A 106,470-nucleotide genomic window follows, 5' to 3' on the forward strand; every position below is an offset into this window, starting at 1 on the left:
CACAAAGGAGGGCGATTCTTTGCCCGTCAAAGCTTCGCTCCTGAGTGTGAAAGGAAAGAGAGCGCCATGGGGACGGGTCCCTTGAAGTGAAAACATCACTCCCAACAGGGCCAGCTAATGTCCATTCAAGTAAAACCTGCTTTTTATGGGCAGGGCTGTTCTGTGCCATGTCTTAGAAACATAAATCAACAATCTGTACTGTGGCAAACATTTCTTCAGAGCCAAGAAAAGCAGGATCCTACTTTCATACTTAAATTGTCATTAAAGCTTGAATTGACCGTATGAAACGTTTGGATCTATTTCCCAGTTTTGCACAATTCTGATTCCACTAGTCATAGAGAGCCGCCACCCCCACCCCAAATTATGGTGGAAATGCTCATATCTCCACCCTCCACGCTCATGCAGCTTTTTAGTAGTTTTACCAAACATTGCCCACACATTTTGAGAGCAATCTTATCTTTGCTGTGCTTAGAATCCTTTTAAAAAAGAAAGATGGCAGCTGATGTGCCCAGGACTTTGAATTCTGCTCTCTGTATTAACCTCTCTTCTGATATGTTGCAAGCATGTCTTACAGTCAGGAGTGGCAAGTAGGGGGGCAGGAATGGAGAACCTCAGGCTCGAGGGCCAGATCCTGGGTTTCCCCAGAGACCCCTGCCCCTTCCCCTGGCCCCACCCCTTCCTCCCAACTACCAATCACTTCCCAGCTTTTGTGCAGGCTTGCTCCCCTTTCTAACATGTTGAAATGCATCTCCTCAGTCTTAGTTATTAGCAGTAAGAGCTTTAGCTAAGCTATGCTGGTATTTTAGAGGCTCATTCCCCCGAGTCTTTTCAAACTAGTTGGCCTGACAAGATTGTAATGGCATTTTACCAAGCTTGCTGTATATTGTTTATTTATTATTATTGCATTTATATCCCGCCTTTTTTCCTCCAAGGAACCCAAGGCGGCACACATAACCCTCCTCCTCTTCTCCATTTTATCTTCACAACAACAACCCTGTGAGGTGGGTTGGGCTGAGAGTCTGTGACTGGCCCAAAGTCACCCAATGGGTTTCCATGGCCAAGTGGGGACTAGAACCCGGATCTCCCGACTCCCAGTCCGACACCTTAGCCACTACACCACACTGGTGTAGACTAGAAACACTCAGATTAAAAGTTTCACTGGTGTCTGTCTCCTAAATGTCAGAATCCTTCTTATATAGATAATTCCATAATATATGTTGCAAAAATGACAAAAATGAACAAACCCCCCACCTCTCCACATTAATTCTATAACTTCCTCAAATTCAAGCTTTTTGCCTCATAAGCAGTGGTCCAGGTTTTGGAGGGCCCTTGGGCAAGCCTCATGGATCCCCTCCCTCAGTGAGTCCATCTTCTCGCTGCCATTGTCAAGAGCAGCTATTGCTCCTCAACCTCCTCCCCCCCCCCCCATCATTGCTACCTCTTGCTTGCTTGCTTCACAGGCAAGTAGGTAGTGGCATGTACTGCTCCTCTTTGTTCTCACCACCACCATTGTCCGGGCCACAGTGAGAGGCAGGTGAATAAGCAGGCTATAATGGCGAAAAGGAGGAAGACCAGGGGACTGTTCTCAGTGAGCCTCTCCTGGGGTGTGGACCCTCAGCAAGGGTCTGACCCAACCTACCTTTGATGCCAGCCCTACTGGTAAGTTCCTTTTATTTCACCGTTTTGCTACCTGTAAGTTTGTTGCTTGAATTCCTTCTAGTTTGCTACTTCTAGTAACTGTACCCCTCATCACAAGATTTATTTTGTTCAATTTCCTATTTTGTTTTGTTTTTTCCTCCATGCGAACCATCACTCTGTGGCATTTCACAGTACAGAAATATTCGTGGCAGGCTTAACGTAACCAAAGAAGTCAATCACAGCCATCAGGGGAGAGGAAGGAAGGAAGGCTGTGTAAAAAATCTTACACAAGCCGAAGGTCAGGAGAATTAGCCCTGGAGGCTGTAAGGGTTTTGAGGGTGGAGATTCAGAAAAGGAGTGGATGGGGGAGGGAAATGAGAAATAAATTTCACACATTGATTTAAAATAATAATCTGTATCTTTGCTTGCATGTCCTTAGTTCATTGTCTGGCAAGAGCGTAGGGCAAAATAGCATCATTTACAGATGATGAATTCATTTTCAAAATTTGTATACTGCTTCTCAACCATTATGGTTCTTAAAACAGTTCTTGATATCCATTGAAACAATTCAAAACTATGCTCAACAATCTCAAAATCAAAACAGCAGGGAAAAAGAACAGCACAATATCAGTGCTCCAAAACTGTCAGATAAAATAAAACCAAAAACCATGCAGTGAAATCTAAGGTTTCTTTTGTGTGCTAAACACAATTGTGAAGCATTATAGAGAGGGAGCAGACAGGTGAGTGACAGGCGAAATTCAGTATTGCTTAAGTGCAAAGTTCTGTGTATTGATGTCGGGGAAAGAACACTGTCATCATGTACCCTACTACCACTGAAGAAAGCTCTCTCCAAAAATATGTTTTAACACCTCAAAAAGGTTAGAGATTATTAGGAAAAGCAAATAAAAAAGTCCCACATTAACAATATTGCTCCTATACAAATAAATCTTTGCTCTGTGATTTTGCTGACTTGATCAACCTTAAAGGATATAAGAAAGGACGTGAAATTGTACACGGTGGGGGGAGCAATCAAAGTTAGCAGAAATACGAAATGCCTTCTGCAGGAGAACAGCCTAAAAAGCTAAGACTCCAGCACACAAAGAAGACAGTTAGAAAGATGTGGTTAGGCAGGCTTGGATATAAATCTATATAGTAGACAATGGTTTGGGAAACATAAATAAGGGGAAAGCTGTATTTTATGTGGTCATCCAGTGAAATTAAAGCACAAGATGTAATTCCTTACAAAGCACATGCGAAATGCATGGAAAATAGCAGTAGCTATAGCCGCTTCCGTAGGTTCTCAGGGCATTCACCCTCTTGACTAAATAGTTGATTACCAGAATGATTGGAGAAGCATTCGTGTCCTCAGCTGCTCCACTCAAAACCTGACTAAAGGGCTGTATGGATCTAGTGCAGTAAACCTGCGCTTATACCCCTGCAATGAAGCCTCTTCCCAAGAGGGCCTTAAAGTAAATTCCTATCTTCCAAGGGATCGACCAAAAGCCCTGCTTTGAAATGACCTCCCGCTTAAGGTTCTTGTAGTGACCTCCCACTTGGGATGGGTCAGTGGACCCTTAAATCCACTGCTGCTTTTAATAATGTATTAGTTTTAAATGTTTTAATTAGTTATATGTATTTTATGGTGTTTGCATTTGTGTTTTACCCCGCCTCAATCCAGAGGGAGAAGCGGGTAACAAATAAATTATTATTATTATTATTATTATTATTATTATTATTATTATTATTATTATTATTAAATGCCAGACCTCCCCATCAGGAATCCCAAGAGCTTCCACTCACTGCTGCTGCAGTCTTGGGTATCCCTTCAGCAAGTTCGCCTCCAGGGGCTACGCATCAAACCGTAAGCTGCGCTGGGGCTCCTGCAACAAGTCAGCCAAACCTCTCTCAGCTGAGCCGTGCTTGCTTCTAGTGCTGGCAGCAAGGGCAGCGATCTCGAGGCAGAGAACCCACACAATGATAAAGACCCATTCACCGCGCCAGCCTCACATGGCTCCTCATCAGCATCTGCCTCTTGTCACCAACTGGCTCTCCAGCTTGTCGGACAATAGATGCTTGCATCAAGGCTGCTTAACCCTTGAGATACAGTCTTTGTCAGGGAGGAATTGAGACCTGAATTGGGAGCTAGGGCTTCCTGCAGGATGAGCTACTCCTTCTCTGTCACTGCTCAGGACACAAGTCATGAGATTTATCTTGCCTAGCTTGGATTAGGTTGCTGACATGTAACCCCACATTACTTCACATTCACATTCACCTCCTACACACACACACACACACACACACACACCTCGCCATGAATTCTGACATCTCCCTCTAGATATCCAGAAAACTGTCCCTTTTTCTAGGCAGGAAATGTGAGTGCTAAGTATATCTATTAGGAAGTTTAGACAGAATCCTAATGCTGGTAAATCTTTCTCACACAAATGAATCTGTGCGTGGACAATTTTGGAATATTTCCAGGGCCTATACAACTACAAGCCTCATTTAGAAGAATCATAGACTAGTAGAAATGGAAGGGGCCTATAAGGCCATCGAGTCCAACCCCCTGCTCAATGCAGGAATCCACCCTACAGCATACCTGACAGATGGTTGTCCAGCTGCCCCTTGAATGCCTCTAGTGTGGGAGAGCCCACAACCTCCCTAGGTAACTGGTTCCATTGTCGTACTGCTCTAACAGTCAGGACATTTTTCCTGATGTCCAGCCGGAATCTGGCTTCCTGTAACTTGAGCCCATTATTCCGTGTCCTGCACTCTGGGATGATCGAGAAGAGATCCTGGTCCTCCTCTTTGCGACAACCTTTTAAATATTTGAAGAGTGCTATCATATCTCCCCTCATACTAGGTGATTCCTAGCACAATTGAAAGGCATTGGGCAACTATTCTATCTTTTACTCCTAAAGAGACTTTTTGTAGAAAGACAGAAAATTGAAGAAGAGTTGGGAAGATACATCGGAATTACAAAGAGAAGACAATGACGTCTGGACTTCTACTAAAATCCTGCAAATGAGGCAGAGGAATTGCACAATAAAAACCTCATTTGGAAGCATCTTAAGAAACCTGAAAATGAAACCATTTTCATTGGTAAATGGGTGCTTTCTAAGTCTATATGGCCAGATCTACACCAAGGAGAATAAAACACTTTGGAAATGGTTTGCAAACTGTATATGCAGTGTGTCATGGGCCCCAATGGTTGTCAATACCATTATAAACCATTTTAAAGCAGTAGTGTAGATTCTGCCGTAGTTGCCCCATAATCTTCCCAGGCAAATCTACCTTTTTGTGCTCTGAAATGAAGTTGGGATAGACCTTTTATCTCAAGGGAGCTTCCAGACAAGGCTTTTATGGGCTGCATCATTTTACAGGCAGTCCAGATTTTATTTTATCTTGAATACTGCTCTGAAATTTTGAATGGGGAGTGGTATATAAATATTGTAAATAAAAAAAAAGCCTTCTCAGGCCACTCCTATGTTTATCTGTTACTTCTTCCATACTGCAGAAAACCCACTGAAGAACAACCAACAATAACCTGTAAGTGCTGCACAATGCCTTCTGACGGGTAGCGCTATGAGCCCTCTGTCTGGAAGCATCCTTAAATATGCTATGGAGTACTAGTATCCTACGTAAAAAGATACCCCTGCCATAATGTAAATAAACGAAGGTACTTCTGGTGCAAGTACCTTACATCCTGCCATCCAAGTTGGTGGCTTAAGTGAGCTCCATTGAATTCAAATGGGTAGACTTGTCTATTCTTAGTAGACATATATAGGATTGCAGCCTAAAGCTCCTTGCAGGATGAAACAGAAGTCTCATTTTCTTATTATTTGGATGAGGAAATTTCAAATACTGGTAGGCTCTCCTGCAAGTGTAGTAGTATCACTTCAGTGCTGCACCAAATTTTTCATGAGGTTTGCTTTTCACCGAGAAAGCTGCTACTTGAAAATGTTTGTTAAAATATAAAGCCTTACCCTCAATCCTGATCATGTGATTTTTTTTTCTATGCCTGTTCACAGACATTGCTTCTCCATTCTGCAGGGGCAGGGAGGAGGGGCACATGCCAGCGTACCGCCAATTGAAAATAATGCAGTAAAAAAGAGATGACATCGATTTTGGCATGTGCATCCAGATATGAATGTTGTATCTCTGTACTTCATTTCTTTTGATGGGAAGCCCTTTCAGCATGCATCCCACCTGAAGCGAGTGCTAGCCTGGTGGCGTTTGGAAATGGGGACATGGACCTATTATAAACAGTTTGACACCCGAGGAGGGCAAAAAGGCTGGAAAAGTCATATCAGAAGGGATAGAAATTATCCCTTCTGATATGTAATGTATGTAATATGTTATTTATTTATATGTAAGAAATAAATAAATAGAAATAAATAGAAATTATCCACAAAATGCACCACCTTGTTTGGGATCCATGCTAAAATAAGGGCACTTTCTGTGCGTAGCAGGAATCAGTTGTGGGACTAAACAGCACAGAGGAAGAGTCTAGTTCTGAGTGCAGGCAGAAAATATGGAACTCAAGGGGAAAAGCCAGGAGGCCCAATGATAGGATCAGCAACCGTACCACTAAAATCTACCTCTATCTAATGCTGCAATCTCATGCACGCTCATTTGGGAGTTTATAGGGTTTATTTTTGAGTAAACCTACATTGAGTAAGCAGGCAGTAAATCTCAAAGATCTGTTTAAACTATTCTGTTTTGTACATCAGTGACATTACAGGGGGGACATCTAAGGGGCTGTTGCTAAATAAATACCCCCTCTAATAGCAGATTCCATTTATTCAGGCCAGTTGATTAACATCTTGACCAATGACTGCTGGAAACTCGCCTTAGCAGAACCAGGTGGTCGGAGAAAGGGGGTGTCTGATCCAGACACCGCCTGACAGTGTCAGGCCCCCTCTCCAGCAGGGACAGAGCATGAGATCACTGTTAAAGCGAGAATGGGCTTGTTCAGGGCAAATTGCCAGCTGAGGTCAAATGTACAGAGAAATCAAAGCAAAGTCACTGGTAGGAGGACCCAGAGGAGCTAAATGCAGCTTTTCCAGCCTAGCTGTGAGTGAAGTTTGAACTCTTGGCGGAACAAGTGGCTGTACCCTGCAGATCCTAGGTCACGGGCATTGGCATGAGATGCAAGTCCATGTCTCCATCCACGTCACTTATATGCCGAGCAGGCAAAAGAGCAGCTGTGCGCTCTAGGCAGTACTTGCCTGGGAGCTGTGCCGCTGTTGACACACGGATAGCTCAAAACACTGCTCGCTGTGTTTCTCTGGAGTGCCTGCAGAGGATTACAGCCGGCTTGGTTTGTCAGCTACTCAGCATTAACCCATATGAGAAAGGACCTCTCATGCTCCTTTTCATCCCTTTTTACAGTTAGCCTGGGGGACTGCTGGATGATAACCATAGAGACAGAGCAGCTTTGAAGTTCCTTGATCCCTTTTCCACACATGTTCTCATATACATTCCACTATTTTCTTATCCTGCAGGTATCTGCACAGTGGGAGATACCTAGCTTAAATGAGAGCAAGAAGCAAATATAAATAGGCTAACAAGGCATGAATGGTGGGTAGGGATGTAGTAGAGTGAGGACAGAAAAGAGAGAAAGAGAAAGAGAGAGTGAGCGTTTGTTTCAGTCCTTTCATAAGGCAGCCGCTCCAAACCGTGACCGAAAGGGTAGAGGACAGTTTGCTGTGGAGCTAAGCAGATATTTGCTGAGAGAGACATGGACTTTACTCACCTAAAGCTGAGTTTTCAAAGAAGATGCTGTAGCAAGACTTTTGCTTTGCTCAGGGTGCTTATGCTATGTTCTCCTTTCATTGGAGTCGAGTCGACCGATGGGCAATTTTCAGGTTGTGGCTGGAGGATAACATTAAAATTTACCTTCTTCCCTCCCTGCCTGCGTCTGTCTGTCAAGCAACAGGTGCGAGTCCTACCGCCTTCCTGCGTCTGCCTTATACTAGATGCTCCATCTGATAGGCTTGTAGCATGTGCTGACCTTTGCCCAGGCAGGTACATTCTTAAGGAGGGCGGGGTTGGAGAGACAACCTGCTGTTGTCCTTGGAAACATTCCAGCCTGTTGACAGTGTGCTTGAGGAAAGCGGAAATAAGGGAGCCGGTGGAGCAAGAGAAAAGAGGATATACATTACAGAGAGAGGTAAGCAAATACAGGGTGACAGAGATCTAATTTAACCTTCAGAAGGCAGGTTCATTGCAAGACAGTTAACTTTTCTTGGCTAAAAGAGCATCCCATCCACAATATGCCTTTTGCTAAGGATCAGTAGAGAGACATGGGGCAATGTTCAGGGAGCCAGGTGGTGCCGGGCAGAAACACAGCCATGCTGAATTTTTGTGTGCCTGTTGGAAAGTTGGGATACTTTGGCATACTTCTTTGAATTTGCAGCTTTTCTTGGGGGCCGAAAATGAAAATTTTATTGGACTTCAGGAGAAAAAGACCTTACTGAGCAGTCTCTTTTCATTCTGTGTCCAGGATAGTATGTTATTATGATTTAAAAGGGCATGAGGATTTGTAGAAACATTGATTAAGATGTGATTGGGTCAGACTTTCCTGGCCCAGTCATATCTTAAACCCTTAGATCTCAATATCTTTATGTTCTGATGGCATAATCTAGAATTAAGTAAGAGATTAAAAATGCTTGTGTTGTGGATTATCAAGATGGGGAGATGGAGAATTTTGCCTAAGATTTGCACCACCATAAACATTTCCCCCTTTTCCTCTTTATCTTGAAATGCCAAAATCCTGTTAGTATGTAAAGTAGTTCTGTGTGGGAAATACCTTTGCCGTTAGATACTCAAGACAGTTTCCACAATACATCATTTATGTTATTATGGGTGTAGGCAGGACATTTACCAAAAATTAGCTTTGCATCCCATTTGGTTGAAAGCCAGACTGAATTTGAATTTGTCTTTGTATCCCTAAACCCCAGTAACAACATACTTCATTACTACCTTACCTCATTCTTCTGCAAGGGTGATTTGTGAGATGCAGCAATATTTCCATTTTATAGGTAGAGAACAATTTCCGTATGGTCAGTTTTGTCAACATATTCCATATACATACACCAAGGGCACCAGGGTTTAGTGTTAGAAGTGTTGCTGGTGGCAACTGACAGCAGCTTAGGAATCACTTCCGTTCCTCTTAACTCAATGCCTAGTGTCTTTTCTTTCACCACTTTCTCACACCAATATGTCTCTTATTAGCACCTAAAATATCTGTACTGCCCCAATGCTTCCTCTAAAAGTCCCACCTGCCTCTCGTTCCTTACAACAAAATACTATCCTGGAAAGTAATGTCATTTCTAATCTTCACCAAACTGTTAGATTCAATAACTCTTCCATTTCTTTGTATCTTGATTTCTGTCCTGACCTGTACACGTTGTTACAAGGCACATTCCTCTCCCAGAAATGATAATGGACATATCTTAGGGATGCGCAAACATGCAATGTTCGAGTTCATTAAGGTTCTCCTAATCCTTTCTTGAAGCTTGTTTTGCCTTGTTTGAACTCCCGAACATGAGCATCTCTTCTTTTTCCAATTGGGAAAAATACACATGGATAAAGTGCACCATTTTTCCCAATTGAACAAATATTTTTTTAAAATGCACATTTTTTCTAACGAAAAAATACACATCTCTCCCCCTCCCATTTAATCTTAAATGTAATCATGTAATGTCCAATGGTGTGTATCACTCAACTACAATTCACAAGTTTGTAGCAGTATTTCCCATCCCAATCCAGTGCTCAAAGCCGTTCTCCTGATTGATTCCAGAAGAACTAGCCACCTTTCTTCTCAAGTGGTCCTGTTTGATATAAACAGGTATGTTTTAGCAGGAGACAATGCTGCACTGATACTGTGCCTGCAATGATTCCAGTTAAAGGTGTTACTCGGATAATGGGAGAATGCACATTCCAATGCAGGCCAGATGTGCTCCATGATGGGAAACACATTTCAGACACCTACCTTGCGATACTGTCATTACACAAGCACAAAGGTTTGCTCTGATGCCTCAGAATCCAGGAGAGAGATGCAAGTGTGGCTAAAATACCTATTGAAACCTACATTTCCATTCTGCAGCTGTTCTATGAACATCCTCAGATTCAGGAATTATCTGCTTGCAAATACTGGACTCCAGCAGCCCCTTGGTGAGATGTTTCTTCAGTCGTGAGCAGCTCAGTTTTCTTGTTAGCATAGAGCCAACTCCTTTGGGGCAGGTTCTCAAACCACTGAAGTGTGTGTTATGCACACGTGCCACAGGAAAAACTTCTGCCCTAAGGGCAACATTAAACCACGATGGAGCTAAAGCTAAACAATTAGGGAGTGCTTTGAAAGACCTGTCAGAGGAAGATCATACCTAGCCACCTAGTAATTATGAACAGAAGGATTGAATCACATCCGTTTTCATTATAGAAAGAATTGATGATGGACACAGAGAAGAATATCGAATATGAATGATCTAGGATTTGTAGGCCTGCATAGCAATATTGTGTTTACAGAGGACACTGTAACTAACTGACTTTGGACAGCTACTGTAAGCACCTTCCTTCTTAAGGCATCATCATTACAGGTTTTTTTAAAAAATAATAGTTTAGGAAGCGCCGCTTGCTTTTCCTTATGATTCAACAATGTTAATTAGAATGATCAGAGTTTCATAGAGCATTTCTTAAGAGCACTAGGAGCTGGAGCTTTATTCCTTAGATCTCTTTGTATTTGTTACCCTCAAACCAAGTGCCAAATTTCATGCCATTTTAGACCAGTCTGCATGAATCAACACAGAATAGCACTGGTGAATAGCACTTAAAATCAAAAGGGACTGTGCTGGTTAGTCACTGTGCCCCGGCGCACTTATACAGGGCTAGTCAATAACAGGCCTGGAAGCTCAATCTACTGGCTCCAAGGACAGTTCCCAGCTGGCACAGCCCTGGATCCTAGGGGCCTCCCTTATCAAGCACCTCAATTTCTTTCTTTCATGTAAGCTGAGACACAGGCAAAGGGCTTTTTAATCTACTCTCCCCATTAGGAACAGCTACCATGGAAGTCAGTAGGTGAGCTTCATGGCTGAGTGGGATTAGAACCTGGAGCTCTTGCATCCTACTCTGAGCACTACACTACCACTGGCTTTTACTTGCATTTGATGTTTTACTTGCTTTTATTGTAATACATCACACACACAATGTTATATTGTTTTTTATTAGATTTTTTTTGAAAAATAACGTTGGCCTTGTTTCTTTGGGTGCTTCCAGATAGAGGGCTCCTACTGCTAACACTCAGGGTGCTTCTAGCCAATACTTCTATTACGCTATCACCCTACTTCATTCGCTGAAATTTACAGCTGGTCCAGATATCATTGCCTTCTGCTCATTTCCCTCTCATGTTTTCCTACAGCTTCTTTTTTTTTTCCTTACCATGAAAAATCTGTTAGTAAGAAAAGATGGAATAGCTGCACAATGCCATTAGATTGTTAACACTAGTTCCCCTTCATCTAGAACTACTCTTAAAAGGCATTTTTCCTTTACAGATTTCTTTCTTGTAAGAAAAAAGATGTAAGTTTGGAAAAACAGAGGAGGGTTACAAATGGAAGACAAAATTTGCTCCTTCCATAAAATTCCGTGAATGTGGCAGTGCGATTGGACAGTAAAAGCCTCCTCTGGAAGTGTCCTCCAACTTATATTTCTGAACATACAGCATTATTTGTCTCTCTTCCCTTTGTCTCCCTCTCAACAGTTTGGACACTTCAATGCTTATATTCCACCCATTTCCAAAAATATTATAATTCAGCTCTAGAAAATCACAACCCTACTGTGTGTGAGACATGATGTCGAGTCAACTGAAGGATGGAGAGAGGAAGGCATAAACATGATGCTACGCTTACTATTTAGAGATGTTCCAACAATATTTCCATATATCTGTGTATCCTACAAAATCTGGGACATCAGGCAGGGAATTGGGAGTAGGGGGCAAGTGCATCAAGAATAAGGCACTACTATCTCGAGCTAGGGTTTGTATGGAAGAAAGGAAATGGGATCGAAGTGTGGGGATGGCTGTATGAATGAGGAATAAAGTCAGAGAGAATGGGTGGAGAATTGTGGAGGACTCCAGGATTAGGGGAACGATCAAAGCAGAAAGCAGGTTCACAGGTTTAGATAGTCCGTGCATTGACTTAGTATTCTGAGAATACCTGAAAACGCAGTTCAACAAGAGCAAGAGACCTGCCAAATAGAGGGCACTGATAGGGTCTCTAGTAGACCAACCAAGGCATTGCTACCAATGGGAAAGTGCTATTCCTTGAAGGCAATCTTCACTGCCTTTTTACAGACCTGCTCAGGAGAGACCAGTGGATGAGAATGCACAGGGAGTTCAGACCTTCCTGGATTGCTTGTGTCAATGCTATGCACAAGGGCTCTGACTCAGTTTTTGCTTTGAATTGGAACCCAGATACACCACGTGGCAGAGACACCTATGAGCAGCCAGCTTCCTCTCTTGGAGCTCTGCATGCTCTTCCACTTCCTCCTCCTGTCTGGTGACTTGTAAAACATTAGTACGAGGTAGACAAATCCAGTCTGACTTGTTTATTGTTTCCTTTCACCTTCTGCCACCATCCAGAATAAGAGATGTTAAAACAAAAAGTTGGGTATTGGGACAGGAATGAGAGCTGCAGAGCAAAGAAGATTGGCTGAGTGGTATTGTGGTGCTCTTTCCGTGCAGGTCACTGCGATGTTACACCAGTGCTTCTGTCCATCTCCAGCGTGGGAAGCTTCCCGCCTGACATAGGCTGGAGTGCGAGGGCTTTTTCCTGTCCTTGGATTTGGTCTCGAAGATGCTTGATTTCCAGTCGCTGCATTTCAATGATCCTTTCGGTCTCCTCCTCTGGATTCAACCGCAGGATGCCTGGACTATGCTGCCGATCAGGGGAAGGAGCTGGAGGAAATGGAAAGTCAAACTGATTGATAGCAACTATAGAAAATAGTTGCCAGGATGGGGGATATCCAGAAATATAAGACAAAGGACAAAAGGAAAACATGGACATTCTCATACTTAGTAATACGATTGGGGTGGGAACAGGCTCCTTCCCCAGCCCTGTCTTTTCACCTTTCCTCTCACAGTGAAGAAGCAGTTGGAGGAGTAAGGAGAAGGAATAGGAACCTCTGCCTGCGTTGTCCTCTCTCCCTCTGGGAACTAATGATTTAGTCCATACGGACTACTTTGATGTGAAGTAGTGGCAACAGTGGTGGAAAGCAGGTGGGCTCACTGAGAGCCACTTGCTCAAGAGCCCCCAAACGAAACCTAGAACCGACACTGAATAGGAATCAAAGTACTTGGGCTCAGGCACACTGCGCAGCTTTGTTCATCTATCATTGTAGCAGAACGCTGTCTCTTAGGAGAAACAGAAAATACAAACATGCATCTAGAATACAAGGGACCTACACATGCTAGTCAATTTTTGATGTGATAAAGTTTTGACAGAAGCTATTCCAAACAAACATTGATTAAAGCCGGAACAGACTCAGGCATTTACCTGAACACATGAGAGCTAAAACTGTGTAGGGGGACAGGACCACACAGGATGGCCCCACCCTCTATGGCTCAGTGCATGCCAGCTCCTCACTCCTTAGTCCCTGACTGTGCCTTGATGAGCGATGAGATCTGAAGGGATATTCTGCTCATGTTTCTGGTATGGATGGGAAAGTAAGGTGTGGGGACGCCCATCACTGTACACAATTTTAACCCCCACACTCTTATAATAAGGCCTTTATACTGGAAGGCAAGATAAGAGTTAGAATGGGATAAAAGGGCAAATGGCAGGTGCAATTTCCATAAAAATGGGACTTCAAATTGGCTCCTTTTATAGATCAATTAGATGGTATTTTTTAGTATTTTTAGATCAATACTACAATAGTACTACAATACTACTGTAGTATTTTTAGATCAATACTACAGCACTAGCACCCCTAAATCTTGAGACATAGAATTTCAATACTATTTATAACCAGACTTAAATGGTTCTATTAGTACAAACCAAAGTGAAGCTGAACCATTTGTTGAAGAGATTGTTTCTCCTACTCCACACATGAACATCTTTCTAAATATTTCCTCAAACCTAACTGTGGGGAGTCTCTAGGACTTGCTACGACTGCTGTCCTGTAGCACTAGAACGGGCAGAGCTGGGGTGGTCGCAGGTGGCAACAGTCTGAGCTTGTAAGGTAGGAGAGACTTACTGCATTCTCTGCATACCGTTATGATCCATGCCCCCATCTCTGGGACTTAGGCAGAAGGGACTTTTCTTACTCTGAGCAGGCTGATACTGACTGGGTTTATACTCCAGTAGCTAGCAAGTGACATGAACCTCAGACCCAACCCTAATATTGGAGATATCAGGAGATATTAGGCTCTCAAGCCACTCAAGAGGCTCTGGCAAGCAGGCAGAGAATGGCTTTTTGAAGGAAAGCATCGAGACAAGCACCAAGAGCAGAGTCCACGTGGCCTGTACATTTCAATGGGACGGTGCCTTCTCATGGGCATTGTATAGTGCAACCTCAGAAGAGTCGGGTTTTCTGAGGTTTATTTTGTAACGCTAAAACTGAGAAAAGGAGCGGGAAGACGCACAGGAGGCTGACAGCATCATCAAAAGGACCCGTGAACATCTGTGAGTAGTCAGTAACGAGCATGCAATAAATCTCCCCAACTGTGCTTTATCAGAGCACAGTGTGCATTCCCCCCCCCCAAGATGTTTATAACTGCCAATGTCCAGTTCCTTCTAACATCTGCAGAAGATGGCTGAGGGGAAGCATCAAGGTGTGCTCCAAGAGAAGGAACTCACCGTATACAGACCAATGCCTGGAGAGGCCCTGGTAGAGCCTCTAGGAAAAATACAGCCAAAGGAAAGAGATGGAAAGAGCAGAGGAAAATGGGAGCTAAAGAACAACAGTAATCACCTGTGGATTGGGCTGATTGCTTCCTGTGTTTATTAAGGAGTCCCAGAGTTGACTGAAGCTCATGGACTTGAGTGCGGGTGACCTTCAATTCTCTCCGCAACTCATTTATTTCCTTAATGAGGCTCACATTTTCCTGTAGGATCAAGATACAATACAGCCTGAACTGATATTGTTGCTCTACAGTATCCTGATAAAGACCAAAAGAGTCTTTATTGGGAGTAAAGAGTTAGCATGTTGGGCAAAAGTGTATTGACAGGCGGGATAATAACAGCAAGGACTAAATGAAGCAGATGAGGTGGGTGTGAAGGATTGGAGCAATGGCCCATGCAGACTTCACATCGGCAAGGGCTGTATTACCTTTTACAGCAAAATCTTAGTATATCATCCTCAAAACTCTTTCTACCCCTGCCATCCCTCCAAGAGATGTAGTACTCCCCCCTTTTAAAAAAGATGCTATTAGTTTTCTAAGACAAAGAGATATAGTACTTTTCAAACTGATATTTGGAAAGCATTGTTCAGACTGCAATTTCTGCATCTTCTGGGCCTGGGGATGTATAGAGAGGCTCTACATGGAGCAAGTGGAATGTTCCCCAAACAGTGGGTTGGAAGAGTGGACCTCACTCCCTGTGTTAATACCTGCATGATGCGCACATAGTCTGCACGATGGATCTCGCCTTCTTTTATCACCTTCTTCTTCAGTGTTGCCAGATTGCGCTCAAGATGCTCTCGCTGTCGTGTATACTCTTGATGCAAATCTGTGTCAACCCCAACAATCTCTACCTGAAGAAGCAAAAGATAAAAGAAAAAAAAGACTTCAAATGAGGTAGTGTGGGGATCTGCTGGTGAGAAGGAACAACTCTCACTTACCATATCTGCCTTCTGCACATACTTTTCATAGATATCCCTGATGCTTTCCTTTAGTTTCTTAGGCTCCTGGATGAGGCCTACACAGTTATGAAGGTCTGTTTTAAATCGTTTGATAAGCGCTTCCATGTCTCGCTCCTAGAATCAGAGGAACATTAAAGCTAGATTCACAGAATACATTGCCTGTTGGCTAGGCCTCCTTGTTCTGGCCCAAACAGAGTCTCACATCTTGTCTGTGGAACACATACCAGCCAGAGAGCAATCAACCCACAGGGATGGTGGTTGACCTGCCCTTTAGACCAATCCGTCTCTTTTAATGGGTTGATATTGGGCCAATTCAGCATGCTTATTCATTGCCTGAAATCCATTCTCTGGATGACTTATCAGTGGGTAACTGATGGCTGAATGTGTGAACTGTCTTCAGTGAAAAGCAGGGCATTGTGTTTGAGAAGGTATGAAACAAGCTGAAAGGCTGTGGTGTTTGAAGTAGCTGTTCCACATATGAAAGTCATCATTTGATGTGACAGTCATCAAGCCATGGGCATGCATGTGTGTGTTAAGTCATACATTAAGTGATCTATATTAGAGCAGCCCAAATTCATTTTTTATTACCTTGCTCTGCTAGGAAATACAAACACTAGACTCAGTGGAAGAATAATATAATTAGTATTACAGAATCACAAAGAGAGACAGGAACTTTGGAGGTCATCAGATGATCTATACATGTAGTTCAAAATGGGCCAATAACTTCTCTATCTTTAGAAATAACTGGCACATTAATTTTTAAAATTGAATGCTATTTTGTTACTTATACTAATAAGCCTTTAGTACAGAAATATATTAAAATATATAAATGTACATTATGAAAATGGTAAACATAGAACATACAAATGCAAAAATGACTAGTACAGCTTTAGAATACAGTAAATGTCAATAGCAAAGGTGTGTTCAAACAGCATTAGCCACATGCCTATAGCATAGGTAGATGCAATGATAATCTTTTTCAGATTAATATCTCTTGGCAAAGTAATATGCAACTCTTTCGCATTACCAGAACTCTTCAGGCAACACTGCAACATCTATTTTATATCTCTCATAGTGACATGAACACCTTAGTCACTCCTGAGACAATCACCTTTTGCATCTCTTTGTGCATCTCATTGTCTGTGGCTTTCAGCTTTAGCCGTAGTTCCGCTATGTTCAGTTCCAGCTGTGTGTTCTGCTTGTGGAAATGTTCCAGCTCTCCTTCCATCTGCACAGAAGCATGAAGAGAGATAAATTGTGAAGGAGACCTGTGACCTGAAATAGGATTCAAGCAGATCCACCCTCAGAGCAAAAAGTGGGCTGGCTGATTTGATTCTCACCTCCTGGATCTGCTCCTTCATGGCTTTGATATCATTCTCACGTGGTTCTATTTGTTTCTTCAACTCCTTTATTTTGTAATCTAGTACAAATTTGAATTTCTCTAGTTCCTGATTTTTTTTCTTCAGATCATAAATTCGCTTCTCCTGAGGAAAATAATGCAGGCATGTTAGCGAGAGAAAGGTGTCTAAAGAGACATAGGGACCTCCCACACTTTCAACCCTAGACCATCAGATAGGGCAATGGAGTCAGAAGTGATTTGTGTGGGGCAACAACATTGAGGGAGGGAGGAGGAACAGAGTCAGAGATATCAGAGAGTAGAGAACTCAGACTGGGAGGCAGACAAAGAGGCCTTGTTTGCAGAGTCAGACCTTTTCTGCCAGTTAGAGATTTGGGCGTAGTGAGGTGGAAAAGAAAACCAGGGAAAGCACAGCCCAAATCTCCCAGACACCTCACCTTGTCTTGAATGGTCTCATCTCTTTCTTGAATCTCTCTCTTCAGCCCCTGGATATCTTTTTCTAAGGCCTTAATGACTCCTTGCAACTTCTGCTGCTCCAATTTCATTGCCTCTATGTCACTACAGCGCTCTTCAATCTCTTTCTGGAGACTGTTGAACTAGTAAGAAAAACATGTGTTATCTGCCGGGCTGGAGACAGTGAACCAGTATCTCATTCAGCAATAGCACTATAAGAATTGTTGAAAAGAACCAATCAAAGCCATAACAAGCTAGACTTTTCCATCTCCTTTTAGAGAGCTACTACACTAACAAATGATCACATCACATCAAAAGACTGATTCTCACCAAGTATATTCAGTGATCACAAACCAGGAGTTACAAACTATGCAAAGTGAATGACTGAGAGACCTCCTCTGTAACAGTAAATGCAAGGTAGATATTTATGAAAGCGTATTTGACTAAAAATAGTGCATTTGAGCAAAAGCAGTCATGTTAATTGCATGGAGTGCTTTTTAAAAAATTAAATAGCATATATTCCCACCCACCCACTCCGTTCCCAATTTGGATGAGGATCACAGTGTGTGTGTGTGGGGTGGGTGGGAGAGTAACCATACCTTTTGGCCATGTTATGGTCCCAGTCTGGATCACTTTATCCTCAAATGACTGCGATTGCCCAAGGAAAGAAGCTGCCATTGATGCCAATGGCTGCTTTTCTCTCCGGTCAAATAGCAGCTATGGGGGAACCTAATCCAGAATGGAACTGCAGTCCAGGCAAAGGTGTGAAGCTCCCCTTGCCCTTGTTGCAATCATAATCTGGACTGAGGCCTCCTCAGCTGCTATTTAGTAAAGAAGAAAGCAAAGGTGCAAGGGCCATTTATACAATTAATGTTTAATTAAACTCTTTGCTGGCATTTCAGTGGTTAGCTAAAACTTGGCATTTTAGGAAATATTTTGTACTAGCTGAGGGTGACTGGAACTGTTTTTTTTCTTTTACTACTGGAATTATATTGACATATCCGTGGCTGTGTTTTTAATATAAAGAATTTGATAAAGAGTTGTATTCTAAAATTCTGATGTTTGTTTTAAATAGTTTTATTATATCAGTATACTTTTGTGTTATTCATTGATGTTGTATACCATTTCAACTGACATGTTTTTGGCAGAAAAAGTGGTATATGAATCTTACTAAAATGTATAAATACAAACCGAAAGCATGATAACCTGAAAAAGCTAAGCCTACCTTCTTTCTCATAATTCCTGTCTCCCCCTTTAGTCGCAGATTGGATTCTCTTTCCTCCCGAAGCCGCCTCTCATATTTGATTTTAATATCTTGTATTTCTCGATCTTCATCTTCTTCTATCTGTTTCTTTGTTTCCTCAAATTCTCGAAGCTGCTGTCTTAAATCATCCTGAGCCTGACCATTAGGAAGGACAAAAGCAAGAGGGAAGAGTGAAAGGAATATTAGGGATTGCCTGGCAGAGGCAATACCCTTGGCTAGCCTAACCAAGAGGCAGACTGATACCAAGGTCCTGGGGATGCTAAGGGTGTCACTGACTGTAGCTAGAAAGGACACACTAGCGTGGCTGGACCAATACCTGTTGAGAATATTTTTGTATATGCATAGTGCCATGTAATTTAGAAAATGCAGCTTAGAAGTACTTTGAGATAGCATCTCTGTGGTGGTGAAACTTGATGGGTGGGATCCCTTTCCAGCCACTGCAATGCTCATACACTACTTGCTTGCAAAGGATAATGCTTGTCATACACAGACTGAAGCGCTAAGAAGTCAAAGCCAGAACTAGGCCAGCCTGACTATGAATGTCTGGTGTGATCTGTAAGGCATACATTAAATGTGGTACTTATTATTTTTTGACATTTATGTACCACCTCATCAGTTAAAAGCCATCAAGGTGTGTACAAAAGACTAGAAGTTCTGGGACTGGGATGGGACAGGGTCATCCAATCAGGAGAACATGGCCAGGAGGGCACACTGGTAAGCACTTAAAGTCAGAGTGGAGTCAGTGGCAGGCAGAAGACTCAGGGTGCTGAGTCATTACTAACTTCAATCATAGTGGGAGTTCTGTGCCCCTGTATGCTCTCTCTCTCTCTCTCTCTCACTCTCAAACAGAGCATTCACAAACACAGGGTTATGTCTCCATTGATTCAGAGAAAGTTATGTCCAACAGTGAAGGAGCAACTAGGAACTGGTCTGAGTGGAAATCTTTCCTGGATTCCACTGCCACTGATTAAAAAATAAAATGTATACAGCTCATACCTCTTCCAGCATTGTGCTTTTCTCAAGCAGCTTTGCCTCATAATATTCTGTCAGCTCCTCCAGTGCCTGGCTCTTGTTCTCTTCCATTTCATGAATCTGCTTCTCATACTCCTCCTGCATGCGTTGGGATTTCATTTGCAGCTCCTGGTACTTCTCATATTCCAGCAGCAGCTTCTGATTGTTGCCAGATTCTAACCAAAGGAGTGAGTAAAAAGAAGAAAAAGAATGCACTAGAGAGTGATAAGGTGTGTCTTCTCTTCTATGATTGGTCCTCAGTCTTCAAACTAGCAACAAGGGAGCATTTTTACACCCACGTCTGTTGGTGCTTGCCCTTGTGAACCTCTCATTGCTCCACTCTAGCTCATACCATTCCCACATCACTACTAAATTTGAAATTCCATTTGTGTGACCTTTTACAGGTATCTCTACACAAGAAACTTCCTACTTAATAGTTTTGACACCCCAGAGATAAAATCAGAATCATGGGAGATGAACTCATTTTCCCCACAAAAAGTAGGCATGCAGAGGAAACCTTTGCAGATATAAGGATGGTATAGACTGCACCGCTCGTGCTGTCTCTGCAGTATCCTTAATATATGGATGGGCAGGGGAAAAGTACAGAGTAAAAATTTGGCTCTGTATGGCTTGTAGAAATCCGATGCTTTGGAAAAACTACCACCAATCTTCAAAAATTCACCTGCCTTACCATGCCCTATGCATGAATTTGCATCTTTCTTCACTAGGTTTTTCATTTCTCCCTGCCTTCATTGCCAGGGAGATTTAATTATAATGAAAAATGAGTTTAATCCATATACATTCAAGAATATTATTCTAAAAATGTCTGTTTAGACTCTGGCCTATGAGTTACCCCCTATAGCATGACAGATAAGGCTCAGGGCTGTGAAAAGGTTTCATTAAAAAAAAGTTTTCATTCTTCATCCTTCATCATGAGGACTGAAGTCCTTTCCCACATTCTGCAGGCAATTATTATTTAAGGTCTTCCTAACCTAGGTCTTGCACCTCCTTTGACTGCTTCTCTATTAGTTCTGCAACTTGCTCCTGGTGCTGCACTTCCTGTTTTTCTTTCTCTGTTTTTAAAACCTGAAATATATAAAGTTGAAAAATTCATCTGAGACCAAGCATGCCAATCTTCAATCCCTTCAAGTGATTACTTCATTGGAAAGGATAGGTTTATTAAACAGCAATGCTAAGAGGTGCAATTGCTGTTTGACCCACACCTGGTTTTTGGTTTTCAACGATTCCATTTCCTGGATGAATTTCTCAGTTAATTCTTTAATCTTTTCATTATAATTCATGTCCTTGAGACGTAGCTGGTACTCGTTTTCCATCTTCAGCTCCTCTACACGTGTTTTCAGTTCTAGCATGATCTGAGTCTGTGGAGTAAGGGATTATGAGTGTTAGCAAAAGAAGTCAGATAGACACCCCCATCCCCACCCCACCCCGCAAAACAGTTCTTGTGCAGAGAATTTGCCAGAACTGTATCTTAGGGCTGCTTCACACATTGACAGTGCAATCCTATGCTAGTAAACTCCATTGAGTAAGTGCATATTCGATTGCAACGTATGGATATGTGTTATGGCTACACATAAAATATTTTGTGTATCTGAAAAATTGTCATGTGTCAAGGCAGCATCTGTGTTTCTAGGCAAACATTACAGGCACATTCAAAAACAAACATGCATTTGCTGTATCTTGTGAAGCAGCTCTCAGGGGTATGGAGCAATGTGGCCGAGGACCTAAGTTTTTGGTCTACAACACTCAAATCCTGCATTATAGGTTTCATTCTAAAATGTGTAGCATCTCTCTGCTAGGGCCATAGTTCCTACTGGATCAGTGCTGCCCACACACTGGGATTGGTTGTACAGCACCATGTACATTGATGGTGCTATATAATTAAATAATAATAATAATAATAATAATAATAATAATAATAATAATAATAATAATATAATAATAATAATTGGTTGATATCCAGCCATCTGATAGTGTCCCATTATCCACTTGGAAACTCTTTAGGGGATCCTCAAAGCAATACTTAAAAGTTATGTACTGACCTTCTCTTCCATGTCTGTTCTAGTGATCAACACTTCATCAGAGTATGGCACATCTCTCTCCCGTTTCAGCCCCCGTCCCTCTTTATCATATACTTTCCAGATAATTATGCAGCCATCCTCTGCAGATGTTAGCAGGAACTGATCATCAGCAGTTAAGGACATCTGGGGAGAGGGGGGAAATGTACACTGTACTCTGATAAAACCCAGTTGGAGAGATTTCTGGCATACTCTTTACTGGCTACTCACATATGTTCGTGGGTCCTTTTGACGACACATCCTGCACATTTTCCTGCTTTTTCTCAGTTTTAGCGTCACAAAATAAACCTCAGAAAACTCGACTCTTCTGAGGTTGCGCTATAAAATGCCCACTAGAAGGTGCTGTCCCATTGAAATGTACTGGCCACGTGGTCACTGCTCTCTTCTCTGTGTAATTATGCTCATTTCAAATGTGGAAGAGAACCAGGAAGAGAGCAACGGTATAGAAATGCGATCCCCCCACCCACCCCACCCTCTGAAGAGACACGATGAAAGGAAAGGCCCATGGCCAGAATCAGCAGAGAATTTGGCCCTGGATTCACAAGGTTCATTAAGATAAACTATAGGTAGGGTGATCACTACTTAGCAACTTTCCTTCCTCTGTGAATGGCTTTGCCCATCACAAGTATACACACAGAAACAGGAACAAGTCATGCTTCCTCTTCTTGCACTTCCAGGACAAGACATGAAAAGAGAACTTGCGCGTCTTCCCCATGATTAGATGTGTGAGCTCTGGACATGAGCTTCACCATGGATGAGGCACATACATTTTCTGTTCATAAGTTATCGTAGAAATACAAAAGAAGGAAGTGTTATTTACTCATATGTCCTCAGAGTAGGTGCAACTGGTTTGTGTCTCCCAAACTTTCTCAAAACGTGCAGCCATGTGGGTTAATTCAAGATCAGCACTCTTGCTGCATCCATTATGCGGGAGTGCGCACACAACCAACTTCAATAAAGAAAACGAAATAGATTATCCAATTCAGTATTATTTTTGAAAGATGAACATAAAAGATGGATCATAAATTGTCAGTAGAGCTTCCTGAAGAGATAATCAAACTCAAGCTAGTACAGATAATGTAGATGGTGGTTTTACTAGATAGTTCAAGGAGAGAGTGAAAAATACTACCTTATTTTGCCCATTTTGAAGCACCCGCTAACTGCAGTTACTAGTCTGAAATGCATCATGTCTGACTAGCTGCAGTCTGCTCTTAGTGAATAAGGCTGCATTCCCCTTCTCTAGCTTTTTCACCATGACATTGTGGAAAGAGAGATAACAAAGTATGCTGTATCTCTAAAACTGGGACTAGCACAGCCTGTTCCAACATCAACCTCACTCCAAATCCCCAGAAATTACTTGTCAGCTTAGAGCCTGTGATTTGGTCACGAACTGCTGTGTAAACACATAGATTACCTCTAATACAGTGCAAATTGCACAGGACAGCTATTTATTAGCACAGAATGATACTGACTTCCTATTGTACATTGTAATGGTTTTCAGTTCATTAGCCCTTACTTGTAAAACATATACCTCTTCAGTCATACCTCCTCTCACTCACTCCACTATGCTCAAACTCATCCTGTCAGCTACCTTTGCCTCCTCCAATATCGATCTCAAGCACTGTCTTTTGCTTAGTATCCCCTTATTATCCGTCTCTAGTCTTGTCTTTCTAATGAGGTACCACAGAAGACCAATTTACTAAAAAGCTCATGCCATTTTATGTGCATGTACATGCTCTCACAGCCTCCCTCTCACCATTATGGCGAATATATCAAAAGTAAACAAGACTCCCAGCTGAAAAAGCAATTTTCCAAAAAGGTACTGCGAGCTTTAGAAGTTAGACGGAACTCATTCCCATTACTTTGCTGCTCACTACTACGGGAATCGATGGTGTTTGGTGTCTTGTAAATTCCATTAAGCAGCCTTGATATATAATATAGATATATTTAGATAGGATTGAATGCTCCCTTGTGGTTCATCTGGTAATATATGTTATGCATCCCTGCATTCTTAGATGCTGTGGACTGAGAAAAAGAAGAGATCCACAAAGGCTAGCGCAATCAAGGTGACTTGGAGACTGATGGAAATGCACTTGGCTTTTACCTTAGTGACTGGACCAGCATGGGCTTGATACTCATTGAATTCCTTGTGCACAGGCAGCGGGTATTTCATAGACCGGATGGTCCCTGCGGAGGTTCCAGTGAAAACCATGCGCCCAGAGCGAGCTACCACTATGCAAGTGTAAGCAACCTCGAAAGCGGGCACTTCTCGCAGTATCTGAAAGACAAGAGACCCGTCAAGCTCTATAGTACTGTGGTTATTTCCTTGCTGCCTCCTTTGCGTCCTCGAGTAGCCGTCCAGCGGAGTTCTTCCGGGTGGTCCGGGGGCTGCTAACATCATCCCCAGCAAATGGGGCCCTGGCTCCGTCAAGGACCCGCTGTGACCTTTTTGCATCACACTTTGAGGACAAGATCGCTTCTCTCCGCAGCGAGCTTGACGTTGTTTTTAGTGCAGCTCCAGTTGAGGTGTCCGATGCCACCATCTGCCCAATTTTGTGGGATCAGTTCCAGTTATTGCAGCCTGATGATGTGGACAAGGTGCTTGCAGCAGTGCAACCGACCACTTGCCCTCTCGATCCCTGTCCCTCTTGGCTTATAAAAGCAAGCTGAGGGGGTCTGACTGGGTGGGTCCAGGGGGTGATAAATGCTTTTCTCTGGTAAGGGGTGGTCCCTGCTGTCCTTAAGGAGGCAGTAGTGCTACCACTCCTGAAGAAGCCCACCCTGGAACCAATGGTATTAGGCAACTACCGCCCAGTTGCTAACACTCCTTTTTTAGGGAAGGTACTTGAGAAGGTTGTGGCGGAGCAACTGCAGGCACTCTTGGAGGATACTGATTATCTAGACCCATTCCAGTCTGGGTTCAGATCTGGTTACAGGACTGAATCAGCCTTGGTCGCCCTGATGGATGACCTTTATCGAGAGAGGGACAGGGGGAATGCAACCCTGTTAATCCCGCTCGATCTCTCGGCGGCTTTTGATACCATCGACCATGGTATCCTCCTGGATCGACTCCGTGGGATGGGCATCGGAGGCACTGTGTTACAGTGGTTCTGGTCCTACCTACGGGGTCGTTTTCAGAGAGCAGCATTGGGTGACCAGTCCTCGGCCTCCTGGCAATAGAGTGCTGCAGGGCACCATCTTGTCCCCAATGTTATTTAACAACTATATGAAACCGTTGGGAGCAGTCATTAGGGGATTTGGAGCTAAATGCCATCAATACGCTGATGACACACAGCTCTATCTCCCTGTGACAACTGAATCAGGTGAGGCTGTGCAGGTCCTGGATTCAGCCTAGACTCCGTAATGGGCTGGATGAGGACCAATAAACTGAGACTGAATCCTGGCAAGATGGAAGCCCTGTGGGTGAGTGGTTCCCGAGTCCGGGAGACAGGCTCATTGCCTGTTCTGGATGGGGTTGCTCTGCCTCTGAAAGAACAGGTTCGTAGTTTGGGGGTACTCTTAGACCCATTTCTGTCGTTGGAGGCTCAAGTAGCTGCCACGGCTCGGAGTGCCTTTTACCATCTTTGGTTGGTTCGCCAACTACGGCCTCTCCTGGACAGGGATAGCTTGACCACGGTGGTACAGGCATTGGTAACCTCAGGATTGGATTACTGCAATGCACTCTATGTGGGGCTGCCCTTGAAGCTGCTCCGGAAGCTGGAGCTAGTGCAGAATGCTGCAGCTCAGCTGTTGTCTGGAGCTGCCCCTTTCCAGCATGTAACTCCTCTGCTGAGGGAACTGCACTGGCTGCCTATTCGCTACTGGGCCAGGTTTAAGGTTCTTGTACTTGTGTACAAAGCCCTAAACAACTTGGGACCAGGATACCTGAGAGAGTGCCTTCTCCCTTACCAACCTGCCCGGTCACTGAGGTCATCCAAGGGCCTGCTCCTGGTGGTTCCACCTAGATCCATCCTCCGATTGGAATCCACCAGGGGAAGAGCCTTCAGCGTGGTGGCGCCCCTCCTGTGGAATTCCCTGCCTCTGGAGGTCAGGCAGGCGCCAACCTTGTACTCCTTTCGGCGCCTCCTGAAAACATCTTTATTCCAAGAAGGCTTTCTTTAACATGCAGCCTTGGATTTCTGTTTTTGCTTCTTTTAAATTTTGTTTTAACTGTTTTATTGTTTTTATTTTCATTTTACCTTGAACACCGCTCTGAAATTTTTCAATGGGGAGTGGTATATAAATCATCTAAATAAATAAATAAATAAATGTAGCAAACCACAGAGCAAGGATGAATTCTGAACTGGAAAGTAGTGAGGAATTCATAGTTCCACCAGCCAGGCCCACCACAGTGAATGTCCTGCAATTCCGCCCCCAAGTGTGAGAAACCCTGGTCTTCCCACCTAATCTTGGACCTGAGGAGGAAACCATGATGTTTGGGTTGGCTTATCAAGGCCAGCCAAAATGTGTAGACTTCTTTAACTGGCTGCAGTGTTACAAAGAAAATGAGGACTAGGAAAATAACTGGCACCGCGTGGAACAGACCGACAACCTCCGTTTGCTGAGAATTACAGGTGGATACTAAAGGCCACAGCATTGGGTCTGTTAAGATTTAGCTCCACTTCCTCCCACACTGCCTGCCCGTAGGTGCAATGTACATGAGCTCACCGAAGAATCACATATCTCCTTGATGTTATGATCAGATCCAACAGCAAAGACGACTTTCGCATCAGGTGATATCGCCACTCCACTGTAGCTGCAGGACTTAAGTACACACTCAGATTCCCTCTTGCCATTCTGGAGGTTCCACTCATATACTGCCCCATCTGTGCCACAGGAGACAAGCTTATAGTCATCCACGCTCCACACGACTGAGCGTACCTGAGGAGATGGGGAAGAGAATATGCAAGACGCCACATCACAAGGGAAGCTTTGTATTGTGACCATTCAGCTAGTGCCATTGTATTCAAATCCTTTACACTACAAATTCAAAGAACACAGCAGCACCTTCTGCCCTTGGGCCCTTTGCGCTCACAATTTACTCTTGGGCAGTTAGAATAAGTATTTCCATGATCACAACAGCAGACCTGGCTAAGGGGAGCAGGGATCACTTCTAAGCCAGGGTCACGACAGCTCTAACCTCTAGGCACAATAGGATGCACAGCCATTCAGAAGGAAGACACATGGGGCCTAGTTTGTAATAAAGAAAAGAATTCAGCTCTACTGAGTCTTTCACAATTTTAGAGATCCTGTTCTTTTCAAACGTCAGAGTCTCAGAGACATTCTGTTTAACTTACACTTTTACCTGTGTTGTAGCTGTCACTCACTGACCTTCCCATTGTGTCCTTTCAAGTTAATGACATTGTCAAAACTTGTGGTGGAATAAATATGAATCACATTTCCATTTACTGCTGCAAATAGATGACCCCCTGTACTGAAGGCACACTGTAAAGAGAAGCAGGAGAAAATATGGAACAATGAGAATCTACACCACTAACCTCTTTGTGAAGGCACTAGTCATGCAGAATTCAAGGCCATGCAGAAAGCAGCCTCTATATTAATATCCCTACATGGTGACTAAATGCTTCTGTTGCTTAGAAATGTAAAATTTCTGGAAATGTAGAAGCCATGGGGGCAAAACTTGTTTCCCCCCTCATTTTTCCCAGGTAAAATTGAACTTTTAGGGAAATAAAAAAATACACAATACTTATTTTTGTAGTACTCTTTGCAGATCTAAAGTCACTTCGTTGCTTTAGGACAGCCTTCCCCAACCTGGTGCCTTCCAGATGTTTTGGACTACTGCTCCCATCAATCCCAAGCATCATGGCCAATGGTCCTGAATGTTGGGAATTGTAGTCCAAAACATCTGGGGGGTTCAGGTTGGGGAAGGATGCTTTAGGAACATAAAAAAAGAATATGTATAACTTAGTTTGCTCATAAAATTATCATTGCAATTAAATATTTAATTTAAATTCCTTTAAGCAATCTCAACCTATTATTTGAAGAGTGACATTTTATCCTTGTTTCTAAATAATTTCTGTTAAAAAACATCTTATTTTTTGTTTTGTTTTGAAAGATTGTTTCTTGTTGTGGAGTCAATCCCATAGGAACCAGGCTACTGAGTTTGTTTTAAATAGAGTTTATTCTAGTGGTAGCAGTTACAGTTTTTATAGCTGAGGCAGCACTACCTAATGGTGAGGTCTAATTGGGAACTTTATTAAAAACTGTGGCAGTGAGGTCCATAGACCCAAGCCTCCTTATTATTATTATTATTATTATTATTATTATTATTATTATTATTAAAAAGAAGAGAAACATTGGTGAGATAATCCAGATGCATTTCTATATGGTAACACAACCTCCTCTGTCCCACTCATGTCACAAAATTCTCCTCTTCCTCCCCCTCCCTGCTCATGGCATTTTCCAATATGTTCACAAAGTATTTCTGTACATTCCTTCCTTCTGGTGTTTCCCCATTTAACCTTCTCTACCAGTTTCCTTCCCTGAAGTCCTCACCTCTCTGCATCCTCGTACAGTGAAGTCCTTGAAAGCCCGGATGTCATCGATAAGCAGATTCATAAGTCGGAGTTTGTCAGCGAAACCAACCAAAACATACAGGCCACCAGGGTGAAGGGCAAGTGCATACGCCTCTTCTTGGTACTCCTTATAGAGGTCCAGTGTGCTGCAGGGAGAGCAGTCACGGAGGTCAAAGCACAGCGCATGCTTCTCTGCAACAAAGCTGCTGCAGCTAGTGCTCTTCTTGCCGTACTTTGCCTAACAGGTTCCAATGCTGGGCAACAGACCACAAAGGGGAACAAGGACAACTTGGCAGGGCCAAAGACTTATCTGTCCAATTCAAGGCATACAAACAGGGCAGCAAAAACAATCTGGTAATATTTCATACAACAGTAATATTGATATGATGGGGGAGTCCATGCTACCAGGCAACTCAATGAATTCAGAGTCAGACCAAAAGATGCTCATGAGGATTGGGGAACCCTCCAGAACATTTGATGCTTCCCCTCCCCTATGCCGTTCATGTGTGTGTGTGTGTGTGTGTGTGTGTGTGTGTGTGTACATTTACACTTAGCCAATTGACTCATTTAAAATGCTGCCACAATAATTTTTAATAAACAGAATATATTTTAACAACAGATTTCAGCTGTTCAATTATGGTGTCTGACTCAGAACAGTTGCTAAGTTGCTAAACTTGCTACTTTTTTAAAGCTCATTTTCCAAACATCTCGGAATAACTCTGCTCATTGCCCATGAACTCTATAGAATTCCTCAAGTACTTTTCTAAGTAGGTTTTATTACTTGTATGCACATCTCACATTTGAGGAAGTATTAATTCATTGAGACTCGTTTAGAAAGAGAGCAGGCTATTAACTTTAATTTCTTAATCTTCCAGAGAGAGAGAGAGAGAGAGAGAGAGAGAGAGAGAGAGAGAGAGAGAGAGAGACCCGCCACCAGCTCATTATCATGTTAATGTTTTAAGAATAAAGTGAAGGCAAGGTTCGTTACAAGGCCAGCTGAATAGCACGGATAAAGGATGTATCTTTATGATCAGATGTTTTTGTGCAAACATTTGTATCACAATTTTCGACTGAAATAAACATAAGCAGATTCCAGTTGCCTGGAATTCTCTAACTCCCTGGAGAAGAATTACCCTCAAAATACGAAAGGAATAGAGGACATTGGGTTGTAGCCAATCGTACGTTTGTGCCAGTGGAAAACACTTCCAGTTGTACAAGGTAGAGCACTCATTTTTGCTGGATCACACCAAGGGTCTATCTAGTCCAGCACTCTGTTCGCACAGTGCCAGCTGTTGACCAGGAATCCATAAGCAGGACATAAGTGCAAAAGCACCCTCTTGCCCATGTTCCCCAACAACTGGTGTATATAGGCTTACTGTCTCTGATACTGGAGATAGTACATAGCCATCAGGACTAGTAGCCATTGATAGCCTTCTCCTTTTAAAACCATCCATATTGATGGCACTCACTACATCTTATGATTTTTGGTGATCCTTTCTACAAACTACAGCACCCCCACCCACCCCAAAAGATGCTCCTGACTGGGGAACCCTCCAGAACAGTATGGCATAGAGGGGTACAGAAAGTGATGGTGGGGAAAATACCACTCGCACAAAGCTATTATTGGATACAACTCATGCCTTTTACTGTACAGCTTTTTCTCAGGTCTTCTTGGATATTTTTATATCCTTCATTGCTTTGATGCCTATTTATGTTGTCTACAGCACATGAGAGATCAACAAGGGAATGCACAGCTCCACATTCAACTGCATTTGATTTAATGTAACATTAAGTGGCTGTGGCATATTCCCTCATCCATTCATTGGAATCAATGATTCAAGATAATACCTGAATTGAAAACCTGCAAAGATATGGGAATGGATCCAGACTTCAAATTCCATGAACAGAAGGGCTTCTTCTGGCCACAGAAGGTCTTTTATCTAGTGGGAGGCCCCTGGTGGTAGAAGTGGGGAGGGGCAACACTTGTCTATTTCCCCCTCCATCTGCAGCTGCTTGTGCCTTCTGAAAATCGGCTCTGGAGAGTCCCCCAGCCCTGGTACAAACAGGGGGCGGGGAAGGGGATGATAAGCAAAAATCGTCTCCCTTCTTCTGCCAGGAGGAGTAAAGCCTGGATCCAACCTATTGTCAACTGCCTCTACAATCATTTGTTCATAAAAATGAGGTTCTCACAAATGTATCTTGCTTTCTATTGCCTTCTATAAGCATAACTGTGACCTAAAATAGATTGAAATATTCCTTTTATATTTATTTATTTATTAATATTCTCTGACATAAGCAGAAACAACAACAACAACACATTTTTGCCATGTTTATCTAAAGATGGTACAAGGAATGGGCTTTCTAAATTTAACCACTCCAAATATTGTATGCATTTTTCTGGGTTTAGAAGCATTACTTATGTTTATGTTACATAAACGGTGGTCCCATGGCAAACTACAAAAATATATCTGAACTTTGGCCTACTGACTCCATTTCTACTTCAACCACCATCTCTTAATTGTATATTGTTTCCTGAGAAAATAAAGCAGTTTTAATTTATCAGAATAGGACCAAAACATGCTTCTATAGTTGCACATTGGTTCTTCAGTCAATTGGACCTCAATTGGACCACTTCCGAGGAGTGTGAGCGGTGTGGCTGCCATTCCTGGGTCGTTCCTTCTTCCCCGCAAGTAGCAGGGCCGGGCATGGAGCTGCATGGGGAGGCTCCGTGCCAATGGGGGTGGGGCAGCTATTTTGCCATTTCCTTACCTTTTTCTGTGTGACTGGCTCCTCTTTAAAAATAAATAAATGGTGCCCGCGATGACCCTCTTCCGTTCCGGGACATCGCGTGGCCGTCTAGATGCTGGGGGAGGATCGCGGAAGCACGTAAGTCCACAATGCTCCCCCCTCCCTCCATCTACACCTTTAGGTGTAGACATGCCCATGGTCTTTGAAGAAAAGATACTGTACATATGTGCAAATCAAAAGACAGTACAGATCACGCCCCCTTACTTGGTTTCATAGTTCCAGATGCGGACAGATTTGTCCAGTGAACAGGTAGCAACAAGGGGCTTGCGAATGCAAGTATCCAAGCCAGTAATGGAAGAAGAATGTATTGGATAGTTCAGGTATTCAAAGCGTGCTGCCTCCCCCTAGTGAGATATCATAAAATGGTTAGCTAGAAATGCTAACTAACATCAGGCAACAGTCTATAGAGCAAAGAAAGCATTTAATATGCCCTACATTTATTGAAGCATAGGGAATGTCTAGTGGCAAACAGGACTGAATTTATTTATTTAATTAATTAATTTTTAGTTCTACAAAAGAATGCAAATGTTTTAAAAAATACATTTACACACATTCACATTATAGCCACATTCTGGTCACATTATAGATCAGAACGAGACAATTCAGTTGCATATTAAAGGAACAGGACTTCAGGACTCTTAGCAATGAAGCCACAGTGTATTTTCAAGATCATGATTCAAGATAGATAACTAAGAAATAACTACAAATGAAATAGATACTTTATACTAACATAAAAATGAGTTGGCATTTCAGAAATCAACAAAAATTAACAATTTCCTTATTAATTGATTTTCATACATTTGGTTTTCTTGAGCTGGAATATAGTATGTAAGTTATGCATTATAGCTATATCCCAAATCTTATAAAACCAATCTGGGAGAGGTGGTGCTACTTTCTTTTTTCAATATATAGCAATAGATTTTTTAGCTGCTGTCAGGGCTGGACGTGGGGGGGGGGCAGTGGGGCCAGTTGGCATGGGCCTATGATTTTGAGGGGACCTACTCCGAGTCCCCCTGGGCAAAGTTGCTTGATTTTTCTGTTGTTGATGAATTTGCCCAAAGAAAGGCACGTAAAGCATTTCTGAATGTGAAGAAGTGATGTCTTATATACATCTTGAATAAAAGTGCTTGCCATTACCTTTTTTATAAATCGTTCTAGTTCATATGTATTTAGAACTGATTAAAAAATACTTAATGAGCAGTTTGAAATGGGGCCTACATTTCCTATCTGGCCCGGGCCTATTACCACCTTCAATGCATCTGTCCAAATAATTTAATAATACTCTTAAAGGTTCCTTTGGAATATTACACCCTGTAATCTGTTCAATATAATATAAAACTAACTGCCAAAACTTTTAATTTTGTCACATCTCCAAAATACATCCATATAATCTGCATGAGGTTTTCTACATTTCCATTAAATTATCGTCAATTTATAAGATATCAAATGTGACTTTAACACTAACACGAAATTATTTATTTATTTAAAAACATTTTTAGGCTGCCTTTAAGGGTAAAATCCTCTCAAATAAATTTGCCCCTTTTACCACTCTGTAGCCGCTATGAAGTTCTAAACGGGTCAAATTTTACCCTTTTAGTGTTCCTTAGTGGTTTACTACTGAATTTCATTGGCAAACCATTGCTTTTTGGGCCTTTTTGATGTGACCACTCGGAGGAGGGCAGAGCAGCCCATGGGGGAGGGGGGATGAAAATAGTCCTCGGACCCCCCCCCCCAAAGTCGCCCACCCCTGTTCTATACCCAGAAATCAAATCTGGCTATAGTTTGGAAGAAAGAACTAACAAATGGTCTAAGTGCTGTGAGTCCTGCAGTCATGATATTGCTGCATAGTGACTGGTGCTTTTCATGTATAGTCTTTAGAGCAGCTGCCCAGCAGTGACACTGAGATTATGGGGGGAACTGCACTATGTGAGTTTCCTTCCTTACAATTGCAGATATTTTCTTCAAGATTTTGTGTGTGTTCCTGAGTGGATCATTTGATACAGCCATATTAGCAGACTGCAGTTTATTTGTTTGTTCTGCATTGCAGGATATAACATTCCTTTGAATACACATATGTATAAGCTCCTATTACTCAGACGACAGTGGTCAGTATAAACTCACCTTGGTAATCTCTGCTGATGACATGGAGAGGAAATAGAGCTGATTCTTATTTGTGCTGATGAGGAGTGTCTCCTCTGCAGGGCTGAAGGCAATACACACAACCTCCTGTTTGTCTGATTGGTTTGGGTCGCTGCTGCATTGGTCTTGTGGAATCTAGGAAACAAACTAATCCACTTAGGCTACTTTCCCACATACTCTTCTAGTCCAGTTCTGCAGCAGGATAATAATAAATATCTTTCCATAGACAATGACAGCAAGATTACTTAAATAAAGATTTTCAGTTTTAACAGTGCAATCCTATGCTCAATCTATTTTAACAGGAATGCTTTCAAATCTGGTGTCACTCCCTTGTCGCTAGGGTATCTCAGATATATGACCCTGCCACAGACTCCATACCAGTGTACTGCCAGGTATACATGGGTAGAATGTCAATCAATCATCAGTTTATTGTGCTAGCTGAAGGCCATGACAAATACATCCATAGAAAAGCATACAACTATAAAAGTACACAACAGTTTAAAATAACCAAGAGAGCCATACAGACAAGCTTAAATTTACTATGACTAAAGCTCTCATTTCGCTCTGAGTCTCCGTGGCAGTTTATAGCAATTTTATCTAGTTCTCTCTTCCTAATCTTTTTTGCTGCCAGTGCAAACAGGGCCACTTTATGAGTGACATAACTGTTGGTATCACTAAGGAGGAAGAGAACTGTTTCTGCTTGGGCATTCATGCCTCCATATGTCAGCAGCGGTTTCAGGAGTCTCTCTCTTGGGTCCCTATACAGAGGGCAAGTTAACATATAGTGTGCTATGTCTTCCACTTGTTGTTGACCACAGATACATAATCTCGATTCAAATGGTACCTTGTGGTAGCGTCCATCCAGCACTGCAGTTGGCATCACTTGAAACCTCAATTCAATGAAAGCATTTCTCAGGGGCAGTGGCCTCAATTTGGACAGATAACATGCTCTATAGTGTTCTGTTTTTAGAAGAGGGAACCACCGAGAGAATTTAGAATTTTTAATAAGTTGTAGGTCCCTCCTGGAATCTACCCAAAAACACCAATCCCTTAGTTGCTTCTTATCCATGCTTAGAGCAAACTTCAATTCAGGGAGATGATAACTATACAGGAGCTTTTGGGATACTGCCGTCCAATGACAATTGTTATCCATTTCTAGAAAACACTTAGTAGGAAGACGCTCATTTTGCAAGATGGCGATTCGTTTAAAATATTTTAGCTGCGCACTCTCAATTCTTGCCCTAACTGAAGGACTACCAGCTTCTGTGCGCAAAAAAGCTGCAGGGGTACCAGATGGAAGAGAGAAAAGTTTTCGAAGGAAGTTGTTCTGCACAATCTCCAAGGCTTCGGTCGTGGTGTTGTCAGACCCCCCAGATTTCAGACCCATAAAGCAGCTGTGTTATTACTTTGGTGTTAAAGATTTTTAGGGCAGGCTCGATCAACTGTCCCCCTTTATTATAATAAAACTTCATTAGAGCCCCTACAGTTTTTTGTGCTTTCAATTTCGCTGCCTCCCTATGCCCTTTCCACGAGAGGGACTCACTAAAGAGAATGCCCAGATATCTAAATGAGCGAACCTGGTCAATGACCTTTTGGTCCAAAGTCCATTTGAGTGTAGGTCTGCGGCTGCTGAAGACCATTATCTTTGTCTTAGTATAGTTTATTGCCAGGTTTTCAGATTTGCAATAAGAGCTGAGAGTACCTAAAAGCTTTTTCAGGCCCAAACGCAAGAGAGAGAGATAAGTGCTATGTCGTCTGCGTACATTAGAGTAAAGACCTTTCTGTTCATGATTACTGGGGAAGGGGAGATTACTTGGGCTAACTGTGACACTAGGTCATTAACATAGATGTTAAAGAGGGAAGGGGCCAGAAGACATCCTTGTTTAACTCCCCGGGTTGTTTTAAAGGGTTCTGTTAGAAAGCCATTTAGGCCAACTCTAACCCTCATTTCAGTGTTACTATATAGCTCTTTTATCAGCATCAATAGTCTATGGTCAATATTGGTGTTTTGTAGTTTTTCCCATAATCTATTTCTGTTTATTGAATCAAAGGCGGCTGAAAGATCAATAAAGGCTACATATAGATGACTCTGATCGATGGTGCTATATCCGCTTCTGAAACCAGCTTGTTCTTCATGTATAAATTGGTTCGTTTCTAGCCAATCAAGTAATTTTTGAAGTAAGTGTCTTGCATATAACTTTGAGGAGACGTCCAGCAAACTGATCAGCCGGTAGTTTTTGGGATCATTCCTGTCTCCTTTCTTATAAATTGGGGAGATGATACTCACTTTCCATCCGGAGGGCATTTGTCCGGTGTTATTAATCCTGGTAAACAGAGCAGCAAGGATTGGTATCCACCATTCTGAGTGTTCTTTATAAAGCTCCGGAGGTGAAAGATCTTCCCCAGGAGCCTTTTTAAGTTGCAAACGTGAGACAAGAGTCTTTATCTCCCTGCTAGTGACCGGTTGCCATTCAGGTGGATTAGACAGTTCTTGATGTGCCCCTGGCTCACCCAGTTGCCAGGGTTGGGCATCAAATATATTAGAAAAATACTTGACCCAAGTTGGTGCGGAGATAGATACGTCCAGTGTTGATCTTATCTCATTTGAGCCCCGAGAAACTAGATCCCAAAATTTGCCTTCATTCCGCTCTGAAATTGCCTGTTCTAGTTTCTGCCATTGAGTTTTAGTGTATTTTTCTTTCTTGTTTTTAAGCAGTTTTTTGTAATCCGACCTACATTTAATAAGGCTTCCTAAGGCTTCTTCAGGTGGTTTGTTGCGGAATTCCCTTATTTCCCTAGACAGGTTTTTCTTAGCCGCTTTACATTGGGCGTCAAACCAGGTAGTGTAGGCTGTCGGTTGGCTTTTATTTGCCGGTGCTACCAGAAAAGCCCTCAGTTCTGTAGTAATTTGTTGGAAGGCATCTAAATGATTTGCAGATTTATCCCAGAATACTTGCGTAGGTTTATCATTTGCTGACTGTGTAATTTTTCTTGGATATCACTACTCAGTTTTATGGACCATTTTAGTCTTCTCTCTCCCAGCGATTCTCCAGTTAGAGTTATGGTTTCGGTCAATGCTGCTCGTTCAATTAGTGGGGATAATGATACTAGTATTGGGAGGTGGGCACTTTCAGGACGGTCCAGCACTTCGAAAGAGCTTACTGAAGGGAACAATGCTGAAGAGACCATTACATGGTCAATGGCACTGCCTCCTCCTCTGCACAGGTAAGTAAAGTGGCCTCTTAATTTGTCCAAGGGGCCCCCATGGAGAGTATAGAAGTTGTGATGATATAGGAATTCTAGGAACTTTACTCCCTGCTTGTTATATTTGCTATCGATGGAACTGTGAGCTGTTGTTATGGTGGATCCCCACAATTGGCACAGGGGCTGAAAATGAGCAGCATCAAGGAGAGAGTGGACCTAGTTCATATCCTAAACTCTTACAGACCTCAGTTCAGGCTCCAATACCAACATAGTGTTATGCTGGTAGCACTATATGTGTCTGCGTGTATCATCTGAGTAGCTGGCATTGCAGCATCTCCTTCAGTTTTAGTCTCTTCCTAAGGATCAGCTTTGCTAACTGCTGCACTCTGATCTGTGAGACAGGGAGATTCATAGCAGCTAATTGTAAGTCATGGGCCTTTTACCTACCCGTATCTCTCTGCTTTCTCGGTAACCTTCTTTCTCATCTGACTTCTCAAAAAGTAGAACAAGCCCTGGACCAGCTGCACATGCAAATCCTTTTGAATATGCAGCAACAGCAGAGACTCGGGGCAGAGATGCTTGATGTTGGGCTTCAGTATCGCAGATCATCTCACTGGAGATTACAGGGGAACTGGTAGCAGGAAACTCAACAAGGCTTTAAAAATAAATTAGTTAGTCAATCTGTTAGTCAACAGAAAATTTACATGAGTTTCATATGCTGGCTGTGTACAGTGTAAAAATAATTAATTTATTTTAAACATTTTTTTAACATTAGGAAGGCCGAGTATTAACACAAGGGTCTCCCCAACTATTTATGATTTTAAGGTTGCAACTCTATACACACTTTCTAAGACATAAGTCTCCATAAACGCAGTGGGGCTTATTTCTGAGTAAACATGATTGAGGATGCAATACTATCCAGATAGTCACCAGCCTCTAAAATCAGAGGCTGCTGACTATCTTATGCAGGGTGGATGGAGCACAGAGGGGCTCCTCTCCTCCATGCTCCAGCTGTCCTGCATTTTGCCTAAGTGGGTGATTTCACCATCAAGCTGAGGCTTTGGGGAGGGGGAGAAGGAGCTTGGAGACCCCATAGTAAGCTGCGTAAAGCAGCTTCTGCAGCCTTCTCACCTCCCTGCCCTCGGGACCACCCTCTTTTCACCCTCTCCTGGTACAGTTTCTGAGCATGGAGAGAACCCCGCTGGCTATGAAGGGGCAGTGGAGGGGAGAGTGGTTTCTCAGTTCTGAGGTCAAAATCTGGATTTTGGCATTGGTTCCCAGAAACCAAAGAATTTGGTTTCCCACACTAGAGGCCTTCAAGAGGCAGCTGGACAACCATCTGTCAGGGATGCTTTAGGGTGGATTTCTGCATTGAGCAGGGGGTTGGACTCAATGGCCTTGTAGGCCCCTTCCAACTCTGCTATTCTATGATTCTATGAATCCTATGTCCCCCAGATGCTGTGTAGGAGCACAGGATTGCTCTTACTCTAGTGTGTCCCTTAAGAAATTACTAACACTCCAATCTTAAACATACTCCTTGGAATGAAGTATTTCAGATATACTCTATGGCCTTAGCTAGACCCAGTCCCAGGGTCATCCCTGTTCATGTAAATGACACACAGGATATCCCGGGAGCAGGCAAGGACGATCCCAGGATAAACCTCAGGTCTAGCTAAGGCCTATGTATACTGACCTTTAAAATGTATTGTATAGATTTAGGTTATTCATCCTCCAGCCATCTTGTATGCGAGGCAGGCCATTATTAGTCCCACTTTACAGTAGAACCAAGACTAACAGTATAAACCTGTGCATGTCTACCTAGAAGTCCCACTGAGTTCTTTGGGACCGATTTCCAGGTAGGTATATACAGAACTGCAACCTCAGAGATTGCAACTTGTCCAAGGCCACCAATACGGACATGACCAAGATACAATTTTAATCAGGGCTTGCAGACATTGACTATTCCAAAGTCAACAGTTTAAAGACTGCTTCACCTCTCTGATTCTTGTGGTTGTTCTTCCTTTACTACTTCACAGGTTGGTTCTTTGCGCTCAATACTTGTCTCCCAGCGTAAATCACCAGAGTCAAATAAGTAGAGCTTGCCTGTGTCAGTGCCCACAATCACCTTCTCTTCAGAGAGCCAGGCATGGGACAAATAGTTCTGAGGCTCTCCCCGCAAGAAGTTGGTTTGTTTTAAAGTTCCTTCTGTGTATCTGAAAAGTTTGAAAACACCATTTCCTGTAACACAGACCTGAGTGTTATCCTGTGGATTGAAGCTCACCTGGAAAGGAAGATATCACAAAATAAGTAATGTTGATGAGCCAGTTAATTTTTGTTTTTTTAAAATGAATGCAACTGTTCCAGCCCACCATTTAAAAAAACAAAATAATGAAATACACCCCCCTTTTTTTTAGCCTGTCCGTATCTTGTGAGAGGTGAGGAGCCTGGACAAAAATTGACATGCCCCTTCCCTCATTAATTTATAGCCACATTAAGGTTTTTTTTTCCTTTTACTTTCTTGCTGGAAGAGGGTGGGGAATTAAAAGTGACTATAAATGTAATGGGGAAGGGGCATGAAATGGCAGAAATGCAAGTGAAGCAGTAGTATGTATGGAAGGCTGATGCTGTAATCCTGTAAAAGCCAGAGAGATGCAAGAACAGGGAAAGTATTTGATGGCAACGGTTTGACAGCATCATCATTTTCATAATAACGCAGTGAACAAACTATGCAAATTCCAGAGAAAACAGCAAGTGTGGAAGCAATGTGAATTGATATGAAAAATAAATAAACTCAGTGGCTCAGTTCAGTCAACATGTTTCTCAATGGTGGTTTTAGAACTCCATGGTGTTTTTACACTATTATTGAGAAATGTGTTGTCTGGAGGGAAAACTCCATGCAACGGTGGAGTTTTTTTTAGAAAACAGTCCAGACTTAATATCCACATTGTGTAGAGGAGAGTTCCTGAACAACCGTTGTATTGTGTGTTGTCTGGAGGGTACCATGGGGTTTTCCATTGCGTTGATTTTCCCCAGTAGCTAACGAGTTCCCTGGCAAAAGTGCAGAAAGGAGGGAGTGCCGCTCTAGGAGAGCCGCTGGGATTGGTTTTACAGCAATGGCTGATGGGATACCATCAGGAGGACTGGAGGAGGAGAGAGGGCTGAGTAACCGTCAATCAGACATCATGATGGATTTTACTCAACTCCACAGGAACCCACAATCACACAATGGTAGAGTTAGAACACGTTGTGTGGTGAGTACCCCCTCCAAACTCAACTACTGAGTAGAGTTTTCCCACTGTGTAGTGAAACGTGTTGTCTGAACTGAGCCAGTGGCTGAGTTCGGATGATACGCTAATCAATGGTCGTTTCCCATTCTGTTCCAAACTCAGCCAGTGAGTAGTGTAAGTCTTAACATCTCTTCACTGGCTGCCAATTAGTTTCCGGGCGAAGTATAAAGTGTTAAAGCCCTACATGGTTTGGGTCCAGGCTACCTGCAGGATCGCCTTCTCCGGTACAATCTGCCCCGCACACTCAGGTCCTCTGGGAAGAATTTACTCCAGCCAACAAAAACAAGGCTGACTACTATTACCCAGAGGACCTTTTCTTCTGCCGCTCCCAGTTTGTGGAATGGCTTGCCGGGAGAGATTCGTCAACTTAACAGTCTTCCAGAATTTAAGAAAGCCATAAAGACTGATCTCTTCTGGCAGGCCTACCCAGCTGAATTTTAAGATGCCTTTTTTAATGGTGTGCTGCTTTTAATGATGCACTGGTTTTAAATGTTTGAATTAGTTGTATGTATTTTAAGGTGTTTTTATTTGTGTTGTACCCCACCTCGATCCAGAGGGAGAGGCGGGTAACAAATAAATTTATTATTATTATTATTATTATTATTATTATTATTATTATTATTATGCGAGCATGGTGTTATATCTGGCTAAATATTGCAGTGACCCATGGAAAATGTTCCCATGCTTTAAAGGGCGCAATGATCACCACCACCATTTCGAAGATAAAATAAAGGTATATAGGGCAGCTTGGGACTTCAGGAATGGAATGAAAATGTTTTGAGATTTGTCCTGTGCTTCTTTGTTGCTGTGTAATTCTCCCTCAGCAACCTCAAATAGAAGTCTTACTCTAATTGTGGGCCATTTTCAGGATACATGATTTGTGAAATAAGGAAGGGCTTTAGGGTTAGAGTACCACCAGGTGTGCGCTACACTCTCAATCACTGGAGCACTAAAATGGCAATGCTGTCTTCAATACAATTGCTGTGAACTACAATATCTGTGCACCCATCCATTCATGCAATTTTTATGCTTCATTCCTATATGAAGTAATTATACCACATGAATATCAGACCTCAGATTTCACACTAAGACCACCTCCCCAGTGGCAGCTTTTCTCATTTGGATCTCCAATAGTGGAAACACAACTGTTCCACCTGAGGCAATGCTGAGTGGTGATAATTACTTGGATTATGCACCCAAGAAGAGGTGCCTGCCACAGAATAATGGTGCTTCTTTCCCAACTTACCTGATAGAGAGGATTATTCTGAACATCCACCCTAATAATTGCCATTGTTCTTTGCTTTTCCCACATCCAATAGGCAAGATTTGATTCAGGAGGTCCTGTTTGTGCCACTAGATATTTGGAATCAGGGGAAAAACCCAGACTGATAAATTCCTGGACGGAGAAATCAAAGGTATTGAGGATCTTCCGCTTCTTGCAAGGGACAGATGACAATTCATAAATTGTGATAGTAGGTTTATCCTGCAGTATCTCTGAAATGGCCAGATAGCGTCGATTTGGACTAATTGCCAGCGCAAGCATCCCTTGGCTCTTTTCTGAGCCTATAAAACACACACACACAAAATAGCTTTCGTGAGTTTAAAACAGCAATGTTATATTTTCATGATCTGCAAGCAAATTGACAGTAAAATTCACTACTATGGTTTCCCATGTAGTCTACACCTAATTTTCAAATGCTTAAAAACACAAAAAGGACTTCATGTGAGAGTGAAATTAGATAGTTACAGAGGTAATTGTTATTGTTTACCACTAGTTTGTTTTGATACAGAACATTCTAAAAAGAAATTAAATAAATAAATAATAACCTCAAAAACTCAAATCCCAAGAATTCCCCTGTAACAGAACGCTGGCAAAGAGCATGGGCAGCCATTAAAAGCCTGGATGTATCACTACACTATACTGGCTATTGGGCGGTATAGAAATGTAATAAATAAATAAATAGATAGGCCAGAGATAGGAGGTTGCCTGACAGAGTTTTTGATCCACTTGCTAAGCACTGTATCAGGTTTTAGCTACAAACAATCTCCTTCTCTCATCAGTCCCAGCAGAGAAAGCAAGGGGGAGCACACCATCCCAAGGCTTGCACAAGCTCCTTTATGGGATACTAAACCATAACGTATTACACTCAAAGGCCACTGATTTCGTCAAGGACAGTTGGTTGAATTGTCAATAAAACCCTGAATGAAATCCTCCATAAAATAAGGGTGGACAGACTTCAGGCTTACAGGACCTACTTTGGTTTTTTTCTGAGATCCTTGAGATCTACCTATCAAAGAACTGTGAGCCTAGGAATTTGTTTTGAGTACCAGAATTTAATGAAGCTTATATTTCTTCCACACAAAAATCCACTCTTGATTACACTAGGCTTCCGTTATTCCAGCACTATAATATAGAGTGGGTGGGGGAGTCATTTTGTTGCTATTACCGTATTTCTTCGATTCTAAGACGCCATCGATTGTAAGACACACACTAATTTCAGTACCAACAACAGAAAAAAAGCTTTGATTCTAAGAAATAATAAACGCACCTGCGATTCTAAGACGCACCCTGTTTTTAGAGATGTTTATATGGGAAAAAAGTGTGTCTTAGAATCAAAGAAATACAGTATTAAACAATTGGAAATCAGAAATCCTTGTGGATCAACTGCAAATCTTCCAGACATCTACCTTCTGCTCATATTGGGCTCTAGAACATCAGCCCAATGTGAATAATTGCATTTTAAAGAGTTTAAGCAAGAAGTGAAGCTAGAAGTTTAAATAGTTCATATTTTAATGTTCTGCACATATTAAGTGCTTCCAGATGGAGCGCTCCTAGAGCTACCAATCAAAATACATTGTGCAGCCACCACTTCTTCCATGATAATAAAAAAGACAGAACAAGTGGTGGGAAAACACAAGAGGGCTATGAGTGGAAGACAATCCCTCCCCACCCCGAAACCATCTCTGAATAGCGCCATGTGATGGCACTATAAAAGCTTTGTCTGAAAGCATCCAATGTTTATTTATTTATTTAGAGTATTTTTATCCTACACCTCAGCCAAAATGCTCTTGGACCGGCTTACAATGTATCAATAAAGAAGACAGTCCCTACCCTCAGGCTTACATTCTAAAAAAAAAGACATGACACACAAGGAAAAGTGGATGGGGGCCGCCGCCCCCCATCTCGTGAATGAGGCACAGCGACTGCATGATAAAATGCTCATCTGGAAGCACCCTTTGCCTATTTATGAGACTGACTACTATAGTATATGCAAGGCTGCAATTTCAGATGTTGAGGCAGGGAGATGCATACCCTTCCCCTTCCTTTGTTAATTAGGGAAGTGGGTGGGGAAAGGAGGAGGAGGATTTACCTGGGATGAACTTCTGCCATTTCTGTTCTATGTGATATTTCAGACAGCTATTCCCCGCGGGGTACACAATTATCTGTTCATCGAAGAAACAAATATTATTGGCTACTCGGGACTGGAACCCAAACATGTGGAGGGCTTGTGCCACGATCACCGACATGACGCCCGAAGTTCAGCAAACTGCGCTGGAAAGCGAGGCACAAACGTCTGAGGAGTCCCCTCTGCTCCCACTCCCGGTACGGGCTCCTTTCCCCAGAGCCTCCCTGGGATGGGCCTCCGCAGCCCGTCCGGGTCCTGACACCTCCTTGTGCGCTGGTGCACGTTCAGTTTCCTCGCCGTCGCTGCCCCGTTCTTCGTTAATTAACCGGACCTTCCCCACACCTGCGTTCTCGGCCTCACTCGCTAAACTGTCTCCCTGGTTTTCAGAGAGAAGACCAGAACAACAACAGCGGCAATACCGGTTGCCATGGAGACGGCGTACCGGACGCATGGCGAAAAAAGATGGCCGACCGGAATCGGAAATACCTAAGAGAAGACCGTCCCGGAAACCGGAAGTAGTGCTGTGCCTTCATTCCTCGTGGTTTGGTGAGTAGCGGCTGGTTGGGGTCATTCTTGGGGTGAACAAACGGGGATTTGGATGGGGCGGAGGTTATTAATGCCTGGGAGTTAATGGCGCTGAAAACAGGGCGAATTTCTTTCAAGTAAATTGCTAGAGAATTGCACAGGATGAGGCCGTACCGAGGGAGGAAAGAAGCCTCAGGTTCTGCTTAATACAAAATACGGAGACAGGTTGAAATTCAACCGGAGACGTTTCATCGAAGTTTAGGTGTAATAGTGGGCAAAACTTGACGTGCTGAGTGTCTTCATGTTACGATTGTTAACTGTTAAAATAGTAATGTTTTTAATAAATAATAAATAAAATAAATAATCAAATTGTGTATCCGGCCTGCAGCTAGTAACCCTTGTCTATCCCAATTTCATTCCTGGTCTGGGGGATAGAGTATGCTTTCTGACTGTTTTTGTTTCTGGTGCAGTTCGGTGAAGGTAGAATCTAGACATCCCAAAACACAGTGTGTGATGCCCCATGTAGATATGGAAGAAGACTTTTCAGAGTCATCAGATTCTGAGGAATCTGTTATTACTGACCTAGAGGTGAGTTTGGCATGGTGTCCATGCTACACAGCAGGGGGGTGTTTGGATTTTCCCTACCCGAGTGAACCAAACTTCTAGGAGCATGTCAAGTAGAGATGTGAAGACTTGAGGGGCAAATGGATGAAGTTGTGTGATGATATAAGCTTGTGTGATGATTGGTAGTGTTAGGTTTTTCTTTTCATAGATCACTCTGGAAGGGTTCATTTTTTCTAGAGCAAAAATAGTTTATAATGGCTGTTCACAGGATTCATAGCTGTCTTAGGTTGCTTGTGATTCTAATGTAGTAGGATGTATGTACTGCTTTTATATAGTAATAATACCTACTGGTATTTCATGATTCACCACCTTCATGGCATTTTAGAAGGTAATGCAGAATATAAATGCTAGCGATATGTTAATATTAATTATAATTTACAAAGGACATTCCAAGTAAGCAAAGTACTTTATGGACACAATCCCAGAAACATTTTAATTGCCCATATAAATATGATTGTCTCTTTATGAATCCTCTGTGAGGGGCTGAGGCTGAAAGAATAGCACCTTGGCTAAGCTCACTTAATGGGTTTGTGACTGGTGCAAGATTTAGGCCAGGTGCTTACGGGTTCATGCCATTAGCAGTGTCTGCCCAGCATCAACATCCTCATGTAAGGCCAGGTAGAGAGCTGCATCGCCCAGCCACCTGCAGTTTGAGCACTTTGCTTTAGACTTCCTCCTCATCTCCCTTGCGCTCATCTGTATGCTTTTTGTCCCATATTCCTTTGTGTTATGAAGGCGTTTGTGGGTGAGTGAGCTAACTTACTTGATACTATGTCAGTTTTCCTGGAAGGCATTAACCTATCACCTTTCTCCGATATAGCTCCAGGAAGCATTTTCTAAAGGTTCACTAAGGCCAGGCCTGAATGTTGTGCTAGAGGGACAGCCGAAACCTTTCAACAATGTGGTGAGTTCTGTCATTGTAAATTTTGTGAGATCCATTTGTGAGAGCAGATTGAGCTTCTCTTGAATAAACGTAACATTTAGTCAGAATAAAGTTGTCACTGATCAGCCGTAGTTCAATCTGTATACTGAAATGATACTTAGAGCTCAGTACCTGCCAGCCAGGATCTTCCATTATTGTAATGGCTTGGGTCTATTTATCTGACTATTGTAGATTAGGTGTCATCCACCAATAATAAGGGTGACTCGTATTTCACTCCCTTGACCCATGAAGAAATGTTGGATGTAGGAGCAAGTAGGTTGTATGACTTGATTTCAAATGTTCTGATTCTTTTGTATTTTGATTCTTTTTTTCTGCTTTATTATTCACCACTTGGGAATCTTTTTTAGATATAGAGTGGCTTATAAATTCTATAAATAAATCCATGAATACTTCATATTGCTGTTCATTTGGCTACAATTATCAAAATCAGGGTGATGGGTTCTAGAGGGCATTAAATACAGTAAACTATTCATCTCCCTTAAAATTTGACGGGGGGGAAGTGCATTCACATAGGTTTATGCTGTCATTAAGGCTGAAGCATGGTTTTTGGCTTGTAGGTGTTGAAGGGGAGAGTGTGGGACTCAAAAAACTCTGGCATCCATTTGGGTAGGAAGCAACAAGCATTGCTTATGTTACCTTATGGACATCTGAAAAGAATGTGATTCTTTCAGAAGGATGGGTATATCAGTAGAATATCTAGTTAATGGTTTATTTACGGTGTGGTGTGTATGGGCAGATATCTTTTAGACACTTTTGGCTGCCATAGTAGTCAGCATGTAGAAGACTTTATATGTTGCACTTATGACCAACCAGTATGCTTTTTCTTAGGATGGATTGAAGCAGTGCTTATCTGAATTTCAGAGGAACCTGACCTGGGTTGAAAGGCTTGATGTTACCTCTTGCCTAGCAACAAATGTCACAAGCGCAGCTTCTAGTCAAACACTTGACAAAGATGCTATGGACCCTGAAGATGACTTCAAAAGAGAAATGAGCTTGTAAGTCTGTATTTATCAGTTAGAGTTTTTTCCTGTGCTGTGAGCCTAATATATTGCACTTCCTTCATCCATATGTACAACAGAAAAGCTATCTTGTGTTCACTACATGTTTTTGTGATGGTAGCGTTGTTGCCCACTGTACAAAGATAGCAACTTAAGGCTTACTGACTATATCCATACATTTGCAGCAGCTTTGAAAATGCATACTAATTGGACTGAAATGTTTTGTGGCCTTTTGTCTTATTTATTTAGATATCTGTTTTAGGAACAGAATAATTTCCATTTATATAAGTGTGGATAGTGCTTTCCCTAGCCCAATAGTAAGTGCATATTCTGTATTAAAATTACTTGTTTTGAGTTGCCAGAATAATCCTGCACTCCCACAATGTGCTACGCTGCTATGCCAATGGCATAATGTAGTTGCAATCCTATAAATTCACCGCAGCAAAGCACAACTAAGGCTAACAGCGTTCTTAAAGTCAGCCATTGGCCATCAGTTGTCATTGCATCGCATCCGTCACATTGATGACTGCAGTACCATAATGATGTTTCTTCCTCACCACACACCCATGCAAAGTGCTCGGGTTCACATGTTTGGGGAAGGAAAATGAACCACCTTAGTTTATTTTCCCGCCTTGCATGCCCTGACCGCTTGCTGCATAATTACTATAATTATCCTCACCAGGCATGGTTTGTCATGTCGTCCAATCCCAGTGGGGGTTGGGTGACAAACTACCCTGCAACCCTAGAATAAGCTATGGGATATGGGGTATGTGTAAATTAACCTGTCACCCACTCTCATTGGGTTCAGATGACATGGCAAACTGCATCCGGCGAGGGTAATGGCAATTATGTGCATGGAACTAGTATGTGCAGGGCGGGAAAATAAGCTACGGTGAGTTATTTTCCTTCCCCGATCATGTGAACCTGGTGAGTGTTTGGAATGTCATGTTGAATGCATTGTAGTTGCTTCTGTGTGAAGCAATAAAAACATTTTGCGAGATAAGGAAAGGGGCCTTCCTAGTCACGAAAGAATGCAGCAAGTCCCAGGAGGCAATATCACAAGCCCCATGGGAAAGAGCAATGGAATGGGAAATGAGAGATGAGAGTTCAGGTCCAACCCAGGAGATTTGTATGTGACCTCCGTAAGGCAAGGCTTAACGTCTGTGTGTCCTGATTGGAATAATATCTTTAGATAGAAAATGAGGGACAGTAGGATTAGATGTTTTTATTTTGTCCAAATAAGGTTGGTGGCTGTCAGGACATGGAATATTTATTTATTTAGCTGTACTACTTGCGTACCACTTAATAAAATCTTAAGCTCTTTAGCTTCCAACAGGACATAAAGGTGTTTTGCTTTTCCTTCCTCAGTTACCGTCAGGCCCAAGCGTCTGTTCTAGAAGCTTTACCTCGGCTACATCAGTTCAAAATCCTTACTAGGCGGCCTGATGACTATTTTGCAGAGATGGCAAAATCTGATCAGCAGATGCAGAAGGTCAGATCTTTGGAACCTTTAATTCTTCTTTTCATCTAGCTAGTGTAATGAATATGCTTATAGTTGCCTGTCAAATCCAAAATTGTGGCTCATTCACTCTGGTATTTTGATGGCATCAGCTGCTGCTGCTTTAGAGATAGATAGAAGTGCAGAAAAGAAGAACATCTGCAAAGCTATTTTCAGTGTGCCTAGTCCCTCGAACCATGAATTGTTAGTCACGCTGGTCATAACACAGCTTGCTTCACGGCTGTACATTTTGAAATGAACCCCAGAAGTAGTGTGTTGCCTGCAATGGGGATTGATTTTGGATGGAACATAATGCACTGCGAAACAGGAGGGATATCGGATTCTGGCTGTACACCGCAAACAGTAATTGAGGATGCTAAGGCAATTAGCCACGTGTCTTTGTTCTTTATGTACACTTTGTGATGTTCGGTCATTTCAGGTGAGCATGATCTTCAATCGGAGCAGACAGCAGAATCAGTGCCTCTTTGAAGCACTGCAGCTGTTTGCTTGATTAATCAGTGTTTTCACATTCCTCAGATGCTCCCCATTTGCCTGTGTCCTGGGTGATGAATTCATAGGCTTCCATCATATTGAAAACATGATTTTATGTAATTTTCTGACCCATGAACAAATGCAGGAGTCACTTTACTGGCTCTCCTCAGTGTAAGGCTTGCACCCACGGGTTCATACACTTATTGTGAATTGAACAATGGAGGCTACAACTACCACAGCATGGTTCCAGAACTAAAACGTGATTAGGATCCCTGTTTCACTATTGCAGTGGTGGATTTTAATTAACTGGATTATTGTACCAGGTGCTAGTATTCAAGATTGTCGCAGCGCTACATTTTGAGGGTTGTTTTCTGTTTTGTTAAAGCAAGGGATGTGTCTTCTGGTTCTTACAGTCAGTGGGTTTTATCCAATATTAATCTAACTCAATGGTAGGCAGCCTTTTTGGGTCTGCAGTGCATTTGTAAAAAAAATTCTGGTTCATGGCTGCATTTGTAATTTTTGCCTGTTCTCTTGTCCCTGTTGCCCCCATAATTATTTTTCTCTTGCCCCTATAGATTTTGTTCCTCTGCTTCAGGAATTATTCCCCCCACCCCAAACTGCCTCTTCTGTCTTCCTTTTGCGGCCTCGCCTGCTGCTTCTGCCACCACCATCCTTGCTGGCCAGCCCCTCACACCAACACCTGCCTCTTCTGCTGACTTACCCACTCATTCGCTTCTGCCTCTGCCTCCCTCACCTAGCTGCCCACTTGCTTCTTCCTCCCCCCACCGTTTCTGTTGCCCCTCATGCACCCCTCATCCGCCGCCGCTTCCGTCAGCCTGTGTGTGCCTGGTTGCTTCTGCTGCTGCCTCCCTTGTCTGCCCACTTTCTACTACATGGCTACTTTCTGCTGCCGTGTTCACGTCAGAAGCAAGGAAGTAGCAATGTCCTGCTTCCTTGCTGCTGAACTGGTTCAACAGTAGGAAGACACAGCAGCTGAAGAAGGGATGGAGTTGAGAGGGAGGTGCCTGTGGAAACTGGGTCATAGAGCCCTGGTCTGACTTAAATTCCATTTATTTCAATGGGTCTATTCTAAGTAGGGCTAACCTTGGATACAGCCAGAACTTCAGCAACCCTTGCATAACCGTAGATCAGCCGATGGTCTGATGAAGGTTAACATTTGCAAAACCTACACTGGCAGGGTTTGCACAGCATGATAACCCAGAGTTGGGTTGAATATTGAGGATGGCACCACAGCTCATGGCTTAAATAAGCCACAACGAACACTGGTGTGTCATGCGAACCGTCAATCAAAGCCCCAAATGGTTATAGCCATAGGTGCATCATTAAGAAACAATGTGCGCTGCTAATTTTTTGGCATGACTATTTGTCTTGCCTTGTGTGACCCTGCTGGAGAAAGACCTACATCTAGCAATTACAGAATCTTGAGTAGTCTTAAAGTGCTATAGCATTTTTGAAACTTTATATTTAGAAAGGCAATATTTGTTTTAAAAATATGCTTTTGTTTTTATTTTTGAAATCTGAGAAGAGGGTAATTGTCATGAATGAGGAAAGTTTCATAGTCCACAAGTTCATATAAAAAACTTATTGATTCTCTGTCCTAATTAGATTCGGCAAAAACTGAAGAGCAAACAAGAAGCAATGGAAAAATCTGAAAGGGCCAAACAGCTCCGTGCTCTGAGAAAATATGGCAAAAAGGTGAGAACATCTGCAACAAAAATCACAGAAAGCCCATTGAACTGGAGAAAGGGGAATACGCATCTACTGTTTTGACTTGGAATCCCTTGATAGAGGAATCTGGCTCATGTGAAAGTTCATATACAGGAATCCAACTGTGTGGAATGGGAAGGGTATATGTGTGCCTGGCACAGAAGGGGTAAAGGAGAGAATAAGGCTCACATTCTGTTCCTTGTTAATAGGTACAAACTGAAGTGCTGCAGAAAAGGCAAAAGGAGAAGTCCACCATGTTGAATGCTGTCAAGAAATACCAAAAAGGTGAGGCACTCTCCTTTCCTCTCTCCCTCTGCCCCCCTCCTCTTACCAGAGAATCACTCAATGAGATGTGAAGGCCTGGGAAAAAATCCCATAAAAAGGCGGAGGGAGGAGGACCAGTGCTTTAACACACACACACACACACACACACACACACACACACACACACTGACCATCCCCCCCAGGTTTTTGGAAAAATTCAAAATGTTCCCCCCCCTGACTTTTTTGGGGTGTTTTTTAGTCCCACTCCCAGCTTTTACATTTCTACACTTAACAGACTTTGTGTTGTTTGTCCTTTAAGAGTAGTCAGCCAGTTTCTTTATTTTAAGATCCTGCTGAGATTAATATTTCTGATCTGAATCAGTACATAAGACAATACCATGTTACTGTATATCTGAACCCTAAAGTTGAGGATGCCAGGAAGAGCAGCCTCTCCAGCTTTCCCAAGTCAGCTGTTACCTTTGTGCCCAAATATATACATGTTAAGTACAATTTGACTTATTTATTTATTGCATTTCTATCTAGCTGCTTCTGCTACATAAATCTGGTATTACCATCCTACATCTACCTCTCTTCCTCATCTGTAAAATGGGAATGACAGCGATCTGACCCATGAGAAGGTTAAAAAGATTGTAGACCAATTAAAAATATTCATAGGAGATTGATTCTTTGTCCTAATAAGATTCGGCAAAAACTGAAGAGCAAAACTCTAGGAGGTAAAACAAACCTTCATGCAACGCTTATTCTGGAGTTCTTCTGAGTTCAACTGTTCTGTCACTCATGCAGGTCTCTCGGACAAGTTGGATTTCCTGGAGGGTGAGAAAACACCAGCTCCTCAGGGAAAGAAGAAAAAGGAAGGGGCTGGAGGCCAACAAGTAAAGAAAGGGTAAGACCTGAGAACAGGAGGGAGTTCATGCAACACGTGTTACTTTCACTTTGCTGTGACTATGTCTTCTGTTGAATTGCTTTGTTTTGTATACAGTTTTACATTTGAGTTCTTAGTATAAATCAAAAGCATGTACATTTTTCCAAGAACAAGAGTTGATCCACTAAAAGGCATTACCCTTACTCACATTGCACAAGTCTCTTTATTTGTGTGTCGGAGCGGTATTCAGCTTTCCCAATCTATTTATGCCCCCCTATGTTTTCCAGATTGAACCTTGAGGTTCAATTCTAGGTGTTTTTTTAAAAAAGATTTCTGGTTCTAGCATACACTTGAAACATGAGAACAGTGCACTCAAAATTCACAGTAACCAGATGCACAGAGGAGCTTTAATATTTAAATCATTATATTTGAAAGGAACTATATCAAGAGCGTGAGCATTTATGACTGTGTGTTTGAAAGAGAAGGTCAGTCAGTCAGAGGAGAGGTAGACAAGTACCTGAGCATGATTGACTAATTGTTTTTCCCCTCCTTTTAGACCAAATGCAAAACGACGACACAAGAATCAGAAGTTTGGTTTTGGTGGTAAGAAGAAAGGCTCAAAGTGGAACACCCAGGATAGTCACAATGATGTGTCGAGCTTCCGTGCCAGCAAAGCCCACTACAAAGGCTCTGGAAAAGCAGGAAAAAAGGGTGCCAATGTAAGTACCTGCCATGAACAGGAATGAGTAATGGGCTCTTGCTGAAGTGCAAAGTAGCCTGACTATATTCTAGCCAAATTTGACATTAAGGTAAGACAAAATTATCTTAATGTCCCAGAAATTGCTCTGAGGGCATATGGTAGAGACCGCCTGAAAATCCCATGCATTGTACCACCTTGAGTTCCATGATGGAAGAATGGTGGGATATAGATATAATAATATTAATGAGCAGCAGCCATCTTTGAATTTGGGCTGTCTGCGTAGCACTAATTCTGGCATGCATGTTTCTTCCCCCTCTCCCCATTCCCATGTAGAGTGTGACCAAGGCAGTAAGATGATGGCCAATTGCATATATTTGTCTTATCTCTTTTCAGAAGAGACCTGGCAAAAAGATGAGGCAGAAAATGAAGAATCGAGGCAGAAAATGAAGAATCGTTCCTGATAACAAATGAAATGGATGGACTTTTTTCTTCTTTGTGAGATCTGACTTCTGCCAAATGATCAGAATAGAGACAAAGGACTGATGTTGGCCCTGAACTGCTTTGTCATTCAATTTGCCTTGGAGGCAGCAGGTGGTTCTGCCTGACCTCGGAGCACCAGTATTTACACACAAACAGCAACCCAGATACTTCCTGTTGCCTCTCTTTCATACAGTTTTGGTTTTTCTTGAGCCTCCTTATGAGAGATACTGAATTAAATAATGTTGAGAACTTGATCACTTCACACCATTCTACTTTGCTTTGGAGGAAACTTGGAGTCCTTCAGTTCTCTGGGTAACTTACACACAGCAGGATTGTGCCTGCACAGTACTGAAGTAGCAGATCCTACGCTTCTGACAACTCATAGCTCCCTCTGCATAAGGACATCGGGTCCTACTCCCCCATTCAGAACCAAACCTTTGCATGAATAACTGAGGCTCATACAATTCCTTCTGGATGGGGAACAGATTTTCCTGTACACCCATCATAAGAATTGACTTCTCATGTATCAAATATAGGCAGGGAGCAAGAACAAGTTTATTGCAAACACTAAATGTTCAAACTAAAGGGATCTTCCTTGCTTATCACCCGTACTTTGCATCTTGTCACAATTAGGAGAGGGGATCATGCAGATCAGAAACCCTAATTGGTGTCTGTGGTCCTTCCAGTAATCTACATGTTCTTATCTCTTATCTTTTGTCATCTCTTTCAGGCGCCACATAGCAGCCATGTATTTGGTGATTTCAGTGCTCCGACTTGGGAAGTAGAGCCTATTGTCATTCCGATTGATAGGGACCTGTGAAAGAGATGATAAAAACATTTGGATAAAGGAGGAACAAAGAATTGTGTTCTTCATGGAAACTCTTTTCCCATCCCGATTTGGTGAAATGTCTGGATTTCAAAAACACACTAGATAATACCTACAATCTTTCCAGACTTTCCCCATGATTATAATGCAGGGATGGGGAATTTTTGACCTGTGTGCCTGTTAAGGCCCACAGGGGTTCCCCATTTGGCCCAGCAGCTGCTTCTGGCTCTGCCCCATCTGCCACAGAGGGGAAAGCTCTTAACTCTCATCAGCTGCTTACCTCCAATAACAATGCTTCAGTCCCCCAGAGTTTTTCTAAAGTGGAATCCAACCCTCAGGTTAAAAAAAGTTCCCTAGCTGTGATTCAAAATATTTGGTATTTCTATAAAATTAAGATTTTAAGGATCTCAGATTAATACTTTTGTGCCAGCCCTCACAGGATTTATCTCACAAGTCCCTTGAAACTCCACTTACCAAAGGTGTGGAAAACCAGCCAATTTCTTGACTTTCAGTTTGAGGTTCTGTGTATTTCTTGGTTGGTTCAAGAGCAGCATGATGAATAAGCTTCAGGAACTTAGCTGTTGGATTCAGTTTATTTAGATTGGGAGCAAAGCATTAAAAGGTGTATTCGTTTACATTACAGGGACATTTATACAAGTAATGTGCTCTGTTACATGGTGGTACTTACGCAAACCTAAATTGTTCTGGCTTGTATGCAAAGTTCTGACACTTGTTTTATTTCAGAGTTTGTATGCTGTGTTTCACATGAATTTTCACATGAAAATAGAATGTAAAAACAGTGAGTTGAATTCGCTGTGTTGTTCCACTGACGGAAGTAGTTCCATTAGTGGAACTGGGGCAGAGGGATTCCTGCCCTCTGCAGCCCCCTTGTTCCTGCAAAATCTGCTCTGAAAGGCTGGGAACACCCTATCCCAGATTTTCTGGCAGTACAGAAGGCTGCTGTGGATGTGGGAGGGAGAAGGAGAAAGTCCCATTGTGCTAGCAGAAGTCTGCTGGCACAATGTTTGATTTAATCCAATCATACGACATTTCTCTAATAATAAATGTTGGACCCTTTGAGCATGTTACTGGTTCCTCCTGTGACAGGTCGGTTGCAACTTGCTTGTTTCATGAATAAGAATGGCAAAGAAGTATATATTTATTTGTGTGCTATATTGCCAAAACGAAACAGCAAAACCAGTACTAATGCATTTCACTTTTTGCTGATGTGATAGCAAGGCCATAAGTTAGCTAGTATACACTCATATCTTTACTCATATTTAACTGTGTAATGCCTTTCTCTTCTCCCCCATTACATGAAAGCTACTTACTGAAGGTGTCGTTTTTTGACAACTTGTTCCCATTTCTAATAAGTCTTGTACCCTGTCACTAGTTCTAGATTCCCAGCAATTGCTTTTCCAAATAGGGAAACTCTTGCCTATTTTACCATGCTCTTGTTCTACAGACATGTTCATAATGACAGAATGAAGCTTCTCAAAAGGCCTTCAGTGAAGATCTCACCTTTAAGACAGGCAAGTGGGCTGTCTTTTATTAGAGAAATGCACTTTGGTCATGAAAACATTCTGCATAATGGAGTGTGCAGAAATCCATTTCTGCTGATGTAAGATTGACACATTTAAAGATGAAGAGTATATAAGTTGCTTGCTTAGGAATTGTGTACAACTTTATCCTCAGGTTTATAGTTTAAGGGCAGCGGGGAGTGGGTGGGAACCATTTTTGCATTATTAAGCTGAACGATAGGTAGCCAATCTATGATGCTGGTGCCAAAAGTGGTACAGGCAGCACATTATACCTACTGCCTCTCCATCTTCTGTTTCTAACTGTGATAGCCAGACTTGGCCTCTCTTGCACTATGGTGCTGACTGCTCCTGGCTCACAGGGATACATGAAACTGCATGATGGCATGAGGATTTATGTGTATATGCATGTGCTGCTCTAAAATGGCACTCTTGCTTGGATTTGATCTACTGATCAGACACCTTTTAAGACAAGTTAGTTAATGAAAACTTCACAACTGAGTCTTGTTGACAGGAATTCAGGTTATAAAATAGCCTTGAAAATATGCCTCACCTGAAACCAATACCCAGAAGTAAGGCTTTTCAGCCTATTTCGTAACATTTGTATCTTAGAGACTTAAGAAATGGCCAGACCAGGCCTATATCCCGGGATTGTGCCGGGATCATCCCTATGCATCAAAATGACACACAGGGGATCTCGGGAGCAGGCAGGGACGGCCCCTCCATTTCCCTGGGATAATCCTTCGGTCTAGCTAAGGCCTTAGAAGGGCAGAGAACGGGGGGGGGGGGGGGGGGGAAGAAACCTAACAGTGACAAATTAGCAGGACTAGATACTCTTACTGAAAAGCCAGGTAAAGATTTGGGTGAAGTAAAATTTGATGGCATTGCTTTAATACCAGTTAAGTTCTAAACACTCCAGCTTGACTAAGCATTCTGCTTACACCATTTTAAACACTAGCTGCTTCTGATAAAATCATATACAATGTGTTTCTTGGTCTGTCGGTTATATTCTTAAGGCTTGGATAATACTGGGGATGCAACATTTCTAGTTTACAAAGTATTTGCATTTTACTTGTACAAGTAAATTTGCAGAATTTTGCTTAATTTAAAAGCTTTAAATGCTGTAGAAAACATGCATTGAGCAGGAGGTTGGACTCAATGGCCTTATAGGCCCCTTCCAACTCTACTATTCTATGACATAAATTGGTCCCATAAAAGATAATCCACATTATTCTATTTCAGTATGTGCTGGCTTCTGGGTTTACAAAGAGAAAAGTTTGATGTTTAGACATGTGCTATACTTTGCCCTCTCTGGTTTGTGCTGAAAAACATTTCCTAAATATGCTTGACTATTTTCTGCTTCATTAATTAAACATTTTAAAAACATTTAAAGGCAAAGGCTTCTTACCATCTGCAGGCTCTTCTAAGTTATCATGCCAAGACGCAGGCTTTCCAGTTAAGGTGTGAACTAAAGGCAAAAGCACAATAATGCAAATTACTCTTTAGGGGGCTTTTAAGCAACAACAGAGAGGTAGGAGGTACAGAGAGGTACAACAGAGAGGTAGCAACAACCCACATGCACCTCCTTTTTTGAAGGGGGGCAGGAATTCAGCTAGGAACACGTTTTTGTAAATGCAAGTTTTCAAGAAGAGCCACAAAGATGTATTGTGGGTAATGGGGTGTGGGGTGGGACCACACATACTGAAAACTCCAAAGCTTGATCCTTGTTTTAAATAGAGACTGACACTGGTCAAAGATAAACAAGTTAGGATTTCTGTAACATATTTGTCAATTTTCAGAGGTAGTCCTGTAAGCTGTTGCAAGAAACATAGTCTTGTGTGGTACAATAAATGTTTCTGTGTTTATTTTCAATTATGGTTCTTGATTGAACATTTGGTTTACAACTACACATATACTGCGAACTAATAAGATGGTGAAAGCAGATAGCTCTCTTGCATGGATTGCAACTGAATTCTGTTTGGACTTGAGAACCTGGCCTATATGCCAGCCCATAGGGCTCCTATGCAGTCTGATCATAAGGAAAGTTAGGCATGCTGAGCTCTGCATAGGATTACAGCTCATATTTCCACTTCAGTGTTAACATACATTTGGGGATACGATGGCGGCATGGTGCTTACCTAGAAAGTTAATGCCACAATAAACTAGGGGTAAGTGCCCTTAGCCCTGACCTGTAAGACCCAACTTCATAAGATCATTTGAGCCGGACCTACTATTGGGTGGTGGATTGAAGTGGTCGCCTCTGGCAGTGGATGCTGCAGATGAGGGCAGCCCCCTTGGGCCTTCCTCCGAGGCTCTCCTGGCCATTCCCCTCTTAGAACTGTGTGGGCCTTGCAGTCTGCCCTGCACTTGAAAGGCCAATCGGTCGACTCTTAAATTTGTTGGACTATGGTTCCCATTACCCGCAGCCAGTTGGCTGGGGATGATGAGTGCTGGTCCGATGCATCGGAAAGCTGCCTGGTTAGGAAAGGTTGCCTCTGGTGGGGTGGAGGCCTCTGTCCCGTCACGAAATTACACTGCTCGTCTGGTAGGCTTTTGTATGTGGAAATGGGGGTCCTTCGCCCAAATGTCCTCGGGCTGGCCCTAAGATCCACGCCCTCCGGTCTCCGCGTCCTCCTCCGCCCCTCCTGGCTAGCTGCCCAGCTCAGCCCTGCGCTGCCCACGCCATCCCACCCCCGCCGTACCCTTGAGGAGCGGGTTCAGTGTGTACTCCGTGTGCAGGCGCTGGCATCGCAGCTCCTTCCGAACCGTCTCGCAGAAGATCTTGTTCTGACTCACGGGGTCCAGCGGCTCCTTGGCGCCTCCCTTGGACCCGGCCATGTGCGGCGCCTGTCTGGAGGGGGGGGGGTTCGAAGGCCGCCCGAGGCACCAGCCCCTCCTGCCCACTTATGCGCAAGCGTGGCGTCCCCCCGCCTTTTGGTCTCCTAGCAACTGGGTAGAATGTCACAGGCCAAGGTCTGGTTGTGCCGGGGATTCTGACCCCGCCCCTTCTCTTCTGATTGGCTAAAAAATTAAAGTTCCCAACACGCTGATTGGCTGCCGTGACAAGTGCTGCAGATTTGAATCCGCGTGCGGTAGAATCAAAAAGCCAGGAGGACCGAAAGACGAATCTAGACGCATGGAGAAAGAAAAGCGGTAGGTGCGGGCAGCCAAAAGGCCTTTTAAAACTTGTCCATTTGCACATGCCATCGATTTTAGCCTGCCTTGGTCTCCTCCAGTATTTGTGTTGGTTCTTTATCTACACTTAAAGAAGAATGCAGCCTGACTCCGAATCGGACGGGCGGATTCGCTGCACAGTAGCCATCGAGCGCCTGGGTGCAGTAGCCACCCCGAATCGAGTCCTTCTCCGCGATGCCTGGGTCACGCTGGGCCGGGACGAGTTCCGTGAACTGGTCTTGCAAGTGGCCGCTACCTGTGGCCCAGGGCGTGCCCAGAGCTTCCCACTGCGACTGGATGAAGTACGACTGTTCACACGTTTCGTGAAGGACGGGAAGAGCTCGATCCGGCTGGGTCCAGCAGGTCCCAGTCACGTGCAGCTGCTGCTCTCGAACTGTCCTCCGGATCGGTTGCGTCGTTTCGTGCAAACGTTGCGTATCAAGTTCGTGGCCGCCCGGGAGAAGGTCGCCCCCGTGGCTGAGCGGGCAAGGCTTCTTTCGACCCTGCCACGCACGTTCGATACGGTCAGTCCGGTGCAGGCCCGTGACTTGAAACAGGCGAGTGCCCGGCAAGCACTGGCTGATGTTGCAGCCACACCGGTCAAAGGCCAGACCGGCTGTGAGTCTCGGAAGCGAGTCCGGAGCGAAGCGCTGGATGGGAAGCAGGTAAGAGACTTTTGACTGAATGTGTAGGCTAGCTAGGACAGCCTTCCCAACCCGGTGCCTCCGGATGTGCTGGACTACAATTCCCAGCATCTCCAGATCATCTGGAGGGCACCAGGTTGGGGAAGGTTGCCTCTGGTTCGTTTCTAAAGGAGAGTTTCTGGCGAGGAAACTGCGTCTGCTGACCTGATACACATGCACTTATCCCCCGGGGCCAGGCTGTGGCTATACAACAGGGATGGCAGTTCACTTTGTATGTGTTTGTTAAGTGTTGTTACCTGGCATGTTCCAAATCTGACTCTGGTTTAAATTAAGCCCTGTCCAGTGGTGTATTATGTGTTGGCTCTGCACAGTTGGGAATGCATGCCAAAACGAGAGTGCTTGCATTCATTCACTCATTCAAGTGTTTGTTGGATGAGTATTGCTCTAGCTGTAGAGTGTAAGGAGAAGAAAATGAGCCTGTAATTGCTCTCATACTGACTACTTAGAAGGGGTGCCAGGATTCCTAAGTATTATTTGGTCTGCCAACATATATCTACCAATAACATTGTTGTACTGATAAAAGATAACAGACTAGCCACTTGTAAACAGTATTCTACTGATGAGGACACTGGTTTAAAGATAGGGTTGTCAACTTACCAATAAACAATTCAGCCAGGCTAGCTTCTGTGCCTTCACAGAAGTAGGATCTGAAGCAAACAGCAGGTGAAGTTTTTCAGGGGATATCACTTAATGGAGGATAACGCTTGCAATGACTACTAGTCAGAAAGACTGTATAATACCTCCACTACCAGAGGTAGTATGCTGGGGAGGACTATTGTTTTAATGGCCAGCTTGTGGGCTTCCCATAAGCATCTGGTTGGCCACTGTGGAAACAGAATGCTGAATGCCAGACAGGCCTTTGTTCTGATCCAGCACAGCTCTTTTATGTCAGTAACAGAGCATGTAGAAAGTTCTGAGTTCAATTCCTTGCTTTTCCACTGGAAAGATTCTCTGGTAGCTGGCCTGCATGGGAAGGCTACTCTCAGTGGAGGCAGATGGCTCCATGCCTTGGATACCTCCTCTAGAGCTCTGACTGGTTCTGATTGAAACCCAGAGCTGATTCACTGTCCCACTTACATTGGAGCCACCAACCTCCACTGATAGTGGCACTCCTATCTGGATGATATAGGACTGGTTTGATCCCAAATCCTAATTTGCACAGCTGTTTCCTTCCAAAATGTTCAACTGAATGCAGGATGTTTGGGGCCAAGTGAGAATCAAGTGGCTGTGCCTCTGGATAGAGAGGCATTCCCTCCACCCCTCTGGCCAGATATTCACAAGAGAGCTAGGAGTTCTTTCATCAGTGCTCCAGATTCAGTTGTGACTTCTGCCTGGGGAAGAGTGCTGAGTCACAGTGTGGGACTCCTTTTCAGGTAGCTGAAAGACAGCAGGTGAAGAAGCCTTGGTCGATGTGCTCCAGAGCAACGCTCTCCCAGGAACAGTCAATGGTGCTGAGTGCAGTGTTGAGCGGAAAGAATGTCTTCTTCACAGGCAGCGCTGGTGAGAGAAGAGGGTTAGGGAGGCTGTGAGTATGCCTCCTCACGGTTGAGCTTGTCATGGCTCCATCTGCTAAATAGTGAATCTCAGGTCTCTTCTAGGACATGGGCAATCTTGGGGATTTGAGCTAAAGAAGTCCCCCTATTGTTCTCTCTGCAGCTTTTAAAAATTATATTTGTATCCTACCTTTTCTTCCTCTTGCAAGGAATCTAAGGCAGCTTACATAGCCTGTGAGTCAGTGACCCTCACTCATTGAGTTTCATGGCCAAGTGAGGACTAGAACCTGGATTTCCCAAGTCCCAGGCCAACTCTCTAACCACTACACCATGATGTCTCTCTCTAGGATGGAGAATGCCCTCTAGCTTATACAGAAGTTTACTTGGTGGTTCTAATGTTTCTGATCACTCTGTTTTGAGAGCAGGGAGAGATTCCTTTGCGCCCTGATCTCTGCCTTCTGAACTAGGCCCATTGAAATAGATGGGACTTCAGTAAGTCATGACTAACTGAAGTACCATTAATTTTAATGGGGCTACTGTGATGTTCAGCTGCTAATTATGCATTAAATGCATATATTAGTCAAGTTAAATGTAAATATTTGTCAAGTTTTTTTTATATTATGCATAAAGTTCCAGGAAGCAAGTAGGCCTCAATGTACTTAGGATTTGTATTCACAGGTTGGGTATATAAAGGATGTGTGAATGCCTGAGTGCTGATTGGATAGTGGCGGGGGAGTGCTTGGATTGGCTGTGTGAGAGGGGGAGGAGCTGGAGAAATGTAGTTCTCTCTCTCTATAGTCTGAGCTGACAGGAAGACAGGGTATGTGTGGGTTATGATTCTGTGAAGTGTGGGGTACAGAGAGTGAAGGAGTGATTAAGGAATGTGTATATGATTCTGTGAGAAGAACAGATATATGGGAGAAATATATGATATATGAGAGAAGTGGATGATTATATGAGGGAAGTATAGGATTATATGAGAGAAGTGGATGATTTTATGAGAATAAAGATAGTTGAGTATGTAGACAGTAGTATTCTATAGTGAAACCTTCTAAGAAAGAGTTTACAGAAACAAATACGATTAGAACCTTGTAATCATATGCATTGCAACTGAGGAAACCATTAAGCTTGTTCACACACTTATGTTAATAAATTCTAATTACTTTCAAACAGCTGGTGTGGTCTGTGGAGGAGTGACTGAGGAGAAAGCAGTTAATGGTGGCAGTGGAATGGGAAACTGAGGGCTAGGTTGCTGGGCTGTGGAGCGAGACAGGAACAGCAGCAGTAGGCCTAAACCCTCTCACAGGTCATCACAGGGGGGATTGAAGTGGTCCTGAGTGCTAGTGGCATGGATAGTCCTGTCAGGTAGCTTGCAGGCATCTCAGGTGAAGGCAAGACATCACAGGTGCATGTATGATATCACACCTATTTATAGTAAAACTAACATTAGATATTCCCCTTAAATTGTAGTGTAGTCCTAAGATTGTTTACTCAGAGGTAAGTCCCACTGAGTTCAATGGGAAGAGTTTTCATGGCCAGCTGACCTAGGATTGCAACCAAGGTGCCATTTCCATGGCACAGCCAGTTTTGTATGCTTAAATGTTTCTGATTTGTTGGGAAGTTGGAGAGGGGGAAGTATGAGCGGCATTGAAAGAATAGCTGAGCTGAAATCCAGGTGGCGTGCATCTAAAGGCAACTACTCTCTCTAAAGGGACTGGGAAATCCTTCCTGCTGAAAAAGATCGTGGCCTCCCTTCCTCCAAACAGCACGTATGCCACGGCCAGCACAGGGGTGGCAGCATGTCAGATTGGTGGCACCACGCTCCATGCCTTTGCAGGTAATTGGGAGTCAGAATCCCTGGAAGGAGGGCAGGGTAGAAAGAGCTTCATGCCAGGATCCTACCAAATGCCCTCTCCACCTCCTCTTTGCAGGTATTGGTTCAGGAAAAGCCCCCCTGCATCAGTGCATTGAGCTGGCTCAGAGGCCTGGGGTTCGGCAGCAATGGCTGAGCTGCCGCCAGCTGATCATCGATGAGATCTCCATGGTGGAGGGCGAGTTCTTTGATAAACTGGAGGCGGTGGCCAGGTGCGTGTGTGGAGCCTTCCTTCCTAGGGATGTTTGTGTACTTGCATTAATCCTGAGTGAGTGGGGCTTGGGGATATTAATAGGGCAGGACGCAAAGCAATGCATGGTCCTTTCAAGTGCTGTCCAAGTAGGCTCTTGATGCAACCTGAGTTCTGGGAAAGGTGTAGAGTTGGAGAGAAGGAGCCATTTTTCTGGAACATGGTGGGATAGATTTTGCATCAAAGAGTCCCACTGCCTGAATGTGCTCTTCAGTCCTAGACATAGTCTTAGGAGCACCACCGCCCTCTTAGAGTCATCAGTGAGCGTTGGTCATCTCTGTCCTCCAGGCAGCTGGCTTCGCTCCTTTGCCTGTTTCCCGTGCTTTTGTCCACGTGCCACAGTTTGAAAAACTCGTTGAGCACAACGTGAGCAAAGGCAGAGAGCTAATATGCCGCTGCAGTGGCTCATCTGATTTTCCACTCTGGATTGCTAAAGTACAGCCTGCTTGCATTTTTGCCACTCTCTGTGGCTGTAAACGGGATTCTATGTCTTGCTGCATGCTGAGCTTGTGCAAGTGTTGTCAGGCAGCAATGGGGAACCTCCAAATGTGTTGGATTACAACTCCCATCATTCTCAGCCACTATGGTCCCACCTGAAGGGCGCCAGGTTGGAGAAGGCTGATTTAGAAGCTTTTAGAATGATTGTCCAGGGCTATATACGCTTTCAAGAGCAGCCGCGATCCCTCTGTTCTTATACTCTAGCAATGTGCAATGCTGGCTGGGGTTGATGGGAGATATAATCCAACACATCTGAAGGGTGCCAGGTAGGGGAAGGCTGTGGGCTGAACAAAGGTGGAAGCCTCATCATTACAATAGAGAGAGAGGGTGTAATAAGTTAAAGCTTTTCCTAATTTGTCCAGGTACTTAGCATATTACTGCTGCAATCTTTACACCAATCTTGTAAAGGCAGGACACTGTTATCCCACAGCATATACTGGGATAGTGGTTGTGGCTAAGCGAGAGTGCTCACCCTGCCAGCTCATGGGTGAGTTGAGATTTCAGCTCTGGATCGTAACCGTTACGTTGCGCAAGCTCTCCAGTGTAGCACAATGTGTAAAATAAGATGCTTTGCACTCTTGAAGTGTTGTTGTTGTGTTGAAGTGCTTTTCTGGTACATCACATTGGAGTACACTGTTCTCCCAGTCCCAAAATGTCACAACCCTCTGAACCCCCTTAGAGATTCTAGCAGGGAGCATTGCTTTTGTTAGCGTCCACCAACCTGGTGCCCTGGAGATGTGCTGGCTTGGGGGAGCTGGGACTTGCAGTTCAACACATTCGGAGGGCACCAGATTGGGGGAGGTTACCTTAATGTGTCTGGAAGAGTTGTGGTATTGTGCATGGAATCTGAAGAAGCAGTGGAGGCTGGTGGCTCCGACGACAGTGGGGCGGTGAATCCAGGTTTCAGTCAGAAACCCAGAATGGATTCTGAGTGAAACCCGGAGTGGATTCACCACCCCACTGTCATCAGAACCACCAGCCTCCACTCATACTATGGAGGATCTGGATTGCATTATGTCATGTTGCTGCCCTATCTATTCTCAAATTCGTACTAAATATCTAGATTATTTTTTTTTAGAAAAAGTCCAGCTGGTCTGATTCAAAAAGAATTCACTTTCTGTTTTCATCCAACAATAAGACTGTCATATTGGCATTGGCCAACTTCATTCCGGCAGCTCAAATGTATAGAGCAAAATTTCTGACCTTGTATGTATGATTTGTTTTGGTATTGTTTTTATTGTATATATTGTAACCATGGGTTGGAACACTAAAGCTTTGTTACTGTTGTTGCTCTGTGATGAAGTGTGTGTCCAGGAAATCAGACCTTTGCAAGTGGCAATGTTGGTTTGTCTGCTGTGGAATGACCTTGGCTAGTTCCTGGGGTGTTGCGTTCCATTCTCCTGGAAATGGCTCCACCCCCCTCGCTTTCTTGGCAGAGTGGTCAGGAAATGCGAGGACCCATTTGGAGGAATCCAGCTCATCATCTGCGGAGACTTCTTGCAGCTTCCCCCAGTCAGCAAAGCCACCGAGCAGCCCAAATTCTGCTTCCAGGTATGCTGCTGCCATATGCTGCCTCTCACTGCATGCTCTGCCACTGGCTGACCTGCCGTTTGACCAAAGAGTGCCCCTTCACAGGCAAAGAGCTGGCGGAGGTGCATCCACTTGAACATGGAGCTGACAGAGGTGCGCAGACAGACTGACCGGGAGTTCATTTCCCTTCTGAATGCTGTCCGCCTGGGCAGGTGAGAAGCCATCACCTCGTTCAGTAGAGTCATTCAGAGGAGAGGGAAGACTCTAGGGTGACCATATGGAAAGGAGGACAGGGCTCCTGTATCTTTTGACAGTTGTATAGAAAAGGGAATTTCAGCAGGTGCCATTTGTATGCCTGCAGCACCTGGTGAAATTCCCTCTTCATCACAATAGTTAAAGCTGCAGGAGCCCTGCCCTCTTTTGTATCTGGTCACTCAGGGCTCTTGCTGCTTTAACTGTTGTGATGAAGAGGGAATTTCATCAGGTGCTGCAGGCATACAAATGGCACCTGCTGAAATTCCCTATTCTATACAACTGTTAAAGATACAGGAGCCCTGTCCTCCTTACCATATGGTCACCCTACCTGAGGAATCTAACCACTTTGGAGGAAAGGACTAATGTCTAGTTCAGGGGTATGCAACTTGTGGGGGCTTGGGGGCAATTCCTTCCCCCCAAGAACTCTCCAGGGGTTGTACACTTCCCCATTACTGCACTGCCAGCAAAAAACATGCAATGTTTTTAAAAGAAAAGAAAAGCTCCCTGCATGCTTTGCTTTAAAGAAAAACTACATTGTTATTTTTGCCAGCAGTGCAGTGGCAGCAATTGTGGCAAAGAGGGGGTGCAATCCCTGGTGGATTTGGGGTGGGGTGGGAGGATTGGCTGCAGTGGTGGGGGCAGAAAAAAGACTAGGGGCTATTTCAGTTCCTACTGCTGGTCTAGAGACATCTACTTCTTCCCCGTCACACTTGCTTCTGACCAGTTTGAACACTGACTGACCTGCTCCAGCACCTCCTCTTAATTTTCAGCACCTCAAAGATGAGCCCAGTGCTCTTTGAATGGAGCAATCACAGAGGAATGCTGGTAGATGTTCAGTCCCTTGGGAAACAGTTTGGGATAGCTGTCTGGGGATGATGGGAGTCATAGTTAAACAGATCTAGAGGACACCAGGTTGTGGAGGGCTTTTTCAATAGGCTTCTCTTGTAGCTAAATGTTTGGTGTTTTCTAGAGCTGTTGCAATGGCATTATGCACATGTGAACACACACACACACACACACTAGTTAACACTGTCAAGAGTTGATCCTCATGTTTTGATGGTGGTTATGATCCTCTTATTAGCATGGAGGAAAGTTAGATGCAGCTGATGGGATGTCTAAGCTGAGCACATCGAGGTATGCAGTCTGAACGGGTTCTCCTGAAGTTTGGTATTTCTTATCAAATACGCCAGATCTTTGCTCTCCCTTGATTTCAAATTTCCCCATCACTGCCTGCCAGATGCACAGAGGAAGTCACCAGACAGCTGGCCCTAACAGCTACCCACAGAGTGGAGAGAGATGGAATCCTGGCTACTCGGTTATGCACCCACAAGGACGATGTGGAGCTCACAAATGCCCGACAGCTGCAGGAGTTATCGGGTGAGGATCGTGCAATGGGACATGTAGCCCTTCCCTTTGAACTGTTGAATGAGCATCAGAAGGTGGCAACCAACACTGGGAAGTATTCTGTGCCATTTTCTTTGGGAATAAAACAACAAGGTGAGAGAGCAGTGTAGAATCAGACAATGTGTCCCATCTCCGCCGACAGTTTCTCTGGCCTGAGATTTTGCCACCAGTTGGGATAGGACAATAGTAGCATACACTCTTCTCCATCAGAGGCAAAGGAGAAGAAGGATTAGTTCTGTTGCTGCTGCCCAGAAGCCACAGATGTAGCAGGAATAGGGAACATATTACCTACCCTGGGAGATCATGGCTTTATGCTTTGGGAATGGCATGCAGAGCCTGTTATTTTGAATACTGTGGAGCTCAAAGCACCTGGGGCTGTGGAAGGATACAGAGTCTCCTACAGGTGGCTCAATTCTTGGGAGAGATGTTTGGGAAGCAGCCCTTTCAGAAGACATGAAGCAGTAAAGGAACTGGAAGCTCTTACTTTTATGTCTCTCCTTCCTAGGCGAACAAAGGTCCTTCAAGGCGGTGGACAGCGACCCTGGGTTGGTGAAAACTCTTGATGCACAGTGTCCTGTAAGCAGTGTTATTGAGCTCAAACAAGGTGCCCAGGTGAGCAAACAACACTGACCACTACCTGAGCTAGAGGCACTTCTTGAAGTGGCAGCAGGACATGGCTCTGCTTGAAAAGGTTCTGCTCTCTCGGGCTTCTCACACTAGCACCAGAGTCCTGTGTCATCCACCCCCATGGGAATTTACAGAAGGAGTTCCCAATTTGGTGAACTGGAGTCCTTGTGGAGTGGAATACGATAACATCAAAAGTAAATAGCAGCTAGCAAGCACAGAGCAATGGCAAAAGGAATGGTTTCTATAGCAAATGTCTGTTGTATGGTCAGTGTGAGAGTTACGATTGCACTTACAGGTAATCGCTGCCTGTAACTTGGAATGTCAGAGCAACAGAACTGGGCAGAACTGCAAACTCCTTTATACATTGGTCCAGCTGAGCAATTCCAGCTCCCCTTCCATTCTGTTAATCCTGCCTGATAAATGTGTGGCTGGCCAGCTATGCTTAGAGCTTCCTGAGCTGGAATTGTGAACTGCACTGCCAGTGATGTATCAGTCTGATCTTATGTGGGAACTTAAAAGGCATCAGTTGAATGGATAGAAACTGCTTCATCTCATGGGCCTGAATTGTTCCCACCCACTTCCTGTGGGCCACACAGCATGCTGCTCTTCGTCACTTTCAGGAACTCTGGAGGTTGGACTTCTGGAATGCTACAGAGAGCCCTCGACTTTAATAGCTGCTTCAAAACATCTGAGCTCTTCAACCCAAAGGCTGCCTCTATCTGAGGGACGCGGTGGGGGAGCATTCTTGTTAGTTTTTAGTTGCGGTTGCAGGCAGGGGAAAGCCATGGGGGAATTACTCCTTTATGAGTTGCACACTTCATTTCACTAGGTGATGCTTACCAAGAATCTTGACGTGTCCCGAGGTCTTGTAAATGGGGCTCGCGGAGTTGTGATTGGATTTGAAACGGAAGGAAAAGGTTGGTTTCTGATGGACACACTTTGAAGGATCCCCTGGTAATGGGTGATGTCTGTTGGTCCCTGAACTGTTCCTTTAGATAGGTTTTTATTGTGGTAATGGACACCTCTGTTCCATGCCAGTTTGGGTTTGTTTTTTTTGGGGGGGGGGGGTGAGAAGTAGTTGCTTTCTCCTGCGCAGTTTTTATTCAGTCAAGTCTTGTTATTGAGCTGCTATTCCATTGGCATTCCAGTTGACTGTTGCTCTGTCTCAACTGGAGGAGCTCTGGCATGCTTTGCAATATCTCCCAAGACATGTGGGATTACCTGCCCCTAATACTAGCCATGGGAGTGCTTTGGGCTCTGACTTCATTTTTCTCTACAGGGTTGCCAAAAGTGAGGTTTCTGTGTGGTATCACTAGTGTTGTTGGGCCAGAACGATGGGTTTTAAAAGGACCATCAGGAATCTATCTGAGTCGTCACCAGCTGCCCCTGAAACTTGCCTGGGCCATTTCTATCCACAAGAGCCAGGTAAGTGACACATCACCAATCATCTGCAGGAAACGCAGGAAGCAACAGTAGTCCATCGATACACAAGTCCCTACCAGAGTTACTACTGTCATGGGACGTTACCAGTCAGGCCCTACAACTTTTCAGGGATCTGTAAGAATCCTGCTTATTTTTCTTTCAAATTATTTAAAAATCAGTGGTGCAACAGAAGCTAAGCAGAGCAGTCCTATACACTGATTACTCACAACCCCATGGCTGTCCTAGAAACACCCCGACCCAGAGGGTAAACTATGTGTTAAGGGATAAGCTGTTATATGCATCAGTTTTAAAGAGCAAAAGGGTGGGAATGAAGGAAGCTTATAGCTAGAATTGCAACTACTGAAGCAGCAATGTTTGTGTCATTCAGGGATAAAGTATACATGAATTGCATTCTCAAAAATACATACAACTCTTTTGTATTTTATTGCGCATTCCTACAATTGTAGTGGTCATATTCCCTAGCAGCTGTTTCAGTGGGTGCTTACTTACTCATTTATATTGTTTTCCTTTACTAGGGTATGTCTCTTGACTGTGCTGAGATCTCCCTATCTCGTGTCTTTGAATGTGGCCAGGCATATGTAGCACTTTCTCGAGCACGTAGCCTTGCAGGTCTTCGTGTTCTGGATTTTGATCCCAAGGTAGTGAGAGCCAATTCATATGTGTTGCAGTTCTACAGGCATTTGAGGAAAGACCAATTTCTATCTCAGGTAAGGTTATAGTCGGTCCCTACATTTTCCCAATGATTATACGTCCGTACAAATTTGTGGGAGAAGGAATGGAAAGGCATTATAGTTGGCTGGAACAAGGTCCATAAGTCACTAGTGCTATTGCAGGTTACAGGTGTTTCACCACCATCTCTTGCTGGAACTTGAAGTAGCAAAATGCTCTTTAGCAATTATTTGTGGACCTCAACACTGGAAAACTGTGCCTTCCCTTCATAACCCGCCCCAAGGAAGAATTCACTAAATTATAGGCCAGTGTTCTATTAAAGATATGCAGTTGTAGTAGAAGTATATCCACCGTGAATGTTATTATGTCCCTTCTAAATGGTAGAAATGCTCCCCTGCCTAAGAGGTTATATAATATATGACTTGCTGTAGGTAACTTGTTTGTTTTTCTCTTTAGGCTTCTCTACGCTCCTATATTCAGGCTGATAAAGAAAATGGAGAAGCTACCTGAACTGTATGTGGAGAATCCTAGACACCATTTTATTGTTCTTAGTAAAAAGACGAAGTATCCTGCAATGCAATTTGGGAAACAACTTCCACAGATTATCAGTATGTAGGTTTTAAATACTGAAGCACAGTGTGCCAGCGCCAGGATTGCTCTGTTCTTTAATAATAATAAAACAAAGTACATAGAATATTTCTCACGATCACAGACGACCACTTGTCCAAGAGATGAACATGAAGTCAAGTTTTGAAACAAAATCGTTTTATTATTGCATTGGAATTGAGAACCTTGCAACCACCTGAAGCTGTCCTCATTCTTTTTGATACCATGTTTGATTTGAACAGCACATCCACATCTGGTACTAATGGAAAAAGGACAAACTTAAAGGAATCGTCTGCTTCCTTAAAGCATCACCCTGGACTTTACCTAATGACTAATAATAAATACATGCCTGAGAAAGGTCAACCAAGCAGCATCACTTACTCCTCTCAGAGCAGCAAAACTGACTTAAGTCTCAATGGTTGTAACAACGTCTCCAACCTTCTTAGTTTACAAAGATGGCACACTAGTTGTTCTATGACTTGTATGTCACTTAGGTTCTCAAGACTAATAGGTAACACTAACAGGTAGCACAATAACAGAAGCCTCTTGAAAGACAAATTAAAAACAAGTAACACACACCTAGCTTGAGTATCAAGTTAGTCTCTGCCCCATCTTCTATATGCAACATGTTGCAATCTTAGGACCTAGAACCAGCTTCCCAAGTCAGCACAGTCATGTGACTGAAGCAAATTCAATGTACTTTTCCAAAACCAAGTAATTTCCATTTGAATGAACATTAACTTAAACTGCTAATTATGTAATGTATCAAACTTGGTAAGTATGCATTCTCCTTCCCCCAACAAGTACCACTGTGAGATAGTTGAAATCCATTTCTGCCTAACTAGATGAGTACAGCTCCTTAATAAATTATGTTCTTAAAACTATATCGTCGTTTAAACTTTGATGTAATGTCCTGGAAGGTTAACATTTCTGTGCCATTATATACTGACTTACCTTGTAGAAGCATGCAAAGTATTTTGAAAGTGACTGCATCCTTCAGCTAATACATAACAGTGGCAAAATCAATACAGTCATTTATGCATGTAGCTGTTTGTGAACTCATTAGCAGTTCTACATATTCTTGCAAAATTGTTCAGAGAGAAAAGGAGAGCGCTAACCCTAACCCAAGCTTGGAAGAAAAGAAAATGCTTAAAAGTAAAACCTCTAACCATATAATAGGGCTCCAGCAGAAATTAACACAGGAAGATGTTCTGCACCTATTTCCTAGCCAGGCAACAAAGTTCATAAAAGGCTTAGGAAAGCCCTTAAGGTAACCTTTATCTAAAAAGGCACTTGGCATGTTTCATGAGATTGCTTGGTCTCTAACAAACTTTTTCAGTTGATATGTTCCGTAGTATAGAATAAGCATTTCAACTGTATTGTAACTCAAAAATAACTTAAGACCGCTTGTTCCAACTACAACAACTGATACAATCTAGTGCAAGAACAGAGATATGACACTCAGGGTATAAGCACAAAACATTTGAAGCTCAGATCAATTTTCTAATAGCAAACGATGAAATAAGCTGACAATTTCTAGAAAAAAGAAACATTAGGACAAGACAAAGCAACACACATGGTTCATTTACAAATGCAAAGTGTTATGTCCATGAGTCAAGATGAAAAGAGCAGGCCAGGCTGCTTAAACACAATGCTGCTACAAGAGGAGACCATGCATAGAGTAAACATAGTAGAGCTGTTCAGGTTTCTTCCAGTCTTAGGAATGCTTCCATCAAGTGTTCCAAGACACAAAAGTTCATTGCAGGTATGTGGTACTGTACAATCCAGTTTCCTTAATCTAAACTCTCTCCTTTTCGTGCCAAAATATCCAAGGGAAATAAGAATGAATTCAAAGGGCAGATTCCCAGAGTTTTCCAGTCCATAGCAGATGCTGTATCACCTTTGGAAGAGGCAGAAGTACTAGTACCCTCTTGCTGTTGTGGAAGGCTGGTAGTGGCTGGGTGTACATGGAGAAATGAGTCATTTAGCTCTTCACTATTGTTTGCAAAATGGCTGGCCCCTGTTTTCATTCTGCTTTTCTCACCTGTATAGTGGGCACCTAACTCAATATAGCTTTTGTGCATATGGCTCTTCAGCTTTTTAAAGTCCAAGCAGCCCAGTTCTTCTGGCAGTGACAGTAGTAAATCTAGGAGCACAGCTGATTCTGCAGAAAACAAGCAAAACATGGAGAGAATGGCAGGACTTAACTACAACTTGGCACAAACATACATATGATCTTTTGGCCCCTGCTTGTCTACTGCAGGTTCACAGACGGTCTTCACAACCACCTCTATTCTCCAGCAGATGTGGCAAAGAAAGTCATATTTTTCACTTCTTCCCCTCCATATCAGCTGCTTAGATTTTAATACAGGGATAGGAAACCTACAGCCCACAGAGGGGTGCAATACAGCCTGCCAGCTTCCTACCCTGCAAGAAATTCCCCACTGAAAAAGTCTTATTTTTGTTCACAGAGATAAGAGATCTTCTTTGTTTCCTTTCTCACCTCTCACCACAATTAGGAGCAGGCAACCTGGTGCACTACAACTCTCATAAGCCCCAGGCAACAGGGCCAATTATCAGGTATTATTGGAGTTGTAATCCAAATCATCTGGAAGGCACCAGGTTGTCTAACCTTGAATTAGGCTTTTAAAAAGCTTCCATTGGTATCCAACCCTTTGTAGGATACCAACTGATCTATTTTAATTGAATGATCAAAGAAGCTTTTAAAAAAATGAACCAATGCAATCAAATATAAAAAAGAACATTAACAGAACAGTAAAACGAGAGGGGGGATGGTAGCAGTTAACACTAATGGATTTAAAAGACTGGGTAAATAAAAATGTCTTTTCCTGGTAGTAAAGTGATGAAAGATTCAGTTCTAGGTACATGCTAGTACAGAACATCCATGTGCAGTCAAACTTGGAGTAGATCCATTAAAATCAATGTGACTTTAGTCAATACTAATTTAAGTTCCACTGATTCAAATAGGTCTATTCTATGTATGACTAAGTCTGGATCCAACCCAGAGTGCTTGCAGTATAGGAAAGAAGTTCTGGATTTTGAAATTCCAAGTATAAGCAGCATCTTCCTGTCTCCACTTATAAGAAATGTAGGAACAAGCCAAGGTCAAGTTAACTGCACATGATTTAAAAAAATGAGTTTGCCTGGGGAAATGTAAGCTTCTAGATTCCTTCACTACCTTAGTGTAGTGGGATATGATTATGAGAGTCTAAGATACATATTTCTTGATCCCTTAGCATTACAAAGTGCAGTATAGCAGCTGCACACTATTTTCAGACATCCTGTTCCAACTCAAGTCCTGACTTACCACCTGGTGGGAGTTCTGGTGCTTTAGATCCACGTGAGATCACCGAGAGGTACTTGTAGATCTTTTCAAAATCCACATGGAATCCACCATTTTCTGCAGGGGCTAGTTCCTCTGCATTTGATGATACAGCTGCTTCCTGAGATTGTTCATTGGATTTCTTGTTCTCATGATGAAGGGCTGGAGATGAACATCGAGCATTTTTTACCTCTATAGGCTTTGGGGGCACCGAATGAAGCAAGCAGAGTGGTTCAGCAGATGCAATTGTCAAAACCTAGTGGATAGAAAAAGACACACAGTTAAGACAATACTCCACACTAGAAAGGTTACCTGTTCCTCATTGTCACAAACTCCAAGCAACCAGAGATTCTCTATAAGACAGATTACATTTTGCCAGTATTACACCCCTTCCTGAAAAGGCTTAGGCCATAGGTATGCATGAACTGCATGGCCAAGATGGGGAATGAAAGTGTTGCCTGTTTCCAAGGCACTTTTTCATCCTGAGACATACGGGTCTCCCAAATTACTGCATTTACATCACTAGCCATCTTACTAAGATCAAATGACAAGATACACCATGGTTACCTGGGAAAAAGCAGCTGTCACAGCATCCTTAAGGCAACCTGTCAACTTCTCTGCTAACTCGATCCATACCTAGAAATAGGAAATGTTAGAGATATAAATAGCTTTCAGCCCACTCTATGCCATATCTCCTCACCTACACATTTAATCTTCTCATACCTCAATCGGTGCTGGAATAGGGGCATCCTTCTGTTTACGTTGACGATATTGATATTGTGCCTTGACTGCTTCCTTTGCCACACGTTCTTTCAGTAGGTCCACAAATTCCATGATCTGCAACAGCAGCACATCTTAAAGACCATACAAGAAGAGCTTTGGGAAAGGTGGCATCCTACTTTCAGAAGACATTAAAACTGGTTATTCTCCCAACTCACTTGCGGATTTTATATGCTTTGTCACATTTGTATCCACTAGCCACAGGGAATAATTGTAATGCCCAGAATCTATCATGAATGGGTTTTTTGTATTAAACAAAGATCCTGCGCGTTTTGCTTAAGGCTGGAGACAAAACTGGGTAAGTGATGGATTTTCTATTTCCATAAGTGAAAAAGGAAGAATTAAGTTATAGTGGGTATTTCTTTGTCCCAGTATCCCTAGGTGTAAACTGCAAATTGCATAACATGTAGGGGAGCCTAATACAAATGAAGACCTTATGACTTTAATAATAAGTGCGCAATCCTATGTCAATTGTCAGCAGCCTCCGAACTCAGAGGCTGTCAAGTATCCAATGCAGGGCAGCTGGAGGGTAATTCCACCCATCTAGCAATGGCGCTTTGAAAGGGGGTGGTGGATAAAGGAGGCTGGAATGGCCATAGGATTCAGCATAAGGCAGCTGTGTCAGTCTCCCCTCCCCCAGAAATGCCCCGTCTTTGCACTCCATTCACCGAGCGCGGAGGGGTAGTCGGATGGTTTTTTTCATGCCGACTATGAGGGGGTGGGGGACACAGTTTCCTCACTATGAGATCAGAGCCAGGGCTCTGACCTGGTAGCCAGGAAAACAAACAATCCTATATCCTAACAAGTGCTTAGGGCCATAGGATTGATCTTAGCCAACCTTTTTCTTTTACCTCATCCTGCTTTGATTGACATCCAGCCTTATGAAGAGTTCTGTAGAACCCGAAACCTTGCTCACCATTTGGTAACATTTTGGTTGGCTTTAATAAAAGTATTACTTTCCTGTGGATTTTACTATTGTTCTTATGGTCCAACATGGGTAGCTTTTCTTTTTGATGTTGAATAACTACTCACACATGTCTGTTGAGAACATTTTTACAAATGTTTTTACTGTTTAAATTTTGTTGTTGTTGTTGTGCGTTGTGGTTTTTATTTTGTTGTATTCCACTTTGTGTTGATCCTAAAAGGCAGCTTATAAATCTTTTAGATAAATCTACAAGAAGACAGAGGGCTGGTTCAGACAACACGCTAAACCATGCTGCTTAACCACAAAATGGTTAAGGGAACGCATGCATTCCCTTAACCATTTTGTGGTTAAGCAACATGGTTTAGCGTGTTGTCTGAACCAGGCCAGAATCTTAAATCAGCATGAGCTCATGGCCCACCATCTCTGTGGCAGGGATAAGAGTTGCAATTAGGTCCTGTTATGTACATGCAGGTTGTAAACTTGCTTTGTATCCTTTCTCTGCTAGCAACCTTAACCTTGCCACCCTCAAGAAGTGGAAAGAGTGTGGAGGTTGCTCAATTCACTCTCACAATTGCCCTGTTTTGAATCATTCTGGGCCACCTAAGTTTCCATATCAAAACTCACTTCGCAGAGACGGATTTCCCACCCTCCAAGCCTAGCACATTGGCTAATTTCGCCGATATCTAAGGATGCTGAGGCTCGCAGCTCGTCCAACTTCAAATCTTGTCCTCCATCACAAGGCCGCGCCTGAACTCACCTCGGCTTCGTCCAAGGAAGGCAAGTACTTCTTCAGCAGTTCTGGCTGCAGGGGACCCGGAGAGTGAGCTTGAGCTCTCAAGGCCTGGAGAAGACGTCGCTTTTCTCGCTCTGTCCAAACTCGGGCTGTGGGGCCCAGAGCATAGCGAGCAGGAACTGAACGTGGCCTCGACGGTGGCTTCATGGTACCTGAGAGGAGAAAAGGAAAAGCAACGCGTAAGAACGGTGGAGGCGAAGAAAAGCTCGGGTGGACCCCGGAATCTCCCGCTTGTTACCGGCTAGTTTAGTTACCGCCCCTTTATCTTTATATCTCCGCCCTTACCAGCACGTTCCTTGCTTCCACAGCGATAGACCCCGCTCCCCAACTCACTATCTCCCTGCCGCTCGCACCTCAAACACAAATCACCTATCTTCCGGTATGAAATTTCTTCCAAGCTGTCGCGCACTGATGAGGCATAAAGAACGTGAGAACGGTGGCCGCCGAGGTCCAAAAACAAGCCACGCCTTCTAGTCGAATCGCGGGAAGAAAAATGAATTTGAGAATGGCGTGACGTCACGAAGGGGCTCTAGGTTGTGTGGCAACCGGCCGGCTCCTGCTGGAATTTTACCGGTTCTATCGCAGCAGGGAATCCCCAGGCCCCCGTTGCCATGGCGACAGAGAAGGGACGCTCTGGAGTGGGACCGATTGCCTTGGAGTCCGGCTACATGTCTTGCCAGATCGCGGCCGGAGTCGCTTTGAGGATCCTGGTCCTGTTGCTGTGCAATGGGCCTGGTACGGAGAGTGGTTATAGCGAGGCGGCCGGTCCTGGGAGCATCCCCATTGCTAAGTCTCTCCACCCGTAGGTGCATAGGGTGAAATCCAACGTAAATCCTACTTAGAGTAGTCCCATTAGGACTTCCGTTGGATTTCACCCGTAATGAACAGCGCAAGCAAGCAGTTATGGAATTGAGCAAAGGCTTGGTCTTTTATTGCATTCTGGCCCTGCCTCATTCACTGGATTTTATGTGAGGGCGGGGCAGTGGCAGGTCTGGACCTCATCATCTTCCACTCTTAACCCTCCCATGTTTATCTACTATTTCCATCTTATTTACCACAGAAAATCCGTTAAGGAAGAAAAAACAGAACAACTGTACACTGCTTCCTGATTGGTAGGGCCAAGAGCCTTCTATCTGGAAGTACCCAAAGGTTTGGTTTGCACATAATGACAACCCAGAGTATGGGTTGTTGAATTGTGGGTTGTAGTTATATGTGAACCCTGCATTAGGGTTTAATTATGTGTTGTTAACCATAAACAGCCCAGAGTTCACAACCCAACAATGTGTTCTCTTCCTAGGTTGTCTGTGCTTAATAACCCATAGTTAAACTATAATGTATGGTTTGTACATAACGGGAACTCGTGATTCAATGACAACCCATACTCTGGGTTGTCATTACAGGCAAACCAGGCCATAAACAGATGGAATTGCCTAAGAATCACCTGTAACATGCATTACTCTGGAGCAAAATGGCCACCGTTGTAATGTGAAGCTCTAACCTTCAAGCTTGCAGGATCAATTTATATTCTTACTAGAATCCTGAGGTCCACCAACTGGAGTCAAGAGAAAAATAGTATTGAGAGGCCCGGGGGAACAGTCCCCAGCCATATTGAAGATGGTGGCTTGATCAGATCAACCACTTAATAAATTATTGCACCCCACAAACTATACACATGGCTAACATACTCATACAAGTACAAATTTATTGTAAATTGCCCTGGGAATTTATTTGGTGGGATAAAAATATTTATAAATAATAAATAAATAAATAAACATTTAAGTTACTACAGATTAGGGATACTGACACAGAACTCTGAAACTAGCTAGCAGAACTGCACAGATACCTGGTCAAAGGCAACAAAGTCATATTCATATATTACAGGTGAGGAACATAGGCTGAGAGATAAGCTATTAGAACAAAACTGGCCATTGCAGATAATGTGTTAACTACTGGGAGTAAGAAACCCTTGCCAATCTGCATATCAAACAGATTTCCCAGTAGATCCTGATCTATCTTATGCCTACCTCTGGTCTGGACATCTGGAAGCTGCAGGCTGGGCTTCAGATCTCACAGTCCACCCTGATACTGGGAAGTACAGCTTCATGAACAGAAGTCCAGCAGCCTGGACAATACAGTTAAATTTCAAGGATGAGAGTTTGCTGAGATCTTATCTCCTTTTCAGTCTGTGGACTTCTTCCTGACTTGTACATGTATGACAATGGAACTTCAGGACTAGCAAATACTGAAGAGACATCACCTGATGAAGAGACAGGTGAGAACATAAGTTCTATTCAGCCAACAGTGCTTCTAGATCCTTAGCAATAGATGTGGACATCACCTTATTTGGGGATCATCAGAGTCCTTCCCAACGGTGCCCTTGTTTCATCCTGTTCCATTACTCATATGCTGTATGTCTTGCAGCTCCCTGCTTACTCATAGCCAAACACCAGAAGATTTCAAGGAATACCACTCACATACCATTGATTTTTGGGCAGAAAGTCTCCATATCCCAGTTGCTATTATGATGATTATACACTCATCTGAAATCATATAAGGCTCTTTTTCAATTTTGGGCATCTCATGATAGTCAAACAGAATTCAGCTCACTTGTGAGTGGCTAGATCAGTCTCTTAATCTTGAACACATTGGTGACTGCACTGAAATAGAGGAAACAAGCTTTTCCACTTTAGTTGGTAAAAATTATTGTGGTGCGCTCGTCTCTCTTTGCATCGCACCAAATGCAATAAACCTGCTATTGTTAGGAAGCTGCTTTATACCAGGTCAAACTGCCCATCTAGCTCCGCAGTTGCTCTTTGGGGTCTCAGGCAGAGGTCTTTCTCCTCATTTGCTACCCATTCTTTCTAAGTGGAGATGCAAGGGATTGAGAGGGATTGAACCTGAGACTTCTAGATGCAAAGAACTGCTAAGCTATGGTCCTTCTCTCCGAAAGAGAGGAGAAGCTGCAGATTGCCACCAGTCCCACAGGGGCATCATGGCCCTTGAATCTGCAGTCTTTGCACCAGGCTCTGACCAAATGAGCTACCTGGATGATAGATGTTCTGTAGATGTGTCTGTTAATGCAAACCCCAACTAAGAACTTTGTCTTTGCATTCCCCGTCAACTTAGATCTATACCAAATTCTCTTCCTGATTGACCGTAGGCTGTTGCTTCTTTCAGGTCCCATCTTTGTCCATGTTGATGCCCAGAAATTCATAATACCTTGCAAGCCTGCAAAGACGAATTTTGTGATTGGTATGAATCCTACCTACAACTGGATCCTGGAAGACGGAGGTTAGGCCTTGTTGCTTGAGGCTCTAGGTTTCTCTGTGGATGTCAGGGACAGATATGTGAGGGAAAGAAAAGGGAGAAAAACACTTATGCCACGCCTGTTAATGTCTCTTTAGCATGGTTAGCCTTAACTAAAAGTTTTTTGCACCCCAGATAAATCTGAACTTTTGGGCCAAAGAAATTGTTTTTCCAAACGTGTCCTTTGTACAGCTATGCCTTAGGCAAAAGCCCATGCTGGCCACCTCTAGATTCACTATTGGTTAGGTAGATGTAAATTACACTCTGGAGAGATACATTCAGATTCTCAAGCCAGCTTCTTTTTCCTGGATCCACATCTTAATAAATTTTGGAGAGTCAGTGATCGAGTTACAGGGGTGGGGGAGAGGGGTGCCCATTAGTCCATCCAACTATTGCTACATGGAGGCTATGATTTGGCTGAAGTTGGTGGGGAGGGATTTCTGGATTTCATGACCAGACTCCCTGCCTTCCCCTCCTCCCCACTCTAATTCAAGCACTGTAGCCTGAAGATGCATGAATTTTCCCTCTGAAAATTTGTTGCTATGTCTGTTTAACTACTCAGATGTGAAACCCAAGTTGACCAGAAAATGGTTGCCTGAATTCAAGTCCGGGGAGTTTATGTGGTGGATCATTCTTCACAACATACATCTTAAAATTCAGATCATGAAAAATACTGGAGCAGCTGCCTTGAATGCCTGTCTTGGGAATGAATACCTACCTATTCTTCTTAATTGTGACACAGATTTTGGCTCTTTAAGATACCCTGTTACTGAAAAGTATTGACTGAAACAAGTTGTGAGAGAACTCAAACCTATAAGTTGGTTGTAAAATAGCTGTAATAGATCACGAGGTTAATTGCAAATGCAAGCTGTGTGGTGTATAGTTTCTATAATAAGTAAATGTGTTATAGAAAGTTGGAGCTCATATTAATGTCACCAAAGTAGCAAGAAAAATCAGATTGTCTGGGCAGTGGGTAGATCAGAGACCACCAAGACTAAGGCCAGAGGGGTTGAATTTTCACGTGGAGAAGGAAGAGTATAAAAGAGCTGGGGGGTTTCTCTTGAAGTTTTTCTATGTCAATGCAGGTGCCTTTGTCTGATTGGTTGGCTGGCTTGGCAGGAGTGTTATCCTTCTCAGAATGTATGACTCTGCCCTCTGATTCTAGAAACGCACTCTGTCGAAGGTGGTTCTTGCCTTACTTTACATAAATTTCGTGCTGAGAACAGTGGACACTATGCCTGCACCATCACCTTCACAAAGGAAAACCAGACCTATTACAAGACTTTCTATCATACAGTGGTGGGTAAGTGTATTCCTTGCTATCCCGAAGAATGGAGAAAATATGCAGTGTGGAACATTTTGACACCAGGGGTGATTGGCAAGAGAATTACTGATTTTGATCCATATGTCACCAGGCTGGAGCCAGGAGGAGGCAGTGGAGGACCACATCTAGAAAGAAATACGGAAGAGGTTATGGATTGTGGCTAGACCCTGTGGCTGACCTTACCTTGTTATCTCTTCATTTTCTTGAGAATTTATTGTCTTTCTCAGGATCTAGGTCAGCTTGGTACCCTCCAGATGTTTTTGACAACAACTCCCAGCATTCCTGATGGCTGGGGCTGATGGAAGTTGAAGTTCATAACATCTGAAGGGCATTTGGTTGGAAAAGGCTGATGAAGAGTCTCATAATCTCATTTCATCCTCCTGACTTCTTCCTTCAGAGTGAACATGATGTGGAGAGGATGCAACTTCCACTGTCTTCCCAGTCCCCATTTTTGTAGGGAAAACTGCATTTCTGCCCCTAATTCTGTCCCTTTCCCCAGGCTATCACATGCGTGGAGAATTGCAGGTCTTACTGATTTTTCAAACCAGCTCCTGTGATGGAGCATTGACAAGTGGGTTCGTGAAGACCCTGCATGAGGATCTAAGACAAGTGGTGTCCCACCACCACTGTGAGCTTCTACCTGGGGACACCACCTGCTTCCCTACCTTGGAGCAACCCTTGGATGAGTTCAACCTCCAGGTAGAGCTAAAAGGTCAGAAGAACCATGAAATACAGGGGTTTTGTAGAGGATGGGACAGGAAGTCAGAATGGTTGGGTTCAATTACAGTTTTGGGTGGAAGTGAAGTTTAGAGTAATGGATGTTCATGCAGAAAGGCTGGCAGTAGGTTGCCTACTGAAAACATTAAAAGTAAGTGTTGTTCGAAAATGTCCTTTCGTTTGAGGCTTCAGAACAGACAGATTTTGGATAAAAGGGCATTTCCTTGGAGTGGCAAGAAGGCCATTTTTTCAGCAGCAAGGGCTGTGTTGAAAATGTATGATGAATGGGAAAGCTCTAAGTTTAATTAACATAATTTACTTATTGCATTCAGAAATCCAGCGAGTGACAACCACCATATGGTAGACATATTTTGCCATACTACTATTCTGGAATGACAGCAGGAACTTGGATCCTGTGTGCTCTAGTAGAAGAGGGAATTGGGATTCGGCACAGGGACAAGAACATATTTGTCTTTGTTTTCTAGTATCTCCCTTTGGGGAAGACTGGGATGAATCCTGCTTCCCCGAGATTGATGCTTTGGCATTAGAATGTTATCACTCAGCCGTCAGGACCAACCTGCAGCAGGTGCGTCACCAAAGCTCATCTCTGCCCTACCAGGAAATAGCTTGCCAGGGTTTTCCAACTGCATATTTCTGTCAAATGTCTGTGGTGGAGCTACCTTGTGCTATGCAAAGTGCGACTATGTCTTCTATTTGTTGATCATCCACATTGGAACAAGGCCAGGATGCATGCAATGGTTGCTTCTTTTGGAGCAGGGGTTGCATAACTTCTCTCTTCTAATATGTTCACTACCTTCTCACCTACCCAGTGTCTGTCGGTGTGGATGCATCTTGTATTCACAAGCTGGCACTTAGCAGTGACAGATCTTAAGAGAGCGGGACTAGTTACTGTGGTGCAAGAACTCTATGGCTATGAAGCAAGAAGTGCACCTAAGATTATGAGGAAGGGGACAGGCACTCCACATAAGGCACTTGTTATGAAATTGCTACACTTTGATCATACACTTTTACAGGGTATTTACATGACATTGTCATCAAATCATTATCCTCCTGTGTGTTCCCTGTGCTCTTTTAGTTTTTTCCCTTCCTTTTTCAACACACACAAAATCAGGGTGTTTGAATGATCGTGTCTGTAAAAGAAGCCATTGTGGCTTTTCCCCCTGTGTGTGTTGCATGAGCGACTGTCACTTGCATAATTACCCATGATGCAGCATGGGTTGACCTGTTGTCCCACCTTGTTGTGCGGCACGATGGGGTGGGGTGGGGGGCTTTGTACCCACCCTACAACCCCTGCTGCAAGTCTTCTTTTACCAACGTGATGTCCAAACCCAGTCACTATGATGTATTTCACTTATCATCTAGTTTGAGTCCTAGACCTCCCAGTTGTCCGCCTTTTCTTTCTTCCCTGACTATCCTGCCTGTCTCCCTACAGGCCAAGGAAGCAATAACCTTATTCATGGAAAAGAACAAACGCTTCCCCCTGGGAGAGTCAGTTGCCCCCCGTGACACCTTCGTCAACACCTTTTTCAACTTCTTAGAGGGTGGAAAATGCCAGAGAGGTTACGGACAGACAGAGGAGCTACTGGCAAGCTGTCCCGACTGCTGTAGTGAGTGGAGCAGGTGATCCATGAGCTGCTGCCGCATCCCTCCTCAGACACTGCCTTTGATCCCATAGACTTCAGTCTCTACCTACGCTCCTGGGAAGTCTCTCAACACACCTGCCCCTTGTTGCTATCCCCCTCCTGTGTTGTTCCCCTAGAACTTTTCCTTTAGTTCTGTTAAGTGCTTCTTGGAATCCTAGTGCAGGTTCCGTCCTGTTATAGTCAGATGCCCACCTATTCCGCATCTTGCACTAAGCATGATTCCCTTAACACAAGGAGAGACATCTTCACATCTCACTTGAGCCCAGTGCTGAAAGGGATGCATCTTGAGTTGGGCCCACACTGTATATCGTCAGCGTTGAAATCCCTCCCCAACCTCCCTTAGCCTGATGGAGGAATGAAATTATGCCCTGGGTATATCCTGGGCTCTCCTCGTTTCACTTCACAACCCTCTCTTTGCTTTTATCTGCCATTTTGCCTGACAGTCTTGTGCCCACCTGGAACATATAACGAGGCTGCAGTTGACAGCTGTGTCCACTGTCCAATTGGGAGCTACACTCTGCACTATGGGGAAACCATCTGCACTCTGTGCCACCACAACTGGCTCACTTTGCATCCTGGTACCAGAAAAGCTGAGGACTGCAAGAATGCGAAAAGTAAATATTGTGGTGGAGATTTGTTGTAAGGCATTGGTGTCTTACTTCCTTAGAGTCCCCCTTACTAACTTAGTGTTTAAATATATATATAAATAACATCAGCAGTGGGGCTGATATTTATCAGGATTGCAACTACAGGGTAGTGGTGGAATGGAACCCTTTCGCTGGGTTATACGCACACACACCCCACAGCTGCAATGGGGCCAATGGGGGATTTCTTCCCAATGTAAATACCAGCTTCAAAGGAGGGTTTTTCCTCAGGACCACAGCTAGGGGAGGAAGGGTTATGTTCCCTTGTTCCTTGCTCCAATCACAATCATCAGTACTTTCATTGATGCTATTTACATTATTATTATTATTATTATTATTATTATTATTATTATTATTAAAAAAAATTCATGTTAAATGCAAAGGCATATTTAAAGTTGCATCTAGTTTGGCCCTGAATTTCCAATTATCTTGCCTCGTTAGCTGCACAAACTGGAGGAAGAGGTGGGACCTAGTATTTTGGAGTCTCTGAGAAGGGTTAAAGGGTGTGAAAGCAGGACTTGTGGATTCAAATCTTATGTGTGTGTGTGCGTGTGTGCATATATGCGTGAGTGTTTGTATATGTGTGTGTATACATAGTGCAGGGTTGGGCAACTTGCCCTCCAGAAGTTTTGGCCTACAACCCCTATGATCCCTCACCATTTGCTATGCTGGCTAGGGCTGATGGGAGTTGTAGGCCAGAATTGAAGGGCCACAAGTTTCCCACTCGTGATCTAGTGAATGAACAGGTATGAGCATATGTGGATTTGGTGCCTGTTCCCAACAGTATTTGGCTGGACATTTCCCTTTGACTGCTCTTCCCACTGTAATACTTGGGCCTGTCTCCCACTTAGCTATAAGTTCCTGGAATTAATGAGGGAGATGTAACTGCTGAATGGGTGGGAAGTTCTTGAATGACCTGTATCTCTTTTCATACAGTCCCTCTGTCACGTCGTTTTTCCATACTGATGATAGCCTTTACCATACCACCACTTGTCTGCCTCTGTCTCATTGTGTGAGTTCTGGGGTATTTACCTTTCCTATCTAACCTCACTCCTAAAACATGTAGTAGGCGAAAGAGATTTATGGCTGGGTAAGATCATTAATCTATTGAGGGTTTATGAGAGATCCTTAGAGGTACAATGGCTTTGCAGCCAATTACTCACAGATTATCCCTAATCAGGAGGAACGTCAGCGCAGGGAGAGGCTCTTATAGACTGTATGGATTACCAATTCTCCTATACGTCTCTAGCCTCTGGGACTAGATTACACCAACAGCTTTTGATTTCATTACACCTGTGCCTACCTTACCTGCATCCTCCCCCTAATTAACTCCCCCCCCCATCCCGGCCATGGTTTCCCCAGAGCCTTTTTTACACTTACGCTCTTAGGAACATAGGAAGTTGCCTTATACTGAGTCAGACCATTGGTCCATCTAGTCCAGTATTGTCGGCACTGACTGGCAGCATCTCTCTAGAGTTTCAGGCAGGAGTTTTTCTTGCCCTACCTGGAGATGCCGGGGATCGAACCTGGGACTTTCTGCATGCAAAACATGTGCTCTATCACTGAGCTATGGCCCTTCCTTTTCAACATTACATAGGCTTCTTAAGATACACCAGCCTACATAAACCCATATTGTTCCTCCACCTCCAGGACTTCCATTTTAAAGGGGCTTGATCAATGAGCACCCATAGAGCCAAGAAATCAATGGGCAAGATGATATTACCACTTCCTAGACACAACTGGCTCCATGTTACTGCAAAGTGCTGCTGCCCATGTTTTGCTCAAGGGACTCTGGGAAATCAGAACAGTGTGGGAGGTGTGCCAGCTATGCCTTATGGTTATAAGGGCTTCTCTTATCATCCCTGCTGCAGTTTCTGCTATTGCTTCCGCCGTCGCAGGCAGAAACACGATTCCTCTACTACCAACGACAAACAGTTCAAGCAGCAAAAAGAAGACACTGCCGCTGCTGGATACACTGCCGCTGAGGACTCTCAAGGACATGCCTATCTGCCTACCGATAACGAAGGGGTCACATTTCCACTTCCTTCTGAATTGGAGGAACAGCCAGGTGGGGTGATGTCCCCACTCCCTCTTGAGCCAGAAGAACAGCCAGAAATGGAAAATGTTGTGTTCCCACCGTCCTCACCTGTCTCAGATACAGACAATGCATGACTCTCAGTAAATTATTGTCCAATAAGCAAGCCTGCTGCAACTATTCTTACAGGTTGCTGATATGGTAACCAACCAGCTTAGAGAACCCCCACTCATGTCCTTGCTCAAGCTTTCTACCAGAGACTGCATTTGCACAGACATACAAAACCGTTCAATTTAGAAAGCAGGCTCAGTCTGTAAGTTAATTTGTGCATCCACCCATTTCAATCTTGGTGATAAAAATTAATGCTACTTAGCCAGGAAGTCCCAGTAGCAGTATGCAATTGTATTCAAACTCTGCCAGCAAGATGTTCAACCTGATAGCCAGGAATGGCACATGCATTGCTCTGAATCCAGAGTAAGATAATCAAAGTCCCCCAGAATGTAAATGTAAACAGAATCTAGACCAAACTCTTTTCTTCTCCCCCTTGACTTTCTTTAAAACATTTTCCTCCAGACACAAAGAGCCCTTGTCTGGAAGGCAGATGATCTCAGTCTTGGTTTATGCTACAGACATATAATCTCTCAAATCAAGGAAGCTTGAAATTTTGCATGTCATGTATTGCTGTATAGAGGATTAACTGAGCTCATCCATTCTAAATGTTTGCCATTTACAGTGTTGGCAAAACATAATAGAAAAGGGGAGAAAAAGACAAACCCCAAGATACAATTATTTGCCAAGTGAACACATCTTCAAGAGAACTGAAAATGTAAAGAGTCTTGATTGCAAATGCCACTCAGCATTAATGACGCAAATAGTATTCCAGACAATTAAAAAATATTTCAACACAGCGCCATTGAGTGATTAGAAATGAAGCCAAGAAGTCATGTTAAAGGTAGACAACTATATGTGAACCAGAGTTTCAAGAATGATCACTCATTCGATAGCTGTCCTAGCCACAATGGATATCTGTCCTATGTCACAGTGGTTTCAGGGGGACATTTTATCTAGTCAAGAAATTAGTCTCTGCTCCTTTGAGGTATCCTCACCCTTTCTCCTGGTGTCTTTTCCCTCTTCCTTTGCAAAGCCAAGCCTGCCTTTTGGGTGTCTTGTCAGTAGCAATAATTTTGGATGGAGAATAGAGGCAAGTGCCTGGATTAGGACCCAGGCCACCCATTCCAGAGAGCAACCGCTGGATATACATAATCTCCCAGGGCCTAGTTCTTGTCATGCCCCTTCCTGCTCCTGGTCCACACATGTGCCCAGCTACATAACCTAGCATTGGATAGGCTGTCTATAAAACAGCACAGACTCAACATGCAGCCGTTTCTATCCTTGACTACAGAGTATTGAGGCAAGCTCTGGGAAGAGTCAGCCAACTCAGTGAGCAATACAGTGCTGTAGCCCTTTAAGAGTGACTATCCTATTGAACCATCCCTCCCTTATGTTCATTTAGTTGCTTGTAAAGATCTGCTGGTTCTTTCCCTGGCAAATACTCCAAACTCCAACAGCAATATCATGGCTTGGTTTATCACACTGGAAATAACCAAGGGCAATGTCAGGATGGCCCTGGGTTGTTGGGCCTGCTCTATCACCATGTTGATGTTCCAGTAGAAAAAACTGGGCAAGAGAGGCCTGTGTCAGCATGATGGTGAAGAACCCAGTATTCCCCGTCCCCCTGTTGTGATGACATTTGAGGTGAGAAACTGGACGAGTCCCATCCATTAGCTAAACATAGTCAGAACAGAGGCACAGTTTTTATTGAACAGTACCAGTGGTGGATTGTATTCTGGTAGCATCATAGAGAAATGGGGTCACCAACCTCTTTGTGCATGTGGGGCCTTTGTCATTTTGAACGGCGCATGACAGAGAAGCATTATGTCCTCTGTTTTGATTCTATCCTGTCCTACTGACCTAACCAAAGATCAGGATTGTACTGTGCTACCATGTGTCCTCATCTGTACATATATACTCATACACACATGACCAAAAGACATGTTGGGACATTTAACCAAAATTCATGGTGTGATACAACAGGAAAGCACCCAGATGGGAGAAGGAATAAAGAAACAACAAACCAGAGTTTAGAGTAGTCAATGTGGTTTTGACAGAATAAGTACATGGACAGCATTCAGATGGAGCCAGCAATTATTTGGATAAATCTATAGAGAAGGTAGGAGATTGGACTGAGAAAAAATGAGGGCAGGCTGAACTCATGTAGGTCCTCTTGAACTTCATAAAGCACAGGAAATATTCCAAACAAAAAACTGGGTTCTGCTTGAACTCTCCAAGACGTTACAAAACAGCATGGTGACAAAAATAAGGGCAATTTTTTCAGTATAGACCAGAAGACAAATGAACTCTCCTCCAGGGCAAGGGATAAACTATTGTAAAGAAATCCTTTTTTAAAACCTTGGGTTTGGGGGAGTCCCCCACCCCACTAATATCAAAAGAGGGATGAAGGGCTGTAGATGACAGTGATGGGGTTTTGTTTTTCAGCCACAGATGTTTAATGGGAAAAGGTGCAAGGAGAGATCATATGTGTATTTGGGGTGTGGATTCCTAACCGTAATGGTTGCTAATAGATGGCTGAGTATGGCATTGTTTTCCAGGGAGTTCTCCAGTACTTCCTGCATGATGCCTTTCCTCTAAGTATTCAATTTAATGAGTGTACTTAAGAGAATGTATTGCATTAGGACCTGAATAGGATGCTTTACACAGTCCAGAGCTGCCTATTGAACAGAGAGGGTGAGAACCACATTTCCTGTGCATACTATTAAAGGAAAGCCCTTTGCCTTGTGTGGCCAAATCTCTACTTAGTACACTTTCCCAGATGAGATGGAGATTTTTTTCCCCAAGTCAAAGGGCTAGGAAAATACTCAAAACAATGGTAAGGTTTACTGTCTTGGTAACAACAACTGCAAGTTACACTTTTGCTTTTCATTGACCAATATATGTCAATCGTTGCCTCAGATCATCATAATCTGAACATGAAATTAAAACAACTGCGTGATCCATTGTGAGCCACTGGTGATAACATATTATTAATTTTAAAAAATATGAGTGCTTTAGTGCTTATGCCTAGGGAATTAATACAACACCCCAATCAGTGCTATCAATATCCAGTTGAGATGAATCAGTTCTTTCTAAAAGTGGCATGAGGGATGGTAGGGAAACTTGCAATGTGATGAGTTGGATCCTTGTAGGCAGTCACTGCCATGTTTTGTATCTGGTCACTCTAGCATAGCTCCTGAAGCTTTAACTGTTCTGATGGAGAGGAAATTTCACCAGGTGCTGCAGGCATACAAATGACACCTGCTGAAATTTTCTTTTCTATACAACTGTTAAAGATACAGGAACTCCTTTTCATATGATCACCCTAGGTGGGTTGAATAATGCCTAATTCAGATCCATCATGGCCTGGTAGGTTATCTTTGAGTACTTAGGAACCATGCAGGAGTCCTTCCCACAAGTTTCTGAATCCTATATCAAAATGGTCCAGTAGTGCCATAGGAAGAAGCCCACACAGCTGCCAGCCAGGTAAATGTGCAACCCAAATAGATGCAGTCGGGTAACACAACACTGACATCTTGTGGCTAGAGTAATCCAAACCCTTGTTTTGAAACATTGAATCCAGTTCATTGTGATACATTGTTCTAATCAAGTCAGGAGTATAATTTTGGCCTTGATGATCATAAATTTTGTCCCTGAAACATTGCCAGTATGGCTTATTTACAACCTAAGGGGCAAGGCAATCCAGCAGTCCTGTAATGTGGGGCAATCACTATGTCAGGGTTAATGGATTACAGCATAATATAGCTATAATCCTATGCTCAACCAGCAGCAGAGTCAGCTTCACAATATGTATTTATTAAAATATTTCTTGGCTACCTTTCAGGGCAGGGGCACTCCCAAGCCAGCATACAACAGTAACATTCACATAATAAAAACTGATGCAATAAATAATAAAAGAGCAAACATTCTAAAAAACAACCACCACCAGTCAAAACCTAGAACACACAGTTTCAGTTACAACCCAGTCTGATAAAACATAATCTGGGGAAGGCCAAAGTAGTGTAAGTTTTCAGGGCCTTCTTAAAAGCCTGCAATAATGGGTCCTGGTGAACCCCAAATAGCAACTCATTCCAGAGGTGCGGGGCCACTGCAGAAAATGCCCTCTGATGCATTCATCCACCTAACTGCTCTCCAAGGTGAGTAATTGAGAAGGATGTCTCTTGCTGATGTGGGTGAAGGTGGTTCTTCAAATAATTTGGTCCCAAACTGTTTAAGGCTTTAAAGGTCAAAAACAGCATTTTAATTTCGGCTTAGAAAATGCCAGTATAGGCACTATATGATCTCTTTGCCTTGGCCCCATCAACAGTCAGGTGGCTGCATTCTACACCAGCTGAAGTTTCCAGACCATTTTCAGAGGCAGCCCTATGTACGGTGTATCACCACTGTTTCTTTGCAAGCTGCAAGCACTTTACCACCTTGACGGTTCAAGTAGCCAGCCCAACTCAAGGTAAAATGGACAAGGATATATATATGACAAGGACCATATATATGTAGTAGGCTTCAGTCCTCCAAGCAGTTTGTCCACACCCTTAGGTTGCGCAAGTTGAAAAGTATCCATAACTTGAGTAGATGGTGCACCTGCCCGATTCATCTCAGATTCTGTCAAAATAATGGCATTTGCTTTGTCGTGAATATGTTTATCTGCAAAATGTTTAGTAAATTGCTCACCATGGTGTTTTGAGGGCTCGAGCTGTTGTATTCTAGAACTTACACCCAAGAGACTTTTAACCATCTGAAAGAGCTGTGCTGAGCAACACTGAGTAGATGCAATGATGGTCAAGAACGAAGATTTCTTTGCCACCATTACTGGCATAAAATATAACCATGAATGGATTCTTATTTGAGTTCAATCTTATCCATTATGGGTCTTCTGCCACTTGCCCTCTAATCAGTAACATAGTTGTTTCATTGCCCTCAGCTCCTTGGAATACCAAGGAGCTGACATGGTTCTACAACTATATGGTTTTCATTGGGACATCCCATGAAGACCATATAACACCAGTTTTAAAATCTTTACACTGGCTGCCAATTCCTTCTGGGGAAAAATATACAGTGCTTGTTCTTACTTTTAAAACCCTACATGGTCTAGGTCCAATGTACCTTTGGGAGCACTTCCTCTCCTATGTTCCAGCTTGCCAGTTAAGGTCCTTGGAGGGTCATCTGCTGTGACTGCCTAATGTGAGATTGGCAGATACATGCCAGAGGTACAAACACACACACTTGCTGGGGGAGGCTACCTCAGGGGTTGCTTTGCTTTCCATTTAGGACTACAAGCCTTTGTAGTCCTAAATGGAATACATGCACCTTTTCCTTTGCTGCTCTTCAGCTGTGGATTGACCTGCTGGATGAAATGTGCCTGCTGACTTCTTTGAATGTCTTTAAGCAGGCATTAGGACAATGGAACGGGAAACAGAAGATGGGGATTTGAGTTCCCCAGAACCCAGGCCTCCTGTATCACACAGCAACATCCTATTCACACACACAGATTAGAGATGGGTTTTTATGGACATCTGGAGTGTAGCTCAGCCTTCGTTTTTTTTTTTTTTTTTTTTAAAAAGGCTGCCTTTTTTTAAAAAGGCAGTAAAAAAAAAAGGCTCAGCCTTCTGCAACCTGGTGCCCTCTAGGTGTTTTGGACCACAACTCCCAGCAGATCTGACCACTGGCCATCCTTACTTCCCTCTATTGTGAGAATTGACCATTTATTCCTGCTGTCTACTTACTGTTATTTAACTAGTTACCGATCCATAAGAGGATCATTCTGTGTATAACATTTGGGGTTCAATCCTAAGCATGTTCAGACAGAAAAAAAGACCCAGCATTCCCCAGGCAGCCCTGTATAGTCATTAGTTTGAAAGAAGCTACTAAAGGAAAGTAGAACGTAAAATCTCTATCACAGTGCAGTGCAGTAAACACATATTGGATTGGGGGGTCGGTACATCAAGGATCAAATTCCTGCTCCCCCTTGAAGATGACTGGATGATTCTGGGGAGCATGATAGCTCAAGCCAAATAAAGGGTAGTCTGCAGAATAGTTTCCCCATATGCATCTCAACCAACATGTTCCCCTCTTTTCAATTTCCCCACTGCTGCCCCACTGCCCTTCTCATGTAGACAGCGACAAGATAGTGGATCTGCGTTCTCTTCCCCACCAAGAACAGCATGTAGCTCATTTTTCCATTTTGGTGGGTCAGAAGAAAAGCCAGCTGTATGTTCAGTCTAATAAGATTTATATTGATGCACTCATAGGGGGAGGAAAGTTGCGGGGAGGGGGACATATTCCAAAGAATATGTTACTGGTAGTTTCTTTACTTGTTTCAGATCATAGTTTTTAGGATCTAAGTTATTGAGTGTCAAAATAAATAAATCAGAACTCAGAGGTAGATATATAACTTTCTTTGATAGGTACTTGATTTGTGATGCCTATTGCTGGGCATCAAAGCATGCCTAGTTCTAAAAAGAGGGAGGGAGGGAGGGAGAAATGTAGCTGCTTCCTGTGAAAACTGGGATGACAGGAGTGTGGTATTTTCCCCAGAGTAGGGCTCTGAAAATTGCAGCTAACCCAGACAGAATGGGACAGTGGGAGGGCATATGCTGCTTGGAGGCAGTTTTTAAAAGCTGCTGGCTTTTACTTTGATTTTATTCTGTGTTAAACACACTTGTTTTGATGTTATGTTTTACTACATTACTGTATATTTGATGGTTTTAAGTTTTGTGTTGTGAACTGGCCAGAGAGCAGTGTAGAAATGGGCAGCATAGAAATGCAATTGGTCAATTTAAGGTAGCATTGAAAAAATGTGACACACATTTGATTCTACCTTCTCATTCTGCTTGCACGGGCAGTCCTGATTCCCTTCCCTGCTCAGTTCCAGAGATGAGGAGCCTCGGTGTTTCCTTCCCCTTCCCACTGATCATCTGCTCAGCACACACACTGATGCCTGAACTTAGGGTGCTTCGTTGGTTCTAGTGTCACGACTGGCACAACATGTTATGACATTTCCAGGAATAGAAATGGAGGCGCACACACCTGTAGTTCTGTGCCTGGGTCTGACAGGCTGTGAGATTGGCCCAAAGCTGAGTGGGTTCCTGAACTGCCACGATAAATGCGGCACCCATCTGCCAGCTATTGATAAAGAGCTCACAGAATGTCTTACTAATGGGAAAGAGGATAAATGGGCTTGAATTGAGGTTCCATTTCAGACAAAATGCCCGGTATTAATCTTGTCAGCAAGGATAAGAAGGGAGGCAGGTTAGCTGAGTGCATTGCTGGCAGAAAGTCAGGCAGTGGTGGTGGTGGTTTGCCCTTCTGTTTTCTTTCGACCAGGACCTGGGTCCAAATAGTCATCTATTTTTTTCTGCTTTACTAATATCATGATGACCTAGCCACTCAGCAACAATACGGATGCTGAGGGCTCATCATATGATAGCCATTCACGACTGGAGTCCTATGAGTCCAGATCCTATGATCCCCCCAAGACTCAGTTCCTAGGGTTGCCAACTACAGTGGCCAGTAAAAATAAAAAGTTGGCAAACCTAGGAGGTTGCCTTTTATAACACCTGTGCCTTTGACAGCAGCTTGATCTGCAGACAGTAGCAGATATTATTGTTTTCCCACTCTGGGAAAAGCTTTGCCTTCTGATTTCTACAAAATGAGGATCTGTTAAAAACACAAGAGCAAGCAACTCTGATTCCTCTTCCTGGTTAGCTGGCAGCCCTCTCAGCACCCCTGGGGATCTGGATGTGGCTAGCTGAGGGCCTCAGTGGAAAGATCTCCGGATAATTGTCTGGCTTGTAGTCCTAAATGGAAAGCAAAGCAGCCCCTGAGGTAGCCTCCCCCAGCAAGTGTGTGTGTTTGTACTTCTGCAAGTGTGCCCCCCAGGACCCCTGCTAATGGACAATGTGGTCCTCAGAAGTAAAAGATTGTGCACCCCGGCCTTACAGGATCACAGGCTGGATGCATGGATCAGAACAGGCTGTCAGTGCACAGATGGATGGAGTTCCGCTACAACCCCTGCAGGAAAAGGGCTAAGCATGGCCACAGCCACTGCAGTCTCTCCCCTCCTCCCTCAGTGTTGGCTTGAGAAACTGAGGTAAAGAGGGATGGAATGATCTTACTCCAACTCATGCCTCTTTCACATGTGTTTCCCAGTAAGACTGTTCTGTCCTCTTTCCATGTGAATTTTGAGGCAATCCACACGGAGATCCAAAAAATCTGCACAAATTCAGCAATGCTTTAAAAAAAATTTTAATGTTTAAAAACTGCATACGAGGTGGACTGAGAACTCAGGGAGATTGTATGGGGAGAAAAACATGGCTGCCTCATGGCTCCATGGCGACAGCCATGCCTGTTACGGTACAAGATCCCGGAGTGTGAAGGCATATCATCACTCCCTGTTGCTCCCAAGTGGAATTACACAGCCCCATTTTCAATGCATGCAACAAGAGCTGCATGATGGTTAATTTCTGTATAAAGAAAAGAAAGAAAAGCAGAGCACTTCTGGAATCTAGCAGTTGTGCAGATTCCTAAACCAGGGATTATATGGTCCAGCTACTGATCATTGCCCATTACTCCCTCTGTGTCTCATTTTTACTCTCCAGAGGTAGTTCTCCAGCCAAAAAAGTCAATGGGACCTATCTCAAACTCAGAGCCTCTCTACTTGAAGCTTGTATCCTTGAATCGAGATTGGTTACTCATGCAAGTTTGTGGGTCCTTTACATGATGTTATCAAGCTCCCGGGCCTCTCCTGTGCTTTCTGACGTTTATCTAGTTGTTGTTTTTTAATATCAGGGATAATGAGCTATTTAAATACCACGGGTTGAATTTCTCTGTGTAAAGAGGAAGTTGCATTATAACAGGCAGCTATACCACAGCACCATTCTAGTCGCTATATAACAAAATATATAGAACTGCAGATATGGGGAGGGGGGAAGTAGGTATGTGTGTAAAGAGCCGATCTTAATCCCACAAAGAATCGGGAAGTAGAAGCCCCAGTAAAGTTGTGGGATATAAAGTTTCTGTGTAGAGAAGCCTTCAGTCATGTAGAGACTATGGAGTGGCCAGAAAGCTGTTTTGGATATGTATACCCATTGCAGTCAGTACACTGGCTTCCTCCATATTTAAGTAACTTGGGGCATCACAGGCCACAATGGCTGGTGATTAGCAGGTTCTGGCTGTGTTGTTTGGGATGTGGCTATCTTTTTTGTTCTGTTGTGTGTTTTTAAAAGTGGTGTGTTTTCTCCCACCTATCCTAGACTGGGTATTGGATTTGGTGGCTGCTGTGCTGGCATATTGGTGGTGTATCTCTCCGCCCAGTGTAATTGGTGTGTAGGATTGCTCAGTTTAAGTCCCATTAATTTCAATAAGAACATTAAGCATGTGGTCTTCCATAAAAATCAATGGGACTTAAAATTGTTTAGCAGCAATTGGATTGTGCACAGTGATTTTAGAGGGCAATAGGTTCACACATAAATCAAGAAAGAAGAAGAAAAAAAGCACTAATCAGAGAGTATCAGTATGGTTGCAAACCGATAGCCTCATTTTCTTTGCCAGTTGCGAAAACAAATATTTTACAGCATGAAATCTAACAGCAAGAAAAGCCATTTATATGCCCATGACACCATTGCTATTTTTTACCAAGCCTGAGGTGATGCAAGAATAGATTTCTGACTTAGCCAAAGGTGTGGAAGTGGGGTTAAGGAAGGATCAGAAAGTAGAGTGGGAGGGGGTTGAACTTGTCCTTTTTAGAATCTCACAGCTCTGAGCTTCAGAACATATCTGTACAAAATGTACTAGAGGGCGGATTTTTCTTAACATGACCTTTGATTCAGGATTCCTGACCAGCAGCTGTTCAACTCTCACAGTGGAGTGCTAATTGGTTGCTTAGGGCCAAATCACACTTTATGTAAGGGATTCATTATCAGGTCTCACAATATTTTATCACTTAAAAGCAGCTGCGGGGACTGGCTGGTGGTGGTGGCTGTGGCTGTGCTGAATTGGATGTAGGGTGGCCACAGAAACATTGCCAGAAAGAGGAAATGCACTGCCCCCAAAAGAGGAGAGACAGTTGCATAAAATGTGCATATCTAATACAATGCATCTCACCATGGTGGGAAGGACTATGACCAGGCGACCTGAGCTCCTGCTCAGTCTACTGTCCAGGTGCTGACTGTGGATGGGCAACTTCAAGGCCTCTGCTGCTCTCCCTTCTCATGCTTCTTTAAGCTCCATCAAACTGGGGGTTAACACGCTCCCTACCTTCGCTTCTCTGCCTGTGTTTTCATTCCTCAGTTACTTCCTCTTTCAAAAGGCCCATTGAGTCTGCTGTTCTAATGGTGCTGCTTCTCCGGCACACAGCAGGAGACAGCAGCAATTCCAAGTTTAAAAAAACATTGGACTTAAAGAGGGTTTTTTTTTGTCATGCAAGGAAGGCCAGAAGGGGCACGGGAGGCAGAAGATATCATGTGAGCGACCTGAGCAAACTCTGTGAGTGCCCAGTAACGAGTGTGCAATAAAACGCTCGTTGGATGGAGCTTTTTATCTTCAAACCAGACTTGGGCTGGACAGCCCTTCACATACTGTCCTCTGACAGCTCTTTAAATGGAGGACTATCCTCTATAAAGTAGGGCACATGGCCACCCTAATTGGATGGGAGCAGTAGCACTGGGGAAGGGAGGTTAGCCTTCCCTCCTCCATCCATTCTGTGATCTAAATCACCCTCTGTTTATTCCCTGGGGAATGCTTATGTGAACCTCTATGAATTTCCCAGTAGGGCAAGTGGCATCCTTAGGAATGGAGAGGGGCTTAGAAAGGGAAAAATCTTGTGGAAGAAAGAGTTTAGTTCACCACCTCCATCATAGAAATCAAACAATGGTCCATTTAGTTCAAATACTGTTGACACTGATTGGCAGCAACTGTCCAGGGTTCCAGTCTTTCCCAGCTCCACAGATTGAACCTGGGATTTTGTGCTTGCAAAGCAAGCACTCTAACATAGTTTTGGCCTATCCAGTTGCCTCTGCAGCAGCTTTTCCAGTCTGGAATATCCTGTATAACATGTAGTATGGCTCTCAAAGGTGAGTCAAATGTTTGTATGTTTTGCATTCAGAACCTGGCAAGTTCTAAGTAGGATGGCCAACTTTTTCTGGCAATGCTCCTATACATTTATTAACTGCAAAACCAACAAAGGTTGGTCAGTTGAACTTTTTTTCTGGGCATGGAGCTGTAGTGACGGGGAAAAAAATGCATCAGTTGAGAATGAGCTGACAACTCTGAGCCAAACTAGCTACAATTCTGTGTACCAAGTATTGAAATTTCCCCATAAATATAGAAAGGGGAGAGGGCAAAGGATCTGATTTAACAGCAAAATGGGTCCATGGGTGAAGAATGCAGAACACACCACTGCCCATGGCTTACTTTCCTCCAGACCTTCTTCCCAGACACCTTTCTCCTAATTAGGGTTCCAGTATAGAAGCGACCTCAGTAGGATGCAAGTTCAAAATTGTGTGTACACGTCAAAGTGTGTAGTCTTTGCACACACATCGTGTCTGTGCAGGCAGTGCACTGGTCATGCATAAGCATAAGGTAGAGCCTTCTGCTCCCTCCCCCCATGCTTCACACACACTGAATCTCTGCAAAGAGCCAGTGAGTGCATTTAAAAGTACAAGCACTCTCTTTGAGTGAGGATCTAGCCACCCCATCACTATCCCTACGTGCTAGGAAAAGCTTCCCCTATTGAATGTTTTTATGCTCTTAATGGTTCAGAAGCCCTGCAAGAAATTGGCAATCACATTCTAGGTCAGGGATTTCCCAGTTGCGGACAATCTAGGCAAGAGCTAGAACTGAGTTGATCAATAATGTGCAGGTTCTTGCTAAGAAATGGCAGCAAGCCTACTGTACAACTGGCGAGGCTGGTTCGTCATCACAAGACATTAACATTTTCTTAAAGGAAAACTTTATAGCAAGCGGAACAATACAATAAAGTGGGTGATAGGTACAACCATAATTATCCTAGATATATGACATTATCTATCCACCAGGTGGTGTTCTACTCTCAGCTTGGACAGAGCCAATATTTCTCTGTTTTAGCCATTTCATATGTTGTTGTGCTTTTTACAGCCCATGGCTGATTTATTTAATCAAGAATATGGACATTACAAATTGAAAAGGCATTTAGTTTTAATTGGGTTATCAATTGAAAAGGCATTTCATTATAATTTAGAAAACCCTAATGCAGATGGCTGGGTAGCATCCGTACATCTCTGATGTCTACAGACCCTTGCTATTTGCCTGTGCCAGGGTAAAGCTCAGATCCTTAGGCACTGCTTTCTGCTACCACATTGGTATTGTCTTTCATTTTGAGGGGCATCACATATGTACAAAAGTTTAATCTGCTCCTCAGGTGTTAAAGGGCTGTGGTAACAGCAAACTAGGTTTCCTTGTAAATCATTCCCTGTGAATACTTGATGCAGTAATGAGAAGATTCCCTTATCATTTTGTTCAAGGGCTGTTTGTTACACAGCCATGCTTATTTTAACCAGCAGCACTTTTTTGGGAACCTTTCCAGGCTCTCTGGAAAGTTATTTATTACCACGATTCTTTTTGTTGCCATTTGACCGCCAACCTGCTATTTCAGAGGGAGCAAAATAAGGCCAAACTGCTCAACCGTTTGTCAGGGTTCCTTTCTATGACCTGGACCCCCCTTGTTTTACTTTAGTAGCAAACTGATACGTTAAACCTAAAGTGTCTGGGGTGTCACTCACGCCACATCTACTGGGAAGGGGAAGGTAAAAGAAGGAAGGTGGGACTCTTAAGGAGGTAAAGATCCTTAAGGAATTGATCAGCGGGTCCAGGTCATAGGAAGGATCTTGACAACATTTTTTTTAAAAAATGCAGTGATTTATGTTACTAGTTTGTGAATACTGCAGCAATCTATGCTAGTTTCATTAATCCTAATCATCAGGCATTCTCATTCTATTTGTTAGGCTCAGTGATGTGAAATACTTGTGGGCGATAACACTATTAGGGATGCAATTCTATGCCTGTTGAGAGAACCCCCCACCCTAGAACTCCCGATATTCCCCAACCAGCCATGTTGGCTGGGGCACGCTGGGAGTTCTAGGACTTTTTTCTGTCAAAGAGGTTCATCAGACAAGCTTTTTTCACATGCTTGCTACTGCCCAGTTATGGATGTACGTGCATAGTTTAGTTGATGTCGTCTGCCTCTCATGTGCCTCCTGCTCATTCTGCTCATTTTTCCATAGCAAAATGGACTGCTTTTAAACTTTAAAACAACAACAATGTAATGTACTGTGATCTCCTGCTGTGTGCAGGAAAAGTGGTGCCATAAAATCAGCCTCTGAATGGGCCATGTGGTCTTTGTTTACTTCCTCTTTCCCCTGGGGGGGGGGAACAATGAGGAAGTGCAGAGAAGTGATGGTAAGGAAACGCAATTCCCCCCCTCCCCCCACGTGATGACACTCAAAATATGCAGGGGATTGCACTCTAAAGCAATGAGTAAGTTCTAGCTCCAATTCCTTCACTATATCTCCCATGAGCTTCAAATGCTTTTAAGAGTTCTTCGGGCTTTTTCGTTAACGAGACAGGTTATGTTGCAATCCTCAACCCACTTATCTGAACTCATTGGAACTTACTCCTGTGTAGATGTGTACGCTCAGAGATGACCCTTCTCTAGAAGATCCCCCAATAAACTGTTTTGTGTTTAATTCATCTTACAAATGTGGGTTCTGTGGAATGAATCTTTTCTAATGTGATTTGCTTTGTTATTTATTACTTTATCATTAAAAATGCTGAATCAACCGATATGCAGGTGATGTGATGTGCATGAAACAGCATTCTAAAACAAAACAAATGACCACCAGTAGTGAATCCAATTTTTGATATTTTTTTAAATCTATAAAACAATTATAAAATAGATGCACTAGTGTTGGTCATTTGTTTTGATTTGGAGTGTCATTAAAAATGTTTTGCAGCATCATAGAAGGTAATATGTCCTTCACATTTCCTCCAAATGCCTGACCCCAAAGAGCTGTTAGGGAGCTGAAATAATTCTTCTTCTTCTTCTTCTTCTTCTTCTTCTTCTTCTTCTTCTTCTTCTTCTTCTTCTTCTTCTTCTTCTTCTTCTTCCTCTTCTTCTCTTACATACTGCCCACTCATAATAGTCCTCTGGGTGGTTTACAGAATTTTAAATAATAAAACACTAAAAACCAAATAGAAACGTTCAAGATATCCCGGAGACAATGCTGAAGACATTGGAGTGCTTCCAGGCAGAGATTTCCTAGTGCTACCAATCAAAAGGCTTTCTGCAACTATTCCATTTCCCTCTGTTTAATGGGGTTTTTTTTTGGGGGGGGGGTAAGAAAAAAGATGGAAGAAGCAGTGGGAAAACATAGGAAGATTACAAATGGAAGATGATATTGTCTGAACCCACCCCCACCCCCACCCCACAAATTCCATGAATGAAGCAGGGAGATTGCACAATAAACATCTTATCTGGAAGCACCCATGTTGAGCCAAGAAAATACAGATGAGGACTTCAGACAGAGAGATCTGGTTTGCTGCCCATTTGGAAGTACCTTCTCCATCTCATCCTGGAAGAACTGGAGCTCATGGATCAATACAATGGGTGAAAAACTGGATGTCTCTGCCTGAGAGTGCATCAATTCCAATTTTGTGTGGCCCTGTGCTTTTCATTCACTCGAAATGGCAGATCATCTTCTGATGAATTTCTGGAGCTGTTGGGAATCGGCATAGTTGAGCTGATTCCAGTGATGTGACACAAATAGATAGCAACTAGGGATATGGCCCTCTTTGTTTTGAGCAGCAGTTATCTGTAAGTGACTCCTTTGACATTTAAGTGATTTGCTGCAAGGCATATAGAAAGCAGAACAAGAGCAGGTTTATAGGTTGTCACATGACACCTCCCTGCCGTTTTAGAAATATGTAGGACAAAAATACTCCAAGGAGGTGTTATCCTCAATTTAAAAGCTGGGGAGTTAACTGATCCTTTCCTTTTGATACTTTCATTTGCAGATAGATCTTCACTGAGTTCTGTGCTCATTTATTCATGATGTCTCTCCATTGATAATCAAGCCAAATGTCAGCTTTCCTGAAGCATAAAACAACAGTTGTAATAGAAAGAAGAAGCAACAAATGAGAGGGCTGGAACATGCTACTGCTGTCGACTGAAGATTTGACAGATGTGATAGCTGTCCATCTAGGGAGATGACCTATGTGTATGTTCAGGGAAGATAAAGAGCTAAATGAGATGCTTCAAATTTAAGGGAGTAAGGGAAGAAGCTAAATATTTGAGAAATCCAATAAGGAAAAGCAGTGGTTAGAAGCCATTCAGCCCCATTCAGCATGGCCAAAGGTCAAGGATTATGGAAGTTGTAGTCCAAAACATCTGGAAGGTACCACTTTGAGGAAGGTTTCTTAAATCATTGGGTGGAGCACCACGGATGAGGACATTGGCACCCAAAGAGTGATCTATAGCTAGCCATGCCTAAAGATAAGCAGCAGCTAAGCAAGGCTTGCTCAGTGTTTTCTGCTTCTGTCTTCTTTTGTCCCCTGGTTCTGCTATACTGTAATGATAACCAGCTACAGAATGATGTAGCTACTGTTGAATTCTGTTTTCCCCCCAGGCCCTTCTCTATGTTCAAAGCTGATAACCCACCTCAGGCTCTTTCAGACTTGCAAGCCAATGGCCAGTCGGGGAAATAATAGGAGGAAAGTACTTAGAACCAATGTCTGGTTGCAACATGTTGGTGCTAAGGAGCCGCTGGAGGGTGGATCCTTCTGTTTTAATCATGTGTGACATTTTAAGGGCACTGTCCTGGGCTGGAACATGACTAGCGTGGAGAAACCACATTCTTCCCACACAGATTCAAGCCTAACTAAGACTGGCTAAATGCAGCAGGAAGGAATAAAACACCCTTGTCTTCATTGAGCAAGAAGCAAGGGCACACAATAAAATGTTGCATCATATCACCGGTGTGCCTGTTAAAGAAACCCCTAAATGTTAGCATCAAAACCAGGTATCTTTGCTTTAACTGAGCTAAGTTAAGAAAAGCTTGAAGAACGAGAGACAGGATTTTTAAAATATAGTTATGTTCACCCAGAAAACTACCAACAAAAATATAGCTCTATTGAGCAGCCCTTGCAATAGGTCTCTCTCTAGAAAGCTAAAACTGCTTCTTCTCCATCTCAAGCAAGAGCTTGTGGTTTCACTGAGTTTGGACAAAATGACTTTCAAGCAAAAATTTAGCAGGTATATCCATATATGACCTTTTAAAGAATGGTGTTTCCAGATAGAAGGCTCCTAGTACTAACAATCAAAAGGCATTTTTTCCAGCTGTTGTCCTTTGTTCCTTACCTGTTTTTTTCTGGTAAGAAAAAAGGTGGAAGGAGCAATGAGACACCACAAGATGGCCACAAATGGAAGATAATGATGTCTGGACCCCAGTAAAATTCCATTAATGAGGCAGTACGATTGCACAATAAATGCATATGGTTGGATTCAGATTTAAGCTGGATCAACAGTGTTGGTGAGGTGAACTTCCCTGCCCCATGACAGCCCCTTGAGTCCCAGGAAAATACTACACAGAGAGAGTCAGGAGACAGTGCTGAATGGGATGAGCTGTGGTGTGTGGATATGTGGGTGAGGGAAGGGGGGCATGATCAAAAACTGGGTGGATGGACCTTCAGCGACTTCTCCATCCTCTCGTAGAAGTCAGATCCTGGGAGCACAAGAAGACAGGCTGAAACTCCTGGCATAGAACTGGAAAGGTAGAAATAAGACGTGCAGAATCTTTTTAAGGTTCAGCATTTCCAACTTTTCCATGGTCATTTATAAGGCTGTGCTTGACTATTTTGGCATAATGGGTGTAATGTTAATATGTGGAATGAAGCTTTCCATTGCATTGGTGTCGATCTGAGATTCCTTGTGTGAAGAAGAGACAGACAACATTTTCAGAGCAGTGAGGCCGCTCTGGCAGCACCATCACTGCATTTAGTTAAAGCATGCCTATTTCCCACAAGGGTTGAACATTGGAGGAGGGGTGATGACAAGAGATCTGTATGTTAAAGTAGATGCCAAGCGTGCACAGCACTCATTGGCTAGTCCTTGTGATATCACTAAGAAATCCAGTCCTCCAATTTTGCATGAAAAAAAGAATCCTGACCATGGGACATACTGACTTGCAATGATGGGAGTTGACTGCTAGAGGAGCCAGGCGGCCATTTTATTTTCAGCATACATCTATCTGAGGCAGGAGAGAAGGGGAGAGCAACGCTACTGAGCATGTTTGTGTGTTGTGCTATGGGTGAAGCAGGCCTCTGTATTCACTCTAATGGGGCAAAGAAATATTCATTAAAAATCAACTGAAAGAAATTTTTAAAAAAGAAAAGCCATTCCACCAATTAGAAGGAAGGAGGAAGAAAACCCCACCACTGGATTAATTACTAAGGATTTCCTGACTTCAGAAATCATGAGCACATATCCTTGTCACCTTATGCTATCAGTGTCATTTTGATTCAGAGACATTTATTTTTCTTTTGTACTTTAAATTGCCATCCTTCCCTCAATCTTTCACCAATCTTCATGGAATTTTCAGGTTATGTAAAACCAACACTTCTTTCTGAAACATGTAAATTTCGGGGAGATTGGTGAAATTTTAAAGATTTTATGAATGTTAGAATGACAACCCCCCAATTACAGCTTTATAATGGCGGAATGCAGAATCTATACTCATCGCCCTTAACTACATGGAAATCTAGGCTGAAAATTCAGGGTGCTTCTAGACAGAGGGCTCCCATTACTAGGAATCAAAACACACTGTGCAGCTATTCCAGCTTTTCTTCCTTAATCAACTTTTTTTGGTAAGAAAAAAAGATGGAAGAAGTGGTGGAAAAACACGGGAGGGCTACAGATGCAAGACAACGTTGTCTGGGCCCCCCATGGATGAAGCAGGATGACTGAACAATAAAACCCTTGTCTGGAAGCATTCTAAGGGCTGTGCTATAGGATCATGAGGTGGCAGGATGGGCATCATCTGTGAGGAAGACAGAGCTGAATTATAAACAGAACAGGGAGCTCTGACAGGAAAAGCAGTGAGTATTTTCCCTCCCTTCCCCTGCGCCCCCTGCAGTACCTCTTCAGTCAGTTTCTTCAAGGCCTGTCTGTCTGAAACACTTCCTGTATGGTCAAAGCTTCTTAAGTGCTCTGCTTGTTGCTCAGGTTCCTCATCTCCCAAGTGTCTGAAGTGGTCTCTCTTTGATTTTCACGCATGTAGCTGATGATACTGTTCCACAGAAAGCACGAGCCAGGACAGAAAATAAATCAAAGCAACAGGGGAGTCAGGAAAATATATTGTGACTGAAATGAAAATTCATGGAAGGTGAAGTACCTAAAAGAAGTCCTTCAAGGGAACAGCTGTGAAGTCTGCTAAATATCCCTGCCTTCCAAGAGATGAAGAGCCTTTCTAGATGAGGCTTTTATTGTGCGCTCGTGATTGCTCACTCAAGGCAGTTTGTGGGTCCTTTACACAACATCATTATTTCCAGAGCCTCTCCCATGATTTACAATCATTATTGTGTATTTTTTTTCCTAATGAGGAAAGTCTGGTATTATTTCAAAATGGCAGAATGAGAGTCTTGTGTAATTGCAGAAGTCCACTATACTACAGTGCCATCTAGTGATTTTTAACAGACCCCAGAACTGTTGTTTTTTAAATGGATACTGTTGTTTTTATGTTTCTGATGGTTTTTAAATTTTGTATACTATTTAATATTTACTGTTTTAACTTTTGTGAACCGCCCAGAGAGCTACGGCTGTGGGGCGGTATATAAATGTAATAAATAAATATAAATAAATATAGAAAGGCAGAGAAAGAAACCCCCTGGAAAAATGCACATGTAAAGGAGTCAATTTTAATCCCACAAAGAATAAGAAGAGGGGAGGGAATCTCTTTTAAACAAGAATATAGTCTTTAGTTTCTGTTGGACTGGCTGTCAGTGGAAGTAGAGAGTATCAGCAGCCCTAATAGGAGTATAGTTAAGGCAAAGAGAGAGAGAAACAAGAAGTTGCTCTCCAACGTACAAAAATGTAAGTGTAAATAATAAGATGTAACATACAATTTTAATATTTTACCTCTTACCAGTTATATCTGTACATTGCATCTTTCCATCCATGTAGGAAAAGGACATATTTCTGCATGTTCTGATATTAGCAGACATTCCGTGTATAGATAGTAAAGTGACGGGCAGATCAGGAACAGGAAAAACAACTAAGGCCCTTTCTATACCTAAGGGCCTTTGGGAAGGGAGGGGGGACAATCCCAGACTTACCAGGTTCATCCCCTAGCGTACAAATGTCAGCGCAACATCCCGGAAACAAACAGGGACATCGCGGGTGCCATTTTTTTTAAAAAAGAAAACACAGGAGCGCAATTGCACTTGAAGCGGAAAAGTGAAAAACAAACAAAAAGGATGACTTGTATGTACATAAATACCTGGCCTCTATCTGCTTTTGATATATAGGTAAGAAGGGACCTGACAGTATTAACATACTGAGTGCTAAGATCTTTCAACTTGGTTCTGTAATATTTATTTAACTTATAAATAAATATAATACATATAAACCACTTTGCTATCCACCTTCTCCAGGCTAAAGGAAGTGTGTGCCGGTTGCAACTTCCTTTCTGCTGCTCCGCAGTTTCTTGGGCACGACCGCGCAGGCAGGAACTGGGAGCCCTCCCTTCATATCCGCTGCCACCCATTGGCCAGCATAAGTTTGCAAGGAAAGGGAATCCGGGAAGCTTGTTGGTCCCCTTGGAGAAGACGGCCCCAGGAACCTCTTCTGCACGGGAGCACATCCGAAGTAGGACATCATCAGCCACAGTCTCCCAACCCGTTTGTAGCACATGGGCTTAAGTGGGCATTTAACACGTGTATCACTTTTTGAGCATGTAAAAAGTATACCTGAGTTGAGCCTCTATTACAAACAAGGGGTATCCACGCCACAATAGTACAGGAAGGCAATTACAGAGCACGTCCCTTTACCGTACAGTACTTAATTGTTCCTCCCCTCCTACGAAGTGAGGGCGGTCTTAAAGCACGAAGAGTAAGCTCATTTGTTTTCAGCTGAAACCATGATGCATTGCACTGAAAATTTCTCTCTCTCTGTATTTTCTGTTTATTGTGTATAGTGCAATTTTAAACCTAGTAGTATGAAAAACAGGTAGACCTTTCTCCATGTATCTTATATTATGGAAAAACAATATTAATGTTTGGCTCCCATGGGTCACTATCACCTAAGGAGCAGGCGTGGATGCTTTGGCAAGGATGGCACTGTGCTTTGATTTATACTCTGGTTTCTCTTCAGATCGCATAAATCTTTCGCCTTTTACTAAAGATTTCCGTGGAGAGGAACATTTATGAGTTTTTAACTAATTTTTTGAGGCCTGACTTCGGTTGGGCTACTTTTTCTGGTTACAAAAAATAGAGTGATAAAGGTTCTTTACTTCAAGTTTCTGTAGAAATTATTCTTTCATTCTGTAAGCATACGTTGTTAGCCTCTTTAGGCTAAGGAGAATTCTTCACTTTTCTAAGCTATCTCTAAGATCAGTCAGTCAAGTTTATTGATTTTGGCCAAGGGCCTTTGCATAAAACATACAACAATACAATCACCAGCAAATATGGAAAGACAAAGAATTTACAGAACTTAGACATAATGCACATAACACATGAGATACAAAATTTAAAAGTACAAAATAGTGTGTCATGGGTGATCAATAAGTGTTATGATGTAAATCTTCCTCTGTTTAATCCTATCTGGTTTTCCCCTTCTACCACCAGAAGTGGAAACGTAAGACCACATTGAGCTATTTGTTATGTTGCTATTGGGTTTGGTGCACCTCCTACACTTCCCTGTTCAAGTATTCTGTCTCCTAGTAATAACCATGTCAGTTAACCAGCACAGCTAGTTAATGCTGCCAAACAGTGACATTCATTCGCATCACCAGACGCTACTGTTTAAAACTGTTGGTTTTCAAAAACAAACTAACCCATAAAACTAATTTAAAACTAGACCCTTCAAATTAAAATCTGCTTCATACAACAATCAAACATGCAACTGCATACAATAGTCAAAGCATATTTGCTATCCCTTTAAAAGTAACATCCCCAGATTCAGCCCCTCCGACCGTCTCTCCACTCTGCTGTCTCTTCACTCCTTCCCTCTTCACGGACAGGTCTCTGAGCAATATATAGCTCCCCAGAACCCAGTTAGAAGGGGGCAAGGGCTGGTAAGTTACGACACTATGATTCTCCAAGTGACTGTCACTTCGTCTATCAGTAGGCCTCTAGGCAGCTGCTTCTTGCCCATGGCTGAGAGCCCTTTTGCTCTCGCCCTTTGCCTGGCACCTCCAGCACACTGGAGGCTTTAGTACCTGTGGAGATGGGTGGGGCAGACAAATGCTTTCGGGTTCAGCAAGAAACACCACACCTTTTCTGCAATGGCCCTCCCCTCAAGAACAGTCTGTTATTATTGGGATCATCCATAAAACAGTGAAAACCATCAATTGCATTTCTCAGATCCGTGTATGGTCTTTTAATCAGGGTTACAATAATTAATGAAAGTGCATGAAAATGTAATACTGTCAGTACAGCATTGAACTTGGACTGCAGAGACCAGGCTCAAATCCCACTCAGCTATTAAG

The 106,470-nt window shown here is 43.2% G+C and overlaps 5 protein-coding genes and 1 non-coding gene across 8 annotated transcripts; 3 read left to right on the forward strand and 3 right to left on the reverse strand.

Moving 5' to 3' along the window:
* Positions 1-12,241: 12,241 nt before the first annotated feature.
* On the reverse strand, positions 12,242-43,175 carry CFAP57 (cilia and flagella associated protein 57). Its single transcript, XM_063140346.1, has 22 exons — positions 43,019-43,175; positions 40,894-41,210; positions 38,355-38,641; positions 36,808-37,015; positions 33,139-33,291; positions 31,222-31,361; positions 28,190-28,355; positions 27,005-27,118; positions 26,342-26,554; positions 23,778-23,951; positions 21,638-21,799; positions 20,801-20,956; positions 20,570-20,663; positions 19,563-19,753; positions 18,528-18,701; positions 17,287-17,445; positions 16,833-16,976; positions 16,604-16,720; positions 15,472-15,606; positions 15,241-15,384; positions 14,605-14,737; positions 12,242-12,589 (listed from the first exon to the last, which is right to left on the reverse strand). Exons 1-22 carry the CDS (start codon positions 43,173-43,175, stop codon positions 12,378-12,380), a joined length of 3,750 nt encoding a protein of 1,249 aa, XP_062996416.1. The 3' UTR covers positions 12,242-12,377.
* Positions 43,176-44,049: 874 nt separating this feature from the next.
* On the forward strand, positions 44,050-52,443 carry EBNA1BP2 (EBNA1 binding protein 2). The gene is made up of 9 exons (XM_063140311.1): positions 44,050-44,167; positions 45,024-45,107; positions 45,975-46,141; positions 47,513-47,636; positions 49,761-49,850; positions 50,072-50,147; positions 50,931-51,030; positions 51,566-51,728; positions 52,103-52,443. Exons 1-9 carry the CDS (start codon positions 44,093-44,095, stop codon positions 52,154-52,156), a joined length of 933 nt encoding a protein of 310 aa, XP_062996381.1. The 5' UTR covers positions 44,050-44,092; the 3' UTR covers positions 52,157-52,443.
* A 261-nt stretch (positions 52,444-52,704) lies between these two features.
* CFAP144 (cilia and flagella associated protein 144) lies at positions 52,705-57,393 on the reverse strand. The gene is made up of 4 exons (XM_063140322.1): positions 57,256-57,393; positions 55,962-56,021; positions 53,490-53,593; positions 52,705-53,003 (listed from the first exon to the last, which is right to left on the reverse strand). The coding sequence occupies exons 1-4, from the start codon at positions 57,389-57,391 to the stop codon at positions 52,890-52,892; spliced, it is 414 nt and encodes a 137-aa protein (XP_062996392.1). The 5' UTR covers positions 57,392-57,393; the 3' UTR covers positions 52,705-52,889.
* A 430-nt stretch (positions 57,394-57,823) lies between these two features.
* Positions 57,824-69,251, forward strand: PIF1 (PIF1 5'-to-3' DNA helicase). 2 transcript variants are annotated; one of them, XM_063140265.1, is made up of 12 exons: positions 57,824-58,392; positions 59,805-59,931; positions 61,636-61,761; positions 61,856-62,009; positions 63,982-64,096; positions 64,181-64,287; positions 65,568-65,707; positions 66,240-66,346; positions 67,191-67,278; positions 67,641-67,786; positions 68,320-68,511; positions 68,930-69,251. In XM_063140265.1, the coding sequence occupies exons 1-12, from the start codon at positions 57,826-57,828 to the stop codon at positions 68,981-68,983; spliced, it is 1,923 nt and encodes a 640-aa protein (XP_062996335.1). In that variant the 5' UTR covers positions 57,824-57,825; the 3' UTR covers positions 68,984-69,251. The 2 variants fall into 2 exon arrangements, with proteins under 2 accessions (XP_062996335.1, XP_062996345.1); XM_063140275.1 differs by lacking the exons at positions 63,982-64,096; positions 64,181-64,287.
* On the reverse strand, positions 69,222-75,312 carry SNAPC2 (small nuclear RNA activating complex polypeptide 2). Of its 2 annotated transcripts, none has more exons than XM_063140299.1 (6): positions 75,274-75,312; positions 74,885-75,072; positions 73,146-73,259; positions 72,990-73,058; positions 72,408-72,678; positions 69,222-71,243 (listed from the first exon to the last, which is right to left on the reverse strand). In XM_063140299.1, exons 2-6 carry the CDS (start codon positions 75,065-75,067, stop codon positions 70,873-70,875), a joined length of 1,008 nt encoding a protein of 335 aa, XP_062996369.1. In that variant the 5' UTR covers positions 75,068-75,072; positions 75,274-75,312; the 3' UTR covers positions 69,222-70,872. The 2 variants fall into 2 exon arrangements, with proteins under 2 accessions (XP_062996369.1, XP_062996361.1); XM_063140291.1 differs by lacking the exon at positions 75,274-75,312 and adding an exon at positions 75,206-75,253.
* A 29,802-nt stretch (positions 75,313-105,114) lies between these two features.
* LOC134413469 (U5 spliceosomal RNA) lies at positions 105,115-105,230 on the forward strand. The gene has a single exon (XR_010026482.1). It is a non-coding gene; the product is annotated as a U5 spliceosomal RNA (small nuclear RNA).
* Positions 105,231-106,470: the final 1,240 nt, after the last annotated feature.

Source organism: Elgaria multicarinata, chromosome 1, assembly GCF_023053635.1.
Source record: "Elgaria multicarinata webbii isolate HBS135686 ecotype San Diego chromosome 1, rElgMul1.1.pri, whole genome shotgun sequence".
Taxonomy (NCBI): domain Eukaryota; kingdom Metazoa; phylum Chordata; class Lepidosauria; order Squamata; family Anguidae; genus Elgaria; species Elgaria multicarinata.

What these genes read in the sequence shown, in the direction of transcription:
- CFAP144 (XM_063140322.1), bottom strand. Translation starts at nt 57,391, where the DNA reads ATGGCCGGGTCCAAGGGAGGCGCCAAGGAGCCGCTGGACCCCGTGAGT. An exon ending in CTTAGAAGAGCCTGCAGATG is followed by an intron (nt 53,594 to 55,961) that starts GTAAGAAGCCTT and finishes TGAATCCAACAG; the next exon opens with CTAAGTTCCTGAAGCTTATT. An exon ending in GCTGGTTTTCCACACCTTTG is followed by an intron (nt 53,004 to 53,489) that starts GTAAGTGGAGTT and finishes TCTCTTTCACAG; the next exon opens with GTCCCTATCAATCGGAATGA.
- EBNA1BP2 (XM_063140311.1), top strand. Translation starts at nt 44,093, where the DNA reads ATGCCCCATGTAGATATGGAAGAAGACTTTTCAGAGTCATCAGATTCT. An exon ending in TGTCAAGAAATACCAAAAAG is followed by an intron (nt 50,148 to 50,930) that starts GTGAGGCACTCT and finishes TCACTCATGCAG; the next exon opens with GTCTCTCGGACAAGTTGGAT. An exon ending in CAGGAAAAAAGGGTGCCAAT is followed by an intron (nt 51,729 to 52,102) that starts GTAAGTACCTGC and finishes ATCTCTTTTCAG; the next exon opens with AAGAGACCTGGCAAAAAGAT.
- CFAP57 (XM_063140346.1), bottom strand. Translation starts at nt 43,175, where the DNA reads ATGTCGGTGATCGTGGCACAAGCCCTCCACATGTTTGGGTTCCAGTCC. An exon ending in AAAGGAGGTGCAAGACCTAG is followed by an intron (nt 19,754 to 20,569) that starts GTTAGGAAGACC and finishes TCCTTTGGTTAG; the next exon opens with AATCTGGCAACAATCAGAAG. An exon ending in TGAAGGAGCAGATCCAGGAG is followed by an intron (nt 16,721 to 16,832) that starts GTGAGAATCAAA and finishes GCTTCTGTGCAG; the next exon opens with ATGGAAGGAGAGCTGGAACA.
- PIF1 (XM_063140265.1), top strand. Translation starts at nt 57,826, where the DNA reads ATGCAGCCTGACTCCGAATCGGACGGGCGGATTCGCTGCACAGTAGCC. An exon ending in AAGCGCTGGATGGGAAGCAG is followed by an intron (nt 58,393 to 59,804) that starts GTAAGAGACTTT and finishes ACTCCTTTTCAG; the next exon opens with GTAGCTGAAAGACAGCAGGT. An exon ending in AAGACCAATTTCTATCTCAG is followed by an intron (nt 68,512 to 68,929) that starts GTAAGGTTATAG and finishes TTTTCTCTTTAG; the next exon opens with GCTTCTCTACGCTCCTATAT.
- SNAPC2 (XM_063140299.1), bottom strand. Translation starts at nt 75,067, where the DNA reads ATGAAGCCACCGTCGAGGCCACGTTCAGTTCCTGCTCGCTATGCTCTG. An exon ending in CTTCCTTGGACGAAGCCGAG is followed by an intron (nt 73,260 to 74,884) that starts GTGAGTTCAGGC and finishes CTGCTGTTGCAG; the next exon opens with ATCATGGAATTTGTGGACCT. An exon ending in TGACAGCTGCTTTTTCCCAG is followed by an intron (nt 72,679 to 72,989) that starts GTAACCATGGTG and finishes TCTATCCACTAG; the next exon opens with GTTTTGACAATTGCATCTGC.